Source organism: Pezoporus flaviventris, unplaced genomic scaffold (genome assembly GCF_033815535.1).
Source record: "Pezoporus flaviventris isolate CSIRO_AGI_PZ_B2104156 unplaced genomic scaffold, CSIRO_AGI_Pfla_v1 ptg000015l, whole genome shotgun sequence".
Lineage (NCBI taxonomy): Eukaryota > Metazoa > Chordata > Aves > Psittaciformes > Psittacidae > Pezoporus > Pezoporus flaviventris.
In genome coordinates this window covers 13,437,273-13,576,410 of record NW_026892563.1, presented here as the reverse complement: position 1 = coordinate 13,576,410, position 139,138 = coordinate 13,437,273, and the positions used below count along the sequence as shown (strand labels likewise).

General features: G+C 43.2%; 3 protein-coding genes across 12 annotated transcripts; 2 read left to right on the top strand and 1 right to left on the bottom strand.

The window, feature by feature from the left end:
* Positions 1-3,980: 3,980 nt before the first annotated feature.
* RSPH1 (radial spoke head component 1) lies at positions 3,981-10,976 on the bottom strand. The gene is made up of 9 exons (XM_061453509.1): positions 10,833-10,976; positions 10,296-10,409; positions 10,071-10,176; positions 8,810-8,900; positions 8,437-8,572; positions 8,062-8,130; positions 6,483-6,720; positions 5,902-6,045; positions 3,981-4,180 (listed from the first exon to the last, which is right to left on the bottom strand). Exons 1-8 carry the CDS (start codon positions 10,887-10,889, stop codon positions 5,903-5,905), a joined length of 954 nt encoding a protein of 317 aa, XP_061309493.1. The 5' UTR covers positions 10,890-10,976; the 3' UTR covers positions 3,981-4,180; position 5,902.
* A 9,421-nt stretch (positions 10,977-20,397) lies between these two features.
* Positions 20,398-58,581, top strand: SLC37A1 (solute carrier family 37 member 1). Of its 6 annotated transcripts, none has more exons than XM_061453507.1 (20): positions 20,398-20,421; positions 25,031-25,312; positions 27,041-27,122; positions 27,962-28,088; positions 30,114-30,192; positions 31,004-31,139; positions 32,897-32,973; positions 34,772-34,938; positions 35,666-35,703; positions 41,382-41,465; positions 45,187-45,318; positions 46,757-46,847; positions 47,762-47,824; positions 50,888-50,973; positions 51,599-51,647; positions 52,472-52,545; positions 54,054-54,132; positions 54,658-54,755; positions 57,115-57,167; positions 58,162-58,581. In XM_061453507.1, the coding sequence occupies exons 2-20, from the start codon at positions 25,257-25,259 to the stop codon at positions 58,208-58,210; spliced, it is 1,620 nt and encodes a 539-aa protein (XP_061309491.1). In that variant the 5' UTR covers positions 20,398-20,421; positions 25,031-25,256; the 3' UTR covers positions 58,211-58,581. The 6 variants fall into 6 exon arrangements, with proteins under 6 accessions (XP_061309491.1, XP_061309486.1, XP_061309492.1 ...); XM_061453502.1 differs by lacking the exon at positions 20,398-20,421 and adding an exon at positions 20,727-20,881; XM_061453508.1 differs by lacking the exon at positions 20,398-20,421 and adding an exon at positions 20,727-20,881 and having other exon boundaries at positions 57,837-58,581.
* Positions 58,582-75,772: 17,191 nt separating this feature from the next.
* PDE9A (phosphodiesterase 9A) lies at positions 75,773-128,581 on the top strand. 5 transcript variants are annotated; one of them, XM_061453497.1, is made up of 18 exons: positions 75,778-76,230; positions 88,364-88,434; positions 90,219-90,296; positions 91,236-91,279; positions 98,428-98,482; positions 99,313-99,383; positions 103,966-104,050; positions 108,223-108,304; positions 110,185-110,259; positions 113,325-113,411; positions 119,829-119,933; positions 121,061-121,143; positions 122,025-122,181; positions 123,381-123,494; positions 124,167-124,271; positions 125,637-125,765; positions 125,953-126,048; positions 127,674-128,581. In XM_061453497.1, the coding sequence occupies exons 1-18, from the start codon at positions 76,162-76,164 to the stop codon at positions 127,722-127,724; spliced, it is 1,557 nt and encodes a 518-aa protein (XP_061309481.1). In that variant the 5' UTR covers positions 75,778-76,161; the 3' UTR covers positions 127,725-128,581. The 5 variants fall into 5 exon arrangements, with proteins under 5 accessions (XP_061309482.1, XP_061309481.1, XP_061309485.1 ...); XM_061453498.1 differs by lacking the exon at positions 123,381-123,494 and having other exon boundaries at positions 75,773-76,230; XM_061453501.1 differs by lacking the exons at positions 75,778-76,230; positions 88,364-88,434; positions 90,219-90,296; positions 91,236-91,279 and adding an exon at positions 95,682-95,704.
* Positions 128,582-139,138: the final 10,557 nt, after the last annotated feature.

Below are 139,138 nucleotides of genomic sequence, written 5' to 3'. Positions count from 1 at the left end.
CAACAGCCGGGCCAAAACTGGTTATTTTACTTGAAAAAGAAACCCGCTACTGGCTGGCAGCTCTTTACCTCAGGCTCCAGGCCCATCAACATTCATACTACAGTACAAGAGAGTCAAATTCAGACAGATACATATATTAATAATTAGGGTATCGCTTACATATTATCAGGAAAATGTGTTTCAAAGCAGAATTATTCACCTGCAGAAGATAAGAAAAGATTTGTCTGTGGCATTTAGTGCTTGTGTAATACTTTTTGCAGCTTTGCCTCATTGTACTTTTAGCTTACTATTTATATCATGCCATTTGATTCTGGTAGCTTCTCGGGGACTTCTGCAGCTGCTCTCTCCTGCTGGCTGCTTTCTGATTGACAGGTTCTTAATTTAAAAGGGCTTCATGTTCTGTAGTTGACTGCCTACTGATTAGGAGGTGCTGGGCTGTTTTTTGTCTGCTGTGTAGGCATGCTTAGTCAGCTACAAGATAAGAATGCAGCAAGAAAAGCTTTTGGCAATTTGCAAGGGTGCTGGGGAAAGGCAGAAACTCTCCTCCAAGTAGCATGGGACTGTGCAACACCAATGTTGATGGGCTACTGGGCCTGATCTTCAGCACCAGTGAAGAATGTACCCTTGGCGCATCAGCAGTGACAGCATAGGCAGGGATTGGGCCCGGGATGTTGTGTTTGACTTTTTCACAGGGCTGTGGGGAATGGGTTCCTCCCTTGTGGGAGTTGTGTGGTGGTCCAGATGCTATCTGTCCAAGGACTTGCAGAAGGAGGTGTGCCAACTGTTCATTTTTAAGGAGAGTAAATGATATATCAGCAGGGTCTCCACACAGGTGAGAGCTTGAGCCTGAGGTAGAGGGATGTCTAGGGGCTGTGCAGGTTGGAGCAGTGCATGGGGGCTCCCCTGAGGGAAGCTGTTGAAGTTCATGACTTCTGGCAGCAGGAGAAATGTTGCTCCTTCTTGCACAGACTGAATACAGAGAGTTGGTATTGAGCCCTAATAGCCATAAAAGGGGAATAGGTGCTGCTAAGGAAAGCTTCAGAGCCACTCGTGCTTGGCTTGAGCATCTGCAGCAAGTGGTAGCAGTTGGAGAGCCTCTTCTGATACCTTGTATGATGGCTATTACTGCCATCCACTAAGAAACAGTGTTCAGAAGTAGTAAGTAAATAGGGCAAGATGGTGGGACCAAGATACCCCTTGGGAAAGATAAAACAAGTCAAAAGGGAGCTTGCCTTTAGTATATTCTAACTTACCCAGTTAGAATTAAACTTGGCTAGGGGTATTAAGAATAACAGGAAGGGATTCTACAGGTACATAGCAAATAAAAAAACAGACAAGGGAAAAAGTAGGCCCCCTCAGGAAGCTCTCAGGAGAACTAGTGACACAGGATTTGGAGAAGGCTGAGGTTCTGAATGACTTCTTTGCCTCGGTCTTCACTGCCAAAGGCTCTGACCAAACCACCCAAGTCTTGGAAGGCAGACACAGGGACTGTGAGAATGAAGACCTTGCGCCCACTGTAGGAGAGGATCTGATTCAAGACCATCTTAAAAATCCGAACGTGCACAAGTCCATGGGTCCTGATGAGATCCATCCACGGGTCCTGAAGGAGCTGGCAAATGAAGTCGCTAAGCCACTGGCCATCATATTTGAGAAATCATGGCAGTCAGGTGAAGTTCCTGACGACTGGAAAAAGGGAAATATAACCCCCATTTTCAAGAAGGGGAAAATGGGGTATTACAGACCGGTCAGTCTCACCTCTGTGCCTGGCAAAATCTTGGAGCAGATTCTCCTGGAAGGCATGCTAAGGCACATGAAAAACAACAAGGTGCTTGGTGACAGCCAGCATGGCTTCACTAAGGGGAAATCCTGCCTGACCAATTTGGTGGCCTTCTATGATGGGGCTACGGAACTGATGGACAGGGGTAGAGCAGTTGACGTCATCTACCTGGACTTGTGCAAAGCGTTCGACACTGTCCCACATGATATCCTTGTCTCTAAATTGGAGAGACATCAATTTGATGGATGGACCACGCACTGGATAAAGAACTGGCTGGATGGCTGCACACAAAGAGTTGTGGTCAATGGTTCAATGTCCGGCTGGAGACCAGTAACGAGTGGTGTTCCTCAGGGATCAGTGTTGGGACCAGTCTTGTTCAACATCTTTGTCGCTGACATGGACAGTGGGATTGAGTGAGCCCTCAGCAAGTTTGCCGATGACACCAAGATGTGTGGTTTGGTTGATACGCTGGAAGGAAGGAATGCCATCCAGAGGGACCTTGACACACTTGTGAGGTGGGCTGATGCCAACCTCATGAAGTTTAACCAAGCCAAGTGCAAGGTCCTACACCTGGGTCAGAGCAATCCCAGGCACAGGTACAGGTTGGGCAGAGAAGAGATTCAGAGCAGCCCTGCGGAGAAAGACTTGGGGGTGGTGGTTGATGAGAAAATGAACATGAGCTGGCTTCAGTGTGAGCTTGCAGCCCAGAAAGCCAACTGTATCCTGGGCTGCACCCAAAGGAGCGTGACCAGCAGGTGGAAGGAGGTGATCCTGCCCCTCTACTCTGCTCTTGTGAGACCTCACCTGGAGTATTGTGTGCAGTTCTGGTGTCCTCAACATAAAAAGGACATGGAACTGTTGGAACAAGTCCAGAGAAGGGCCACGAGGATGATCAAAGGGACTGGAACACCTCCCGTATGAAGACAGGCTGAGAAAGTTGGGGCTGTTCAGCCTGGAGAAGAGAAGGCTGCGTGGAGACCTCATAGCAGCCTTCCAGTATCTGAAGGGGGCCTATAGGGATGCTGGGGAGGGACTTTTCATTAGGGACTGTAGTGATAGGACAAGGGGTAATGGGTTCAAACTTAAACAGGGGAAGTTTAGATTGGATATAAGAAGGAAATTCTTTCCTGTTAGGGTGGTGAGGCACTGGAATAGGTTGCCCAGGGAGGCTGTGAATGCTCCATCCCTGGCAGTGTTCAGGACCAGGTTGGACGAGGCCTTGGGTGATACGGTTTAGTGTGAGGTGTCCCTGCCCATGGCAGGGGGGTTGGAACTAGATGATCTTAAGGTCCTTTCCAACCCTAATGATTCTATGATTCTATGATTCTATATATATACAAATGTTTCCCAGACTGGGAAACTAAAAGAATGAACTAGGAACTGCTCTGTGTGCAGATGCAGAACTGTGACATCTTTGGAAAAACATGGTGGGACAGCTCACACACCTGGAGCTCTCCAATGAATGACGGGATCATTAGTAAAAATAGAAAGGGAAAATAAGGAAGAGAGTTTTCCTCTACGTGAAGAAGCAGCTTGAATCCATGGAGATACTATGGACAACATGCTGGTTGACAGCTTGTGGATATTAAGTGTGGCATAGTGTTGGGAATTTGTTGAAGATCTACTTTTTTATCCCAATCCACTTACAGTCTTCTTTAAACAGCTTAGGGAAAGCTACATGGAAGCAAGAAACTCGGGACTGAGCTGCAACATACAATAGTAAATGCAGTAGTATGCGGAAAGGGGAAGGAAAACATAGTACAAAGGAAAAGGTTTAAAAACACTGTATCAGTGTGTTAGGAACTCAAAATTCAGTTTTCAGCAAAATTCAGTTATCAAAGGGAGATTTAGGGTAACAAGAAGAGCTTCTACAGCTACATGAACAATAAAAATAATAAACTAGGAAAATGTAGGCCTATAATTGGTATAGTGACAGGGGATACAGATAGAGCTGGGAAACCTAGCGCTACCTTTGTTTTCACAAGCAAGACCCCCAGTTCTCTGTTCCAGAGGCAGGGTTCAAGGAAGAGAACTGCCAGCTGTGGGAGAAGATTGGTTTTGCTTCTGGAAGTGTATGAGGACACAACTTCATGAATCCAGAATAATCTTGTAGTGAATCCAGCAACTGACTACTTGCTATGTAGAATAAAGAAAGTTGTTGTGAGACTGCACACTGAGATCATAAAAGTTTCAGATATACATATTCCAGACAGAACAGTGACAGAATGTTTATTCGAAGTATCTTAACACAGCTTTTTTTTTTTAATTAATAAAAATATTGCAGGTCTACCATAATAAATTATTTACTCCAAAATTTCCTTTCGTTTGGCTCTTCATCTCTGATTATTTCCAATTACTCTGCTCACTGTGATTCTTCCTCCTTATCTTCTAAACCACTAGCTCCTGTGGAGAGAAAGTAAAGACAGGACATAGAGAAGCATTTAATTACAAAATACTGGGAAATAATCCTACTAACCTAAAACATAATTCTAGGACATAATTCCATTCTCCTCCCCCAATGTCTTTCACTGCCAATACTTGAATTTAACTGCTATACATTGTCAGCTGCCAGACAGACTCAGTACACGCATATTGACTGACAGCCAGCCCATATGTAACTTGGGAATAACCAAAGAATGTCTCCTATTTAGATGGTATCATAAGAAATGTGGAGTGAGAAAGATGGAATTCCTGTGTGGAAAAAAATGACAGCAATGGGACAGAGAATACACGGCTGCAAGAAAACAGATTTCATTACATCTGCTCTTCACAGCATGTGTATTTTCTTCCAAACATTTCCTCTTACTAAACTTAATCTTGTTAAGAACAAAAGGAAAATATGTTGCCTAATTAATTATGGTGGTACACCTACGTTAAAAAATTTATAAAATCATCCAACTCTGATTCTAGGAATAAAGAGCTGAAAGAAACTTTGAGAACATCAATCACATTCCTACATGTTCATGCATGTGTATCTGCATCTGTGCTGTCTCTGACAGATACGTGGGTCCATTTTTCTTTAAAAATAAACAAAACCAGTGGGGATACCAGAACCACTTCATTGTGGTAGGCCAGAAAACTTATTATAATCAAGTTCAGTCAAAATGTTCATTTGAGTCCAAGGTACTATGAAACAAACCAGGCTCAATGAACTTCTGCCAGATCCAAAGCAGAGTTATGCAGGAAACCTGCTAAGATTTCTGCTTAATCTGATCCAAGCCCAGGACTTGGATGTCAGTTCTACACACAAGATCAGCTAGCTGGCCAGTCTTCCCTGAAGCAGGAGAGCACCTTCAGAGGTGATGGGTAAAAATGAGAGCAAATGAACCACATAAATTCCAAGAGCTGACCTAGACACCCAGGCATTTTCACATGGTTTAACAGTCCTTCTGATCCCTATGGATACTGTTTAGCTTTGATTTATCATAAAATGGACTGATTACAAAAAGGATAAATTCATCTTATGTTTTCATATATCAGATATGTAAACTTGTAAATGCTATCACTTAATAAAGGCAAACAACAGAATTGGGTGGAGGCCTACAGGCTAAATATGAGTAATCATATTTGCATCCTTTTGTTGCTTCTTAGTAATTTTCTATTTAAAACAGGCTTCTGAATTCCGAATCTCTTTGTTTTGTAGGAGAAACAAACTGACTTGAGGTTGTTCAAAATAATGCATAGTAATACCTAAAAATTGTTTCTTCATATTAGTTTTGCCTGCATTTTTACTTCAGGTAAGAGAGTAAGAATGCACAGTTCCATCCATGAGAGAAAAGTGGAGTGCTCAAACCCCCGTGAATTTCCCAGGGTCTGAAATCTTCTCTCTTTTGTAACAAAAAATAGTTTGCAAATGCAATCACTAACAAACAGTCAAACTATACAGGCAAGATAATGCTGCACAGAAGTGGCATTTCTAATTTGTGCTGTTACAGCATATGAACTTGATTACTCAAACCCAGTTGACATGTATAGAGGACTGCCCCCCCCTTATGAAAGATAGAGTTTCCCATGGTCTCTTCAGCTTCATAATAGAACTCTTAGCAGCAGCATGACTTCAACAGATTGACACACATCATTTCAAACCCTGGCTGAAGAATGAGCATGCATGCCCCATTCCTCACCTTAATCCTCCTGGTCTTTGTTTTCTTCTTCCTCTCTGTTTTCCTCCTCTTCTTCTCCTGTGTCCCTCACTGAGCTAAGAACTTCATAGGATGCTTCAAAAGCAGAAGGCTCATCATACCTACCCTCATCAGACTCATCAGTGACTGAAACAGGAGACATTAGAAATATCAAAGAAAACAAAATTTACAAATTTGCACTCAGCCATTGTTTTTATGCTGTAGCTAATAACTTCTACTGAAGTCTGCAGTCTTTACTCACAGGAGGAATCCCACAAAATCTTTTGTAACTGTTTATTATCAAGTTTGTATACCAAGCCATGATATAGACTAAAATGATATACAGGCTTCCCAAGTTGTAGCTCATTGTGCTCTATGAGATAAACCAGACATATATATATTGTGCAGTTTAGCAATAGACTTGGAAGTTCCTAACATTCAATATGTGGTAAATTATAGGAGAAAGAAAAAAAACAACAAACAACCCAAACCCCCAAAATAAACCTCTTACACCACTTGATATTAAACCTGAAAAACATGGTTTCAGGGGAAAGTCAAAGCATGGAGTGCCCAGTAGAACAAACCTGCAATGGATGGAACTGTCTCCTCTTCAGTTACTGCTGCTGCTGGCCTTTCTTCCATTCCATCTCCTCCTGCTCCTGCTTCTGGTTCTGCAGCTGCTGCTGCCTCTAGAGAGGCTTCCTTGGGAGGAGGTGGGCTTTCCCCATGGGGAGTCCGGAGTGTTAATTTGGTAATTTTTAATGCTTTCCATTTTGGCTCAGCAAGCAATGAGGGCTCTTCCTCTTCTTCCTCTCCTTTATCCTAGAAAACAGCTCATGAAATCCAGCGTCTCATCTTATAGGTATTATGGCAGTAACTAAGATGTTACTCTCTTAGACTTTGTGTACTAAAACTTCTTTATCTGGGCTCAAAATGGTGATGATATGGCCTTTTAAAGTATTTACAGGTGGAGAAACTTCAGCAGCTGCAATTCTTGGAAGAGAATTACACTTTGAACCTTGATGAAATCAGCTATTACTAATGCCAAGTGCTTAACCTTGGGCTCTTAAATTCATGTTTAATATTCCAAAATCAGCACATCCAACAATTCCCAACTGTACTGAGGATACTAGATACACATCATTTTGGATGCTTTTAGCCAAAAAAGCAAAACAGTCTCCATGTTTTGCAAATCTCTATCACTAATGATAGGAGGTTTTATTATTATTATTATTTTGTCCTTGTCTTAAGAAACAACTGCTGCATTGAAGAATTTTCAAAGAGTATGTAATGAGAACTAATTTGTCAGACAACAGAAGCAGCAAACTGTAAGCTAAAATGTGACACATTTTCATGAAATCAAACCAGTAATATTAGCATATATTTATTTATATGGCTATTTTGCAGCATACTAATCAGAAATGTTTCAAAACATTCATGCATGAAGGAAAAAAAGGGCCTAATCCTAATTGCTTTCTACAGTTATTAGGAGTGCAGATATTAAGTTCCTAACAGGACGAGGACAACAATCATAGAATCACAGAATGGTTCGGATTGGAAGAGACCTTAAATATCATCTAGTTCCAACCCCTTGTCGTGGGCAGGGACACCTTCTGCTAGACTAGGTTGCTCAAAGCCCTGTTCAACCCGGACTTGAACACTTCCAGGGATGGGAAGAGATCCACAGCTTTTTGGACAACAATGGGACATACTTCCAAAACATGAATCTGCTGGAAATTACCATCTGTACACATAGCATCAAGCAGTTTAGAAAGATAAGAATATTTGACTTTGTTTTCTGATGTTTCAAACAACACAGAATACAGGCTAAATATACAAATACATCTACATTCTTCTGTGGTTTGAAACTTCAAATGTTTTGAGAAGATCCTGATTCTTCTAAACTAAGCATAAAAGACTCCTGTCTGCAAGTACAAGAAAATCACACCTTGTACTTGTCAAAGATTACACAGTAGAGAAGCTAAAGAAGAAGCAAAATGAAACTGCATTTAGTTCTAAAGAATGCATGAGTTTGTACCCTTTTTTGACTGATTACATCTACATTAACATCAGTGTCTCTAAGGCATTTTATAGATTACTCAACAATAGATTTGATTTAGAGAGTTCTCCAATGTTCAGTATAATTTGCACTATTTTTTTTACCTGCTTTAGTGTGTATTCACCATGTTGCTCACATCCAGTATCAAAGACATATTTGCCACGACCTACAGGCTGCACAAAGATACGAAAGTCAGCAGAACTATGAAGTTAACACATTCTAAGCATACAAATGTAAAATTCGCTTTCCTACAAAATTCATAAAATAGCCAGTAACAATATAGTTAGAAAGGAAAGATTCAGGGGAAACTTGTTATTCTGTCCTAACAGGTTAATTCAGTTTCATATGTTAAACTTAAGGTACAAGAAATACTACAAAAGATGAGGAGCCTAGCTTCTTATTTTAAGTGGAAACAGATCACATCAATGCAAGTCAATGCTAACTGTTCAGATGAACAAAGACTTTTCCAGCACACTTACCTTTCCATTTGAAAACCTGCCCTTAAATCTGTGGTTTAGGTAGATAAGTTCAGCTTCTCCTTCCTGGTTTCCATGCGCCCAACCACCAACATATTTAGATCCTGTGTCTTTATAGACATATGTACCTTGCCCGTGCCTAAGGAGAAAATAATAATTTTGCTTTATATTACTGAAAATTAAGAATTTAGGATGTTACTATACTTTAGGTATTAAAACTGTATTGTTTAAGTAGCTGAAATGACTCAAGTTGGACTAAATTGTCAAGGTCATCCAGCAGCACTTGATTTGCTGCAGTCAGCCATGCTTTGAAAATAACCTTTGCATTTTAATGCCATTGGGTGACTTGAAAAATCACTGTAAGAATGAAACAAACCTATAGTGGTTAAACCACTCGCCAGTATAGGTGTCTCCATTTGCATAGGTATACTGCCCATATCCATGCCTCTGGTCATCCACCCAGTCTCCTTTAATGAGAATATGATAAAAACAGTGTGAGACATGATTTATTTCATTGTGTGATACAGTGATCAGTTTGCAGAGTTATCATACATGAATTATTAGAGAAGGAAAAGAAAGCTTGGACACCACTGTGATTCCTTACCATTCCTTACACCATTCCTTACTCTAAGCCCTTGCGCTTTTTAATTTCATCATCCCTCTCCACACATATTCATGCAGCTGCCTGACCTCACTTTCACTTTCATCACCATCTGTCTCTATTATCACTCTCCATTATCATTATTAATGTAAGAAGCCATGTGATGTCCTGCTCCTATCTTTAAATTTGGTAATGTATTACAGTTGCATTAGACAATGTGACATTTCCATTCAAATAAAAAGAGGGACTGCTTCAGTTTGACTCATTTCCTAAAATTGTCCTGTCAGTTGGGGGGGGGGGATACTCAAAAGGATGCTAGACTTTGTGTCTTAATTATCCTCTATTAAAACTGAAGAGAAATGAGAAACAAAACAAAACAAACATAGGTGCATATGTAAGGCAAGAATAGGCTGCTCTTTTCGCTCTCTGCTCCTAGCATTCACAATGTGAATGGTTTTTCTTGCCTGGCTTAGAAAGAAGGGTGGGAAATATTGTTCTTTGAAGACTAATTGATATTCAGATATTTTGGATACTCTCCTGGAAGAAGGGAAACAAGGCAAGTTTGAATCTCTTCAAATTTCAGAGGCATCCAATCCCTAAGTAAGTGCTCTAATCAGTAAACTGATTTTTAAGGATGGACCTAATAAAGTCCTAAAATATACTGAATCATTCTAATCATCATTCAGAAGTATATTTTCTTCTACTGAGATTGCATTGATTTGTAAAAGATACTTAATAATTCTCAGAACTTGAAGGACATGACAAGAATATACCGCTACTAAATACCTAATTTGTCATAATAATTGACGTAAATCCCCATAAGTAAACCCCACACTTCTCAGAGCTTGTAGTAAAAAAAAAAAAGTCATTAAAGGAAAATATTTTGTAGCAAATTTATCTTCTTAAAATAATGCTTCCTCCAATTCACTACCTTCTTGGGGGGGGGGGGGGGGGGGGGGGATGGGATGGGTGGGTGATGGGGGGGAATGTGGCCCTTCAGTTACAGAAATCCTTGCAACTATGTTCAGTGTTTTACCTTCATATTTTGATCCATCTGGGTAAAAAAAAGTCCCCTGGCCATGCTTCTTGTTTCGAAGATATGTTCCAATGTAGCGAGCACCATTCTTAAACCTGTAAGTCCCCTGAAACATATTTGTTACAGGTAAAATACTTGTAAGTCCTCAACCTTGTTTCAGTGCAGCATCTAAATGAACAGAACTGCTGCAACTTCAGCACAGCCACTGACTTCTGAGACTCTTACCTGCCCATTTCTGAGACCATGTTCATATTCCCCGTCGTATGTATCACCATTGGGTAGACATGCTTTTCCACGTCCATGTCGCTCACCTTCTGCATTGCGCTCACCTTCATACTCCTGATTAAATGTGAAAAAAATCCTTTGAGAGGGCTGGACCTGACTGAATCTAACCTCACTAGACAGAGGGAAACAGGAGTTTGGTCAAAGCTGCTCCAGTCTGGCTCTAATCACAGATTGCAAGAGGACCTGGTCAACAGAGGCGCTGCTTATCAGATACTTTCATCGGCAATCAGAGGCTTTCCCTCCCTTCCTGACACACTGCTGCAAAGTATGGATGACTTGTGGAGAAAGTGAGGCAGCTCCCAACTGAACCCGTGCAGCCCCACTGCCGACCCTCCCGCTCCCGCGCAAGGAGCACCTCGGGAGCTCTCCCAGGCCCGGCATTACAGTATTTAAGACGCCGTGACCGGTCACGTCCACGCTTCCCCTTCCCCCCCGCGCTCTCCTGAACCCTGCCCCACCAGCAGCGCCCCGACGAACCCCCAAGGTGTCTTCGGCCTCTCCCTCCTCGCTGTCCTCCTCACTCTCGTCCGACATGGCTGCGGCGTCCCCGTCACCGTGGCAACCAAGGCGGGAGGGCGGAGCAGCAGGCTGCCGCTGCTGCCGTGGCGAGGCTCCCCCTCCCCCGCCCCATACCCCTCTCGCGCTGCTGTCCCGGGTGCTGAGCGCGATGGCCGGCGCCGCCCGTCACCGCGGGGCGGCGGGGGGAACGGTGAGGGCAGGCGAGGGTCTCTGAGGAGAAGCGCTGGCGGCGGCCTGCGCCGTTACCGAGAGCGAAGAGCCCCGCCTCCCCTGGAGGCCTCCCTGGCTGCCCCGATGGCTCTCGGCGCGGAAGTGCTGGGGCAACCAGCACGACGACCGTCAGAGGAGTGTCGATGTTAGTAACGCTAGGGGCGTGGGACGCCGCCTTTCCCCCGGCACCGGTTTCACTTCTTCTTCTTGTACTTTACTTTTCTCGACCTCTTCCTTTAGTGTCGTGGAACAGGCTGGTGATACCGGAGGTGCGACCAGAGACCACTCGAGCCACCAGAGAGCTCCCAGTAGTTTGGCTGGTTTGGCCTGTAAACTACATCTTAGATTTTAAAAGTATTCCCACGTATAGATATTTATTTTATCTTTATTTTCTGTCAGGTTTAATGATATTCAGAAATTCCAGTCCCTGGATCTTATCTTTTTGGTTTGTATCTTATGGCTTCAGCCTGAGGATGACTCTCACCCATGGGCTTAACAGATCAGACTTACTCTTCCTGCACAGCCTGGTGAATTCCACTAGAAATCTAGTACATGCCTTAAATTGGAGCCAGAAGGCCAATGGCATTCAGCTCCAGCCACTGAAATCCCACAGGATTTCCACAGTTGGCATGATGGTGTGGTTGGAGACAGAGGACCCATGCATACTTCTTGGGAGGCGTCACAGAAACGCTCTTGGGCTGTCACTGGCACACCAGGGGAACTGCTGTATTGTTAGCAGTCAGGCTTTGCATTTTGGGGCACTCTGAAGAGATTCCTCTCCTTCTTACACAAAACACAGCAGAACAGGCTATGTGGGTAACTCAGAGGTCAGGATAGAGGCAGGCAATGCTCTGGTACTGGTCACTTCTGGAGCTTAGGCACTGGAAGTCATCAAACAGCCATGTGATCTGGCCTGGAAAATCCTGTGTTTCTGTAGAAATGAGTGGAGTGCAAGTTAACCTCTCCTGAATGTTCTGAAGTGCACTGAACTGCTGTGGTGACAGGGGCACTGTGCAGTTCTAACAGAGTTACTAGTGAGGCAGAACGATGAGTCAGTCAGGTTTTTACATCACTTCAACATCTGCTGCTTTCACACTAGTTTTACTTCCACTACATGTTTTTTCTTCTCCCTTTAGTAGCTATAATTCTCAATGATCTTAATATGTAGGAAGTTATCTATATTCTGGCTTTTCTTCAAACACCTCAATCAGCTCAGCAGTGATCTATGTTAACTCTGACGACAAGTTCAGTCACCTCAGGCAGTCAAGAGCCTTCCATACTAATATGACTACAGCTAAATCAATGGAGGGAAGCAAGAGAAGGGCTCTCCTTTCTCAAGAGGCCAAGAAGAGTAGAAGGGAGTAGTTCACAAGGAGAAGGAGAGGGAATATTACATTATAGCCACCCTCAAGCCACATTAATCAATAATAATACCCCAAGCAGAAAATACCTGCTTTGTGTTTTGTCATCCTTTTTTTTGTTTCATATGTGAGCTTCAGTATTCAAAAACTATCACTTCTAAAAAAGATCTTATTTGGCTCAATGCAAGGTAGTGCTTTCTTATTCTTTACATGGGAAAATGCCCTAAAAGTCTACCTGTGCTAAGGGAGTTGATGACAACTGCATTACAGCTCATGCCCATGTCCTGAGGAGGTTGAAAACAGTTGTCTCACTGAATGCAAGTGGTACTTCGCTCCTCCACAAAGCAGCAGCTTCATAGGGCTTGCAGGATCTTGGCAGGACTCAGGGCCTGTCAGCGATACAGGATCTGGCAAATCACCTCACTACCACTTTGCACTGTGATTTAACAACCGGTGTTTCAGAGGAGGAGCCATGCGAGGGTATGCGTGGTGAAAAACAGTTTGCTAACTAAGCATTGGGTAAAGGAGGTGGTGCTTCTGAGGTAGGCAGCAAAAGGAGTGACAAGAAGTTAGAAAACGTAGTTAAGGGCACCTTATTCCCCAGGTCAAAGCTTTACCACCCAAGCCCAAAGAAAACCAGGGTCATCTCTATACAAAGATACGCCATATATTCAAGTAAATTTCTTAGTTTTCAAGGTAGGGACCTAATTACCCAGCATTTAGATAATAAATAAATAATATTTATTTAGTAAGATGTGTCACTTATGTGGCATGTGTGTTGTTTTGTTTTCTCTGGGGCAAAGATAAAAAAGGAAGGGAACTATTACTCCATACCATCATGTCCTCAGCTCATAGGAACCATTCTGGTTTCCAAGTTAACGCCCAGTTACTAATTTGAGAGTGCTTTCAAACTGAAGTGTTTAAGAACACTGATGTCAAATTTGTTACCTGCCAGAGCATTTATTAATGCAAAATTGTGTTGTTAATTTTCTTTCCTGCACATCCCCAGCATTTGACTAGGGAAGCCAATTTTGCAGAATGGCTGTACTGTTAATAAGTAACTGCAGAGTATACAAGCTACTGCTCTGATTGCTTACCTCCTGCAGAACTGTGTATGAGTGCATGCTATCTGAAGCATAGCCTGTGCATTTCCTCCTTTCTCACTCTTGATGATGCCCCGGTTTCTTCTTTCACCTAAGGATGGCTAAATTCTTTTATCTACAGTAAGGTAATGTCTCTAATTATGAAACTGGTTACTTAGTCTATGAGCAGCGTATTAATCCTAAGCAGACACTGTGGCTCAGCAATGTAAGGGAAAATATGTTTGGGATGCATATAGAGGTGCTGCCTCGATGACAAAAATAACTGAATATGCCTTTTGGCTTCAAAGTTGACATAACCCAAGGAACAGCTGTGACACAAACAGGAAGCAGTGACAAGCTGTCAGAGACACTCCCACTAATGATCACTTACTGCTCCTGCTCTACGTATTATTTCAGAGTCCTGAAGGAGGAAAGGGTCTGAAAGCAGAACAGTTCACTCTCCTTGGGAAGCAGCCAAGAACTGTTTATTCATAAAATCTAAACTGCTCTGAACCTAGGAGTGGCAGACAGCACAAACGTCTATACATCAGGGTCACATCGTTTGACCTAAATGAGGGAGGCATCATTTAAAATTTTCTGTACCCAGAAACTATCTCGTTTATACGGATGCATATAATTAGTGACAAGGAGGATATATTTTGTAGTTTCTGCTCTTCCAGTGTCATTTGGGTGTGTTTCAATCTCAAAGTTAAGCCTTAAGTATGTTAACACTGAAAGGGCTGCTATTATCCTTATTTTCTTGTTCTTCCTCCTTTTGCATCAAAGGACCAACATAATACCATAAATATTCTTAAGGTCCCACTGAACTTGTATACAAATTTCATGTAGCAAAAGCCTGAGAGAGTAAGTGAATGTGCTCATTGTCTGCTCTGCTCTTACTGCTGGCGCTGACTGCCAGTCACCCTGGCAGGAGAGGGCAGGAGCTGCCAGGAAACCTGGTTTGTAGTTTGAGCAGAAGTCCCACATAGAGAGAGAGAACTCCAGAGAAATCCAAAGGTGTTGCTGCCAGAGGTGCTTACAGACAGGAAAAGATAGTGACATAGCAAAGCAAAAGGCTACCAGGCACAGGGCCTAGTAAGGTTCCTCCTAACTGGAGGAACTCCCTGGGTGTCATTTTATCCTGCTTTGCAGGTCCTCACTTTGAATTTGGTCACATTGTTCCTCTGTAGGGGCAAACTGCTAAAAGGCACTTTTAAGCCCTGCTATGCTCTTGGCTGTCTTTGGACTTTGCCCTGTGTTAAAGATGGAGGAGGCTTCTGGCAGTGCAGATGCTTTGCAGGGAAAATGCTGCTGCGCCAGTCCTGGACACTGGGGCTCCTTCTGGCATGTTGCACAATAAATGTTAGAAACAACAGTACTATTTGTTCATCTCTACATTGTAATCAGTGTCTTTGCTTCCAAGGGGTGATAACAATACAGCAGGGTACAGACATTACATCTGATGCGGTAAAGGTGGCATGCTTCTTACTTCACACTAGGTGCACTTTGCATTCATTCCTGCCCACCACGCATCCTTCTTCCAGGGACAATGCCTCTGTGAACCAGCTTTTCTCCTCCTGACCAGTGATTTGACTCTAGGGAGCTGCCTTTCAAATTCTGCCATTAAAATTACTAGGAAGTGTGGTGGCAATTTGCCTGGTTCACAGGTTGGTTTCCTCACTTCACGTGCTCTTCAATCACTGTGGACAGAGATGGTTACTTTGTGAGGGCCAGTCCTTGGGCACTCAAATCAATCCGAGTTTTCCTCTGGGGTAAATTAGATATGCAAATGACCTTTTATTGCTTATGGTAAGGGCAGACCTGGTCAAGACTGTGTCTTTTGACAGGGATTTAAAAACCAGAAATCTCTGGAGAAATACTTTATCTTTTAGAAGACAATCATTTACATCTTTCTCCTTGTAAAAGCTAAAACCACAGTCGAGTGGTATCAGATCCTGGCAAAGTATAAACTGGAGTTGTCAAGAAAAATTTAATGAAACCAGCTCTCTTCCCCACAAAACTTAAATATAAACCAGACTTTTAAATTAGCCTTTGGGAGAAAAAATGTAGGATTGTGGAATTAAAATAATATCTAAAGGGAAGTTCTTGTTTGGGAACATATATTTCAGGTCTTTTTATTATTCTGCAATATCTACTATCAGACGTACAAAGAATTCAAAATATTTTCTTACATTATGGGTGCAAACAGTGGACAAAGTGGCATTTTCTATCACTAACTTCCATGTATTTTGGTGTTGTTTTTTTTTCCCTCCAATTCAAAATGAAATTGGATTCTGAAATGTCAAAATCCTTTGCAAAATGGGAACTTCTGTCCGCACAGCTCTCTTCAAGCACTTTATGGGTGAAAAGAAAGCTGCTTAGTATGTTTGTATGTTAAGTGAAGATAACCTCTTTTTGTGCTTTCAACCAAGCCAGAAAAACAAGTAAATGACCTTTCAAGCCACTCAGTTTACAACTGCCTCCTCCAAATACAATTAACATCGGGATATCCTGAAGGTAGGATGATTGGAAAAGCATGGTTTGCATGAAGCTATTCTTGGAATACCGGTAATACTTCTGCATCTTGGCCAAATATAACCTTTCAGTTCCCTTCTGCAAGGTATCCAAGGGAAAGCATTATGCTGTATTTATAACTTTCCTCCCATTTCTCTGACTTTACTGCTCTTTTTGAAGTACAGAGTGCATTCTGTTCTTCAGACATATAGGAAATATGTCAGCTTTATCTTTTACCTATGGGCTCTCCCTTTCCACTAAAGTGCAGTAGGGACATACACAGGTCACTTCTATTCCATTTAGGAAATTGTGGCTAATATATTTTCTGAAGACTTTTATGACAGTGTTACTACTACTATGAAGAAAGCAGTTGGCATTTGTGACATAAAAACTATCACATAGTCAGTGTAAGAATAAAGCAGTGTTAATACTACATTTTTCTTTACTTTTCTCTGGAAGTGGGTTTTGTTTCATTAAACAAACAAAACCCCAAACCTAAGCTTCTTTAGTCAGGCATAGCTTGTAATGACGTAAAACTAAAGCACCCCAATTCTTTTGTTCATACTATCTGAAGTCCTAACTCAGAAAGAATTCAACAGAGAAGAATGAAACAATTGAGGTAGATGGGACTGATTTGCTGTCTCCTTATTCCTGTCAGCTTGAATATCTCCATACTTCATCTTATACATGACTCACAAGACAATTCATTAAATTAAGCTCTCTGTTCTGGTCTGGTTTCTGTTTTACCATGGTATTTGTAACTGTTCTGGTATTTGATACCTATTAAAATATGCCTCAGTCCTTTCTTCTCATATAGTTACCTCCCCTGATCACATTTGTGAGCACGGAGAAATGAAAAATACCAGTAGTCTACCTGCCTCTTTCAATCTGTTTACCACTCAGCAATTGTTTATGTAGCCATTTTTACACTTCCACTCAGCTCTCCAGAAATCTACGAAGAATAGAAAAAAGGACAAAATAACAGGAGAAACTCTTCCATTTCCTACTGGAAGCAGAAATAAATTTTTCAAGATAAGCTCCTCAAAATAGATGTTCTCTTGTAATGACAGATGGTCTATATATTGTTTTACAGACTCCATTTATAATAATACAGCTTGGTTGTGTTTGGGTTTTTTTAAGGTTCTGTGTTCTCAGTATGTTCTTGTTCATTTTCCTGCAAGCATATGGCTAACAGTATGAAAGATGATTTAGGTCTCTAACCAGGAAACCTTCATCCTAGCTGCAGGGACCACTGATTCCTGATCTCTCCCTCCAGTAGATCCTACCCAACAGACACCACTGTTGCTATTACTGCTTTTCTTACAGATCTTAGATAGCACGAGGTGTCTTTCCATTCCCATTCTCCCTCTGGAAAGCCTTGGGGACAGTCAGAGTAGCATACTGCCAGCACCAGTTATTTCATTTTTCTGACTGGAACTGGGGACTGATAGGTGACCCACGGGGTTGAAATAAACGATGTCATTCCTAAAGGTCTCCTGCAGTCATAGCGATATCTATCTTGATGTAGGAGGCCTGGAGGCAGTTTTACTGCCCTTTCCACTTTCCACATGCTGTAGTTTTTTTTATTCCTAAGTAGCCTTTAGTACTTGCATACCATCCTGCTCTGGCTGGGGACAAGGCTGTGCTGGCTCAGTGGTCTTGTCTGAAGCTACTGACTGGTGACTCTCCCTTGCTTTCTGGCAAGCCAGACGCGATGAAAATACTGGTCTGGAAACTATGTAGTCAGTATGGTGCTGTGCCAGCACTAAAATTTCTCATCAACAGACAGGACATACTGGCTAACTCAACTAGATAGCTTCCAGATCACAGCTGGCTTGCCTCCAGCCCTTTCTTAGTGTGGCCACAGCAGGGCTCTGCCTGTCCACTCCCATATATGCAAGCAGAGCCTTTACAGCCTCCTTTTTTTCGGATCTTTTAGACAATTTTTTGTCTGCCATAGCTCGATGGCAGGTTATAGTTGGATTGCACCCAGTTTTGATATTAATTGCTGCTCTCTGTTGGGAAAACAAAGCATGTAAAACTAACAAAGACAACTGAAAGCTGTGATTATATCAGTCCTGAGAATTCTACTACTTGTGTGGAATAAAGCCTAAGTAAATATCAATTTTCATATAGTAAAACACTATTTAACAACTCATTATTACGTAAAGAAGTTATGAACTTTTCTCATCCTCTAAGACAAAGAGAGTACCCAGTGGCAAAACATTAGCTTGTACAATTACGAATCTTAAAATAGACTTTTACAATCTACTGGAAAGAAAATAAATACATAGACAGCTAAACGGTGCAATGGTCTGCATTTAAACCTCTGTTCAGCCATCATCACCTATTCAGCAAAGGAAAGCCTATGCTGACATCCACTGACTTTGAAGTGGTTTGCTACATCAGGAGTTGAGGAGTTAAGAACACCACTCACGTTCAGTGGAAGTAGAATTTAACTGTCAACCAGGAAATTAGATTATCTTTTCTGAGAGACGCGTCAGCAGAAGCACACGTAAGCATCTGTCAGCTCATACATCTTTATTGCTGTTTGGTTTTGCAGACAAGAACATGCCCCTATTTCCTCTAGCGTGAACATTGCCAGAGGCTCAGAAATCCAAGCTGCTGCCATGCTTGCTACCCAACACAACCATCTGCTGGACTGTATCCCTCATTTGTATTTCCTTCTAGAAAGGAACTGGCAAAATGTCTTTTCTAATATTTTTGGTGAGGCTCATATAGGTTTTTTGCTTGGCTGGTTGTTTTGGTTTTTGTGCTCTGTTTTTATAAAGCATTACTCCTGGCTGCAGACCTCCTTTTACTTCTGATGACGAATAAAGGATGGACACCTGGCCCTTCTTTAACACTCTACATTAGCAGGCTGTTCTGCAGCCAGCAGCACAAGCTCTTGCTGTTTCTGCTCTGTGTATTCTTACTTGATGGCTTCTGGCAACTGTAGCTGCCGGTGATCAGCACTGGGGTAGCAGAGAGCAGCTGTGCCAAGCATGGCAGCCAGCAGGTTTCAGTGATGTTACAGGAATGGATTATACAGGACCTTTATTTTAATGGGAGATATTTTCTACTTTAAAATATCGGGGGGTTCTATGGCTGTGTGGCTTGTACTTTTTGCAAGTTGCCTGTAACTGAAGATAGATACTCAAGCAAGGCTAAATTCTCAAGGAACTTAAGAAGGGCCAGGCCAACCGCAGTTTAAAAAATACAAGTATTTCACATAATGGTGATAGTTGTTATGATAATTCAGGATGGCTAATCACATATACAAACAAATACTCTCTGATGAGTCTGACTTCTTCTGTTGTAAAGAGACAAATCTTCATTATTCGGTGTGTGTGTGTGCCTGTCAGAAGGCCTGGATGCCTTCCTGTGCTGGTAAGAAAGGGCAGACACCTGATTCATGAAATCACTGTAGGTGGAGAAATGTTCCCTGACTGGGTTTGTTTTTGCTAAATGGTTGTTGCAGCAGAAACAACAAACATCAGCCTACACAGCTGCTCTGCTCTGGCTGTAACTGCCCCACCTATATCTGATGTTAGTGTGTGCTTTCACTACTTACAAACCTCAGCCAGGAGTGAGCCTGGGCAGGAACTGACATCTGCCAGTGAAGCACTTAAAAGCAGTAGACTGTGTAACACGTATCAGCATTCGCAATGGTCTGAGTGTGACTCCAAGACCCTGGTTCTGCCAATGTCATTGTAAGGGAGAAGGGCATGTTTATTGACTGGGATGGGGGGAAGGAAAGATGCCGTGAGGATCCTGGAGCAAAAATGAGTATGCAGGGCCTGAGAAAGACCATACCGGAAGCCAAAGAGTTCCTTTCACTGGTATTACCAGCACAGGCAGGGAGAGAGGGAAGAGACAAAATGAAATAGAACATTTTAACAAGTGCCCTCACTCGGTTGCTTGTGCTGGGCAGGCGATATTCCATAAGGGACATATAGATGTACAGAGATATTAAAACCTGCCCAAGGTAACTGTTAGCAGCTATTCCATTTTGGACAATATAGACAGTGTAAGGGTTATCCATGCTGGTGAGGTGGTCATGATAAAGAAATACAGCTGCAGCTGGAAATCTATATTTATATAAGTAACTAAGCTTTGAAATACTTGCTGAAAATGAAAAAGTACTGCATGGTTAGGAAACCAGAAGGCAAACATTTAAAGACGTGCTACTGCTTGTTTTTTTTCCCCCACCAGTTTTAGGATGACCCTGCTGTGCAATTTCTTAACATTTGCGGTTAGGCACCAGAAATACCTTCCCGTATTTCAGGTAGGCAACTGACAAGCGCTGTAGCGAAGCACCCGTACGCAGAGCCGGACCCGGGATCGGGTCCTGCCTGGAGCTCTCCCTAGCGATGACGGGTAAGGTGCAGAGGGTCGGGCCGCCTCCGGGAAATGGGAGAGGCTGCCGGGGTGACAGGTGGTCTGAGAGGACAGCCGCTTTTCTCTTCCCTCAGTGGCGAGGCCCCGCCAGGGGCTACAGTTCCCGTCGCAGGCTTCACCGAAGCGGGGCCGGCACGGACGAGACCTCGGCGGGGAAACTACCTCCGCCACAGCCCGGCCCGACCCTGCGAGGGTACCCGGCTGCCCCGAGTCGAGTCCCGCATAGTACAGCCACGGCCCAGCCTTGCACCGCAGGGCGCCCTCCTCCCCTTAGGCGTCGCGGCGGGGAGGGGCCCGGGCGGACCGGTCCCGCCGCGCAGCTCCCGCGGCCGAGCGCGGCTGCGGATCGCCGCCCGGCCGCTCGGCTTAGCGCGGCACAGGCCGGGCAGGAAGGAGAAAGCTTCCGGTGGCAGCAGGGCAGAGAGAGCAGCGGCACCGGGTAAGCTCGGCTTGGGGGGGGGGGGTTGCCGTGCACCTGCCGTGCCCGCCGCGGAGGCGGAGCGGGGGCGTCGCCGGCGCTTCCCGCCTGTGCGGCGGAATCGGCCCCTTCTGCCGCGGGGCTGCTCGGAAAAAGCGGCCGGGCGGGGCGGCAGCGTGGGGTGCTCCGAGTGTCCGCCGGTAGCAGTGGAGAAGGAGCTGCGGTGCTGCCGGGGTTCAGGCGTTCGCCTTCCCGGACGCCGCTGCACTAGCTTCTCCGTTCGCTTTCCTTCACCTTTTGTCTTGCTTTCACCCTCTTATTTCCCTACGGGCTCCACCAGCGGGTGGGGTCAGACGCCCTACAGGGGGAAGGTTGTTTTGCGGGCGCCCCTGGCGAACCAGGGGCTAACGTTGGTAGCGGCGGGAACAGCCGCTGGCTTATGCCCCGAAGGGCGCCTACGGAGCAGCTGTGACCCAAGGGCAGTGTCCAGCCCTCGGTTGGCGCTGAGCTGCTTGAATCCTCCCGTGGACTGCGAGCAGCGGCTCCTAGGGTCACTGCGCCTCGTACTGCTGGGGAAGGCCGCCGAAAGAGAGGTGTGTGCGTGCCGCCTTCCCTTGGGCTGGCCCCGCGGTGAGGCTGTGCTTACGTCCTTGGCCTATACCCGACTTTTGGAGAGGCTGGGTGACTGCCCTTGATTCCACAGGGTCATCTTGTCTTGCGGTAGCTGCCGCTGCGGTTATTAATACCGGGTGCTGGGACACAGGTGTGGATTCACTGTGTATTCACAGGGTTCCTGTCCCCTGTTAAGCCAGGATTAACCGTTTTCCACTTTGTGTATTAAATGGAAAGAATACAGCCATTTAAGGTCCGAAGGAGACGGATTTGGCAGTTTATGGCTCAGGTGCAGAGCTGCTGGGAATTAATTACAATATGCATTTGCTCTGCACGTGTTTAAAGGCCTTTTGAGTCCTTAAGGGCACCCTGATGAGGACGTGCATTACCCACTGTCCCTTCGTACACAGAATTAATGTCTGTCTTCCAGGGGAATTGTGCGGGGGGAAGGGGATAGGAGCAGGCAGGAGCTTCGCTCTGGTACCCCAGCGTGCAGCACAGCTGAGCCAAGGTTTGCAGTGGTAAAGGCCAGTCACAAACGGTGGTGTTTTCCTGAAACAGGAAGGGAGCTATGTTTCAGCCAGTGCAGCAGGAAGCCTGAAGGAGCAATACAAAGTTTTAAGGTAAATATGGATTCAAAGTAAGTACCAGAGTATTGCTTTATACAGTATGAGGAGAAAGTGTAGTATTTGTTTTAATTGTCAGGGAAAATAGTTGCTGAAAAGGAAAGAACATAAAACCGGTTTGAGTGATGGAATTGGAGTTTCTCCTTGGACTTCATTAGTAAAATGGAAGCGTAAAGGGTGTAGTGGTGAACTACCAGTTATGTGTTGTAGCCTGTTAATGTCATTCTAAAGAATAGCTTGGTTTAAAAATCTGGTTTAATCTACAGGAGGATGTGATCTTTATAGCCTGTTGTCAGGAATTTTATTGCCACTAGTTTCTTTGCTTTTGTGGAGGAAGTTCTGCTTGTTAACAGCACGGGAATGTCAGAGGAACTTATGGATGTATGGAGACAAAGAGATTGTTGATGAGTAAATGAAAACTCATCTCTGCCTGCAGCAGGTAAAATGAAATCGGGCCCAGTCAGATGGTTAGAGTGCAGTTCTCTAAACACTGATGAAGTCCAGTCACCTTTGCTAGGGCCGTGTGATTCCGGTCTTACAGCAGGGATACACTGTTAGGAGGTAGTAGTGAGTGTGATCTGTCTGGCAGGTCCACAGATGAGCAACCTTGTGTGACTATAGCACTGAAACTTTTTGTACCAGGCGTGAAGTCTTTTTCTGCTTACGCTAAAGCAGTAAACCTGTTAAACAGTTACTTTTCTATGTTTACAATTGCCTTGTCCCTTTGTATTTTAAGAGAACCATTTAAAGAAGTTTATGACCTCAGAGTTTTGTTCTTTGTTAGCCTCTCATTTTTTTCCTAGTAGATATTTCTGCCAGCCCGTGATCAGTTAAATAGTATAGTGTTTGGGATGTCTGTGACATAGGAGAAGTGGGGTTTGGGATCACCCTGAAATAGGCCTCTTATTGCTGGAAGAAAGATTCACTCCTACTGTAAGATGCTTGTGCCCACCTCTTCTTGCCTTTCTTCTCCCACTGGAGCTATCAACAGCTCATTTCAACCAAACATGAAATTAGTGACAAGCAGTTGTTTCGAAATCGGAGTTCAGCTGACATAACTAATGGGCCGTGGCTGTAAGGGGAGTCCCACCTTTAGTAGCTGCCTTTATGCTCTTACTGCTTCAGATTCATCCTACGTAACAGTTTTGTGGCCACAGGTTGACTTAATGTTCTCTGTTGGACCAGCTGTTTTTCAGAGCAGGTTTTCTGATGGATCAGCCACCTGAACCATTGCTCTGTGACTACAAGGTCTGATGTAGAGGGAGGCAGGGACCTGCAGCTTTGGATGGGAGACTGGAGGAGGGTGTAGGATTGCGCTTTCCCTAATCTCTGCAACCTCAGAGAGGAGGTAAGAAACTCCTTTTGGAATGATTATGGGGTTTGCTGATTAATTGCACAGCCAGTTATGTGGTGCAGGGCCAGGGGGAGGTGGTGGAACATGCCAAACGAGATTAACACGTTAGTTCACTTTTAGGGGAGGGAGGTGACAAGTTGAACCAGGACACTGGAAAAAACAAAGGTGTGGAAAAACTACAGGTATGGCAAAAATGTTTCATCAGAAAGGAGAAGACTCTTGATCTCTTGGTGGGGTACTCTGTTATGTGAAGAGGTGGTAGTTTTCTACTGTTGCTGGGGGAAACAAGTCTTTGTGGATAGTGAGGTTGTCGGTTGCTGTCTTTGACACAGCAGATAATGTTTGATATTGCAGTTCAGCTGGCTGAGGAGTAGTTTTGATTTCTGTAGTAAAATGGGGCAATAAAGATGAGAGGAGAGAGGCTTACACCTTTGCCTGCCCTGTGGCAGCCTCTAAAATTTCCAGTTTAAGACAAACCTTTGGTCTTGGCAGGTGTGTTTTCTTCTGCTTTAGTTTACCTCCCATTTATTGCCTGGAGAGCTAGTCCTGTATGCCAACAGCTGCCAATCAGGAGCATGACTGGCTGTTGCTGGTGTTAAGCCCAATAGCTGGGCTACCAGGAGGGTATGGGTTCTGTTGTAGCCCCCAGTGTGTTACTTGTCATCCTGCTGGGGTGGTTCTGCTGTTAGCACACAGTGAGGCCTTGTTTGCATGCATGAGTTGTGGTCACACCTTTTGCCCACAGTGCCTTTTATCATTTTACTCAACAGCTGGCTCACACTTGCTGTGAAATAATAGTGCAGCTAATTCCTGTTGCAGTACCTGTATTACCCCTCTGTTAAGGGGCTTTGGCCCAACAGGAGGAAAGCTCTGAAATTTTAAACCAAACTAAATTGATGCTGCCATGGTCTCTCTCTTCCCTGCATTTCACTTACACACCTCTCTCTGGTTCTGGGCAAGCTGGTGCAGAGAGATCAAGTACTGAAAAAAAAACACTTTTTGTTTGTTGGTTGGTTTTCTTTTGTTTCTTTTCTGAGTTTTCTGAGGATGTGGTGCTTTGTGCAGCACTGATAACTGAGGCAGGGAAATTGGGCTGGAAGAGGGAGTGCGGGTTGAGTCTTGCTGGCAGCATTGTTCAGCAGCACCCACTCTCAGGCTGGAGGAGTCTATTCTGGTCTGAAAACACTATAGTCATTTTTGAACAAATTTCAGCCTCCTGAATGTTTCTGATGTAGTAAAATAGATCTTTGTAAGGTGGGGAATTGCCTATGTGTAGTCTTTCTGGGACAAAAATACTGCATTTGGATGTCAGCTGTCTTTGGATTGTGTTCTGTCTTTCCCTTGTGTCCTCACTGCTTTATGCTATGCTGACTTCTAAAAATAGATTATACAGGATAAAATTTAGAAAAGGCTGCTATTTATATTTGCTTAAAATTCTTCATTCAATTTTTGATGTCTAGGTTAGTTATGGTAATTACCCGTTTCTGAAACGGGAAGCTGCTGATCCAAATACTACGATTGGAAAATACTACAGTAACTCGATAAGAATATTTACTTATCAGCATCTTTTATTTGAAGATCAGCAATTAACAATGGCAGAGTAAAGAATTTGCCACGTTGTGACTGAAGGTGTAAGGAAAAAAGCCTACAGGGAGATCAACTCAGCAGCGTATCTTCCACATTTTTCAACAGCCTATCATCACACGGCTTTGGGAGGAGCTTTGTAATGTATTCTGAAGAACAAATAACGTTGTCAGAAGTGCATAATTGTGTTGCCTAAAATTTGATACAAGCTGTTGAGTAGATGGCTCAGCTTCCTCCTGGGATTCGCTTCATCACTTCATTTTCACGAGATCAGTGGTAAGTCTTGAAGTATGGTGGCAACCTTTGTTTTGAACAGTGTGAGTTTGTACCAGAAACAGAGCAAGGCAAATACTGTTGCCTTGCTCTATATTTGCTTTCTCCTTGCTTAATATATACAGAAGAAAATATAGACAATTGTACAATAAATAAATCTGGCTGACATTTAAAAAGTGAGATACTTTGTGAGGGAACCCAGACAAACCTTTACAAGTCAAGGGCACTAGAGAATAAAGCCTTTTGTCCTTTTCTTTGCAAGGTATGGATTTGAAGGGGTAAATTTCAGATATTTATGTTCAGACTCCTAGGTGGGAGGGGTGCTCGAGGTTAGCTTTCTTCTCTGAACCAGAAGTGTATTTTCTCCCCCCAGATTTGATGTGTAATATACCCTTGTAGAATAGTTTTAGTTCTTGCTACTGTAATATTTAAAACCAAAACAAAACAGCCCTCAGAAATCCCAAACCAAACCCTCTTTGCTTTAGGAAAACTAATCCTGGAAGTTGGATGGCATTAGTTCTTGTGCTTTCAGAGACAGAAAACTGAGTCAGTTGTGTGTGAATAACAAAAAGTAACAAATGAAAGCCCAAGCACTTTCCATTTGAGCAATTTTACCATACTTTCTCTAGTACAGCAACAAAGTAATTTCAGTTTTACCACTTTCAGGATGTTTTCAGTTACGGGGGTGAATACCTTCGCTGCAGGATAACTCTTTTTTTATTTTTATATTATTTTTTAACATCTCTCTGAATATGCCAGAACTATAAAATAAGACTCTTGTTATCTTAAAGTGCATAAGCAGAAAATTATTTAAAGAGGTTCATTAAAAATTAGGGACTGTAGTAGGCTGTGTGATATCAGATCTTTGTATGTATGTATGTCCTTTCATTTACAAATGTTAGGTTTAAGATCAAGGCTAGCAGAAGCCAGTCGATGCACTGTGATCTGTCTATTGTTAAAAAGCACAAATCCACAAAGCACTTTCCTTCTTAAACAACTGAAATGTGCTGTAGGTGGAGAATAGAATAGATCAGATTGTTATCTTTCTTTAATGGTTGCAGTGACAGGGATTTTGAGGTAACCTTAATTCAGATGAGCTGCAGAGAAAGACCCAAGAATGCCAGGGAGGTACCAGGGAAAATTCACAATCCCACAGCTGGTTAATTATGTTCGTGTGCTCCAGCTGGCAGTACACACAGGCAGTGTCAGTCCCCTGTCATGGCCGATTTCTTTTGTTATAGAGGAAGGCAAAAGTAAAGCAAAATCCTAAAAGCAGCAAGGAATGAAAGAAGGAATAACCCACAGTAGCCAAACTGACAGTTCACAGAGCTATAATTTATGTCCTAATCATACCAGAAAACTGGATGAGACAGTGAAATGTGAAATATGATTATAAATATGTTTAATGTTGAGCTGTCTTTTAATAGCTGCCAAAGGATGGCTGTAAACAAGGTGGATTGGCTCTGTGGGTTCCAGAGCACCGTGATGTTGTCCTGTGCCTGTGTGCTACGCAGCTCCCACCCAAAGCCAGGTCACAGCAGATGTTGTAAAGTAGTGTAACTTCTGGAGTGGTTCTTCGGGCTGTTAGGGAACATGGAAAAAAAATGTCTTCCGCTATTAGAAGATTACCAGTGACTTTTGTAATGGTTGTGTGACTTAGTGCTAAAAGTAAATCTGAATAAAATAAGTTTCAAATACTTTCTTTTCCTTTTTTTTTTTTAAATATTGTAGGTACAGAGCCTTCATTTTCTCTCTCACTTTCTTGTTGTATGCCAGCTTCCATTTATCAAGGAAACCTATCAGTATAGTTAAGGTAAGCAAGGTTGCATCCTTGTTTAAACATCCTTCTACTCGTATCAAACACGGAAGTAGTCACCTTTTTCAGTATTTCCTTTTGTGAAAGGCAGTGTTGAACTTTAACTTGGAATGGTTTAAAAGCTGAAAACCTGATAAAGCTAGTACGCAGTGACATTTACTTGATAACATGTAGTGAGACCACATAGAATATTGTGTATGTGTCTAATCTTTGGGTTTAAGACTTGAAAGACCTATGCCTGCACCTAATTCATGTGCGTTAATCTAATTATAGACACTTGGGAGTTTCCAGGTTTGCATTCATATGTTTGGAAAAAGTCAGTCATAAGTGATGAGTTGAACATGATAAAATTCTGCTAACATTTACGAGACTGTTACAAGTGCTGTTGAGCATCACAGACATATTTGCCTGGACACCTGGGATTCTCTTCCCAGTGAAGCTGGTGGCAAAATATAACCTGATTCTAGGTTTCTTAGTTTGACCTTCAACTTGTGTAACTTGCTAAACACAAATCATATCCCCCAGGGCAGTGTTGAATATAACTGATGAGTAATAATGGGTAACAATAACAGCTTGATGTTAATGCAGAATTTCAGAATTCTTCATTATCAGAAGCACCAGTTCACTGCCTCCTATTGTTTCTAACCATGTAATTACTCTTTCATGTAATGGTGTCTTCACCCAGCAAAATACCAAACAGTAATGTCTAACAATTTTACTGATTTCAGAGGGTTTGACACAAGTTCGTACAAAGCTAGAGGTGTTAAATTTGTTGCTGTATGGGGATTAACAGTCATAAGTGAGTTTTCCATTTTCACATTCCTGTTCTTCATCAGGGAGAGCTGCATAAGCATTGCGCTGCTTCACATGAAGTTGAACTCAACTCATACAAAGAATATGCTGCCCAGATTCAGTCTGCGAAAAAGCCATCTAATGTATCTCAGTGCGGTTGGGAGCCATTTGGTAAGGGTTATTTATTTTTGGTTTTGTTTTTTTCCTTCATAATAATGAGCTGTTGTTCATAATTAGATTATTTGCCTCTTGCTATTTCTCCTTCATGTGTGGAAGGATTCAGGAGATGTGTATGGGAGGGGTGTATTGTTCTCCGTGTTCTCACTGATATTTACGAAGAAAGTTAAGTGGTGATTTATAATGTCTTTACTACTTAATGTCACCTAAATAACATTATTTTACCTGTTATAAGTTGATTTCAGTAGATCAGTTCTGTGGAATTTTCTGTGAAGGCGGTGAGGCACTGGCACAGATTACCCAAAGAAGCTGTGGATGCCCCATCCCTGGAAGTGTTCAAGGCCAGGTTGGATGGGGCTTGGAGCAACCTGGTCTAGTGGAAGGTGTTTCTGCCCATGACAGGGGGTTGGGAATTAGATGATCTCTAAGGTCCCTTCCAACCCAAACCATTCTATGATTCTATTATTTATCTTCAGAATGGCTATTAAGGAAAAAAAGTGAAGAATAAAATTAATCATTATTTCCTGCTGTTTTAAGTCAAGGTCCAGCAATCATTTCAATAAAATTACTAGGTGTTTATCTAATTTGGAACTTTTCAGAGTCCTTATTTGCCAGAAGGAATATTTGTCTCTCCATTTTAATGGAGAAGATTGGTAGACTTGCAGAATAGAATTGACAACTTACTGAATAGCTTATGAACCTGGCCTTTCACTTAGATAGAAAAAATATTTGCCTACTTACAGTTGAATTTGAGTTTAATTGTATTTGAATTAAATTAAATTTGAATCATTCCTTGACACTTTTATCACTGCCAAGAACATCAGTGAAGTAGAATAGTCCATTCTGCTGATATGCCAGCCCACTCCATTCTATCTAGCTATCTATTCTAATTGTTCTTTAATTAGCCATTAAAAAAGCCCTACTCTGTTCAATGGTAATTGAAGATCTGACTTCTGCATTTTCTGTGGGCAAAATTCTGTGTATTAACTGCCTGGTTTGAGGTAATCTATCTACTGAAATTATTTGGTCCCACAGGTTTCCAAACGCGTTTGGATGCAGTTAAACTTGTTTGCTGTTTCTTGTCCCTGGATCAAAGGGAGTCTGTATTTGCTTGTCTAAAACACTGATTAGTTATCTTAATGGAGACTTCTGAGCTCCAGTGTCATCCTTTTCCCGTAAACACAGGTTATTGCAAAGCTACTCCTTTGGGATCACACTCTAGACTTGTTCTTTCAGCTCTGTTTTTCAGGCAACATAGCTGGCAAGCTGGGAGTAACACTGAAAGAAGGAATGGTTTAATAACTGATTTTATTCTTAAAGTCAATGGGAATTACAGGTCCTTGCAAATGGACAAACTGTCTTTCTTAATATGAGCTCAGGTCTCTTGAGGCTATCCTTGGTGTTTCTATCTGGGTGGAGTCCCTCCTGCTCCCTCTGTCCTTCCTGAAAGTCCTATTTAGTTGTAATTATGGTCATTTGCTGTACAGAGCAGACCCCTTTCTGGCTTTTTATTAAACAAGATGTCTGTCTCTGAGCAGTTGGAAAATGAAACGCAGAAGTCTTTAACCATTTCAAAAATACATTAAACTGATTCCTTAAAAGTATGTATGATGCATTTTTTTTAGCCATTTTGACTGTTGGGACCTCACACAGTTGCAACACATCTTTCCACTTTTAATAAGCCCTTTACAGTTTGGGGTTTCATTTGTATAATTACCTATAAGAAGGCGGCACCTTGCTAATAACTTACACTCTTCTCTTCCAAAGTGCTGTTTTGAATAAGATGGAATTAAGAATGGGCCTAGCAGTGTTTTCATAGTATGTTACAGACAAAAGGGTCAGTGTTAAAAAGGATTTGAGGGTTTTGTTTATTAAATAAAATATTTTTTGAAGTGCATGCTTACATCTAAAAGTGCCTTATGAAAATTAAATGTCAGTGCATGTTCACTAGTGTATAAAAATGATTGGGAAGTTATTGGTACATTTAAACTGATAATTTGGCTTGAAAATTATTCTTAGATAAGAACAACTACAAACAGTTACTGGGAGCACTGGATTACTCATTTCTGTGTGCATATGCAGTTGGGATGTATTTAAGGTAAGCATCACTTTCTTGGATACCTGCTTTATTGCTTATTGTTTGTTAATGAGGCTGTGCTACTACTGAGATACTGTCCTTTCCTACTGCAAAGTTTCTGATGAAAAGAGTGAGAATTTGGTTGCCAAGGGGAAAAAATTCATGTCATCCTGTGTCGCCAGCAGTATCATACCTGTTGGCATATAGAAAGCTTCTTACCTGCACCCACCCTGCATGCCTAGTGCAGGAATGCTTTAGAACTTGCCATCTAGCCTGTCTTCCCTTCCTGTGGAATATGAAGAAGTATACATCCTCAAACTTTATCAGTTTCCAACCTGCACAAGTAGATGAAACTAATTGTCCTGGTTTTCTTTATAGTCAGTGCACAGAAGCTTAAGTCATTTTAAAATGTGCAATATTGGCTGCTGTTTGGATATGCTGCTTTTTATTGACTCTACCCAGAACTTTCAAAGCTAGAATCATTAGCGAGGGAGACAAGTCTCACTTTAAATGGCTGAAGATGTACCTCACCTTAGGGGTCATTTGGATTAGGACTCTATAAATGACTTTCAGTGTGCTCCAGCTGAGCATCTCCCTGAAAGATGGTTGTGCAGATGTCAGTACTAGTAAAGATGAAATGTTTGTTGTTTTCTTTTTTCCTGTCAAGTGCTAAAAATTGCTCATTTGCTGCTGTGAAGAGGAGCAGCAGTTACCAGTAAAGTTTCTCCTCAACCAGAATTAAGCAACATAAAATATCTTGATTTGTGAAGGCCTGGGATATGATCTGATTTTTAATTACTGCCCTTCTTTTTATTTCCTTCCAAATTCCAAGTGGACTAATAGGAGAACGGCTACCTATCCGGTACTATCTGACAGTCGGGATGCTTGCTAGCGGACTCTTCACTGCAATGTTTGGATTGGGTTATTTCTGTAATATACATAACCTGTGGTTTTACATAATGGCCCAGGTAGGCAGAATATTATTTCAATACTCCTGGGTTTCCATGGTGCTGTTTAGTGTTGCACTGGTTTTCCTTCCTTCAGCTGTAAACAGGGATTAGTGGCTGAATGGAAGAATATAAATGCTGGAATACACTGTTGTTGATGACAGGCAAAAATGATAGGGTGGATAGCCCCAGGTTTTATTTTCAAAAGATGTTTTTTTTGGTGGAAGAAATCTTTGAAAACAAATGAAAGTGTTTCAGACTGTGTCAAGTTAGCGATCAAATCTTTGCAAGCTTAAATATGGGTGAGCTTTAAAACAAAAGTATTTACTTTTGTCAGTCTGCCAAGACCTGAGTGACGCATCTTGGCTTTCTCTGCAGGAAAATTACATTTATACTGGTAATGATGAGCAGTCTCCCACATTGGTGTGGCTGAGAACGGGCAGCTTCTGTAACGAGATTTGTTGTGTGGGATTTTTCAGAGCCCTTGTAGATCTAATCAAGTGTCACAAGAATATTTACTATTGACCTAAAACTAAATGTAGATCAGGACCAGGATATGGTTAGCATTTCTGAGTCATATTAGACAGGCCTGCACCTTGCACTGCCCCTTTCTTTGTGTCACTGCAGTAGCACTTTCACCACTGGCATGTTTGCATGGCATTGTGCAACATGGTAGTGCAGCAATACTAACTTTGGTACTGCAAGCTTTAATAACCATTTCACCAAGTCATCCATTTAATCATGTCACTGCCCCAACTCATGTGGTTTCCAAGCCAGGAGATGTCTCCTCTAGTGTTACGCTAACAATCTCTACCAGTGCTGCACCATCTGATGTGGTCAGTAAATCCTGGAATACCATGGGTGGTCTTGTACTGCCAGCCTAATTGTTTTTTTTTTTGTTGGGAAGAGTGAGGTTGCTTCATTGCATGTTCAAATGTGCATTGTACGTGTAGATTTAGATTCACTGTTAGGAAAAAATTCTTTACCGTGAGGGTGGTGAGGCACTGGCACAGGTTACCCAGAGAAGCTGTGGCTGCCCTATCCCTGACAGTGCTCAAGGCCAGGCTGGAGGGGGCCTTGAGCAACCTGGTCTAGTGAAAGGTGTCTCTGCCCGTGGCAGGGGATTGGAACTGTATGTTCTTTAAGGTCCCTTCCAACCCAAACCACTCTATGATTCTATGAATAACTGCACTGCGATCTCTGTCTTAATGTATAATTCTAGCTAAAACGCTTTTTAGGGGTTGAGTTGAGATGAGTTGGGATTATGATCTGTGCAACATGAAGGCTGAAATAGTTCTTACTTCAGGCTGAATGTAGTAGTTTTCTCGATTTATTTACAGGTGTCTGTTAAGCTTAATGTTCAAAGTTATCCAGTCTCCCCAAAAGTTTATTTTTTCTTGCTTTGTTTGGTTGCAGGTATGCTTTGCTTTTCAAACTGAGCTAAATACTATGTTGCTGTTTGAATGTGGGAATTCAGTTCTCTGTTCAGTTCAGTGCAATGTGATTTTTTTGATAAGCATGTGATTGAGTCAAATCACACGTGTGATTGTGTTAAATCACACGTAATTGGAGAGATGTAGGTAGAAGGAAGAGTCTCTCTGAAACTTCGTAACTTGGTTATTTTTGGAAAAGAATTTTTTCAAAAATCCCACTAAACTTCTAAATTCAAAGCATTTGTGTAGGCTTCCTTTTCCCAATGCAGTACTCGGCAGGGATTGCTTAGGAACCTGATTTATTATAGGCTATGCTTATTTATTATTATTTTTATATACTTTCAGATAGCTAATGGGTTGGTGCAAACTACTGGCTGGCCGAGTGTCGTTACATGTATTGGCAACTGGTTTGGAAAAGGAAGGTAAATAATACATAATCCAGAGTTTGGGAGTACAAATTGATACATTCTGAGCTGTAATATTATAAGCAATTTAAATATCTTTCTTTTGCTTCAGTGTTTTCTGGGGATGAAACAAGCAGGTAGATCTTTGATACATTGGTTTGAAATACTCTTCCTCATATCAAAATAGATTTTTGTGGTAGCTCTTTAGTCTGATGTTTAGCTTTTCAGATGAAATATTTCAGAATTGAATTAAGAATAATTATAGCAAATATTAGCAGTCTAAAGCTATTGTCAATGAAGGCTGTTATCATGCCACTGTAGTTTGGAATGTCTCACGTTTTCATTTGTGTTTCAAAGCAGTTTTGGTGTGTAACTCTAAAAGTATCTTTTTGCCTAATGTCTTTTTTTTTTCCCTAACCAACTTACAGAAACTCAAAAATTGCAATTTAAAAAATACCTGTGTCACTTGATTTAACCTTTCTTTTTGTCACTTTCCTTAAGTCGCCTCCTTTTTTTCCCCCCTTTAATCCTGCATCGAGATCACTCATAATGTTTATTTTGTCATGTCATACAGGAGTTTTCCTTAAATTTTGCAAGAGCTGCATGCCAAATTCAATGTTTGATGCATGTAGCATATAATAATGCCACTGTAGTGCCATTCATTGTAGATACATACCATTGAATGAACATAATTGACAATTGGTTGAAGAAAAGGGACATAAGGAAACTAAATATACGCTTTCTACGTAAAATCAAAGCATAGTTAAGAAGGTGTAGGTTTAGACTGGTTTTCCATAGTCCCTGCAGCCTTTGTGGTGAATGTTACAAAATGCAGAGAATGATAACCATCATATAATGTTAAACCGCTTTAGCGAGCCTGGCAAAACAATTACATTTATTCAGATTTTGCTTGTGCCCAAGCAACAGCCTTTGCTTTTAGGAGGCTGCATAGTGAACTGATGGATACAGCTTTGGTTTGAATGTCAGTGATCCGATTCTTGTTTTTATTTTGCTGTGTGTTTTGTGTAACATGAGCAGGCCTCTTAAATCTTGTCTCAGCCAAAGGAAAAGGCTTGGTTTAATTAAAATTAGGTTGTCCCAGGTAGACTCCTGCTGAAGGCAAGGCAGTTTTCTTTCCTTGTAAGTCATGGGAAAAACCTATTAACTGTCATGACTTCAGCAGTATTCTGATGGCTTATTTTAGCTTGGCTGGAACTATTCTACAGCAGCTTTAATCTGTGATTTCCAGGCAGACAGCAGTTTGATGTGTCTGTTATCCAGGCTTGTGCAGATGTTATCTTCTGGTGCCTAGCAAGTCCAGAATGTGATCAGAAGATACTGAATTTGCTCTGCTTATCCTGTATAGATTATTTTCTTCTGCATGATAAATCTAACATATCCAGAAAAGATGAAGTCATTGGTGCAATGTGTTTACAGGAGGGCTGTCATTCCCAGAAGCAACAGTCTTATCACACACATGCTGCACAACATCTGCATGCTTGTTTTTATCAAAGAAACTCTGTCCAGAAATAGACAAGCCCTAGCGGTGCCTTTAAATGCAGGCTGAATTGTGTCATGCACAGAGAAGTATTTATAACACTTCTATTAATATTTAGGTGTCTTTGAAATTGCCAGATGAAAGACTGTAGCATAAAGAAGTGGTCAGTTAAAGAACAGTAAGATTGCAAATATTTCACTGGCACCCCAGATGAACAATTATTTTTGATACACTTTTCTCAAAATAGTAATGCTTATTATTGGAATAATGAAATTTTTGTGTGGTTTTGTTTTTTTGTTTGTTTTTTTTTAAATTCAGGAGAGGTTTGATCATGGGAATCTGGAATTCACACACTTCAGTGGGAAATATCTTGGGATCCTTAATTGCTGCTTATTGGGTGTCTACGTGTTGGGGTCTCTCCTTCATGGTGCCTGGTGTTATCATTGCCGTGATGGGAATTGTTTGTTTCCTGTTTCTTATTGAACGTAAGTGCTTTAATGGAATAGAACTATGGAGGGCTCTTTATGGGTGAAGAACACCATCTGTTTAAGCTAAATGACCCAGTGCAAAGTATATTCCTCAAGCTTTGATGATACTTAAAAGAACTTCTGTCTAGAATACTAGATGGAGAAGAACCCATGTATGTCTGAAGAGTGTATCTGTTCAGACTCTGGTATACCTGAGAGAATAAGACTTCAGAATTCAGTCATTAATTCACTGTCTGTATAAATTGTTCAAGTGTATCTTAGCAGAATGTCCCACCTGTCTGCAATATATTCTGTGCTTCATTCAACCTATGACATGCATATTATGTGCTGTGAAATACAGAAGTCAGCTGATAGAGGAAGTTTTCTCACTTTAAAGTAGAAAATAAAAGGGAGTGCCCCATCTTGGCCCTGTGTAGACTCTTATGATTGCTTATTTTACTGTAACTGGCCTAACTCGGGAAGTAAAATTTTATGCAGATATAAGTAGAATGCTGTAATGAGCTGGACTGCCAGAATAGTACTTAATGTGGTCATAGCATGGGAAAAGTACCACAGCACCCTTTTCATTTTCTCTAAAGTTACAGTTACACATTTCTACCAGGACTGTTTCTGTGTTATATGAACTGTTTGTTTATTATCAGTAAATGACACTACTGGTTGGTCTTTTAAGAGGTATTCATTATGCTTGTTTTCATTATTAACTATGTGTGGTATTGTATTTCAGATCCTAAAGATATAAGTTGCTCCTGCACACTATCCAGTGTAAGTGAATGCTTTTTCTATTTTGAATTTTGCCTCTTAATACACATTCATTATGATAGTTCTGGCAATTAGATAATTTGTGTGGCCTTTTTGTGCTATGCTGTTATAACTGACCTTATACTTCAGGGAATATTGGTCTTCTATGCTTCACTGTCAAGCCAGTAACTTACTTCCTACCAAAGCAATGTGAATCAGGACATGAATGAGTTTGTTTTAACCAAGGTTTTGGAACAGATGATCTTACTTCAGTAAAACAGTTAAAAACTGTTCATCATTCTTGAGTTTTCTTACTCTCCCTCAGTCTTCCTGGGTATCTTCAGAGCATTTTTACCTATCTCCTGCTGTTGCTTTCCTTGCTTAGCTATAGCATGATGAGATAGCTGCCAGCCATATTCTGTGAAGGGTCTCTTGCTGTTTGAGAACCCTGCATTAGGCATTGCAGAAAGAGCAAACAGCCCTTTTGCTGAGATAGTATCAATGAACCATGCACTGATGGGCTGGGGAATGGAAAGTGGTATTTACAGGGAAGTACAGTAGGAGCACATGGCTAGGGAGAAGAGGAAGCAAGGGGTGGTTATGAAGTGACTGGAGCAGTCAGTCTGTGACAGTGAGTTTAGTCATGATATAATATGGTCTTTAGTTAACCAAAACTGACCTTAATGAAGAGCCGTGAGAAGGAGAGAAATAATCGGTGCTTAGTGGTATGGGTCACATAGCCAATCAATGCTTTAGTTTTTGTGGCATCACAGAATAACTTAGATTGGAAGGGACAGAACCCCTGGACATTGTATAGTCCTACCCTCTGCTCATAGTAGGTCTAAATCTGACATAGGATCAAATTGCTTAAGACTTGCCTGGCAAATTCCAAATCCTCAAGGATGAAGAAGCTGTTTATACATAGATTTTTGATTTTTTTTTTTTTTTTTTTTTTTAACATACAGTGAGTTTTAGAATGCATTGATCACGTTTTACTGGCCTCAAGGCAGTAGATTTTGCTATTGTATGAGATCTTATACTTCAAGGGCTTAAATTTTGGCAAGGTAGTGAAATTCACTAAGCTCTAAATATACTGTTACATGCACAAACTGTGGAATGCATACTGCATGGATCACGAGGGAGAATGCAGGTCTTGACACAAGAGTTTAAAAATCCAGTATCAGAGATTGGCTGCTTAAGGCATTTTTGAAGCAGGGTTGAAGTGTGTGCTTGTGTGTGTGAAAACATCTAAGCTTTTTCTGGGTTGTGGAACACTGCATGTATATTTCATTGTGCCAGAGCAAAACTCGCAACTTTTTTAGTTTTTTTCGAAAAGGAAATCTCTCTCTGTAAGTATTAGTGTAAGGTTGTTCAAACAGTATTTTAAAAGTAGGTTGGGAGTGATTCAGCTCTGGTACCAAGGTATTTGCTCAATGCTTTTGAAATGGAAGTTCATGAGACATTTTAGGTACTCCGAGTAATGTAGGAAGCTGTGTCAATGGTGAAAGATGTGTGTTAGAAAGTTTTAGATACTGCATGAGATGATTCCTTTCTTGCCTTGTGTAGCTGTGCCCCAAGAAGAGGGGGGCGATTCAGATAGAATGAGAAAAAAAAACAAAAATCAAGGAAAGGGAACAAAAAAGAGAGCATTAGGAAGAAGACCAGCTGAGTATAACTTCCTGTAAGAGTAGTTTGTAGCCTAGTTGCATGTAAGAGTTTGCAGGTTCATCTCTGTTTCATATTCCATAATACTCTGGTATATGTTTGTCTGTATTGTAACCAAAACCTAGAGCAGTGTGTTGCTCCAGGCTCTTTCTCCTTTGACTCCCAGGGGCCTGTGGGCAATCAGGTCTGCCACAAATAGTAAGGGGAACTTAGCAAAGAAGGTCTTCAGGTTTCCCACATGTGAGGGCAAACAGGGCTGTTGAGGAAAGTATTGGACAAAAGATCCTAAGGGAATCCCACATGTTTTCCAGTGGTATGGGATTATGTGTGGAGATTGTCTGCACATGTAGGCTTATGTGAACTAAACCTTTTAGTTGCAAGTCTTACAGGTAGATTGTACAGGGTTGATTGCTGTGTTTTTTACCATCCCCCAGTAATTTCAAATAGATGGCTTTTTACATTTTAACTGCCCTCTTCTTCTTGAATAGTAACTGAAGGCAATTTTTCTAGTCTGTGTTCTCTCTTCTTTGCCAGTTAATGTTTTGGGATTTTTTCCTTATATAAAATGATTCTGATAAAGGCTCTGAATACTACTATTGGTCTATCGCACTCCTATTCTTAGTTTGTTACTGTGAGATAAGGTGTACTTACAATGTGCTCTGTATTTTTCATTTAATTCTCTTTCATTTCATAAAGGTAATGTCTGTCAACTATCATAACAGAGGAGGCATTTTTTCCCTTGGCTTTTATGTAGCTCCGAAATGTTCCTATGAACATTTCAATTGCTGTTTATAATAGCTAGAGCATAATGTTTACAGAATTAGCTGTTAAGCTTTATGGAAGTAAATGTTTGTTATTTGTTTCAAATACATTTTTACTGGAAAGCATAGCTAAAGAGTTTTGCACCATATGGTGCTCATATGATTCAAAGAGCTGTTATGGAAAATACTTGACATTAAATATCTAGTTGCTGTGATATTTTAAACAAAAATGCAGTATTTTAGAAGCTTCCCCTCCCGTCCATTCACCACCCTTTTGATCTAACCTTCTCTAGGGCACCCAGCAAGATCACTGCTTCAGGCACAGTCTCAGTCTGTAGGGATGCGTTTGGCCTTCTGTTTCCCTGGAAACCTTGCTCTCCAGAGCAAAAGGCATCACTTCTTCCTATTCTGTATATTCACATTGTAAATCTCACAAGAGGTTTGTAAAAGCGCTTCCCCACCTGCCTTGAACCCTTCTCAGTTTAAGATTCGCCATTGTTTTGGAAAGCTGTATGCCATTTGAATTGCTCAAATACCTCTCTTCAGACCTTGTGGTCTGTAAAGTAGAATGGATTCTAAATCCTTACTGAATAGGGCTCACAGTTTCTGTTCGTTGCAGGGAAAGTGTTTTTTAGAAGTTAAGGAAATTAATAAGGTAAGAAAGAAGTTCAAGATGATCTACAAATACAGATGTGGTGATGACAAGGTCTGACTGTAAAGAAAACTGATTGCCAAGTGAGGGAAGGTTTGTGTAAACAGTCTGTGTTATTACTGGGAGCAAAAAAATTTAGCCATATAGTACTAGAGGTATAATTTGCTAGCAGGCATGAAATTCTAGCTGTCCCTATTTGCTCAGTCATTTCAGTGACAACCTGAACAACCTGTGTGCCTTTGCAAACAGTAAGAAATGTTAGAATGTTTCTAAAAACCTTTAAAGAAACATATACACTTGCTTTGCTCATAAGGCCTAGTAGGTTATTTTGGACCGATGGTTAGGTGCAGGCAGCTCTGCCAGATGGTGCCAAAAGTCAAACCTCATTGTGGAAGAATGAGACCAGTTAAATTTAAGCACAACTAAAATAAATGCTTAATATAAGGGAAGGACTTAGGCTAGATTTATATTAAGATTTATAGATCAGATTCATCTCTGTATGATATCACTATCTTGGATGAATTTAGTCTACTGTTTATTTGCAGCATGATTGTGAGCCAAATATTTCTACAGAGTTTGTAGTGGTGAATCATCTGATTTGAGTTGTACAGAAGCACAGACGGAGAAGCAGGCACAGAGCCTTTAATGTGCAGTCTTACTCTTTATTCACTGATTTCTTGGGCTGTGCTTCGTTTGCTTGTATTCACCTTGGCTCTGATTCATGAATCTGAAATTTGTTCAAAACAAATATTTGAGTACAATAAAGTGCTTTTACATGCTAGCATTGAAGGCATAACCTATGACCTTCATCTGTGACTTTCTGAAAGGGTATACCTATGACAAATGCAAGCAAGAAATCAGTATGCTTTATTAAGCATTGCTGATTGCTGCACTTTCATAATGAAAGTTAAAAAGTAGATTTACTGGCATGTGTGAAATGTCATGATTTAGATCTGTTTTTACCGCTTGTCATCTTTTCTCCCTGTACCTCTTTTTTTTTTTTCTTTTTTTTATTCCCCTAGGTAAATGTGTTACTTGCAGCATGTTCATACAGACCTTTATGTTCTAGGAACTTCTTTAGCCTGACTTTGCATTTCCAGGAAACTTAGCTTTCTTAAACTCCTGTAACAAAAGTGCATTTAAAAGATACCAGGCTGCAATCCTTACCTTTTGAAAAGGAGAAAGAAGTCTAAGTATTAAATGTGCAGCCTCTCAGTCTAGTCTTTTTCCCCAGACATTTCCTCCTTACCATGGTAAATCTTATTTTTGAAGTCAAATGAAAAAGTCTTTCATTTCTTTTATTCTGCTGAGCTGCTGAATAAAGATGAAATGACTTGTCTCTAGATACTGGATTTTCTTCCCCACAGATTACTATGAATCACTTTTTTGACAAGAGCCTAATTTCATGTAAGATAAAAATTAAATCTGTTTTATCAGATCCTGGGCCTTTGAGTGTTGTTTGTTTGCTTTGGGGAATGCATGCCTGAGACTGCTCATGCATCAGCTCTTGCTTTCGTTTGTCCTCAGAAGTTTTTTGTCTCGTTAGAAGGACTTCATTGATGAATGGCAGTTTGTCTAAAGAATTCTGCAATACGTACCCTTGTATTTTTGTTGAAGAAGAATTATCTAGTGATTAACTTTGAATTAAAATGTTCTGTGAGGATGGGCATTCTTTTTTTATTTGTGGTGGTGTTTCTGGGGGATTATTTGGGTCAGGGTTTGGTTTTTTTTTTTTGTTTTGTTGGGTTTGGTTTTTTTTCTGTTTTAATGTGGCACCTACAGTGTGATTAGACACACAAATATCTCATCCCTGAGGAATGCACAATACCTCTTGAGGTCTTAGCAATAGGTTATATGTACCTGACTGCAAACCTACTTTGAAGTTGTATATTTAATTCGGCAAACAAACCTTAATGTCCCTGAAAAATTTTTTAGACCAAGGATCTCAGGTTGATGTTTTCCAATGAATGCCTTTTTTGGTGTGAATTGATACAGTAGTGCACTTGTAAATAAGTAAGTATAAGAAGCAGGTTCATCTGGGGCTTCAGTTTCTCTACTGAGCATACTGGAGGTGCTCAGACTCTTCAACAAGAACACAGTCTATTTCTGGGTTAGAAGAATACAGTGAGCATAAGCTAAAGGGTAAGCTTTAATCTCAAAGAGGCAGGGAAATGAAGAATCAGAGATTTCCTGAAATAAATCAACTTCTGTAGTTGCTCCATGTAGGATCATCTGCTTACGAGAGAAAAAAACTGTTTGCCATGTCAATGAAAGTTCAGTAGAGGACAAAGCAGCTGAAGAAGTTAAGAATGGCATGATTATTAAGGATGGCATGATTGTGTTCTGAATTAAGTATGCTGCCTCTATATAAAAGCAGTATGAAGTTAGCATTCAAGCAAATTGGTGATTGCATTTTATATACATTGCTATAGGTCTGCGTAAGGACTTTAAAAACCCAAATGTGCAGTCATTTGATTAAAGATGTTCCATTTGGGGTTATGTTTATGTTGCAATGCACAAAGACTTTTGTTGCAGAAAACTGATTAACACTAACGTAATCCTTTAAAAAACAAGCACCAAAAGTATGCGGGTTTGTTTTGATTATTTTTTTATTTTCCCCCAAGAGTTCTAAAGCCTTCCTGAATGGTGCATCTCGATTCAGAGTCCCAATGCCAAACTTGAATACTAAGGAAACCAGTAAACCTCAGGTAAAATATAACAAACATATTGTTATAAAATAGTATAGAAGACTTGCTAATGCTCACATGGACTATTTACAGTAGATTTACTGTTGGCAGAGATTGCTCTTCCTTTTATGATGCTAAAATCTACTTCCATCTTCATACACAAATTTAAATTTAGACAAGGGAACTAAACATTATCTAGTATAAATACTGCAAACCAAGCTGAATAAGGTAGAGTGCTCAGTTGGTCTTATCTTGTGATCCTCATGTTCCACAAAAGAAATGTACTGCAAATTTTAAAGATAGCCCCTTTGAAATCTTTAAACTACTTACATCATGTTTGTCTTGTCCTTGCAGTCTCACATTTGTCCCTTTTTAGTGTAATAAATTTATGTACTTATAAGATTATACATGGAGACAGAGAGTCTTAAATATGAGCACTTATTGACAGAAATTTTGCTTAAAATTTGTAACTGAAAGTGCCATTAATTCTCACTAGAAATGGAATTCCGGATTTGCACATTTATGAGCAAAAAGACATTTTATCTTGAGACAGACATTGACTGAAAATTTCCACTTGAAATTTTGTTTTTGTATTCAGTACACTTGGCACGCCATATCCTGAGAGGGTAATTTTTTTTAGCTGCTTTCAGACTTTTACAGGAAAATAGAAACTTCCTGTTCTTTTTATCCTTTGCCTGTAGAATTAATGAGTGTTCACAGAGTGTATTAATCAGTGTTGATGAAAAAGTTTTGAAATTTTAGGTAAGGAAGTATTTCACTCATAATTTTCATCAGTCCAACTTAAGCCCCCTCTGTACTGACTCTATTCATGTTCATTTTGAGCTGCCCAAGAACAGTCTCCATCCTAGAAACCATTTGGCAATATTATTTCACAACCAACTGGAAAAGGGGAGAAGATGTAAGACTATAAGTAGGTGTCTTTAGACAAGTCATGAAGATAGAACTAAAATACAGTCAGCAGATCAGTAGACAAAGATTTCTCTTCTAAATCTACTAGTACCTCTACAATAAGAGGACTGTGCAAAGAGTCTGTATAACAAGTGGGCAAGGAAAACGTACCCCCCACATGCTGACTGGTTCTCCCTTGTGAGCAGGACAGAGACAGCAATGGACAGCAAAGCATGAGGGCACTTACTGGCAATCCTGTCAATATTCCCCCGTGCTTCATCCTGCCAGCTGAGTTATATGTTTGTAATACAGAGTCTTAACAAGACTCAAAGCTAAATTAATAAAAAACATCAAAAATCTTTGTCCCTGTTTGGGGTCCCCTGATTTTCTGCCAGTGACAGAAGATAATCTTTTTGCTCTCAAAGTGGAGTTCAACATCTTTCCTTTTTACAGTGGTTGTCTTACAGTTAAACTGAGCTGATTATCGCAGTCAGCTTTTGTGCCTGTACAAACAGCAGATGTTTTGCATTTATGGGCTGGTCTCCAAGCACACTGGAATGGCAGCTTTTACTGATTTTTCATTGACCTCTTCAATTACTGTAAAAAGAAAGCAAATACTCAGGATGTGCAGTGACTGAAAGCAGAACGTGTTTTTTGCTACGTGATCTGCATACCTCTGTGTGTTCATTACTGCTTGTGTCAGGTTGGCCTCTTAAAAATTATACAAAATTGAGGGATAATGAATCCTTCCCCAGAGATCAAGAGTGTGCCATATGCCTAATCACACTCTATGACAAGCTGGCAAGGCTGAATAATGTTGTCTCAGCCAAGCACAAATGCTGGTTTTATTTATCATTTAGCTACATGCAGCATAAAAATCCCATATTGTCAATAAAACTTTACAGCATGAGTTGCTAAATAAATTATTTGGACTTTGGTCACTTCTGCTTCAATATTTAATCCACCCTTCCTGAGTAGGCTTAGAGCTGCCTCTCTGAGAAATGAGGAGCATTACGTCAGACAATCCTGGTTAAGTTTGCTGTGCAAATTGTGCAGGAGATACTCACTTAAGACACTATCTAAAATTGTCTTCCATTGAATCCAGTGGGAAGTTTCACTGCTTAAGGCTTTGGGGTTTTTGCTCCCCTTTTCCCTCTTACTCTCTTTACCCCTTTCCCTCAGTCTTAATACCTGATGGATTGAATTGCTACTGTTAAAATGGCTGAGGTTTTGAAGTTGCTCCAGTAATACAGAAGATAAATACTTCGGATGATGATGGAGTGACTCGTGCCATAACAGAAGTTTACAGTGCCATGTCAGAGGTCCCTAGATGTTTTTCCTCTCTTCTAGATAATACTTCATCAGGCTACAGGGTCTCCTGTAAATCCTGCATCCTATCTGCCAATCCTACACAAAAATTTTGGATGTTGCGTGGTAGCTTCTAAAACCATGCCAGGTGTCTGGGTTCAGGTGCCCAGATAGCTGCCTAGTCTTCTAGGAAACTTCTAGTTCCCTTGTCTTCTCCTAAATAAAGTTATTTAAAACCAGAATTTATTTAGAATCGCTGAGTGTAAAATAGTAAAATTAAATTTGTTCAGCACTTGATTATTTTTTTTCTTTCTTCCTCTATCAATTTACCAAATATTATTTAGAAAGTTTTAATCTGCTGGAAATGGAACAGAAAATGGAAGTGGAATAGCCCAGTATTTTATCCTTAGTAACCTACAACCAAATACATACTTGAGGCTTAATTTTTTACTAAGGCTTTTCCTTCTAATGCACAAGAATTAGGAGAAAGATGACAGTATGTAGAAAACACCTAGCTGTGTACTTTTACTAGCTATGGATAAGCTGCTCAGCAAGCAGTTGGAAATGAGTATAGATATATCCCATCTTTTTTCTGAGTTGCATAAGAAGTACTGAGGACTATTTATACCTGAAATTTCTTCTTGTGTCTGCAGCTGTAAGATGGAAATTTCCAATTCTATGCCAAGAGTTCACTTCAGTGTGATGGATGGATAAAAATAACAAGATATCCTCGTGGCTAGACTGGGATGGCTTGTTCTTGTTGAGTGATGACTTGCTCCACAAGTATTCTTAGCAGCCAGTGGAATTATTAGAGTAAAATCCTTCCTAGTACTAGAAAAGAACTCAGGATTCACAGTTTAGGTAATAATGGTAAACTCCAGACTTTTATAATTTGTGGATTGTAATGTTCAGATGAAACAGACATGTAAAATAAGTGCATAAAGCACTCAATATCCATAACTCAATTGGAAGGATGGCCTATATTTAAATCGGTGAATAAGATGATGTTACAGAGTCTAAAAAATGGGCTTAATGTTTGTAACAGAAAGAAGATAATGTATGCTTTTGTATAGAAATGTGTTGTAGTACTCAGTAGATTGTCAGTCTTAATTAAACCATATTAATGTAGTGGCATAAGGGAAAGCTGGAAATTGTTTTATTCCATTGTACTCTAATTGTACTCTAATATGTGGTTTTTGCAATTTGAAATTGTTCCAGAATAGAACAGAATTTTGATTGCACAGTGGAGTGTATGCACTCAGACATAAACAGCCAGGCTTCTTTCACCCAGTAGTCTATATATACTTTCTACTCTCTATAAACTCCAAATAAAAAGCTTTTTTTAAAGCTGTAACTTTCTGTGATTAAAAAAAATGGAATTATTTGATTCCCTGATACATGTTTTGATGCATTATTCCTTTCTGTTTCATATGGTGTTTCTGGGGGAAATCACAGGATTCCCTGATACATGTTTTGATGCATTATTCCTTTCTGTTTCATATGGTGTTTCTGGGGGAAATCACAGGATCCAGAGGTGCAGCATTTACTTACGGACAGTGAAAATAGTAGTACGTCACTGAACCCCAGCACTGTGGTCACTGGGGAAAGCAGACACAGGACAGCAGCTATCAGCTTCTTTGGAGCCTTGCGAATACCTGTGAGTACATTTACTTGTATATCTTGACTGTTCCTTTAAGAAGTTTATTCCTCAGAATTCATATTTCCATGAAGCTCTAAATGAAGTGCCAGATGAGTTTAACTTTGCATCACAAGCTTTGATTGGCATCTCTGGTGCATATGTTATGGCAGGGCCCTTTTGTCATGTTTTAACAATACTCAGGTGCATCAAGCGCAGAAGAATGACCTCGTCAAGAGGTGATTATCCTGCTGTATTCAGCTTTGGTGCTGCCTCACCAAGAACACTGTGCTGGCTGGGCTTCACAATTTAAGGATGTTAAGGTCCTTGAATGTGTCCAGAGGAGGGCAACAAAACTGGTGGAAAGACTGGAAGGAATGTCCTGTGAGGAGCGGCTGTAATTTTAAAATCTTTTGCATGGTTTATATTGAGAAGTTTCAGACAGCCCAAACATTTGGACTACTGTTTTCCTGAAGTTTCTTTTAAGTCAGGGACTATTATCCTTCATTGTCTTCTGGTCTTGAAGCCTAGCAGCCCAATGGGAGGCACAAGTAGAATTACGTGCACATTGATTCAGACCAGGTATAAAGGTAGGGGAAGAAATCTCCAGCACTCAACCACTGTATTCCTGTATCTTCTCATCAGGACCAGATTGGTCCTCAAGTAATGGGTAAAAAAATTGCTGCAGCTGCTACCTGGAATCTCTCTAACTGTGATTTTTTTTGTTTTTTTTTAATTTTTTTTTTCTGCCTCTTGTTTGGAAGGGTTACAGCTGTATGTAAAGGATAGCCGGCCATGTATGTGTGCTGTCCATGCAGATAATTGTGGTGTCCAAACCAGAGATTTAATAAATACTGTTTCAAGCAAAAATATATCAGATGGTGAGGGGAATAAAGATAGGTCATTTTGGCAGTTTAGCTACAGCTCTCTGCAGTAAGTGTATTTTCCATGTTCCCTGCAGAAAAGAGTGGAACAAATTGGTATTTTAAATAGACATATGCACTGTTTGTAGTGTGCTCTTGCCACATACTGATTTGAACTGTGATGTACTAGTTGACTGTCTTTTTGCAAAGAGTTGATAAGGGAGAAATCTTAGACTCATCTGAAGGATGGGTCTAAAGAATCCATCTTCTCTTGAATACACTCTAAACCTGCTATAACACTATATAAAAAATCTGGACATGAGGATGCAGGTGTCCCAAACAGCATCAAATCCTTCCTCTTCATTTTAATGTTCCCTCTTCAGTCAATTCAGTACAATTAAGAGAAGTAAAGTAAAATACCACAGTCTGCTCTGATTGTAAGCTTTGAGCTCTCAGGGGAAAAATGCTTCTTGGAAATACTTGAGAGAAAATAAAAAGCCTAAGTGTTTCTTAGAAACCATTTTTATAATAGTCGTTGAAAGCAAATAGCAGCCTCTGTCACAGTGCTAACTTCCTACTTTTTTTTATTCTCTCAGGGAGTTATAGAGTTCTCCCTCTGTCTTCTGTTTGCAAAGTTGGTGAGCTATACTTTCCTCTTCTGGCTTCCTCTCTATATCACCAATGTAGGTAAGTATCACAGTAAAGGGATAAAGAATTACAACTACAAAGTATCTGGAAATACGAGCTTGAAATAAATAAAATGAGTGATGAGCAATCCTGAGGAGGAAGAGGACTTGGGGCACTGGTGGATGAAAAGCTGGATGTGAGCTAGCAGTATGTACTTGCAGGCCAGAAAGCCAACTGTATGTTGGGCTGCATCAAAAGAAGCATGACCACCAGGTTGAGGGAAGTGATTTTCCCCCTCTACTGTGCTCTGGTGGAAGAGGGCCACTCTGTGACTTCTGTGAAGAAAGGCTGAGAGTTGAGGTTGTTCAGCCTGGAGAGAAGTCTTTGGGGAGACCTTATCATTGTCTTTCACTACTTAAAGGGGGCTTGTAAGAAAGACAGGGACAAACTTTTTAGTAGGGTTGCAATGGGACAGGGGGTAATGGTTTTAAACTACAAGAGGGTAGGTTTAGATTAGATATAAGGAAGAAATTGTTTGCAATGAGAGTGGTGAAACACTAACAGATTGCCCAGAGAGGTGGTAGATGCCCCATACCTGGAGACATTCAATGTCAGTTTGGGCAGGGCTCTGAGCAACCTAATCCAGTTAAAGATGTCCCATTTCATTGCAGGCATGTTGGACTAGATGGCCTTTGAAGGTCCTTTCCAACCCAGATCATTCTATGATTGTATGTTTGTTAAAGTGGTAAAATGTCTCTTGCTGTTACTGTGGTTGCATTCAAAAGCATGTATCCCTGAATACCCGCTTATGGTACATTCTTATTTTTCTCATACAATGACATCTTATGGTAGCTTATTCCTGTGTATAAACAGTACCGTTGTAAAATGCGTTTACCCTAACATGACAAGACTGTGGTGAGGTTTCTATGTTTTATTGTCTGGAAATGAGACAAATGTTTTACTTCTCTCACTAGAGCATCTTGATGCCAAAAGAGCTGGGGACCTTTCCACACTGTTTGATGTGGGTGGAATCTTTGGTAAGTTTTAATATTATATTTCATCCTTAATCACACCAGTTTAGAAAAAGCTATGGTACTATTATTAGTCATTGTGCAATATGTCTACTTAAGAAGAGTGGCAGTAAAGGTAATAAGCTGAGAGTTGAGTTGAACATTGAAAACCTAGCAAAACATCTTCAGACTGAACAAGTGACAGAGCCAAGAGCTAAATATTATGGAATCTTTTAGCTCCATCAGCTCTGGCCCATGAGTCCTGGTCGCTCCACATATCCAAATATCATTTTGTTTTCTTTTGTCACTCTAGTATAGCAAAATTATCCCAGCTGGTATAGTTAGGTACTTTTTGTGGGCACAGAAGTGAATGGCCACAGGTGTTTTGGTTTTTTGGTGGGTTTTTTGATGCCTTATAAAACTGTGTGATAAAATTGGAAGATTATAGTAGTAACAGTAAGGGCGAGACCATTTCTTTGCAATTTGTGAGGTGACCACTGAATAATTAAATTTATGCCAGTGCAGACAGCATAGCTCACAATGAATCATAGAATCATAGAATCGTTAGGGTTGGAAAGGACCTTAAGATCATCTAGTTCCAACCCCCCTGCCATGGGCAGGGACACCTAACACTAAATCATATCACCAAAGGCCTCGTCCAACCTGGCCTTGAACACTGCCAGGGATGGAGCATTCACAACCTCCCTGGGCAACCTATTCCCGTGCCTCACCACCATAACAGGAAAGAATTTCCTTCTTATATCCAACCTAAACTTCCCCTGTTTAAGTTTTAACCTGTTACCCCCTTGTCCTGTCACTGCAGTCTCTAATGAGGAGTCCCTCTCCAGCATCCCTATAGGCCCCCTTCAGATACTGGAAGGCTGCTATGAGCTCTCCATGCAGCCTTCTCTTCTCCAGGCTGAACAGCTCCAACTTCCTCAGCCTGTCTTCATACAGGAGGTGCTCCAGTCCCCTGATCATCCTCATGGCCCTTCTCTGGACTTGTTCCAACAGTTCCATGTCCTTTTTATGTTGAGGACACCAGAACTGCACATAATACTCCAGGTGAGGTCTCACAAGAGCAGAGTAGAGGGGCAGGATCACCTCCTTCAACCTGCTGGTCACGCTCCTTTGGATGCAGCCCAGGATACAGTTGGCTTTCTGGGCTGCAAGTGCACACTGCTGGCTCATGTTCATTTTCTCATCAACCACCACCCCCAAGTCCTTCTCCACAGGGCTGCTCTAAATCTCTTCTCTGCCCAACCTGTACCTGTGCCTGGGATTGCTCCGACCCAGGTGTAGGACCTGGCACTTGGCATGGTTAAACTTCATGAGGTTGGCATCAGCCCACCTCAGAAGCATGTCAAGGTCCCTCTGGATGGCATTCCTTCCCTCCAGCGTATCAACAGAACCACACAGCTTGGTGTCATCGGCAAACTTGCTGAGGGCGCACTCAATCCCACTGTCCATGTCAGCGACAAAGATGCTGAACAAGAGCGGTCCCAACACTGATCCCTGAGGGACACCACTCGTTACTGGTCTCCAGCCGGACATTGAGCCATTGACCATAACTCTTTGTGTGTGGCCATCCAGCCAGTTCTTTATCCACCAAGTGGTCCATCCATCAAATTGATGTCACTCCAATTTAGAGACAAGGATGTGGTGTGGGACAGTGTCAAATGCTTTGCACAAGTCCAGGTAGATGACATCAACTGCTCTACCCCTGTCCATCACTTCTGTAGCCCCATCACAGAAGGCCACCACATTGGTCAGGCAGGGTTTCCCCTTACTGAAGCCATGCTGGCTGTCACCAAGCACCTTGTTGATTTTCATGTGCCTTAGCATGCCTTCCAGGAGAATCTGCTCCAAGATTTTGCCAGGCACAGAGGTGAGACTGACTGGTCTGTAATTCCCCGGGTGCCAGCAAGCATTATTATCTTGATGCCCAGCTGATTTATGACACACATGCACACCCCCATCCCCTCTCCAGCTCTCCCACTTTCCTTATGGAAATAAGCCCTGTTTCAGTCTACTGGAAAACGATGTTCCTGATACTCGGAAGTTTCACTGGATCATGACCTATGAGGCCCTGATAGTTCAAGATGCAGGTGTCAAGGTATGTTGCAGTAACTGTTCCAGTCTTGTGTTGGATGTGACTTCTGCCATTTCTCACTTCTTATTTCATCCTAGACGGCTAGAAGCCAGAGTCAGTAGAACCTCAGAGACATGACTTCTTGCAGCAGCATCTTATATCCCTGTGAATACAAGCTTAACAAAGTGCTGCTTGGATCTTTGGCACTTACATTTAAATTCAAGTGGGATATGAGCACTTTGGAGATGGGCAGCTGGGGAGGGAGAGGCAGGCCCCATGATATTTGAGAATCTGGAGAACTTCCTTTCCTTCTCCCTGTATCAGGTTCTCTTTACATCATTTTGGCAGCTCCTTCCCTCTGGCCTCCGGCCCCCTCCTGCCACATGCTCTGATTAGTACTTCTGTGTCCAGTTGCTAGCAAACACAAGAAGTAGGGAAAAGTTAAGAGCCTGGAGTGAGCACCTGGAGAGAAAACAAAGTATTTAATTTGCCACAAGATCTGGAATAGCTCATTTCTCCTGGTTGCACTACGATGCGGACAGAGCACTTGAGAGCCAAGTTTACTCTTGCATGTTAGGAGTTAAGAGACCATTGAGTCATCTGGACACAGCTGGATTCCCAAATGCCAGCAGTGAGGTCACTTAGCAGCTGGCAAAAAGGTTTTTGCATTCAAAACCAGCAGAACAATTATTTATACATATAATTCTATGAACTTCCATCTCTATTCTGCCCCCAAAACCTGTCATCCTGGATATTTGTTTGGAATAAATAGTGAGGAAGAACAACTGTCTGCTTCTGTTATCTTCCAAGTCAAAACCAGCTGGGTTAATAAGGGTATTGCTAAGTGTGAATTATGTTGTCAGTCTAATCCTCTGTGCTGCTGTGCATTAAGAGTCATATTATGTTTTAATCTCAGTTGAGTTTCATTAAGTGTAATTGATGTCTTTTGTGTAAAACGTGCACAGAGTGTTTTCCTCACACACCTGTGTCTTTTTCAGGTGGAATTTTGGCAGGCCTGATTTCAGACAGGCTGGAGAAGAGGGCATCAACCTGCGGAATGATGTTATTGCTTGCAGCACCCACAGTAAGAATTTGCTCCTCTCTTACAACTGTGGCTGAGACTTTGACAGCAGTCCTTGGGAGGTTCTGCAGACAGCATCTTCTAATTTGGATATAGAGAGTTCAGGGCAGGTTAAAAGCCAGCATGAAAGTTGAGCATGTGAACAATTATAGACATCAAGGCTGCCTTTACTAAATGAGCAGAAAAGTCTCATGTTGTTCATTGGAAAATGTCACTCATGTAAAATTTGATGTTCAGTTCTTAGCCAGAATTTTACCTGCTTAAAGGCAAAAATTTCTGTGCTGTAGCTGTTGGAAAACTGGCATTTTTTCTTTGATTCCTTTGTGATCAGTATTCTATGCTTTGTTGCAGCTGGCAGTTTGAGAGTTTAAAACTGAGTAATCTCATAAAACAGCCCTTTCTTCTGAAAGGACATACTGGGGAATAGGAGCATACCCCTTGTCTCCCTCCTGTGTCCAATCAAACAGTCCTGCTGCGTATTTAGTAAAACCTAGAAATAGCTTTCACATAATAGCAGCTAAGATATTTTGTAGTTAACATGGGGAAATGGGAAAACATGGGGGAAATGAGGAATTTAAGATTACTCCATATGCTGGTATTCAGCATGCATGTTTTTTCATCTTTACAGTTGTACATGTTCTCTACAGTCAGTAAAATGGGCCTTGAGGCTACCATAGGTGAGTATGTTAAAATTATTTTCTGCCTGGCTTTCTGTGAAATTTTCATTTATGATCCTTTGGTCTTTTTTTACTTATTTATTTTAATTTTGTCTTTTCACTTAGAGGAGGGAGTTTGGAATCAAATTCCCTAGACTTTGTCTTGCCGGCTTTTTAACAGGGTAAGGAAGGGCAGGCTAGGAAATGGGTAAAGGGTGGCACGGGAGCAGTGATTTAGTTAATATTATTAGCCTTCTTTCTGGAGCTGCTTGTGTCAGCACAGGCTTTATTATATTCCCTATGCCAAATGTCAGAGGTGTTTAAAGACTACTTGAAGTCCTTTTGATGGCAATGTTAACTTTACTTGTATAGACTGAATTCACTTGTGGCTTTCTATCTGTTACCTCAAAACAGAAGTAACACAAGTGCTGACAGTAGTGTGTCACCTACCAAAAGGCCTTGTAAAGTTTTAGGGCCCTCTGGTGCTTGGTACTGTACAAAAAGAGAAGAGATTTACAGGTGGATCCTGTGAGGATCCCCTGCTCTTAGGGTCAGTTTGGTCAGATTTTCCCCTTTCTCTGACCTACTGGGATCAATAAAGTTCCTGGGAATTGCCTTTTAACTCATCCCTATCTCACTGTATTTGAGAATTCACATCATGGAGTGAGCATTGAAGAGAAGTAGGAATGTATGTTGCTTTTCCTCCTTTCCCAATTCTATTATGGGATCGGGGAGTCAAGGAAGGATTAAAGCATTTGAGAACTATAAGGCTGTGATGTCTCCTGTGTTACGGTTAACAGTCTTTTGGGCAACTTACATGTTCCATTTTTGTCAACTTGCGACAGTGATGCTGCTCATCAGTGGTGCCCTGGTGAATGGCCCTTATGCTCTGATCACGACTGCTGTTTCTGCTGATTTGGTGAGTTTGGCTTCCCCTCTGCTTCCAGTATAGCAGCTGTGGCCTCCATAGGGAGCCCTTTGACTTCTGCAGGGTCATCAGTGAACAGGCTGCGTTGTCCCAGAGCAAAGGGGCAGAATAGGCGGTGCTGAACTCAGCCACTGAAATTGTTCTGGAGTTCGTGTGTTGGTGTGAATGCATTGTCATGCTTGCGAGAGGCTTCTAAATTATTCTTGCTTACTAATAAGGCAGACCAAATCTTGTAGATGGCAGCCCAAGGTCAATGTGAAGGCTACGTGCAAAGCCAGGTCTCTGTACAAATACCTTCTCCCCTTTTATAATTTACATCATTAAAAGAGGGGAGGAGCTGTATCTGTGTGACAGTTGAGCTGGTGACTTAATTCCCATCAGTGCAAAAAGCTGTATCTGACACATACCTTTACTTTTGTCCATGCTGCCTTCTTCCCTTTAGCATACAGTTACTCTAGATACCAGCATTTCCAGCTGGATCCAGTCAGTAAGTCACAAATGCCATATGAAAACATTGACCTTGGTACGTTTCATTAGGTACACTTTGGAAGTCTGGTCTCAAAAGGTTTTGGCTCCTTAAGACACCAAGCAAAAGGGGAAAATCCTGTAACAACAAATACTCTAAATATAGGAGAAGGAGCAGGATGGAAATCTCCAAGCTTCCTCTGAAAGCCTGTCCTTGGCATGGGGGCTTGGCAAGACAAAGGCAGCCACCCATTTTATCCTTAACCTTGTTGGAGGGGCCGCTAGCTAGAAAGTGCAGCCTGACATGGCAAGATCCCTACATGACCCTTGGGAAGAGGGTTGAAACTGCCAACCAAAATTCCTCAGATGTCAACAGTCAAACATCTAAAACAAGCAAATGTAAGTCACTGATTACCTGACTGGATTCTCCTCAGTGTAGTGGAGATAAAGGACTGTTTCTTATTAGCAGTTCTCCAAGTTATTGAGTTTCTCTGTCTTTCTACTAAGTTACTCCCTTTATCAGTTATTTTGCTCTGAAGATCTGGCTTCTAAAATTGGAACTAAAAGCCTTCTTTTGACTCAGGAAGTCTCTGAATTAGCATTTCAGTATATATCCATAATTCTGGTGTTCCTGCCACAGCAATGGGGTTTTTCTTCTGTTTGTTTGGGTTGAGGAGTGTTTTGTTTTCTTTTTCTTTTGTTCCATGGGGCTTAGTGGGAAGAGATGGCCCTGGAAACAGCCTTGAGGCATAATGCAAAGCTGAAGTGCTGTCCTTTTTTGAATCCACAGTGTGCAGAACAGAAAGCTGCTTGGCTCCTGTGGTTTAAGTAACATGATTTAATAATGGAGAACACTGTAGACAGTAGGTAGTTGGGGTAGGAGGCTTGTTCAAGTAGAGATAAAAGGGTCTGATCCGAGATGTTCAAGGCATCTTCACAATGTACATCTAATGTGGATGGGTGTGAGTTAGATAATGTTGAAAGGACTTCAGAGTTCAGCTCAGGGTGGATCTAAGCAGTCTTTGTCTCTTTAGGGTACCCATAAAAGCCTGAAGGGGAATGCAAGAGCCTTGTCCACAGTTACAGCAATCATCGATGGAACAGGATCTGTAGGTAAGCCAGAGCTGTAAGGTAGCCTGCCTTAGTTGTGGTAGGTTAAAACAAAGCATCTTTGAGAATGTGGGCTCTCTCCAGGATGCAGTACAGCTTTGGAAATGAGAACTAGAGCAAACTTAGCATTAAATCTCTCTAGTTGTCCCTGAGGGAGGGAGGAAAGAAGGAAGAGAGGTAGACTCTGGGCGCAAACAGCAAAAGTAGATACCACTGGGCTCCTTCTCAGATCAGGGATTCCACAATGGTACGTGGAAGGGAAAATTGAGTAGGATTCGGCTTAATACTGAATGGTCATTTTGTTGAGCCGAATATAGGCATTTCTCAAACTTCTAGTCTTTCAACGTCACCTGTGGTAGGGTTCCCATTGGCTTGCAGCTTTACTAGTGATGTTTTGAGCTTTCTGTAACCTTTTAATACATAAGATAAATACTGAGTTAAAATTGATATTCTAATTCAGAATAAGTATCTTTCAGCTTAGTAAATCTTATATTGCATCATTCTGACAGTATCAATATTATATTTTAGGTGCAGCTTTGGGGCCTCTCTTAGCTGGTCTTATTTCCCCATCTGGTTGGAACAACGTATTTTACATGCTCATGATGGCAGATGCATGTGCCTTGCTAGTAAGTCTAAAAATACTGTTTAGTTGCCATGTATTTCCTCTGTGCTAAGCTATCTTAAAATGCAAATTTTCTTTTTGCAATTTCAGTACTCTGTTTAACAAGAAACTTCCAATTGTGTAGGAAATCTTCAATTAAAGAGCAAATTTGCTCATTTTGAAATTCTCATCTAATTTTAATCAAAAGTGTAGATTAGTTCTGATGCACTTCAGTTGCAAGCAACTACACATCTGTTGATTGCTGGCTGAGCAGATAGCAGCAGGCATAATTGTAAGTAAACCTTCATACACAGACCTAGAAGATGCCTCAGATTCCACTCACGGAAGAATTACTTCCATTTTCTTTAGAGCCGGTTTAGCGAAGTAGTAACAAATGCCTTGCTACATTGCTGTATCACCAAAATCACCACAGTACTGAAGATGTTGAAAGTTAATACATTGCATTCTCCAGATGGGCCCTAAAACTGCTGTACTGGGTTTGACGGAAAACTGGCATCTTAACTTTTGACAGTCACCATGAGCAGATGTTTAGGGAAAAGGATTGCAGCACACATGGTGACTTGGTACAAAACACATCCATTTTCCCTTTTTCTCCTGTTGGAGATCCTGTATGATTGATAGGAAGATCTGGAAAGTTGGTTGGGTTTTTTTCCCACTTCTGGCTTGCCCTGTTTTGCTTGTAAAGACCATGGAAGACACAACATGAGGCAAGGAAAGTCTTGCTGTAGCTTTGAAGTCAGTCTTGCTGCACCCACCTGTAGGTTAGCCTGAAGGTTATGTGTTTGTGTTTGCCACAGATTTCTCTGGCAAGTGTCTGTACAAGCTTTGTTCTGCAGTAGAGCAGAATGCTGCTATGACTACCTCAGGACAGTACTGAAGCATCACCTGCTTATCCTCTCCTTTGGAAGTCATGGGTGGAAGTGCTCACTGAAAGGGCAAGGTGACTGTGAAAACACGTCAGAAGTACTCCTTGTCCATACTGGCTGTGACCAGACAAAGACCTGTGCCTGCCCAGTATTGCACTGAGCTTTGCTCTCATGCAGAGGAGCTAATGCTGAGTGCCTCAGACCACTCTCCTGACACAAGAAAAGCAGGAAGTCTTGCTTTGAGTTACAAGTGAGGCTTTTTTTCCTCAATTTCTGTTAAGCCCAAAATTTTAAAGTACATTTTTCCACATTTAAGATGTGAATTCTCTGGAAATTAAGTAAATAAATTAGATAACTTAATAATAATTAAAAAGTTTAAAATAGCTAAGCTAATAATTGGATAAGTTAATAATTAGGTAATTAAATGTTGAAATATGTTGCAACTGGTAGTCAGCAGCTCTGTGAATCATTGCTTGTGCTGTTTTCAGTATTAGGTGTTCCATGCTTGCTCATAGAGCGAGGTTTGGGAGATTGTTGTAGTTTTCCCAAGGCAATTTAAAGCTCTGCTCTTTTTCATATATAGTTACTTATTAAAACCACGTTTCTTTACAGCAACAGTTAAAATGCCTTTGTAAAGCTCTGGTTTTGAGAGGCTTGGCTCTGTGCTGTTATAATAAATCCTGCATTTTGTAACTCATGTTCGGTTTTTCCCACTCTTTGCAGTACAGCATATAGATGCCTGTGTTCAAGCATTATTTCTTCAAAGGTATCTGGAGGGGCTTTAACCTCTTATGTGGTATTCAGTGCTGTCATTCTTGACCACTCCTATACCTCTGAATTGTTCTATATGCAGGAGTGAAACTCTGAAGATAAGGAAACCCGTAACAGTGAGGAGCCCTGGAAGTTCAACTTCGGGCTTTAATGTGTATGGGAATCATAAAATTTTATTTCTAAAATCACTTTCCTGGGTACTATCTTAGTACAGCTTTTAAAGTGCACTTGAAAGTCCTGATCCTGCAATTAAACATGACTGACGTTATTCATCTTGACTAATTGTGTGATTAAAGCTTTATTATTTATACATAAAGCTGTTTTTCAAAATAGCAGCTAAAATACCTTATGCCCTAAAACATGCTATGCTTTCAACTGTCTTTATCTGCCGTGTTTTCTTGAAGTCTTGGGTTCCCTCTGCTGGTTTCTTTACCCATCTGCTGGTAAAGAAAGTGGAAAACCACTCTAGTTTTTTATGAAAAAATCGATCTCTTAGTTGTGAAAAGGAAATAATTTTCTGCTTGTTTTTAAGTTGTAAAAACTCCTCTCCCAAACATTGAGTGTTTGTAAATCCTTTAATTATTCTTTTCTTAACCCAGTTCAACAATTCAGGGCAATGTTTCAAATGAGGAACTCTTTGAATAACAGTAAACATCTTGTCCTGAAACTTAGTTTATTTGTGTATCTGTATAGATACTAACACAGATACCATGACTGCTTTTACAGTTCTTGCTCCGTCTTATTCAGAAGGAACTTTGGTGTAATGCAGATCATACCCTGTAAGTGTTATGCATGCCTGTTGCTCTTTAATAACTGTTTAAAAACATGTTACTAAGACTTTGCCCCAAAACATGTTACTAAGACTTTGCCCCATAATACCTAGATTTAGACTGAACTTGTTGAGGTTTCTGTATGTCCATTTCTGTATGTTTTAATTTCATATCAAAAGAGTGACCTCAGTTTGATGTTTTCAACTAATGAATGAACATTTTATTTTTAGTACATCTTATTTTGAAGAGTAGCTGAAAACACATCTCTGTCATGGTCTCTTGGTTATAGTTTGGTTTTGCCCAAACGCGTAATCTTCCTGGGTTTCATCATGGAGCATGCAGGTGGGGAATAAGGAGCTACTCAATTGCTTGTTCTGTGTTTAAGAATAGTTTCAAATGTAACTTTCTCCAAAGGTTCTCCTTAAAGGAAGGGGTGGCTCTGAATTTACAGTGTTTTGAATTGAGGAAAACCAAAATCCACTGAATCAATGGGGTTACACTTGCATACACAAAATCTAAATTCAGTCCCTTGGTTGTAATTTTGTAGAAGTAAAATGGTCAGGGAATAGAAAAATGCATGGCAAGGGATGGATCCTGGGTTGGAGACTGCATTTTTAAGTTAGCGACTGTTAGGCCTCACACCTCAACTTTTCCTGCCTGGTTACTGCCCTTTCCCAGGTTTAAAGAACACTGAGTGATGCAACTAGATTTGGATTAAGGACTCATCGGTGATCAGAGCTATTCCCTGAAAAACAAACTTCATGGAATGCATTATTCTGCATTGAAGAGATTCTGTTTGGTGAAGAACTTTGCACGTTTACTGGAAGCAGTGCGAAAAATGCAGCTGGTAAATCCCTGAAGCTCTTATTTTTGCACATGAATAAGTACCTCAAGATGGCAACTATTCATCAGATGAAGAGACAGGAACTTTAGGAAGGTTTTAGCAGTGCGCCTCAACTGAGCCAAAGAAAAATACCAAGTGCCTTTTTATTTCTTTTCATAGGATGTTTTTAATTAAAATGCCTATGTTTTCCAAAAACAAGTCAAACTGAGAGCATAAGGAAGTTGAAATCATCACAGTCCAGCAGTGAAAAGTCCCAATGTCAGTGAGCAAAGTATGTATCCCTTATGTCATCTCGTGCACATCAAGGGCATCGCTTTATAGAGGACAATAACAGCTGGTTATTAAGATGCACTGCTATTAGTATTTTGAAGCTGCTCAGACAATAACCTTACCATATGATTAGTTTTTAACTACAGTCCTCCTTCTAATCCCAAGGACAACATCCAGCATTTCGGTAGGCAATGAAATGGAATTTACTCTTGTGGTGTTCTGCAGTTAGCAGTTTTCACAGACTCTCTGGATGGGTGTTAGTCCTCAATTAGGATTGTGCAAGAGTCCTAAGCAAGAAAAAGTAGACTATGAGTGGGGGGGCAGGGGGGCCTCTAATAATTTTCAGGGCATTATAAACTGGTTGTGTGAGCATCACATAATTGTTGTGCTGCTCCACTAGGCTGGGTTGAAATGAGAGGGTGTTCCCTTAGGGTAGCAGAGAGCTGTGAGCTGTCATACTTGAGCTCTACAGGATTGATCAGATGAGCTACTTTAGTGCCTGCTGCCACCGTGATCGCTGTTGAGTACTCCCTGATTTCAGTGTTGGTGTGTGCATGTGAATGTCATTGTCAAATCAGGGCCTTAATAACCAGAAATCTCTTTCAAGTGGCTGATTTCAAGTGGCTCAGAATTTCAGATTTAGAGCCAAAATATCAGAAAAGAAAAATGACCTAGGTGGTAGGTTGTAAGAGAACATTTCAGTAGTTAGTGTTACCCAGCGAATAGACAGTTTAATGTCTTCAAAACGTATCATTTCTTTGTATAGCTATCTCCTTTGCAAAACGGATGTTCCTGTGATTTATTTTATTTTTTTTTAAGATGTACAGAGTCAAAAGGAGGGGGTTTTGTATGAGGCATTTCTACTCAAATCATGAAGGCTAGATAATTTAAACTGTATTATTCTTAACTGTATTTATTAAAGCTCTGGGCACGTCTTGTTCTGAACTATGCTCTCAGGTTTTGTGAAACAATGTAGTAGTCTTTACACTTGATTAACAAAGCAGCATGTTCTAAAATAGTCCCGCAAAATATCGTGGAGAAATGTCTCATCAGCTACTGGTGGTGTTCCATATGCTGGCACAACATTTAATTTCCAGGGCTGATTAGTAATTGTTCAGTCTTTGATGAGTTACTTCACTGGTTTGATTCAGCCCGTGCTTTATGCTTGACTTCAACAGTATGTGTTCATTTTTAACTGTTTTGTTGAAAACCAGGGAAAACCTCAGTCCCCAAAAGACTAAAGGAAGGCACCAAGTCCTTGCAAAGGAACGCTGTATGCAGGCCCCAACCCTGCAGTTGCCTAAATGAATGGTTAACTTTAGATTTTCAGTAAGCCTGTTGAGACCAGTGGGGATGCTGAACATGTGAATTCATACATCTGTGCTACGTTTGGGCTTCAGGCAGTAGTTGAATATGACAGAATTCTTCAGTAATATTATTTGGAAGGACTTCCTATTACAGTGGCATGGAACACTGCTCCTCATTTGGCTAGGCTGACCCTGGGGACTTACAGCCAGACTAGGGGACTGATGTTATCCTCTCATGGGGGGAAGAGTAACACTGCAACCCCAAAACAGTTGTATTGGCACACCTTCAGTGGCTGTGTGAAGAAGGAAGAATGGGGGGCTTAAGCTGAAGGTGCAGATCCCTTTCCCCCCAAAAAGGTATGTAGACCTTTATACTAGTTTATCAAAACAGTTTAAAGTCTGCTGCACTCAGATGTTGAGAGGCCCCTAAGGGCTGAAGTGTTCGGTTAAAAAGCTTTCGGTTGTATCTAACAGTTAGAGGTTGTAAAGGTATTTAATTGTGTCTTGGGTTTTACTTGTTGGGCTGCTGCTGTTATTTATTTATTTATTTGAATAGCTTTTGCACTGCAGTGACTTGGGTATGGGATGATGACAGTGTTGGAGGTACTGGGCTGAGCCCTTTGTAGGCAGGAGTTAGGGCTCTTAGTGAGTTGATGTCTCCTTCTGTGCTAATGTACAGCATTTCGGTTCCTCCCAGTGATGAATATGTTGGGACAAAAGATAAAGATTTGCTTTTCTTTTTTAACAACCCTAGAAGTCCCCTAGAAGTTGTGAATAAACTGTGTGTTTTGTTAGTGTTGGGTGTCAATATCTGTTAATCTGGAAATGAACAAGACTTGACAAAATTTTATATGTAGAAATGTGAGTGACCAGTATGTAGAGCGAAATTTAAGTACGACTGTAAGGTTCGGTTTTTTAATGCTGGTTGTTGTGAATGTTATCCATTTACAGTCCTGTGTTGAATAAAACCAGATTCTACTTTAAAATGGGAAATGTTGATTACTTCATTTTTCACATCTCCATGAAGAAATGCTTCATATGGAAGGATGGATATCCCTGCAGGGACAGGGCTCCCATCTCTTGTGAGGGTAATGAAAATGGTGCAGTAGGAGAACAAATTGGAACCTTCTGTTTTGAAAACAATGCCCTTGTCAACTTGAATATTTAATCTTTTTTTCATTTTGTGGGTCTGTGGGTTGTACACCATTAGTATTTCCAATCAACTGCATCAGATGGGTATACTCACTTATTTTGGTGTCATAGGGAAGTAGGACACTCGCCTGAGGCAGGGACTAAGTCCAGCTCCTACAGTGTAGTTTTAAGGTGATTTTTTTTGTTGTTGTTGTCTGCTTTGCTTGCTTTTCAATTTATATGGAATTGAAATTGAAAAGCTTCATCACTTCTCTCTAGCTCTCATAATCTTGAACATTTATTGTCTTGATTCTGTTATGTTTGATGGGGTTTGTGTGCCTCTGGCACTGCCTCTAGCAGAGATACAATGTCCAAACAATAGATGTGCCAGGGAAGAACTTCTTGGAAAGGAAAACAATTTCTGGTTACAAAAAGACGTTTAAGGGTTTTGGACAGTATTTCTGATCAAAATGTGCCCAAGGTGCCTCCCAGGAATAGGTAAATAATAGCTGGGGCATCTTCTAAAAGAAGGGAGACTTGGACCTGAGTTTCTGTTCTGCCTGATTCGGAGCAGAAGCCTCAAGCAGGGTACTGAGCACCCTGGCTGTTGCTGGACACACTACAGTGGAGGTTTGTTGTGTGTAGGAATCATAGAATCGTAGAATGGTTAGGGTTGGAAAGGACCTTAAGATCATCTAGGAAGGGTTTATAGGGTGGGAAAAGGATGAATAGGTAGCAGGGAAAGTCTGAGACTTCTTTTGCCTGTAAGTGAAACTGCTAACCTATTCCATGCACTAAGATACACCTGCTCCTGTATGTTTTTTCCAGTTAGAAAATTCCAGACAGGATTCTTTCATCAGCTTCAGGAGGTTATTACATGTGTTTCTGATTATAACATCATTAGAATACCAATGGGAATCCTCCACCTTTTTTTGTGCCAGTGTCACAGTGCCTCAGACTCTGGCTGACCTCATCATGTTTATGCTTGGGTATCTGTTCAGTTGCTGCTGGTTTCTCCAGTGACTGATGTGTGAAGATGTTCATATGAGAAGTGCTGCTCAAAACTGGGTAGGTGTAAGATGGTATAAATAAAAGCAGAGAATGTTTAGAGATGTTGGAAGCTACTGGTCCTGATACGGAAGTAATTTGAGGGAGATTGTTTACAATCCCATCAAATGATGAGGCCCAGAATTTGTAATGGTGGTGTTCTCTGGTCTGAATGAAATTTTATGGCCTGCATGTTTTTACATAAGAGGTTACATTGTATTATTTCATTATCTGTCCCAACCTGAGTGTTTATCTGATACGATGTTCTGACTGCTGGCCTACGTCACTTTCACCTTGCAGCAAGTCTGTTTTGGTTTTGTTTTGCTCTCTGCTATACCAGCCATGTGATGGTAAGGACTCTGCCTCCTGCCCCCATCTTACAGCCTGCTGTTCCAGTGGAGGGACTGCAGCCAGTTCCCCAGGAGGTTTTCATTTGTGCGCTCTGGGGCTTTGGTAACCTTGAACTACATTTTCTGCCATTCTGAGTTAAAGATCTGACTGTCATCCTTAGAGCTGGAGAGAGGGAAGGAGAGGGTTTAACTGCTGGTGTGCTGCAGCCTCATGTCCACTGACTTTAACACCTCATTGTGTGTCTCACTGCCTCAAGAGTTTAATAAACTTTAATTGCTAAAATGTTGGTTGTTCCCCTCTTTGTCTCCCTTCTTTTGGTTAGTTTCCAGTCTGGAATAAGGAGAGAATTAGTTGACATCATCAGCTGGTGCTTGGGGTTTATTTTTACTTTTTCCTCTGGATTTCTCTTTTGAAGTATACCAGTTACCCTTCTGCGGCAGTGAGATTTTTGCATCAGCTCTGTGAACTGTGAATACAAGAGCCAAACTTTCTTTAGGCTTATTTGACCTGCTCGTATCCTACATCAGGAAATCAGCCGTCAGAAATGTGCTGACAGTCTCTTTTGATGCTATACTTACCTAGAGGATTTTAAGGATGTTTTCTTCACCTTGTGATGATACTGGGGGTAGGGTTTTTCCTCCCTCCTCCTTGTATAGAAGCAGATGACAAGTACTTAGCCACATTTCCACAAAAGTCCCTTTTATCCAGTTGGTTGGTTCAGGCAGAGGAGGACACTAAGCTGACTTCATGTGTACTGCCATGTAAGTATTAACATTGGAAAGCTATTATAAGGCTGATGAGACAGGTAATGTGTTTTGCTTAGGTGGAGTTGCAAAATCATTTCCTTCCTGGTGGTTGATTACAAGCTTCGCTCCCGGCTTTTCCAGCTGTTCGGAAATAGAAGACGAGCTCTTTTCATGAACGTTTTATGCCACAGCTTCACAACTTAAGGGACTGTCTTTCTCGCTGGAAGTTGATATAGGTATTCTGTAGCATATAGTAAAGGTATGTTTACACACCCATAGAATATCCTTGCTCGTGGCTATTAAATAACTATGCAGATGTGAATAAATACAAACTGGTCTGTCTTGTTTTGTTTTGTCTTCCCCCACTCTGAGAGGTACGTCTGCATGTCACTGAGGTTTAAAAGAAATAAAGTGGCAAAGGGAAGTACCCATTAACTGAAGTCAGCAGAAGGCTGCGTTCATCTAAAAATAGCAAAGACCTTTGTGTGTGAAAAATTGGCTATAGATTAAAAAAGGGAAATTCAAAGAGATGGTTGAATTTTGGAAATGAAAAGAAAGTGGAGGACAAAGTGATGACGCATAATCAAAATGCAGGGTGTAACTGGGTTGCTACAGAAATGTGAATGTGGGATGGGATAACGGTAAAGATTGAAAGAAGGTAAAGCACAAAAGACTCGGCTGACTGGAAAACTACAGAGAGAAGTGAAAACCTGGTGTTGTGATTAAAAAGAAAAGGGAGGGGAAGAGCCACCTTGTCCTGAAGGTGCTGTGTGCTGAGCAGTCTTTGCAATGGGAACAGGGGCTGCTTTTCCCATCTGCCCCTGCTGGGCACTGTGCTTGGCCTTGGGAGAGCCTAGGAACCCTAAGGGATGTACCCCATGGGGAGAGGGCTACTGTGGCTGGACATGGAACTGGTCAGCTGCGGGGTCACTTCCTACCTGTTATTTAGGTGCATGTAACCTGTCAGAAACCAGGTGCTTTGGCCTGAACAACTTTCCAGTTTTTCAGCTGCCAGCAGGTTCATTTGAGGTTCATTTTTGTGCTCACATCCATAATTTTTACTTTTTTTTTTCTCTCCAGGAACCAGTTGGTTGCTGTGCTTGTAAGAAATATCTTTGGGGGTTGGGGTGACATCCTGTCTCAGTACTGCAGCAACCCAGGGTTTCTGTAGGTCCCTGTGGAGCTACTGTGGGACTTAAATCCAGTAGCATCCAGTTGGTTGTTTGCTTTTGGGCATCAGTGTCCTCCTTTGCTTGAGTGGTGGCAAGTTGGGTGCAGGGTTGGATGAGCAGCTGCTATAAACCTGAGTGGGGCTGAGATTTTGCATGCTCTTCCCAGGCAAGGTGCCTGTGTGAAGCCCACTTTGAACTACTTCCATCATCTTCAGGTTATTGCAGTTACTTGACTCTGGGCTTGATGCTAGAGGCAGTGCTTCAAAAAGAAACGTCCTAGAACCTGAATTACTCTGATATTTGCAATTATTTACCATTGTACTCATCAGTTCTCCTGCTCTATTCACACTTACAGCGTCTTTTAAAAAACACAACTGAAAAAGTACACGTTTCTCATTTTTCCTTCCCCCAGAGGTTACTTTCTTGCATAAACCCAGACCTCAGCGTGTAAGTTTGCTCCCGGTATCGCAGGATGTGGATTTTGTGTTAGCTAGAAAATTGGCTTTTGTGGCCTGCCATGTGTGACAGAGTCCGTTTTTCCCGTTTGTTTTGCAAGGCAAAACCTTGGCAAGGTGGTATTAGATGAATTGTAGCAGAGCAGGGTGAGATTAAGTTGATTAACCTTTCCCAACTGTGAGTGCTTTTGCAATTGTGCTCACAGGCTGCAGTGAAGGCATAATCCTTTCCAGCCTTTATCCCTAGGAACTGATTCCCCTTTCACTTGTGTAGCTCAGACGAAAGTTTTTGGAGAGTCCAACAATTGTATTTAATTCCTTGCTGTTTTTTTTTTAGTTTATCTGGTACCTCAGTTTTTCTTGGGTTATTCAGAAACCAGCAGCAGCTTCTTTCATGGAGGCCAGAACTCAAAACAGCAGCTTGAGTTCCTATATTAAATGAAGAGGGATACGGAAGCGTCTGTATATGCGTATATACACACACACAAGTTTCAGCACAAATTGGGATGAAGTTGAAAGGGTTGGATTTCACTGCCCAGTTGGTGCGGGGAGTCAATAACTTCTGGGTTCTCACCTTCCTCTATTTTTTGATATGAAGGGTAATTGGTATAGGCAGCCTGTCATAGCCTAGGGACTACAATGCAGGCAAAATTTAGGAAGGAGTGGGTTTCTTATGGCTCTTCTGCCAAACACAGTGATGTTATTTCTGCTGCAGAGGACAGAGTATTGTATCTGAATATAAGTCACCCAATTTCTCCACAGGCCACGTGAGACATCAAGTGCAGCAGGTTCTGAATCTATTCTTAAATTGCTCTAATCATCTGGTAGGAAACAGCAGAACATTGCATCTTTCTGTGTCAGAATCCACAGGTTTGGTTTTATACCAATAATGTAATAACAGATTCCATTTATCTTCTCTGTTAGAAGTCTTTATAAAGCTTCCTCCCCTTTTTCCTCTGGCTGCAGCTTTCCAGTTACATAAAAGGAAGAAAGCACATTAACAAAGAATAGAAGAAGTCACAGAAATGTATCAAAAGCAAATGTCTTTTCCCAAATAAAAGGAGCTGAAATGGTGTGCAGGATCATCCATGCTGGGCTGACCATCACCCCACCACGCATGCTTGCGTTCAGTTTAGCCCCAGCTCTTCCTTTTGAAAGTATAGAAGTGGCCATGCTAAGGGTTTGGAAGTAAGAAAGTCTGCTGGCTTGCTTGACACTGAGGGGAGTCCACCACCTCAGCTGGTCTGCATGTCTGCTTGCAAAGCAGTGAGGTTGCTGAAAGGAGAAACAGAGAGAAACCCTTCTGGTTTCCTTGCTCTCATGTTTAGGATGTTGGTTCTCGATTTAGGCATCACCAGCCCAGAAAGATCAGACCTGACTGACAGATCCGGGGTGCAGGCAGAGAAGCCTGAGAATGTGTGGTTTAGGGCTGGTATCTATACTAAAGCTACGCTGGACAGACTAACTTCCTATGTGTGTCTGTCAGGAAAATAGTGTGACTCTAAACTTACCCCAGATTTCAGCCAATAATTTTTGGGGGGGGATGAAATCGCTCTCCAGCTAAGCACCTGGGAATGGTGAATGGATGAAGTCCCCTGGACATCTGAAGCAGAACTAACACATCTAGTTCTCAGAACAATTTTCACTGTCATTTGAAATGAGACCTTTTGGTAGAAAGGTTACAGATGATGTAAATCATACAGTAACAGGGAAAACAAAGCCCCTATATTTGCCTGTAATAAAATAATGCATTTGTTGAAGCAGCATCTAAATGTCGTTTCTGTGTGTCATCAGAAAGGAAATTTTATTCCTAAACAGAAACTGGTTCCTATACACAGCTTTTTCAGCCGTTCAAGGCTGAGCAGTCAAAATGGATGATTAGCAGCTCTGGTATGTGCACCTTGTACATCCCTGTGAAAATTAGGAACTGCCTTTTGTATCTTTTTTACTGTCTCTGTTAATCATAGTTGAAATTATCTGTGTTGTGTAAATGGGTCCTGCTGAGAACAAGCAACAACCACCAACCTGGTGATAAACTGTCTTGCTAGTCTCATTTTTTTTTAGGCCAAAAAGTCGATCTAGTAAGCACCTGAGTGCTGTGTGAGTTTCCAGCAAGTTCAGTATTCTACGGCATGAGTCTATTTTCAAGCAAGTTTGTCCAAGGAATTACTTTGTGAATTGCAGTTTGATTCATCCAGAATCAACTCCTGGATCATTTTGGAGCATGCAGCTTTTGCTGGGCTCTGCCCATACAGATGTCTGGGCTGTCTGCAGCAGCTCCTTGTGGGGATGCACTGGCTGGCAGTGTCTGGGCTGGGATAACAAGAGCAGGATGCTTCTATAAAGTGACCCACAGTGATGGATTCTGTGCCTTGGGAGGACTTAGCAAAGCTTAAACCTCCTCCCTTTTAAAATATGAAGCAGAGCCGGTTGCTGAAGCTAAAAGACTCTCAAGCAATTGTGTGAAAAGAAGCACAGAGCAGATGTACCCAGAGAGCAGCAGTGGCAGAGCTGGGGAGAAACTTGATTGCAAAGGTAAGAGAAGAGCATGTGGTTCCTCTCAGGTAGTGGCGGGATGTCTTAACCATGTAGGAGGTTTGGATATCCTTGTGGAGGACTCCATGGAAATTCCTACAGATAATATTCAGCAATGCAGGAAAAGCCAGTAATGGCCAGTTCTGCATATTGCAATATGATGTTATAGCACAGTAGCAATATTTAATTCACGATAGTTGCGACGCTCAGGAGTCAGTGGGTGTGTTGGGGGGGGGGGGGATGTTCATAATGCATGCCATACCTTAAAGCTTTATAGAGACTCATACAGCCACATATGTACACGCAGATGCGTGCACATGAACAGGAACTCCTCTGAACAGCAGCTCTTCAGCAACAGGCATGGCTCTTCAAACGGGTCTCGGTCACTCACTTCGGGAACATGGTGTGATTGGGCTGGAGGAGAAGAGGGGGATCTGTAGAAGACAAATAGACCAAAAGCACTATTTTATTAAGAAACAAATTGATGTGTTGCCTTTGGCCTTCTCCCTAGCAAGCACAAGGGTCAAGCACTCATACATTCCAAAGCAAGCATGTCTCGGTGTCTCTGCAGGAATCCTGTTTTGTTGGTGCGTGATCCTGGCTTTGTGGCTTTTCTGCTGCTTGTGAACACCATTCCCTGGGCAGAGGGAAGGCAGAGAGCTGGTTGCACTGCTGACAGGGGAGACAGATGGCAAATGGCGGGGAGACTGTGCCTTTTGGATTAAATGGGACAAGGGGAAGAGCTTGGAGCCCCTTCAGCCAAGACAGGTGAAGACACAAGCACATAGTGGTAGAGGAGATAATGATGGAAGAGCAATAGGAGAAACAAGCAAAGGAAAAAGAATAAAAGTGCATGGAAAAGGTGTGGGGCTGGAGAGAATTGCTGAGCCCATATTGTGCCCTTTTTAATAGAGGACTGCTGTTTTTTTTTTATCTGTATGTTCTTGATCTTCTCAGCTTCTTGTCTGAAAAACTTTTCTGCCAATGGGAAACTTTTAGTGACTAAAAGCCAACAGTATTTTCATCAAACGCTTGGGCAGAAGGAGAGATCCATGGACTGGAAAGCCTTCATATCTAGTGTCCAGGCTGTGTGGAAGTAGCTGAAGGTGGGAGGAAAAGGATTTAAAAAAAACAAAACCAAACACAGGTGAATCCAGTGAAATCCTTTCAAAGACGAAGGGAAAATAAAGGAAGAAAGGAGGAAGAGGAGGACGAAAGACTGGGAAGGCGGCATGGCTTCAGCTGTGTTGGAGCATAACGGGAGAGAATCCAGCCACTAGCAAAGCACCTCTAGAAGAAGCTACTCATTAAAAGCCAGTGACTGTCATGCTGGGAACCTTCGGGGATGTCTGTGGGGGTTGTCCCTGGTTGATGGTCCCTGAGCTGCTCTCCTCAGTTTTGAGGCTAAATATATGTTGTAGGCCAGGCCTCAGTGTGGTAACATCAGGTCCTTCCCTGTGCAGGAGCTAGGAAGGGAAGCATATCTTGGTCTTTAATGTTCCCATCTCAAAACCAATGTCACCGGTCTCACGGTTTGCCTGGGGCCACCTCTGAGTAAAAAAGGATGCAGGAGGGGAGGTATGGGCTGAGACCCAGCGCTGTGGTGCACACTTGGGCTGTGCAGGGCAGAATCAAATAGAGGATGGAGGAAGGGTAGTGAAAAATATTTCCCCAAAAGAAGAAACAAATCAGGTTTTGTGTGAGCCACTCTCTCCCCCCGTGAGCCACTTCTATTTCATTTTCTGTAACACTTTAGTGCTGCTCTTTCTCCTGATCATACCATTAATTTATGATATTTACTGTCTCCTTGGGAAATGGAATCGTCTTATTGCATGAAAATCTCAGTTCAGTTTTCTTCCTTAGTGGAAGATTCTGGCTTTCAAAGTTGTAGAGGAAAGCTCACGTACGTGACCTGGATGGAGTGTCAGGTTCAGAAAACAGAAGATAAGTAAAAAGAAGAGCTGCAGATGTCTTATTTGAAAGCAGATGCTAATGATTTCTCATCCAGTCTTTGGAGTTTCTTTGGTCGTGACCTATGATTTTTAGAAACAGTGATAATCGGAGTCTGTGACGTGTGTCTGTGCAGGTACCGCTCCCGGGGGAAAGCATCACTCAAAGTAGTTTTGGAAACTGCAGGAACAGTTAAAAATTTCTGCATCTCAGGCAGCCTTCAGCATTCTGATGGAGCAGGCCAGGGGCTTTCAGTGCTACCTGAGGCTTTTGTCATCCTTTCCTGCAGTGTTGGTGGCTCTGTTCTGGCCTCCCGCCCTAAAAGTCAGGACTATTTAATCTCTTTTATTAAGAAAAGGTGCTTCTGCCTGTTAATGGAAACAGCACTGAATGATCTGTGCAAACAGAACAAATACAAGAAAATACATGCATTATAGGAAAATGTTACATATTTGAGATATCTAGCTATTTTTGAAGATCAACATTTTAAAAGGCATTTTAGGCCAGTTTGAGCAGAGCCTTGAGCAACCTGGTCTAGTGAAAGGTGTCCCTGCCCATTGCACGGGTGTTGGAACCAGATAGTCTTTAAAGTCCCTTCCAACTCAAACCATTCTATGATTCTGTGTTAAAATAAAAGGTCTGATTTTACCGTACTGCAAAGAACTGTGCAAAGTCCTTTTATTCTGATCCTCCGGACTTCGCAGGTCTAGCTCCCATTTTTATGGCATGCAGGTGTGATGCACTTGAAGTACAATCTCCCAACCAGGGTACCAGCTTTGCCAAAGCACCTGGCTTGCTAAAAAGCAGCCCCGAGTAGTGAACCATTTCACAGCCATTCCTGCTGATGTGACGGTGGCTGGGTGTCCTAAGGAGGGGCGATCATCATCCTGCAGACAAGGAGGCACTCAGGGATGAGTCACGGATGCAGCAGTGATTGCCTCCTGCTCTGACCCTGTCACGTCTTGAGCCCAGACTCAAAAGTGCACAGCCAGCCTGGTTCCCCAGGCCTCACATCTTGTGAACGTGTGAAATACATTACACCAGGCTGGCACCGGTACTAACAACCCTTCGTTAATCTTTGGGTTGCCAAGACTTTAGGGTGTCTGAAGTCTGCTTGTCAGAAAGATGGAAATAGCTGGTTTACAGTGAGTCACTGAACAGCTCTGAGCTGCTCAGATGGCAGTCTCCCAAAACAGGCATCTGAAGTAACTTCACTTTTCTGCACCACATAAAATGCCAGGGAGTTTTCTTCAAGTTGAGCCCTATATTGCTTCCTTCCCCTTTGGGAGCATAGGCTACAGCCCCCGCTCAGGCTTTCTTGCCAAGAACATGAGACAGCCTTGTCCAGCAAAGGGAATTGACTTTTCCACTTCTTGGCTACCATCCCTCTGAATGATCGAGCGGGTGACTCCAGGCACAGTTAATTTCATTTATTTTTTTCTCATCAGCTCTTGAAAGTTCCAGTTGGGTCTGCTAATTTCTTCCATAACCTTATGAAAACACAGCTTTCATAGCTGGGCTTTCCCAGAAGCTCTATAGCAGGGATGCAGCATGCTGACTGCCTGGGTCGTTAGCAGCTAGTTAGGGTCTGTGTGTGCAGGTTTGGATTGCATGCCTAATATCATACACAGCAATGCCTAGGGCAGGATTGTAAGACACTCGGGTGCTCTTGGCTCTATGTTGATACTTTAAATGAAGGCTTTGGAACAGACAGCTGGATTGCAGAGATGGGAGGGGAGTGAGAAGTTAAGGGAAGAGGTGGAAAATGGAAAGCAGAGAGGGAAGGGAGCCTGAGAATCAAGCAGAGAGGTTGCAACAGAAGAGAGTGCAGCCAAGGCTCCCTGTAGGCAGCTGGCAGCACACCGTGGCTTGGGGCATGGCAATGCCTGAGGTCTTGCTCATTCCTGGCAGGGAGAAGGGGTGCCCTGGGCAGGGGATGCAAAGGGCTGTTATCAAAATCAGGACATAGAGTTCTCTGTGCCAGTGCATTGCAGGGCCTGTGCCAAAACCCTGATGTGAGCACTGCAATGAAAAGAAACGCTTGTGGAGGCTGAGCTTCCTCCATGCCCAGCAGGGAAAGGCAATGGGTTAGCACCACTGGGAGACCTTCAGGGAATCAGCATGGGAACCTGCCAGGTAGCGCAAGTGCTGTAGAAAACAGATTACTAAAAAAATAATGCTGACATAGGGTTGGAGAAAAAAGTTTTTTTTCTCGATAGACAAAAGAAGAAAGTCAAGAAATAGCAGATACTGTCATGGACACGTGCTTTCGTAAAGTGGAAGAATGGCCCGTGGCTTAAGACTGCTCTTCTGTTCCAAGTGAGCACAGCACACATGGGCAGGTATTTGTGAGTTAGCAGGGCTTGCTATTTTTACTTTCCCAAGATCTGAGCCTATTAACGGTGAGTGTTGAGACATAAGCAAGAACTACTGGTACCAGGATTTGAACAGCAATTGTAAACAGAATAAAAGCAGCATTATCACCAAGGTGGCCAGCACTGCTGGATTAAAGAGCAAGGCTCGCTCACAAATGAGTAATATTACGTCTCCAGCCCACAGGGCTCTACTTCTGCACCCTGGTGCCCTGGACCAGCCACGTCAGGAGATGCTGCAGCTCCCTTCCAGCCCACGTTTCTGGGGGTTTGCCATGGAAACCAGGATGTGGGCAATTACGACTGCACCACATAGATAGACGATTGGGTGAGCAGCAGACCCAGAAAGGGGGCTGGAACCAAGAGGAAGGTGGAGAGCTGTGTTGCTGCATGGTGAAGGGCCAAACACAGGCTTTCAGAGTCTATATATGAATCATATAAAGGTGCCAGTATTAATAATCAGTTGTTCTGTAATTAGCATTAAATATGATCATTTCCAGGACTGGTCCTCTGGAAACCTGGCAGTATATAAAGAAACGTGCAAATGAGTGAGCTAAAAATTCCATATACTGCAAGCTGTATGCTTTCCATAGGCTTAAGGAAAGGAGCTGGACTGAAAAGGTCAGTCATACTCCGCAATGGGTGCAATGGAAGAGCTTATGCTGGCATAGCCATTGGTTTAGCTGTTAACAGCATAACCACCATGAAAAGTTAATTCCTCATAGACTCGACCTTGATTTATGGGTTTGTGGGGTAGAAGAATGTAGAAGCGAGAGTGGTGAAACACCAAAGATGGCGAAAGGAAGGAAAGAAGACTGAGCAAAGTAGGGAGGGGAAGAACGAAGGGGAAACCTTCCAGCTCCATGGGCAATCAGGTGTTTTGGTAGGTTTGAGGGAAACATGTGGAGAGCTAAAGCAATAAGACAAGGCCTGCGGAAACATGGAGACAGATACACACATGCACCTACAGCTAAAGGAGAGGACCTGGAAGAGAAGGGGTTAGTAGGCAGAGACAAGAAGCAGCTGAGAGTCCTAGATATAGAGTAGGTAAGGAAAATTTGATTTTTAAAGATTGTTATTCTTTGCTTTTTCTTCCAGGCAAACTGGTCAAAATGCATCACTGTCCTGAAGATACTTGGCTTGAGTTATGCTCCAGCTGCCCATCGCCTCCTCGGGTCAAGCTGCACACTCCCAGTACCAGTGGCCCAGGAGCATCTCCGTATACAACCTTAGGCCCAAATTAGCCCCCTAATGGCACTCAAATATTTTCTGTGCTTTGCACAGCCCTAACCATGACACCTCTCTGTCCCTGCCCTTCAGGTGGAGGGAGCTATTTGGGGTTGAGTCCAGCCCCACAAGCTCACTCGCCCTTTAAGCAGGGTTTGCAGCAGGGGGGGATCTTAACCTCTGTAAAGACAGCTTGAACGTTTGTGCCTCCAAGGCAGTGAGTCCAAGTGCAAACCATGTGTGATCTGAATATCCTCCGCTTACACCTTAGAAACCCTGATAAAGCTGCCTCTGAACCACATATGTGGAGCAGACGCCAGAACTGGGAGACAGAGACACCTTTTTTACTCCTTGGGAGCACTTACTGGAGTAAGTGACATCTGGCTGGGGCACAGCCAGGTCATCGGGCCAAAGGCTTGAGCCCCACATCTCTCCAAAAGGCACATGTACTTTTAAGGGCTGTGTATACAAAGTGGTGTGTGTTAGCCTCGGTAAACAACGTAGCAGAGAAGGCAAAGCAGAGCTGTGCGACACTTGATGTGCTGCCTCCCGTCTGGGGGATAACAGCCTGGTGCTGTCCTCAGCAGACAAAATGCTCCTTTAAGGCAAATGATGGAGAAACATTGACTGGCGCTGTATTGCCGGGATTTAGCCCAGCTGATGGAATCATAGAGTCATACAGAAGCATAGAATTAACTAGTTTAGAAAAGGCCTTTAAGATCATCAAGTCCAGCCTTTACCCCAGGACTGCCAAGTCCACCGCTATACTGCGTCATTGAGGCTCTCATCCACATGGTTTGTGAACACTTCCAGGGCTGGTGATTCCACCACTTCCCTGGGCAGCCTGTTCCAATGCCTGAGCACCCTCTCAGTGAAGAAATTGTTCCTAATATCCAGCCTAAACTTCCCCTGGTACAGCTTGAGTGGGAGGTCCTATCACTTGTTACTTGGGAAAAGAGACCAGCCACCTCCTCTCTCCATTGTCCTTTTCAGGTAGTTGTAGAAAGTGGTAAGGTCCTCCCTGAGCCTTCTCTTCTCCAGACTAAACAAGCACAACTGCTGAAGGGTTGATAAGATAGATGGGATAATTCTTCCAAGTAATTTTTGCCCATATGTTGCACAGCATATAATGAAATAAGGAGATTCAGCTAAAGTTAACCAGCAGTTAACTTTTTTAAGGCAGTGATCCCACAGAGCTGCACATCCTCTTGATGCATACCATCCTTCAGGCATTGGCCTGAGCTGTGCCTTAGATTGTGTTAGGCTTTTGCCATAATTTCTGAGAGCTCATCTTTGTAGGTTCACTTCAATGGGAAAAATTCAAACAAACTAAATAGTAATGCAATTAAGGGGGTGGGGCGTGTGATGTGTGCTGGAGCTTAAGAAACAGTCAAAAGCATAGGGACAACAGGTATGACAAGGATGATGGAGAGGCAGCAACAGGATCATCATCTGGATGACATTTTGGAGCCTGTCTTTGCTGGCTGGAGAAGCCAGTCAGTTTTTAAATTAGAAATCAAAAGGTGGGTGCTCACTGCCACGAGATTCTGATCGTCAGTGATGTGTGTTAAATCCTGCAATGCACCAGTGACCTTGTCAGACCCCTCTTGGACCAAATGCCCCATGTGCATCTCCCAGTGTGAGTGCTCTTGCTGCTTCTTTCTAAATGGATGCATTTTTGTTGTCATGGCCATCCTCCTCAGCTATTTGCTGTGCTTGTCAAGGTCAATCAACTCACTCAGGAGTGAACAACTGTACAACAGGGTTAAGGCAATGCTGAGCAGAGCAGGGTATGAAATGATCAGTCACAGAAGTCCTGACCAATGTACAGAAGCAGTGGAGTTGATGTGGGAGGGTTGTTGCAGTGGAAAAGGCTCTGCCCACCTTGTAATAGTCAAAGAGATAGCATATGGAATAGCCTAAGGAATTAGCCTTCAGGACAGCCTGTGGAGTAGCCTCCAGGACAGTATACAGGATAGAGGATAGCACAGCTTAGGGGGCATCCTCAAGGATAGCTCACAAGATAGCCCATTGAATAGCCCTACAGTGGCAATGGCTCTCTCCTGGAAGACTTCAAGTGGCTGTTCCAGGCTGGCAGAGGAAGGATGTGAAGCAAAGGCTTGCACCTCCCAGTAGTCACCTTGCTGCTGGCTCTGAGGGCAGTAGGAGTACTGCCGGCTTTGGTCTGAAAGGCCAGCCTGGCTCTGGCTCCTGGAGTGGCTCCAGGACCCTCTCAGCCCTGCTGGCTGTTATGAATCCCGTTCACAAGGCGAATGAGCCTTGCCTGTGTGCTGCAGCAGACAGCCGAGGCTGCACACCATGCAGTAGCCTGCAGGGCCATGTTGGCCTTCTCTGTGAGTCAGTTGTGTCTCACTCAAGCTTCAGCAAAGGTTTGGGGTGAGAAGAGAAGGCAGCGCCAACCCCACTCCCACGAGCCCAGCTCTCCCAGACCACAGCACAAGAAAGGCTGGGGAATGCTCCATCAGAAGCCTCAGAAAACCCCAAGAACTAAGCCTCACAGGACAAGCTGTGCATGCTTGCAGCCCACCAGACAGCCTCTCCCCTGCGAGGGTGGAGGAGCCTCTGTCTCCAAAGCTCTCTCCACTCCGTGACAGAGTGCCGCCCGCCACCACCACTGCCTCAGCTCCCCACAGGCGCAGGCACTGCAGCACAGCACAGACACGCAGCAGATGGCATTTGGCATCTGCTCAGAGAATCGACCGTCGGCTGCTTTGCTCCCTCCTGGTTTTTGGCTGTGCCTCCCCGTGAGAGATGCCTTTGCCAGGATACTTCATGTTCCCTTAGATTACAAATTTCTTCTCTCCGGGGGTGGTATGAATGGTGTTGGGCAAGAGCATGGGCTTTACACTTTCTTCGTGATTCTGGGGCTTACAGGGGGAAAAAAGCTGCCGCTTTTTCTTTCCATCCTTGTAATGATGACAGGAGCAATGTGGAAATAAAGCTGCTGAGTTTTGGCTGAGCTTGTCCATGCCCTGGCTGCAGTGGGTGACTGAAAGGACCCTTCCAGCTCAGGGCACAGCTGGGAGCCTGTCACACCGCTTGCAGGGTCTGGGCAGCTCACCAGAAGGGTCAGCGCTAATTAGTAATTGCAGCCCTATTTCAGCATAAAACCGAATGACATCTCTCACCACCCTGGTGAAGGAGGTTTTCCCTCCCCCATCCCACCCAGGAGATAAGTGCCAGTTGGTTTTGTGTGTAACAGGAGCTGGTCAGCCCCAGGGTCAGAGCTACCATGGGGATGCCCAGCAGCTCTCAGCCCTGAAGCCAAGAGGGGTTGTTGCTATGGGAATCAAGAGGGTACTCGCAGACAGCAGCTGGAGCCCGTGTCTTTCCCTGTTCAAGGCAGCTGGATTTGGAGAGAAGCAAAACTAAAAGGAGGTGACAGAGAGAGACAGAGGCACAGCAAAATTCATGCATGTTAGAGGAGGGACCTTCCCAGAATGAGAGTACAGTGGGATACAGAAGAGCGGGGACACCAAACTGTCAGGCAGCCGTGGCTCGGCTTGGTAGGATAAACCTAATTTTCTCCTGTTTGTCGCTGGAAAAAAGTCCAGTGAAAACCCAACTGTAACAAGATGGGATCTGCCTCCTCAACTTACCGGTCCAAGTGTATTTATTTGGATATTGATGGAAGAATTCAAAAGGTACTTTTGCTGTTTTTCACAAAGTAGCATCTCCGGACGCAGCAGCGGCTGCGGGCTGTGTTTGCTGCACGACCTATTTCTGTAACGCGAGTTAGATCCGCGCTTGCCTTCAGCGCCGTCCACACGGCATTCAGTGGGCTTCAAATCTCTTTCTAAGGGGAAGCGGGGGGAGTGGGGGGGATCTTGAGCTGCTGCTGCTTTGTACACAGATGTTTATTTAAAGGGGAAGGGGAGGCTGGCAGCAGGGGAGGGCTGGGCACTGCCAGCTCTCACTGGAGGTCCGTGGTTTAGCAGCTGTGCAGGAGCGTTGCGATGCGTTTACAAAGTTTTTTGCCTGTGGAGAGGTTTTCACCCCAGCAGTGGGAGCGTGGAGCACGGAGTGCGCCAAGTTATGTGGATATTGCTGTGGGGGGCTTGAGCAATGGGCGTTTGGGCGTTTTCCTACCATCAAGCTGGACAGCAGGCAGATGCCCGGCTGCTGTGCGATGGGGTCACTGCTGCCTTTGCACCTTGGCTCAGAAATGATGATAAACCTTCATTAATTAAAACTTTCACTTCCATTAGCCTGCCCTGTTTGCTTAACCATGGTTCACAGCACAGGGAAAACTGCAGAGAGAAATGTATTCTAGCTAAGAGGGAGAGCTCGCACGCTGTCGAGCTGACAGCCCACTGCTTTTAAACAGAAACAATGCCGCTCCATTTTTGCAAGTCTCTTCTTTCTTCTTTTTGACAGCAATGCTTTGGCCACAAACCAAGTGCTTTTTTTGTAATAGAAGGCCGCTTGTGAGGCTCAAGAGCAAGTAAACTCTTTGAGTCGCAGAATTCAAATATCTCTCTCTCATCTTCCTGCTCTAAATTTCTTTTCACCCAGCCTTGCCTTTTGTTTCTCCTTTAAAAAGAAAGAGCAAAAATACCCTTTCCCTTCCCTCGCCTTTGCTACAAGAGTGACAGCAGAAATGAGGTAAATGGAGAGCTAGTACTCACAGTCCCGTCCCACCGCGCACACCTCCGTTGCCTATGGTGCCTCGGAGACCCACCGCAACTGCCAAAGTCGTGTCCTCAGGAACAAGACCTTGGAGAATCCAGATATGCACCAGTTCCCCAGAGCAGGCTGCTCCTCTTCATCCATCTTGAGGCTTAGACATGACAGTGATCCCTCTGATGCTGTGGGCTCCTCTGTACCAGTGGGCAGGAGCATGCTGGCTCTGCTGAGCTGAAGGCACTGCTTCTCTATTGCTGGGGCTTAATGAGTTGGTTGCCTGACAGTCCCCCAAAGAAAGGCTTGTATGGAGCTCCCTGGCATCTTTACAGTTCAGTATGAAAATGTTTCAGCATTTTGAAAGGGTGGCGAGTGTTTCTATAAATATTGGTAAAGCACATTGTCTGTCATCTACGCTGGCTTAAAAAAGCCCAGAAAAGCATTTCCCAGAACCAGTCTCCTGAGAGTGCTTTTGACACTAAAAACACAGAAGAGGCACGATCGCATGAGCAAGCAAAGGCAAACTCAGGCAGTATTAAGGGTTTTTTGCTCGATGAATGTTATCTGTTTCTTTTGTCAGATGTGAAATTCCATCTGTGCAATGTCTGGAAGGATTCCTGCAGTAAAAATGCTGTGTAAATGGCGTTCACCCAGGGGTAAGCAGGGCATATCTCAGATTCCCATGCCTCCTCAGTAACAACATCATTAGAAAGAAATAAAAACAAAAATCCAACCTTAATCTTCCGAGGAATGCAGTATTGGAGCCTTCTTAGAGGGAACTCATTAAATCAATGCTAAGCTACTCGTCAGCCCAGTAATGAGGTGTGAGCTTCATTATAACAGCACTTGTTGGGTTTGAAAGGGCTCAGGTCCAGCTTGCAATTGTCTTGCTGGATATCTCAGAGTTGTACAGTAGAACTGGGCATCCTACAGCAGTGCTACCTGTGACAGCAATTATTCACAGGAAATTTTGTGCTTCCATAGCCTCATCGCAATTTCTACTGGTGTAGCCTCAGGGTGTGCTACTGACTTCAGATGAAGTTGTTTTGCCTCGGCACTGGAGTAAATGAAGGGGCAAACCAGGCTCTGAGAGCTTCATGAAGCCTCCCTTGGGAACCAGAGCTTTGCAGATGAGCCCCTGAAAGTGTTCTGCAAAAGGAGTGATGAATTAAGCTAAGTAGGTTTGTGTGCTGGCAGGTCCAGAGGGGCACAGCAGGGAGGGCAGAGGTACGATCACTGAAGGAGAGTTTGCTGGGTTGGAACCCCTTCTGGGGAGTCATTGAAATGAAGGAGGCACCATCAGCAGGGGTTGAATACAGGACCGTGCAAAGGGCAGCATGTCCCAGAGGAAGGGCTGAGGTCCATACCTTCAAGGCCAGTGCCGTGAACACCCAGGACTCCAGCAGCCTCCTGTGTGAGGGTGGTCGGAAGCTGGGAGCAGAGGGGAGCCCAGCCCAGCGGTGTTGGACATCACTCTGTTATCACACTGGGAAAGCCTTGCCCTCACCTCCACAACTTCCTTGGCTCTCACCCTTTCCCCTCATCCCATCCTGCCTTTGCCCAAAGAGTGTCCCAGTCATTTGTCACAGTTTGATAAACTGACTTTTCAGAGCTACGGGCAGGTAGAAAATTGTCTTCACCAAAGCTGGCGGCAGGGACAGGCTCTCCTCCAGTGGGCAGGTGGCTGAGCATCTTCTCATGCTCAGGGACAAGCAGCAAGGGCTTTGGGATAGACGTGAGATGACCCAGCCCAGCAAACACCAACCATGGTACCACCACAGGCACCTGAGCTCAGGATCTCCCAAGGGGTGGCTTTTGCGTCCACCAAGGGAGGGATTTGGGCTGCTGGTACCTGTGTCCCACCCAAAGGGCAGGGAACGGGATCTCCTGTGGGGAGGTCACCTGCAGAACTGGTGGAGGTAGAAGCAAATGCAAAGCAGGAGATGGAGGGAACAGCCTTGCTGAAGCTGCAGGAGAGGGAAGATCAGAGGTTTCACGGTGCTACAGCTGTATGCCAAACCGGGGCTCTGCGCAAACCGGCTTCAAAGAGGTCACTTGTTTCAGAGCCGAGTGAAAAATGAAATTACAACACAACGTGCTTCCTATCCAGTGCCTATGTAAAGAGAATGCACACCTGGGGGAAACACGTGGCCGTGTTTCACATAGGATACCGTGATCTTGCAGTACCACTGAGGACAAGGATTTCTCCTTGTTCCTGGAATGCCACTAGATGGGGTCAAGCACCCAACCCCCCAGCCTGACAGCAAAGAAGTGAGGTTTGCTCTGGCAAACTTAAGCCGGATCTGGAGTCTTTATTTTCCTTCATGATGTTGTTAACCCTTTGGCTGTGTTTTTAAGAAAAATTCCTATTGAGTATGTTTCGAATTAAAAATCCACCAGCAAGAAAATATTCCCCAGCTCATGCCCAGCTTTTTTCCGTGAGGAAACTACTGGCAAACGTTTTCTTTTGACCTTTGAGATTTAAATGGTAGCAAAGCTGAACCAGCCAGTGGCCTTATTCCCTGATGGGTGGCTTCATGGCTCTTATTTTCAAATGTCACGGGGTAGTGGTTTTGCTGACAGAGTTGTAAGTTTCTCTGAGATGAATGTTTAATTTGAGAGGATTTCTGCTTCCAGTGTCTTAATCAACATCATATTTGTAACAGGGATGGAAAATCAGAAGGGCACAGAGCCTGAACTAACTGGAAAAAAGAAAAGGACCGCTGCCTTTGTCAAGGATTCTATGAAATCACCCAGGGTGGTATTTGCTTCCTCTTCAGAAAGCAAGTGAAGAATTTTGGAGTCATTTTGCTGGTTTACTGAGTCATTCGGGATGCCAAACAGAGAAATTACTTTTTTTTCTCTCAAGGAAATGTATTGAGTTCAACCTTTCTGAGTGTCTGCTGCACTGACCTGTGGAGTAGGATGCTGTCTTTTCCACAACCGTTGTTCCTCTTGGTCTGAGGTGCACAATGAACAGAACAGCGCCAAGACTGGGTTTTGGTGCTGTGGTTATTGCACTGAAATGTCAGCGCGCAGGAATCATTCCTGTCATGTGAGCTTTTCTTTTTAATTAGAACAGCAACAGCAACTGTGGTGTAAATGCTCAGCCTGTAGCAAACCCAACAGATTTTTCCGAAGCTCACCGTGCTATTTTTAACACATCAAACTGGATTCAGGGTGAAAACAAAACACAGCAAAAAAATAATGGCGTGGCAATCAGTTCAAGGCATGAACATATTTTTGGGTGCAGCAGGGCAAGGATGCTCTGCAATGCCCATAGACCTCATTCCCTGTCTGTTTGGGCTGGGGATTTAGAGCAACACTTTTCCAGCCGCCGACCATCAGAGGGGTGCACAGTCGGGACACGGACACCCCCAGGGGTCGCTCTTCCTGGCTGGTGTTCCCAGGTTCTTCCTATGCATGGACAAGCCAATGACGCATAAGCGCAATGAAGCATAAGTATGTTTTTGTGGGATCAAGGCCATTTTCTTAGTGCTGGCAAACGTTTGTGAGTGAGGGAGTGTGCAGTGTAGCACAGCCTAAGTCTGGCCAGTGATTTTGGCAACCTTGGCTCTCCAATTTCATCTGGCCCCAGTGAATTCAAGGCTGCTGCTAGATGTTCTTGTTGTAAAGCAGCATGAAAGCATTTCAGGTTCCTGAAGCTCCATTACATTACAGCACATAAACACTTTAAAAAGTAAAAATGGCTTAAAACCATGGTTTTAAAAAAGTGAAAGAAAATGTCAGACTTGAGGCCTCTCTCTCTCCTACTCCCCCTTATCTTTCCAGCGAGGGATCCTCAGGACATTTAGGGAGCCAAACCATAATCCCAGAACATCTCTGTAAATCCAGCATAGCTCTATAGTTATTCTGTACTCATCACTCAGAAAGTCTTGTTTATTGCCATTTATCTTTCTGAAGTCACACACAGTCTATTATTACAGTGCATGTTCACATTACCCAGGACAATGCGTGAGTTTAACACTCTTGTACTAGCATTACCTATGGATTCAGACGAGCCAACTGTAACGATTTATGCTACTCATATGCATCTCTTCTGATTTAGTACAGACTAGACAAAACCATTTTGTTTCTAGCACCTTTCTAGTGAACTACAGCTGCAAATCCGCCTTTCTCTGGCCTCTCACCATACCTGCTTTTTCTTACTCTGTTAACTAACATTGTGCTTCTAACAGTCCTATATTATCAATCCTGTTGTGATTAATTGTGTGGGTAGTTATGAAACAAGCAGCCTAGCTTCACTTACATTCAGTGAGGACGTTTGGTGCAAAAGCATCCTTATTATCCAGTTTATGGAATATTTCAAGGTTAATGCACTAATGTGCTAGGGGTTAATTGCACTTAGTACTCCATTAACAACAATCCTGTGCCCTTTTTATGTTAAGAAAAGCCACAGAATAGACATTTGCATCATTTGTCAAAGACTGAGATGCTTTTATATCTGATGCAGAAAATAAGAAACTTGCAGCTCCGACTCTCTGAGTTCTTACTGGTTCCTGGTTGCATTCCGCCATTAACCATTAGTACTGAAAGACTGAATATTAGCAATTATGTCCCTCAGTACAGTCAGTAGGTTGCACAAGGCTCTCTTTCATGTAACCTCATTTCTTCTATGAGCCCAAATGACTCTAAAAAGTAATGAGATCTTTCCTTGCTCATAGTGAAAGAGCCATCCTCTGTCATGCTGTCCCTCTCCATGGATGTGCAAGTGACCCTGGGGGTCACATTTATGACTGTATCATAGCCATTTTTTCTTTCCTGAAAAAAGAAAAATCTGTTTTCCCATAGCGTTCTCTTCAAGTACGTTATAATGATGGGAATTGTGACTTATGCCTCAGGATCCTAATATGTCAGCTCTGTTTGATGGCTCCTGTTTCTTATTTTACAGTAATGTACACAGTTAGGAAACTAACAGGATTCACCTCACTTAACCATTAACTGTAGCCATCTGAAAATTAGTGATGACTGTTCCATGCTAGTCGCGCAGGCTCCCCTGTAGACACTGGGGAGGCGGGTGGTATCCCAGAAGATGATTCATTCCATCTTTAACTGGTTTTCAGAGACATGTGGGCTGATTTGCCCTTTGGAAGTTGTCCTCTTTCTCTGCTGGCAAGAGGGAGTCTAGTGAAGCGACATGCATGAGGTGTCGAATTTCTAGATGGTTAAAGTTATGTCAGACAAATCACAGCAGTACATTTCACTTAGGTGTCCTGTTGAAATAAATGTTATCAAGCCACGTCACTGCCCGAAGGTAAGTGTGAATCAGCAGGACTGCAGAGCACCAGCTGCTGGAAGTGAAACATCTACCACACTCCTCATCCTATGACAGAAATGGTGTTTGAAGAACTCAGTGGAGCTTTCATTTTTGATCAGGATTTCAGCTGAGGGATCTCATTTTTTTCTTCCCCATACATGTATACGAACACGCACGTTTACTTTCTGTTCTTCTCTTAAAGTTCCTACTTCATCAAACAGATGGCAAATCTGCTGTAGTATTTTTAATACCACCTAATATTTGCAGCTTAGATAAATGCAGTGGTTTTCTGAATATCACCTGTTTATTAGGGCAAGAAATAAAAAACAGAATTTGGATATAGTTGGTCTCATGTTATGCTTGTATCTGAATTCAAAGAATGAGAAACCTGGAAGATGGTTAGGTATGGGATTTTAGTTAAGGCTTCTGTTAGATATTGGGAACTATGGTAAGCCCTTTACTGTTGTTTTTTGAGGAAGGACTATTTGCTTGCATGTTTAGAAATATTAATTCCTTCCAGTGATACCTGCAGAGTGGTATCTAAAAGTTCTGGATCCTGCTTCATTTTGATATGGACAACAAAGACCACTGGAGAGATAGGGAAAATCACAGTGAGAAATTTCACATCAGCTTTCTGCCTTAGCAACTCAGAAATCCAACCTGAAAGCTTCCCTTATGAAAGCAGCAACAATTTCCACAGTCCATGCAAGATATGCATCAGAGTTCTATCAGACTCTTTTCTGACACACTCTCCTCCAACCTCACTAGTGAAAGATTACCATTTAAATAGTGAAAGATATCATTATAAATTGTTCAAACTCCACAATTTCAGCCCTGACTCTGAACATCGCTCACTGTGCTGAAGGAAAGGTATCACCAAGTGCTAGAAGTCAAACACAGCAGTCTGAGACCTGAAAAAGGAGGTAGAACTGGAAACTGAGGGAATACTGGCTTTGAAAATAGTTCTGCATTATTTATGTAGGAATTTTACTGGAGCTAAAAAAACTAAAAAACAAACACAAGTTAAATTCTTGGAAGAAAACACAGTTAACAACGTCAGATCAGAACAGGATAACATTTTGGACAGGGTTTGCAGTTTACAGAGAGGATTAGCTGTTCTGAGGATCAAATACAGAGCAGAAATTGGATTTGTAAGCTGCGTTTTTACCCTGAAAACAAAATATAATGTGATTAATTGTAAACTGGTATGTTGCAGAGTATATGCACCATGGTCCCTTAGTAATATCTCCATCACAGTCCTTAATATTGAACTGCTCCTCTGAGTGGGAGGGCTCTTAATCCTTACTCTCTCTGAGAGGGGTTTTAAAATCCTTGTCCTACACCACAGGTGGATACTATGGATTAAGAGACAAAGGCCCATTCTTTCAGAGGAAGATGTTTCAAAAACTGCAGAACTGTATTCAGGGAAGAAACCAGTCCCACAGAAGGAACCTTAGGGCCAGGAACCAGGCATCCCCATCGAGTCATGCTGTCCTCCTTCGCAGCCAATGCATGAGTGCTTCATCAAAATATTATTTCCACTCCAAAAAGCCTCAGTTATTATTCATTCTGCTTTTCCCCTCCTTTGCTTCACATTACTGTCCAAGGCAGACAGACAGCATTCCCCACTTAAATCAAATGTCTGTTTCTTGGTCTTGATGGAGACTCATTGAGACAATCAAGATAAGCATTCAGAGAAGATGAGTTTTCCTGCCATTTTTTCTACACATAGTAGAAGATTTGCTAAAAGTGACAGAAATATGAAATAACCTTAACTCTCAAATAGAGGAAACGAATCATTTGCAGATGCTGCCTCAATTTTGAGGAATACATTCTTTTCCTTCTGGCACAAACCCAAAAGAAATGCAATTAACAGGGTGGTTTTCTTCATGGCATTTAGTCATTAATCTGCAAGCTGAAGCAGAGGCCTCTGTTTCTCTTTCCCCTGCAGTGTATCGCTACTGTGACTCTGTTTACACAGCATTTTGGCTCTGTCTTTGCTTTCAGAAATGATGCTGGCAACTCAGTGTCTTTTGTTGACCAGTCTTGCAGGAGGCTCTTGTACCAGCAGGCAATACTGGAGTCCCTTTGTCCGCTCTTTCTCGCAGGAGGTATCTGGAGCTGCACCCCTGGCTTTTTTGGGCTGTATTGACTTGCATGACTATGTACTTTTTGACATGTATTTTGGGGACACAAACCTGTCTGTGTATGATCTTAGCCCACTACCACAGCTGTAGAAACTGTTGTGGTCTCCTGTATTTGGCCTCTGTTGTATTTGGCCTCTGTTATGCTCCATAGCAAGGTCTCAGTCCTATCCTAAGCAGTGATATCTTCCAGCGCCAGGCATTAACACAGGGAGTGAGATGCTATGAGACACGTCACAGCAGTGGATTGCCACCCAGGCATAGGAACAGGGACCTAAGAAAGATGATGACTGTGGGTCAGTGACATTTGAGACAGGTTTGAAGGTGGATGAATTCCCTCAGTGCTGACTGTGGGTCTGGATCAGACCGACAAACAGCACCAGAAAAGTGTCATCGTGGAGACCCAGGCTGAACAGCAGTGGCTTCAGGACGTCTGCCCAAGAAGTACATCTTCACAGGATGGGATAAAATGGTCAGTTACGCAGCTAGTGCCTACAGGGTTCTCCACAGTCAGAGCTGCAGATCAACCATCTTCCCTGGTCATGGGAGAAACCATGTGTCCCAGATGACGGAAGTATGGCTGCAAGCCAAGTTGTCACTCTACCGCCTTCATGCTGTTAATGTCCCTGCAATGATAATGGACTTTGGGCAAATAGCATTCCTATACTGTGCTGGTCTCGTCAATAGTATGCAATACCACCCTCCTGTCTCTCCAAAATACATTCCAATCATATTCCATCAGCACAATCGGCATCAAGTGTATTGGGAACATAAATGTGCAGACAGGAACAGGAACAATTGCATATTGCTGGGAAATGTGTGAGGCTGGCTCCTTTGTTTCAGAACAGGAGGAAGTTTGTCAGAAAAGCTCAGTAGGCTGAAACAGAAGTAAACTTTAGTAGCACTCTTTTACTATTTTAGTAGCACTCTTTGGTTAAAAAAACCCAACCAACCAACCAACCAACCAACCAAAAAATCTCAAAAACCTCAAGCAACTGAGGACAACCATCCTGAGATGAGTAGTATCAAAGTGCAGTGGGTAATTCACAAATCCACTTTTAGCAAACTTAAGTAAAAATGCCAAGTATGGAAAAGTAAAAAGCATGTACAGAGATAGCTCACAATCTAGGATATACATGTTTTGCTTCCCACACTTTCACTACGACATGGTGTAAAAAAAGCATTGAAATCCATCCTTAATGCACTGAAAGCTCCCGCTGCTTTCTATGAGTCAGGCCGGCTTTCTTACCTTTAATGTTTTTTGATTTTTTTTTTTCTTTTAATCTTTTCCTCTCTTATCTGTCCTGGTCAATAATAATTGATTTCCAGAATAAGAAACCTCAATACCTTAAATAGCACTCCTGGCACATCACACGCCTTTAACCTCTGTTCAGCCGCAATTAACATCATCTGCTTCTCTGCTTCGTTACTGCATGTACCAGACGTTGTACCCACCAATACCCTGTCAGACAATTTTAGCAGCTATCACTCTAATGGGATGCTGTAATCTGCTGGAAGTGGGGTTTCAGACCTATCTGAACTTGACTTGCTATGTTTTATTGCTTTGATTACTGTTGTATTTAATAATCAACAATTGATCACTGGTCAAAATAGGCTTTTAAAACACACCTGGGCATTCATCCCACTCAGTTCCCTGGTAGCAGTTACTAACTATAGCAACGATCAAGTGCCTTGATGTTGTATGAAGTAAAGATATCGCCTGGTATAATCTCATCCAGGTTGGAAAACAGGAGAGATGGGTGTGCATGCACATATTGGTCACAGTCACCTCTTGAGGTGACCAGTACTATCCTCTTCTCTACCACAAAACCCCTGATGCTTCATGCAAGAGTAAGAGTGCTCCTCACTGACAGTGAAAATTGAGGTCTGAAGCCTTGCTTCAGCATCGTCTTGAGCATCAGTGCATCACACCCCAGGCACAATAGTTGCTGGCCAGATGCTGCAGTGTTGTACCTACTTTCTTGAAACTTCCAGGTTTGTCACGTCCCAGGCTGTGAGCAGGCATTACCAGTTCCTCACTGGCAGAGCATCCTGCAGGCTCTCCCACTGCTTCCTCGTTGCCAGCGGCAGAGGTCTGGGTTGACACCATGCAACACCTCCATGTGAGGGATTTCCCCCGGTGTCTGAAAGGCACCTTAGAAACAGCACATGGGAACAGTGTTACTGCAGTGCTATTACAGTTTAGGAATTAAAGCACTCGGAGGCCAAGGCTGCTGGAGTAAGCCTCCAGGCTGTTAACTCCTGGCACCTACACCTTTCAGAAGAGTCTTAATTGGATGATGACCTCTTATTTTTCTAGCATAGTCCTCACCAGTCTGAACTGCTTGATCCAGGGAGGGTGACAGCATTCCCCACTGCCTGCAACCCTGGTGCCCACAGCCCCTCTCTCTTCCTGGCAGCATGAGGCAGGGCAGGGAAAACAAACCATTGGAAGGCCATCCTGGGCGGCACATTCCTCATTTTCTGGGTCAGCAGCCTCAAGGCTGATCTGTGACCACGCACACTGCCCGTGCCCTTGATGGACAGCAGTAGAAACGTGCCTGAGAATGTGGGATGCTATGGGTGGTTGGGAGGAGATGGAAAATAGTGTTCCCAGCAAGGCACTCACAAAAAGAGGAGACTTTTGGCCTTGATCTCCCTATGCATCAGACGTCATCTGCAAAATACCACTTTCTTGTTCCTCCTGAACTTTGCCATTAGGTCTTCACAAGTCCCTCTGAGCTGCTGCATTCTGAACCCAGAGGGTCGGTGGCTGTTTCTTCTTGGGGTATGCCCCATTAATACCAGCATCCCCCAGACGAATCAACCCCACCATTTGCTGTTGTCCCTGGCTTCAAAAAGGTGAGCTGGATTTGACTGCAGTGAGGCTTTTCATTTCCACAGTAGGATCAAAGCCTCCACCATAGTAAATCAAAAGCAGAGAGGCTTTCAGCCCCCCACCCTGGCTGCAGTAAAGCTTCTCAACTAGGGAGCACCATCACCTGCATGTCCTAATGGATGCAGGAGTGTTGTGGAAATTGTGGCAAGGGATCATGTCATTGAGGGCTGTATCACAATGGGATCATGGGGATGTTGTACTCTTAGACGTGCTGCTCGAACAGTCTTCTGGGCATAGGGGCTGCCTGGCATATGCTGGGCAGGGGGATGTTCTGGGGTAGATGGGTAGATGGCAGATTCAAGGTCCGAGTTCTGACCTAACAGCAGGAATGATACAGCCTGAGAGTCAGTGGGAAATTTGGCACAACCTGGGGGAAAATGGGAAAAGACTCTGTCAGTTTAAAGCTAGCTTAAGCCAGTGTAGCTCAAAAAGCAGTGCCCTTTTGTAGCATCCAAGGACCTCCCCAAATTTGGACTGTTTTCTTCCTAAATCTGGGCTCTTACATCCTTAAATTCGCAGTTGTTCTAATCCTGCAGCAATACTGCATTCTGAGAAAACTTTTGCTCTCAGTTCACATATATTACTGCTCTACTTCTGAACAGTGCAATTAGGTCTCCAGAGCTTGCTCGCTTTATCAAAAAAGACACAGGTATTAAACAGGCGTAGAGAAATATTCCAGCTCTCAAGTCAAATCAGATAATTGAAATAGTAGGATAAGTCTTAAAATTAGCCCAGTTCATGCCTGAATAGAGATCATTTCTCACTGGGAACTAACTGTCCTTTTTTTTCTTTGTCTTCATGGTTTTTTCCTCCGCTGCTGTTCGGTTTGGAAGGTGATCTTTAGTAAATACTGCAATTCCAAAGATATTATGGATCTCTTCTGCATTGCAACAGGGTTACCAAGGTAGGTCTCTCTTCATTTGTGACGTTCATTTCACTCTTGTTCCTATACTTCTGGGCACAATGTAAAGGCAGGCCCCAAATGATTAATTTATCAGCTATTCAGGCTTTCCTCTCATTCCAGTCTACTGGAGGAAGAAATTGAGGCAATCCAGAGAGCACAAGCTGGAAAAGTGCATGAAGCCCGGACAAGAACTGAGCCACCTCAGTGCCATCTGCACCTGGGGAACAGAGTGGAATAGAGTAGAACAGAAGGGATATGAGCTAAAAAAAGTAAAAGCAAGTGCAGAATCCCCGCTGCGAATGCACTTGAGTTATAACCTCCCAGTTACAGCTCAGCACTATATTTTTGCCCATATTGAGTGAAATGCAACCATATCTTTAGAACCTGTTTTTTAAGGGAGAAGTTTGAGCCAATGAGAAGCATTGCCACTAGATGATAAACTTTCTATTTAGGTACAGTACAATATAATCCCAGGTATGGGATAGCCAAGCATGAATTACCGCATTAGAATCATTTTATAGAATTTAAATATCGCCAAATCCGTTGCTCAGACCAAGTATTTCCTAATTTACACTGTCCTGCAAAGTCCACGTATCTCCTGTAGGGTTTGTTTCTCTTACCTTCAACCTAGAAAGCAGCATCTAACTTAAATCTCTGTGCTGGGAGAGATCCAGGATCAGGTGTAGGTGTGTGTTGTGGTAGGAGATACCATTGTGGGAGGCATGGTATAGTACCAGCCACTTCTGTACCACCTATCCAGGGTGGTGGTGCATGGGGAGGGAAGCCCCTTAGTCACATCTAGAAGGAAGCATCTGCTGTCTGCATAGAGACCTTGAGCAACACAGGCCAGATGCACACCAGCATGCAATAAGCCATTGTCTTTACCTTTGTACACACAGGTTTACAATACAGAAAAGGCACAGAGTAAAAAAAGTCCTTTAATCATGGGTTTATTGCATGATTCCAGCTCTGGGGATTGAAAGATAAAATTGTCTATATTGACTGAGAATTTGCATAAGCTGCTCGACAGAATTAATGCCCTTTGCTGTTTATCCTGGCTATTTCCTCCCATTTGATATTAGAGAAGTTAATAAGTCTCATTTGCCTGTGATGTCAATTACTTCCACTCCATCACCCAAGAAACTTTGTTCAGCAGTTTTAGTGCTTCATGATCAGGGCGTTAACTGCATATATGGCACTTTGCTTTAATCAGAAGACTTCCAAAGAATTGTGCATTTCAACCAGGCTCCTGGAGCCAAAGTAAACCTCCAAAGTTTACATCTAAGCCTCTGAGATCACACCTAGCATGGTATAAAGAAAAAACAGTAAAAAACCCACCCCATATTCAGCAAGATATTTGTTTTATTTGTTTTGGTAAGAGAGTAACTAAATAATTTCAAGGCATTCATAGCACCGGTAGTCATTTGTATAGTGGGAGTCAATACATAGCTGCCAAGTCAATGTATCACAAAGCATAGCTTTTTAACAGAAATTAATAGTTGATGAGTCAACAGAACCCATGAGTTAGCAGGGAGGAAAATCTGCTCTGAGATCAATGATGATCTCACTTAACGTTTTGCCAGAAACATCTCTGGTAGTTGAAGTGGGTGAAGCATCAAGCCTACCCTGTCTTGTGCTTTGACCCGTTCTGCAGCAGCTAGAATGAGTCAGAGACAGTACCAGGCCAGGAGTGCTGCAGGAGAGAAGGTGGCTGTGTGCTGTATGCATAGAATTTCAGACAGCATTTCCAACTCAAATAAACTTCTTTGAAACATGCTTTACAGGAATACAACAATCTCCCTTTTGACAGCAGACAACTGCATGGTATCCATTGATCCAACAATGCCTGCAAACTCGGAGAGGTAAGCCTTGCTGCAGCTTGCTCCTCAAAGCTCAGGTCAACCCAAGGGAAGGGGTGGTGGTTGCCTGCAGATGACTTTTCTGTGCAGCAGGAGGTGAGCAGCTCCTTGGAGGAGAGAGATGACAGTAAGAGTTGAATGCTGGCTTATAACACTAATGCCTGTTGGCTTTGAAGATTTTTACTTGCTATTAAAGTAGGAGTAATTGTCTGAGGGAAAAATACTGCTTTTAAGTATTTAATGTAGAACATCTGTTCCCATCCCACCCTGTCTGTTGTCAAAGCTTCCAGCTTCTTTGTTCACCCACTCTTTTATTGCTCTGCTAGGACACAACCATGATATTACCTGCAATGTGAATTCACTCTTTGATGAAGTTAGGTTTCCTCCATGCTGGCTTTGGCCCTTCCCACCCCCAGATCCCTTTCTGCTTGGCTTCCTGTTGCTTATTCATCCCAGTACTTTTAATTTCATTCTGACTGTTCACAGTTACTCCTTGTGATGTTATTTACTTCATTGCATATTTCATCATTACTTATCAGTGGCACTACTCTAACTGACACCATGTGGCAGGGCCCAAGCAGTTGGGAAGGAACTACTGCACAGGACAGTGTGTGAACACAGAGCAAAAAGATGATCCCCACCACCAGAGTTTCCTCCTGACCTAAAGAATTTCCTTACATTCTCGTTTCACAAGCTAACAAGGCCTGCCAAAGAACAGGCATTTTTACCACATTTATTGCGTGACAGTACAGCACAAGAAGGATCTCTGTCTCTCGTTCAGCAGTGAATTGGAGGGTCATGTGCTCATAAAAAGTGCCCATTTCATATTTAAACTGACAGGTTTTAAGAGATCCTGGAATATATTCAGATTCTCTGGGAGTACAGATGTGAAATACAAACTGCTTTCTGGGTGTTGCTAATATCAACCTCTGACTCTTCCAGGTCTCCATACAAAGTGATTCCTGTTGCCACTGGGCAGCTCTCAGGTAAAATGACCCTTTTGAACTGCGTATACTAAAGCTGAATTTGTGAACATTTGCACATGGGAATTACATGGCTATGATACAAGGAGGAAAGATGATGGTGTCATGGTTGTCACTGCAGCAGAGTAAGTGTTTGATCACAGTGTTCTGGAGGAGAGCTAAAAAAATGTCCCTAAATTTCAACATATCTGAGGGTGAGGTTGGATGGGGAAACTTTCCCAGTGCCTAGCTCCAATCTGACTCAGCACCACTGATGTCCTGGGGGAAATCTCACATGGAAGAGTGGGGTTTTTCAGACAACAGACAATGTTTGAAAGCCTGTTCTGCAGTATTTTGTTAAACTTGTTCATCTTTCAGCAAAGCTATGCTGAGAAGCTGAGCACAACATTTGAACCCCATGGTATTTCCAAATTGCTGATGAGAGAGCATAATGTCTGCTGTAGGCACGGTAGCTCTAAGTGTAATAAATATTTAAATACACCTGACAAGATTAAGGAGGGCCTGGATGAAACAACACGTCTGGAGCACGTTGCCCAGCTCACAACACAGGCAAGAGTGGCACTCCTACCATTTCTCTTTTCCTGTCAGTCTTATGCTCAGGCCAGGAGCTCTCAGATGATGGAGCACAGCATTTCGTTGTGGCAATTCCTGTAGAGCATCTGGCTCGCCATCTCTCTCATCTGTGCATCTGCAACATCTCCTGCCACTCTCTCTTGCCTGAGCAAGAGCCCTAATCTATACATAGTAGAGCTATAGGCAGAGGCTGGCCACTGAGGTAGGCTAGGAGACATCGTTTGGAGCAGTAAAATTGGAAGACAGGAGAGACAAAAGGCAAGAGGTTAAGATTATCTTGTAAACGCAGAGTGCACAGAAGAAACAGGAGGGAGCCAGAAAGTCTGGGGGCTGGAAAAAAGTAGTTTGCAGGAACGGGTAAGGCTCTTGCGATAGCAGCAAGGCAGTTTTGCTGGTCTCATCTCCTCATCTGGCTCAAGTTAATTGCAGGTCCCATCTCCTCTTCTTGCTTAGGCTCTTGTATTACTCAAGAGAAAACACAGTGTCTCACAGCACTGTTTTTTTTTCAGATGGGGAGGCACAGGGAACTGGAGCCCCTCTCTGAGGCACTCACATCAGCTGCGGCAGGAATGTCTGTAGGAAAAGGGCACAGCAAGGCAGTGTAGGAGGATGAGGGGTGGGCAGAGAAGCAACAATGGGGAGTTTGTACATGCAGAGAGCAAAGGCGAATGGAGAACAAAAACAACAAAGAAGCTTAGGAAACAGGGAAGAACTTTATCACAGTAAGATTTGTTACAAGCCATGAACAGGTCCCATGTCAGTGACTGCCATTGCTGCCAGAAGGAGGTAGTCAAAGCCAAGAGACACACGATTGTGAAGAGAAAAGAAGCTGTCTCCTAAACTATTTCCCTGTTGTAACAAAGTCTGCTGGAACAGCATCACTCTTCTGGTCCAGGAGTACGTTATTTGCTTTACAAGATCAGAAAAGATGAGGTCTAACTGGAGCATAACTCTGTGTACCGTCTGGCATGGGTAACCAATAACCATTTGCCCCAGCACAGAGAAAGACCAGTGAACAGGGCTGGCGAGGCTCTGCTGGGGAATGCCACTGTGTTATACCAGCTGGGAAGTTGACTGAAGGCCTTTCAAGAACACGTACCTTTTTTCCCCCTGACATGAAGCTAACCGTATATTTTTGTAAGCCCGTGTATGACTTTTCGCACTCTCCCAGGGCCCTCATTTTTCACTCCAGCTGACAGCGCATGGCTCTGCTTTGTGCAGAGCGCAGCTCACTGAGTCAGCAAGGTCTCTCTTTCCTCCCTGAATTTTATAAAATGAGGATTTCCAAAGGTCTTAGCTAAAAAGGGCAAGAAAAATTCTGATGGTAGGCTGCCAAAACATAAGACAGACGCTGCTATGGAAAGAGGAGGAAGGTTGAACTGAGTGTGATGGAACTAATGTTCCTTGGTATCTGTTTCTCTTTCACATAGGTTGTCATTAATCTTAAGCATTCCTGACGTTTTGCTGAGAGTGGGAAGAATAAACAGAGTGGGAAATTGTTCCTATTCATTAAAAGAAAAAAACCCAGCTCTGTTCCAGTCTTCCCTTCTTAAACAACTCTGCCTGCGTGACTCTGCTTCTCAAAGCAGTTTGTCCAAGCACATGCCAAAAATGGGGTCACCCCAATTTTCACAGCAGTGGGAGGTAATGCACCTCTTTTCAGCAGTCTCCCAGGCAGCTAGAAAAGAATGACGCATGCTTCAGCAGAACAAAGACTGTAAAAGGTGGGACTGGAAAATATGATCCTTCGAGAGGAAAATACAAGCAGTGGCTTTTATCCAGCAGAAGAGATATCCACCAGAGTCCTGCTAGGAAACTGCTCTTCATTCCCTGGCCATAGTCATGGGAGAGGGTTGGAATGAAAAAACTTACTATCCCACCGAGCATCCATTGGATGCAGCATCCATTGCCATATCACCATGGGCTGGCTCTGGGCCTGCAGGGCCATTGCATCATGTGCTGTCCTTCCTACCATGGCCTCAGACCAGAAGGCGCATGGCTATCCAAGCGGAGCACCAAACACCCAATGACAAACCTTTCCTTCTCTCTGGAGCATTTAAAATGCAAAGCTCATCAAAAGGGCATCTTCTCCTTCCTAGAAAGGCTCTGGTCTGTGTCCTTGTGGAGGAATAGGCTTAAAACTCACAAACTGATGGCTGTGTGGGGCTGCAATTAGTAGAGTTCAAGCACTCTGAACTGGTGGTGTTGCTGGAGATGACAGCTAAATGAACAAATCCTACTAGGAGCACACTCCTGAGAGGTCAAAATGAAGTCTGTGGCATTTCTAATAGAGCAGAGAAAGGATCTGTTGTGAAGCTCAGGATAGCCTGATCCACTGCATTCCTAAACACGGGGTAAACATTCACAGGGGCTTTCCTACTGCTCCAAAGTCAGGGCAGCAAAGCACACAGGTGGCTGAACAAGCCCTTAAACATCTCACTAGAGGTGTGACATGAAAAAGCACATAATGTGCTGAGCTTATCCCCAGTTCCATCTGCATGTCTCCAGTTTGTTCTGCGGGTCCTTCAACACAAGCATCCTCTCACACCCGGGGGGAAATGGCCAAGGAAACCCAAAGAGAACAATGCCTGGTCAGGATGGAAGCCAGCAAGTGGAGAGAGCTCACCACCTGCCACTGCTTGCTTAGCAGCCTCCATGCCGGGGAGCCCCGCCAGCATGTGTTGGAGACACTTGGCCATGCTGGAGCTGTAGGCACCATCTTTGCCTCCCACTTTGCTTGCCATTCAGTTATTTGCTTTTTCAGCTAATAGGATATCTAGCGTTTGCACTGAGAAAAGCCCAGGGTCTCTCCCAAGGGATACTGGCTTATGACGGGACACCTAGCTCCAGCAAGACCCTTGTAACGGCCTGCTAGAAGGCCCATGTCTGAATTGTCTTGCCCTGCCTTTCCCACCACTGAGCCCACCAGTGACTGAACCAGAGATCTGTAGGGTCCGCTTTTTCTCCCAAAGAATTAAAGACACAATATCTTGTGCAAATTGCTATTGGTAAAAGTGACAGAAGCTCGTCACTGTGCCTAAATCTTCTTATTCTGGGATCTCTCTCTTCTCCTTTTTTAAGCACATTCAGGCTTGCAGTTTAAGCAAGAATTAAGAGGCAGAGACTGTGAGAGAAAAATACAACTCCCACCTGCTGCTCCTTACATGCATCCCACATGGATGCGTGCATCAGGATGGGGCCAATTGCTTCAGGATTACTCACCTGAACAGGGACTTGCACGAGAGAGCCCAGTTTAGCTTGGGCTGTCAAGCAAATTTGGTGCTTGATATGACGTGATTCATAGATGCTGGCTTGAGCTTGAATCACGCCCCTTCCTGAGGCTTTTGTACACCTGGATGTTCTTTAATTCCCCTGACTGTCCACATCCAAACAAGCCACAGAAAGTGAAATACAGACAGGGGCTTGGGCCAGAAGAATAAGCACACATGAGAAAGAGCCATGTGTCAGGAATTCTCCAGTCTGATGCTGGCAGGGAAAGGCAGACACTAATGTCCCCCCAACCTTGCTTGGCCACAGCAGAAAAGATGGGGGGAAACCAGCCCATCTTCACAATCCCATGCACTCTCTGCTGCACCCCATTGAGGCTGGCAGGACGGCAGGGAGAGCTGGGAAAGGTGGGGGGATGGAGGTGGTTCCCTGGCTGTGATCCCAGCAGATAAGACGGGAGAGAAAGAGTCACTGCCGAGCAGTGCGCATGCCAGTGGGTAATAAGCCATCTGTGTCAGGCACACATAACCTGAGCTGCCCCAGCGTGTACCTGGTCCCCATCTGACAGGGAAGGTGGTGCTCGCTGCCAGCCCTCAGGTCCAGCCACAGCAGGAGTCGCAGGAAAAGGTGCTGCTGATGTGTTCCCCCATCCCTGCTTTCTGCCCAAACCTGAAGGCAAAGGAGCTGCCAGAGGGATAGCAAGGTAGCTCTTTATTCTGTGATGCCTCAGACAAGCTCCCTGCTGAGCTTGGTAGGCATCAGCAGGCAAGAAGCCAAAGTACCTGTGCCCACTGCGAGCATGGGAATGGGCTGTGGGAAGCCCTGGGCTGACCTGTGCTCTGCCCAACATTGCTCTATTGCAGCATCTTCTGGAGTAGGGGTTCTAATATTTGTTTGTACTCTGAACCACTCCAAGTACTGTGCAAAAATCTGACTTGCTGAACACCTGCATCTGCAAACGTTGCACATTCGTGGTGCCAGTGGAGGATGAGCTGAGAAAAGGGTTGGTGTTGGCTTTTAGGTTGCTGCAGGAAGGAGCTGGCGACCATCAGCAAGGTGTACAGGTTGCAGCTGTGTGCAGCAGGGTTTCCTTTTGCAGAGGGAATCACAGCAAAATGAATGCAGCAACTAAGGGAAAAGGTAGCTCTGTGCACCTGGGGTATCAGCCCTCGCCAGAGTTATAAAAAACCTAGAAGACAGGGCAATGAAAGGAGCAAAAGGACACCTAGCCCTCCTGTTTAGCAAAGGACTGGAGAAGCAAGACCAAATGGTGCTGGAGCAATATCTCATTTTCTTCAGAATCAGGGTTAGCAGAGGTCTCCCCCTCGAAAAGGAACAGGGCAGAGAAATGGATCTTTGTCTCTTTAAGATGAGATGAACTGCCACTCTTAGTCATATATCTTTACTGCACCCTAGGGTTATAAAAACATACATCTTCATTTGGAAAGTCTTTTATTACATCTATAAACATCAGATTGCAGCTGACTGTTCCCTGGATGAGAATGTCCTAGTGCTCCAAGTGAGTTTTGACAGGGGGAGGGAGTGAAAGTAAGAGGGTTTTTTTTACTGGAATGGTGTTTATAGGGAACTTGTCAGTCTCCGGAGTGCTGCAGCCACTGTCAGAGAGCGGAGCAGCATTGAAGTGAGAGGACACGGGTTTCTGTGCTTGTTTTCACTGTCAGACTCAGGTACCACCCCAGGTGCTGCATACGGTAAGCTTTCCTTCTGTCTTAAATAGGACACAGCATTTGCTTTGTTACAGCACATGGGTTTTGTGAGAAAACTGAAAACGGGTCTCTGTGAAAAGAACTGATCTCTTCAGTTGCTTTGCTGACCACTCCGCTGGGAGCTGGATCTCAGCGAAAGGACAAAAACAAGAGAGGGAATTAGATCAGAGACTTTCAGAGCACAGAGTGCTTGCTCCAGTTTAGAGCTACAGGGATAACAGACAAATTGTTTTGACCAGCAAAGTGAATGCTCTTGATGAGTATTTCTGACACCTCGGATGCCTGAGGAGCTGCAAATCCTTTCAACAGGTACCAAGAGCTATTATTTAGAAATAGGTTGTAAATGCTGGGTTGCATTTTTTTCTGATGTGTTTTGCCTGGGTTTGCACTCGTGAGACATTGTACTCCCTTACACAAGTGCAAAAAGAAATTCCATCAGGGTATTTCTACCTAGGATGTATAAATGTATTTCTATGTAGGGTATAAATGGGTGTTCCGTAATCTGCAGTGTGTATATGACAGCATGCAATGTTTCTGCTCCTTCAGCATGAGAAACTAGGAGTACATCCACATTGCAGGCATGAGAACAACTGCAGCATAGTGCAGTTTGAACTAGCTAGTGGGAAAAGTGGGAGCAATCTTAAAACAGCAGCTCACAGCTCTGCAATGATAATTTATGCTTTGCCTTGTCCACATGGTGAATACAGTGTGGACAGACTGAGATGGGAAACTTTGCTATCATACTTCTTCTTTGTTCCTGAAATGTACTAGGGTCTTTCTTTAAGGACTTGTTTGCTTTTCCCTCTATGAACGACAGCAGTTCCGTGATGGTCTTGGGAAGGGGCTGGGGCTTCACCAGGCTGACTTTCCCAAGTGCTGGTGTAAGGAGCAGCAGGCAGGGAGCCACTGGTACGAGCACTCCCAGTGCGGCCACTGCCACAGCTGCTCAGGCAGCGATGGGATCCAGAGAGGATCCCCGCAGCGACACTGTCCAAGTTATGTTCTCAGGGAAAAGGGGTTGGGAAACTTGTGTCCTGCTGTGTCCATCCCACGAACCAGGAAGTGAGGACCTTGTTCTGCTAGAACAGTCACTTCGGCATCTTCATGCCTGAAGCTTCTGCAAGGCAGTAGGATCCTTACGAATTTGCACCAAAAGTACTGTCTCCAGGATAATGTCCAAGTGTAAATCTGAAAGGCAAGCTGTCATTTATTGTGTTCACAAGTTGTTGCTTTATTCATGGGCACTCTGTTGCTACTGTTGTAGAGGCAGTTCTTGTGAGCCAGACCTTTCAAAAGCAGATGGTGATTTTGGGTGTCCCACCCAAGGCATGCAAAAAGGGTCTCATTTCTAGAGAGTGATGCCTTAAAACAAGCCACCTCTCAGAGACCCAGCACCCTCCAAAACACTTCTGATAAACCTTGACTGCAATCTGCAGGCATAGGAAGGCATGAGATGAGGAATCGTTCCCAACTGCTGTCACTTGTTCAAAGGACCAGAACAACATTTTGGCTAAATGCCTCACAGTCAGAGCTGGAAGTCTGGGGATGCCACTCTGCAGGGAGGTTGAGGATGTCTTCTTTCCTTTGTCATTTTCTGTCATGTCTCCCTCCTATTTTTACCAGAGAAAGAAGAATTGTTCCAGAATTTATTGGGACAGATTGCTGAGCAGTTCTCGAGGTAAGAAGCTGACCGTTATTGCTGATTTAAAATGTTTTTTCTTTTATCAGCCTGAAGTGAAATTTTCACAGGAGGCAGAGGGGCATTTAAGATCTCTTTCAAATTCCACTCATCCTGCCAAATTTAGGCCTGGTACACACGTTATTTCCTGCTGTCAGCAATACAGTAGCTTAAACCAAAAGCAGTTTTGGCAATTATCTTTGATCTTAAAAAGAGATCAAGTAATAAATATAAATGTTATTACTGTGGTCCTGCCCTTTTAGGAAGCAAAAGAAATTCTTTGTTGAACAGTCAAACCATCTGATTTGTTTGTTTTGCCCTATCTCACTCAAATGTTTCTCTCCTCCGAGAGGATTTCTCAACATCTGTAGAGCTGCTTATTTTATTCCAGCTGGTTTCCATAAGATGGATCAATCCCACCACAGCTCTGCAAATCCCCAGCGTAACTCCGAAGGAGGAGGGCTTCAGAGTGTGCAGAGACCAAAATGCTGCTGTTAGGCAAAGCATTATCAATTTAAATTTGCTTCCCTGGGGGGTACAATAACAAGTCACTGCTGAGAGAGGGGTTGGTGAAGTCGTAGAGCCGCAGTACATTCCCAGGGCCAGCGCCATGGCAAAATCAGTTCTTCTTAATTTTTATGGGGGAAAAAAAAAGTATTTTCAGACAAAATTTTAGCATTTCCATGGAAAATTCTCCATTCCTTACCGCAAGCATGGCCGAAAAGATCAATCCTCTGAAAAATATAGGCATTTCTAGCAAAAATCCTTTGTACCAAGGGTAGGTACAGCACTAAATGTATAACATTAATATATGAGGGTTTTCTTTTCAGGGTTTTTAAAATCAATGAGCTGAAAACGGAAGTAGCTAATCACTTGGCAATGCTGGAGAAAAAGGTTGAATGTGAGTGTCCCTTTATTCATATCACAGTGGGAATCGGTGCTTCAGAACCCCCCCCCGCCTTGCTGCTCTTGTTGTACCCCCTCTCTGCCCCACCCCTCACAGCCCCTCCGCTTTCTCCAATGGCTCATAACTTGTTTGGCCTTGGCCCTCAAAGGCTGGAGGCCAGCCTGGGGTGAGATGTGGGGAAGGTGAGAGCCCATGCTGGCACCTACCAGGGGATGAGGGCAGGGAGGAATGCCTGGTATTGCAGGAATCTGGAGTCCCTCCTGGCCTCCCCTATGAGGGGCCATTTAGCCCTCCACCAAGCTTTGGGACCAGGGAAACATCCTCCCACTACCCCATGGCAGAGGGTCTCCAACACCCAATTCCCTGTCTGCTACTTCCAAGTCCCCTTGCCTCCCCTCACATATCCCCTCCATGCCCCATATCCACATCACCTCCTCTGTACCCGGCACTGACCCTCCCATGCCTCTGCATACGAAGTCCCTGAACACCCTGCCTCATTAACACACTTGGGACCTAGTACTCACTGCTGCACCTTGTAATTAATTACAGCTACCTTCCTTCTGCTTTAAGTCAGACACTTGCACACAGGTCAAACACTTTGACAAGGTCAAACATGTCTTGCAGAGAGATTTCTCCTTGCAGAATCATGGAATCACAAAATGGTTTGGTTTAGAAGGGACCTTAAAGTTCATCCAGTTCCAACCTCCTGCTGAAGGCAGGGACACCTTCTATTAGACCAGGTTGCTCAAAGCCCTGTCCAACCTGGCCTTGAACACTGCCAGGGATGGGGCAGCAACAACTTCTTTGGGCAACCTGTTCCAGTGCCTCACCACTCTTATAATAAGGAATTTCTTCCTAATATCTAAACCTACACTTGTCTTGTGGTTCATCTTGTTGTTTTGTGAGGCAGTGATTTCTGGGCTGCAAGCATGGGGGTTTACCTTTCCCTGACAATATTGCCTGCAGACTACTAGGCAGCATCAATTCCCTCACTTGTTCAGTGTGTTATATGTAACACAACGATATTTTGTTACTGTGCACAATGAAAAGTTTAATTCATCAGGTCAAAGAGCTCCTTTTCTGGGTTTTGGGACTTCCTCCCCCGCTCCTCCCATCATTCAGCATCTGACTTGTTGATTTTCAGTATATTACTCTGAACACATGTCAAGGAAAAGCAGGGGAGAGGTATGAATAAGAGGCATGGCACCATCACCCAGCACTGCCTTGACATCAAAGGCCGCATCCTTGCTGATACGCAGCATTTAAGTCAGGAGCAGGCAGTTTTCCCTGGTATTACAGCTGCAGAAAGCACTTTTCTCACTAGAGGTGGCTGGGAAAAAAAAAAAGGTTCTGGTTCGTGGAAGAAATTCTTTTCTTGAAACTTCCCCTGACCAGAAGCTACCTTGACCCTGCAGCTGCTCAGTGAGACTGATGCCTTTGTCAGCAGGGAGAGGGAAATATGTCCTTATTCAAAGAGCAGCTGCAGGGGAACCTCTTCCTGAGGCCACCCTCGCTTTAGGCTCCAGTGGGGTGGGAGCCCTACCTGCAACATGCCTACCCCAGCACAGACCTCTGCAAGATTGGGTTGTAATTCCTCTCTGTTACACAGCTGCTGGTTTTCCTAAAGCTCCACTGATTTATTCTTTTGTCCAAAAGAAAAAAATAAATACAGGAAAAAATGAGAGAAATTAGCTCACTCACTGCATTTTCTGTGAAACTTCCAACCAACTCCTGTCCTTAGGGCTAAGTGCCATGGACTAAGACAAATGAGGCAAGCGTTCCTGTGGGACTTCCTATCCCCCAGGCAAGCAACTATCCCAGCCACTGTCCCCAATGGGATCCCTGGCTGCACCCTGCACACAGGCTGCCTTTCAACGTCGGCAGCCAGCAGCAGTGGAGGGAGATAACAGAGATTTGCACGCTGCTGCCGGTGGGGAGGAGTTGTGTGCTTGCACACTCCAGCATTTCACTGATGTTGAGGGAAGGCGTCCTACCCAGCACCGGGGTGCCATGCAGGTGAACTGAATTCTCTGGTCCCCAGACAAGGCTTCTTTCCATAAGTGGGTCTCTCCACTGGTGGAAATAGCAGCTGATGTAGCAATCTGCTGCCATTCTGCCTGAGTGCTCCGCGATCCCATCTCCGGCAGCCTCAGCCTGTGGGAAGGAGCTCCCTGGGTTGCCTGTCTACAAGTGCACCCATCTGCTCAAAATTGGACTTCCAGGATCTGTGACAGAGCCAGATCTGCAACATTTCAAAATAATTCCAGGCTTTCATACTTAAAAAGCAAAACTGTGAGAGAAAGGGAGTGTCCAACCTCCCTGCTCGAGCTGGGCTCCCTGAGGTTGCTGTAAGAGCCATGTTCCAGTGCTGGATTCAGCCCAAGGATTTCTTTGGACAGCACAGGGTTTTTTCAGAGGTATTTTTTGCTGCAGGATAACATAATGGGCCCTTAATCAGTGCACATGACAAGGCCATTCATCATTTGTGAGCCAAATACGAAAAGAATTGTGCTTTTGTTTTGCCTTTTCTCCTACCTCCTTCGGAGAACCCTTTTCTACCACTTTCACATGTGATCTCCAGGATTTCTTCCCCAGTGGGGATGTGTGTGTGGGGATAAGAGCTCATGACAAAACTACATCTGCACCTCACATAAAATGTTCTCAGCTTCCTTCCCATTACTGTCTAGAGACCATATCATAGAGACATGTTTTCAAGAAGCCGAACCTTTTAACCGATTTTTAAATCCCATCTCAAGCTTGTGACTTCCCCTTGGAAAACGCACACAGGGCAAGCACTAAGAATGCTTTACTCTGCTCCAGTGTTTGCGTAGCAGCCCACACATGAATAAGGAAGCCGGCAAAAGCCCTTGACAATTTGTAAGCATCTCACATCTGCCTTAAGAAAATAGTTATGTAAATTCTCTTCTCCCCCTGGAGAGGTTTTGGAAGAAAACCGAAGAGACGCAATACGAAAAAATGTTCAGGGCTGCCATTTTGCACCACAGCTCCTCTTCCGTCTGCAATTGCCTGCCCTACTACCCTCAGTCTGATAACTTTGCTTTGCTCCCATTGTTTCAAATGAGCACCAGCCTGGCATATGGGCTATCCATGAACTTCTCCCAGCTTAATGCACCGGGATGGTACATAGCAGCCCAGTCCTGCAGGTCAGCTGCAGCTGACCATCAGCAGTTGAACGGAGCACCCCAAAAAGTGCAGCCAGATACCCAGAATGAAGATACTGATTAAGCAGGAAAACATCCTGCCCGTATCATCACACTGTAATCATCCAAAAAATTGCTTGTTAACAATGCTAGACAAAAAAAAACAAACAGTAATCTGGAAATTGGATTTTTAAGTGGAGGATATCCCTGTAATCAAGCATAAATAAAACCCCTTTCCCTTTCCTTTCCTTAATAACTCGCATTTTGGACTTGCTCATATACTTCTCTGTTTTTCCTCTTTCCCATTTCTAATAGCAATCTTTGTTGTTACTAGCATAAGGAAAATGAAGCTGAGGTCTCTGCTTATCTACAGAGTTGTACCCTCCAAGGCAGTTTTTATCACTTACATGGTACCCTCCAGATAAATGTGATTTTGAGTATTACTTTTTAAGAAGGTTATTGAATACTGATTGTACAATTGCACATTCCCTGGAGCTCCCTGAACCACAGCTTGTCCAAGCAAACAATAAGTAAACAAATGAGCTGTGAAATGATTGCATATGAATGACATGTACTTAATAAATGGTGCCGTATTATGTCCTTGAGCACGCTGATAGTTAAATGAGAGAGAAAGAAAAGGGAGAATATTCTCATACTTGCACTGTGTTAGGTTCTCACAGCTATGTGAAGTGCATTGCTGCATAAACAGGCAATCAAACTTTTTGCCTTGTGGCTCTCATAATTGCACACAGAAAGGAAACATAGGATTTTTTTATGCTACATGCAGAAATAGCCTTTGATTACAAAATTGATTAGCAAAAAGAAGTGACAGATCTTCAATACCTAAAAAAAAAAAAGTTAAATCAATCATTAGAGCAAAACTTTTCAACATTTTTCTTTTTCTCCCACATTCTCACTTTGGTGTTTCTGTATCTAGCAGTGCCTTTCAGAGCTCCTTAACGCTCTGCGTGAACTTTCAAATTAAAACCTTTTCTCTTAATGGGAATTCTAATCCTACTGGGACGTGTTTGCCTAGCTGCGCTCATCATCCCATCACTGGAGGGGATATTTTTTGCTCAGGATTTCCTTTGATTCGTGTTCTACAGCAGAGAAGTGAAGGCACCAGGACAGCTGACTGCTGCTAGCAGTGGTAGAAAAGCTGAGACGCAATAGCTACTCTGTGAATTAAAATACTGTAGCTATTATCTGAAATTGGCAGCGGAGAATTCCTATGGGTTTTCAAGATACCTCGGTCTGACAGCACCTGCACATGTGAGAACCGAGGCAGGCTGAAAGAGCTTGCTGGCTCACTGGATAACCCCGTCTTAAAGCCCTTTGAAATTTTGCACAATTGTGAAACGAGATCCTTCGACTTTCGCCATGGTAACACCCCTGTTGTTTTCCTTTGTTGACAGTGGAAGGCCTGAAAGTAGTGGAGATCGAGAAATGCAAGAGCGACATTAAAAAAATGAGGGAGGAAATGGCAGCTAGAAGCAGCAGGTAAGTTCTGCTTTGGACCTAACCAAAGAAATAAGCATCTGGTTTCAAACCTTTATGCAGTGTTTCCACAGGATTGAGTTACCTTCTGGGCTTAGAAGTGCAGAGGCAAGGAACCCAATAACCACTGCAGACAGTGGCTTTAATTTAACATTTGAAGATGTATAGCCATCCATCAGTTAAAACAGCTCAGACTATGGTCTGAAAGACAAAAAGGTCTTTCAGCAGAGAGATGTTTTTCACTATACAGAAAGAATGGGAATTCTTTATCCAGATTTACTGGGAGACAGATAATGGGAAAAGAACTTTCGTATAGTGTGGAGTTCAGTTGGGAACCAGCTAACACTCAAATCAGCTCCAACATATTCTGGGAAAATATCAAATAAATAAGTAACAGCTCTTCTAATTTTACGATCTCATGCTACTATAAAACATCCATTTCAAATTCAACAAGAAGCTGGGAATTTACTCTCTAGTTCAAGGGCTTACTGCGATTATGAAGCTTGGTTTTGCTGTAATTAAAACAACAGCAGAAAAGATTGCATTTTGTAGGGCACGCAGTCTCGGCTGGAAAGTCTGCCCCCTGTGTCACTGAAATATGCCATTAGGACAAACAAATCATCACTGAGAGATGATGAATACTTCTGGAAAGGTTGCTGAAGAGGGATATATTGTGTTGCTCAAAGTGTGGGTGAAGGGTTTTTTTCTCAGCAAATTTAACTATGCTATCTTGACAGCCTCTCTCGTTTTCTTCATTCAGGGTCAAATTCTCTGACCTTTAATCAAAGCTATTTCCTACTGAGGGCAATAGGAGATTTGCTAAAAGAATTAGGCTTTATAATCACTCACTTTCATAAACTCTGCTACCCAGATATGTCAGAAGGCACAGTGTTAATACATTCCTATTAGGTCTGAGGCCAAATTCAGCTGTCATTCTAGTATAAGCGCAGAGTAAAAGTATTAACCTCATATCTGCTCCAGATTTATACCAGTGGGATGGATTGCAGTTTGCCCTGTGACTTGCATCATTTCTTGTTCAGGTGTGTAAGGAAATCTCATTAGAAAAATCAGAGTTCAATTTGGCAGCAAATAGGAAAGCATGTACGCTGATTTGTGCTGGTAGTGATGTGAATAACGTGTGCTCATGCATGTGTCTCTACTTTTCCTCAACTGTTACAGGGAGCTGGGAGAGCAGCTACTTACAAGCATAGTGACACACAGGCAGATAGGGAATTAAAACCAAAATAGAAGCTATGGCAACTTCATGTTTGCCCAGTTGCTACCACACACATCAGGAAGTATGAAAGTGTTCCAGCAACAGCCATGACTCATTCCTGTCCCAGATCTTGTCACCTTACAATCTATTTTGTAGTACAAACAGCAACCTGCTAACAAGAACAGGAATGGGGCGTGCCATGTCTGCCCAGTGCAGCTAACTCCAGCTGAGGTGTGTAGTCTTCAGCAAGAACTGTAGTGAGATATTACAGCTGCCAACAGCCAGACACCAGCATCGACCATGGTGCTGGAAAGCTGTGGCAAAAATGGGTGCAGTGCTCAGCAGCTGATACCTAAGCTTGCTTGCTCTTAGCTCACACTGCATAGCTGCTTTCACTGAACCCGTACCCTAACTTACTCTGCTGAGCATCCCTTTGTGCCCTATCAATATGGCAGCTACCTGTCACAGCACTTCTTGGTTGCCTTGAGCTGGGTCTTCCTCTTCCCAGCTGCACAAAACCTCCTTCTCCTTGCACAAAATTCTGTCTATTATTATTTGTAGCTTAAGGGCTTGGGTCTCAAAGCAGTTAGATGTGGCTAGCTTCAGTGTGGCTGTGTATGTGGCTAGTACGTATGTAGCTAGGTTCAACCAGAGATGGCTATGAGTCACTTCTTGCTGTAAGACTGGGAAGAGAATGGTCCTTGGTAGGTGGTCATTAAAAGGGACCCCACTGGGAGCTGCTGAGGAATGAGCTGTGGTTCCCTATTCCCAAGCAACCATGGATCTGCATAACGACACCATAACGACAGTGACCCCAGCCTAGGGATGCTTCACCCCAGAGCGACTGAACAATCTCTCTCCCATGGGCATGAGATACATGCTGTGGGGGAAAAACAAGGCATCCTAGCATATGTGGCAATGTATTTGCACCTACTTAGGCTTGTCATCCCTTGTGCTATGCCATTTGCTAGATAATGTGTTACAGTTGCAATTAGGGATCACATCTAAATTTAGTTAATGTACAAAAGTATGTTTGAGTGCGTATATTCCTTCAATAATATCACAGCAGACACAGCTGTACACTTGTATGTTTGCATATTCTTACGTTTGCTCTTACATTACCAAATGACAGAGTAGGAGTGAACAGCTAGATTTATAATTAGTCATGCACAGTGAATTGTGCATCTGTCCTCTTCAGAAGAGCAAAAGACCCCCACTTGCATCCCCTCATACTGCTTTTTTGTTTGCTAGTCTGCTTTTTGCTCTCGCCACTGGCAGATGCTACCAACAATATAATATCATTTAAAATCATGATCATTTGCAGATACAGTTTTACATTTGTAAAGGTCTGATGCACCCTGGCTCTAATGTGTTCCCCAGTGTGGTAGCATGGAGTCATAATACATACTGGGACGCCATACTACAGCTGGGAATTAAAGATAATTGACTGACCTTCAGCTAACTTTGGCAGCCAGCTCCAATTAGGGCAAGGATTGCCCACATCTCACTATTTTTATCCAACTAATACCCCTCACAGTGGAATTTTGAGGAAACAGCTTTAGAAATTATTAAGACAGCTTTTCATCAACTGAGAATCACCTCAAACAGGGCTCCCCAAATCTCCTCAAAAGCTGGTTGAAGCCAGCTGACCACCATGAACTGTAGGATGACATAACTTTCACAGGATTCAGACAACACCATCAAGAGTGTTAGAAGACATCAATGTTAAGAGCAGAAAAGAGACCCAGACCAACTCCCAACAGAGAAGCACTAGAAAGAGATTCAATATACAATATGTGAAATAATTTTTAAAGGATCAAATAAAGTTAATGGAATGCTTTGGTTGGCTCTTTTGAGGGGTTTCTTTTAACTTCAATTGGTAGGAGGCTTGAGAAATGAGAAAGAATAATCTAGGGATAAATGCAAAATACAAGCAGATCAACCTGACATGAAAGTTCTTAAAATCCACATGACCAACTACATGGGAAATGTGTGTTGAGTTAAAGTATCATGATTGACACCTGTGTGACACCGCAGAGCTCTATGTTTTATTGTGGCCCCCATGGCTGTAAGGAAAAAAACTGCTTTCACACTGCAATGCAGCAACCTAGATGTTCTGCAAAGGCTGTAAGGCTGGTGTGCACCGCCCACCATCTTGGTCCTCTGCTCAGAGGGGATAGAATCATGTTTGGGTTGGAAGGGACCTTCAAAGGTCATCTAGTCCAACCTCCTGCAATGAGCAGGGACATCTTCAACTAGATCAGCATCAGCTTGGCTCTTCCACGTGCAGAGGAAGGACAGGCAGATAACTGTCAGGGGGTGCTGGTGTTAAAAAACAGGCAAGTGTTAGATCACCTGTAACTGCTGGCAATGGCTCCCTTCCTCCAGGACCTGGGAGCCAAGCAGGTTGTATCTGCCGAGCCCGCACCTCACTGCTGTTGTCCCACCTGAAGAGCAGCAGGGAAGATGGTCAAGCCATCAAAATGGATGCTCTTACCCAAGCTTTTATGAGGCCTAGAGCTGGGCTGAAATAAACCTTGGGCTTGGTGTGTGCCTACACTAGTAAATAAGCATAGGTATGCCAGTGTCCATGTTCAGTGTGGCCCCTGGCTGGGCTCTGCCACCCTCAGACACCTATGCCTGTCACAGACAGCAAGCTGCTTGCTGAAAGTGACTTGGTTTAAATAGAAATTATGGGGTATTCACATGCCTGAATAGAGAAGCTCCTCACTTGAATTCAAATAGACTGAGATGCTGCAACAAGTTGCACAAGGGCAGAAAATCCTAAAGAGGATCACACTTTTAAAGCATTTGAGCAACACCATATTAGAAAGAGAGAGTCTGGGGAGCAGGGTAATTCTCCAAGCAATGCCTACTGAGAGACCAGAGTATTTCCAGCATTTTTTGAGGCACTGTGGTTCTGTTTGCACAATGTTAAGAGTTGCATATTTAATTTCAGGACGAATTGTCCCTGCAAGTACAGCTTTTTGGATGAAAACAAGAGACCGACTCCCCGGCGGGATGTACCATCCTATCCAAAGGTACCACACAATGCTTTTCCTTCCCATAATCCTACCACAAGCTTGCTATCCTGACAACTGCTGGTTTACAATGCATGACTTCACTAGCCATCTACATCCTAGCTATTCTAAATCCAAAGCCTGATCCAAAATCCCTGGGAGCCAATGGAAAAAAGCTGTCATGTGCCTGTGGTGACTTAAAGTTGGATCCTCAGTAGTCTTTAATATTTGAAAGCTCATTAGTGTTTGAAATGTTAATGAACATTTTGCATTCATCAACGTTTAAAGCTCTTTGGTCTAGTTATATTTGTTTATTCTCCATGCTCAGAGCAAACAATCAAAAACAGCCTACAATGTTGTACTCTAATTGAAAATAGTGCTGCTGCCTGTTTTCTCCTAATGGATTATTTTTTAATTTAAAAAGTAATTTATGGAGATGCTTCACCTAGGGAAACAAAGAGAAAATGTGACATTGGATTCTCTCCAGAATGATTCATTGTCCCTGTGAAAATGAGATAATGTATTTACTACAGAAAACAGCAATGCTTGAAGAAAAATGTCTACTGGGCAAGTACAAGCAGAAATCCACAGTGATGAATGAGGCTGAAACCATGAAGCACACAGCATCTTTGGTCCTAGCACCATCAGTCTTTGCCCATGGGAATTATGCAAAGCTTTCAGGCTATGTCTGCTCAGCACCCACCTCACACCTTGACAATACACCAGCTCACATGTGCAAATCAGAGCTTCTGCGTGGTCATTTACTTGCACACATCAAAGCTGGCTCAGCCACTCTGAAGTTCACATGGTCCTGTGTGATGCAGGTGTATGATATGGACATGCATCCTTGCATATTTGCCTTCAGAGACTTACAGACCAATGAATTTTAAGTTCTCCTGTTTATTCAGCAACACACATTTGTTATCAAATAACAAATCCGTGCTGCCAATTCACAATTTTCTTGGAGAACATCATATTCAATGTACATTACATGTGTGAATGCAAAATCAATTGCTTTCTCAAGAAGGAAATTAATCTTTGGTGTTATTCTATCTTGGATTAAGTATCAGCAGTTTGATGGCTCAGAAAATTTCATTTACCTGCTCAGTACAGTAAGCCCAGACTAATTAGAGACAGCCACGGTAAATGGGCCAAGTGAAGCTACAAGATTTTTGTGGCCCAGAAAGACTCTGATGAATGGAGTCTAGAAAAGATGAATAGGTAGAGTCATGTTCTTTTAACTCCCCACATTCCTTTTTTCCATTTTGTACACAAATCATAACTGGATGATGAGCTTGGGTTTGTTCTAAGCCTCCGAGCATAATGATAAAAAATCACTGGAATCTTGCAGGCTGACAACCAATTTGAAAATGTGGGCGTTCTTGGAAAAAATACTCAAAATGAGAGTATAAATCATCTGCAAGTAAATATATCATACCCACCAGCTAATTTAACACTGTGAATTGTAGACACTTCACACCATCCAGACATAACTGGCTGCATCGAATGTCGCTGATGCTCTGCAGGCAACAAAGCCGGTGCAGCCAGGGACAGGTCTGAGCCTTGTGCCCTTTATATCCCTGTGCTGGTTTTACCCATAACCCCATCCATAACACTTCCACTCTCCCTCCATTTCTCCTGCTCCACAAGGATCTCCACCTATCAGCAAGCTGCTTGGGGACTTCCTGCCTGCTAGGCATGGGTACCCTGGCCTGACCACAAGCAGCTAGTGGGGAGGGTGAGGAGGGCTGGGCAGGCAGAGCGAGAGATCAGTTGCTTTCTCCTTGGGAAATATAGCTAAACCCCTCATGAATAGAACCTTGGGAGTGCCAAGGACGCGCCAATAGCAGGTCCCATGCCAGGGTGGGGGACCCTTATGCCAACTGTATTTTTGTCTGCAGTACATGCTGTCCCAGGAGACCATTGAAGCACTTCGGAAGCCAACCTTTGATGTATGGCTGTGGGAGCCCAATGAGGTAAGGATGATGTGTTAGCTGGGCTAGCATTCTTTCTGAGAGCCAACAAAGACAGAAGAGCCCTTTGAGATGGTCTGTGGGATTTTTCCCCTTTTCTTCCCCAGTACTTTTTCCTAACAGATGCCCGATAGGCTATGCTGATTATTATACACTGACTCCTCTCTGTATTTTCTTTAATCTTTTCCTAGTAATTTCCCACAACAACTGGTGCACTGTCATTACTGCCACATGAGTTGTCTCGTGCCATTTTATGTGAACAAATCAATCCCTAGCAAAGTGTATGCTCACGCACATCATCAACAACTCTGCTCAAATCAATAAAGCAGCATCCTGCTGTATGAAGCCAAACAGAGGTTCATGCATTGATTCACACCCTTTTAGGTGAGGGGTTTTCCTGCTGTGTATTCTGAAGAGGTTGCAGAGCTGCATGCACAGCCTATTTGTATTTTCTTGTTGCTTAATTGTCTTATTTTTGTTCTTGCTATTAGTATTATTCATTGCTTGTCACTTGTATTGCAGAAGGTTCTGAAAGGACCGTGTGTAAACCTCTGTGGAAACATGAATGAGAAGGATGTTTCTGTAATGGACTACTTATAATTTAATATAAAACTAGATTCAGCAAATATAAGCAAATCTCACTTAGGAAAAATATAAAGGAGGGCAGGACTAAAGTGGGGGTTTAGTGTTGTGTTTTTTCCCAAGGGAAGGATTGAGTAGCTCTAGCAGCACCCCAGCAGCAATCACTTTAATTACCTTCTCAATCAGATGTTGTGCATATAAGGATCATTCTGGCTCAGCACCTGTAGGTCAACACGACAATTAAAAATACCCATACCGTACACAGGAACAAGATATTCCCTTCAGGATGTTTCATCTGGCTTTAACAGAAGGCCTCTCTGGTGGCTTTAGGTCCATCTCCCATTTGCAGAGACAGGCAGTACTTCCCTTGTGCAGTCCATGCCAAGCTAAGGCTGGTCCTCTGCAGTTACTGCTCCCTCTCCAGTCTCTTTTCTCTGTACCACGGCCATACAACTGCTCAGGCAAAATGGCTTGGCCCCAGCTTTTTAATGCCTGTCAGGTCTTTACAGCAAGAGAGAATTACGACCTGCCAGGTGGACTGTAACACTGTGGGCTCATTGTTTCTCTGACTATTAAGAAAGAATAGTGAGAGACAAAAAACATTATCCATGGATTCTTGTGTGCTGAGGCATATTACTTTACCACAGTAACTCATTTGGAATCTTAGGAAACACTATATGGTGGCATGAACAGGACTAACACGAGAATGCAGAGATTAGACATGCCCTGAAAGGAGAGATGCTCAGAAATAAGGTACCACACAACCTCTAGTGAGTTGAGCATCACATGGGTTTATTTTATCCTTTTAGCTCTGATTTATGTTTACAGAGAATATTTCAATTCTGCCAATGCTTGTTTGGCAATGAACATTTGCTCACATGTTCAGTGGAGGGCAGGCAGGTTATAAACCTTAGCCTTCTGTAAGCAAATTAATAATGTACTCTGCAGCATCTCAGTAAACAGAACTATGCAGCAAGCTTGTGTTCACTTTATCAAATGCCCACTCATTTAAGCCTTAGAAGAGTCCAATGTTCAAGCTTTGCTGTTGACCAAGAAAGCTAAAAATGAAAACTGAGATTCTCACGTGCTCAGGGGCAGGAGCTTTGGGACTACAGTCACCCGGCCACTCACCTATAGCTCTCTTGGCAAAACAGCTGAGGGGAGATAGGTTTTTCTGAGAGTAATTCAGCCCTTCTGGATCCAGTCTGTTGTCTCAGGAAGTCTTTTCTGAAACTATTGCCAAGCATATATTCTACCTCAGGGACTAGGAACAGGACATGATGGTCTACAGCAAAATGCTACCCATGCAATGTGAGCACCATTCAGCTCATGACATTGTCCATGAAGTCTTGCAGGAAAGTCTCTTTCTTCCTGTTCAGATGACTCAAAACCAGCCTCTTTTTTACTGCATGAACTATGTATATTCCCTGGATAAACATAAAATTTCATTAGATGAAATCATTTTTCTGGAGAGTTTTGAAGAGCCTGAATAATAGAAACCCAGCTAGAAATGTCTCCAAGGCCATATTTGTGACATTATACTCATCATGTTAAAACTCATCAGTCTACAGTCTAAGAACTGCATCAAATAATTTAATGGCTACATTTCATTCCCTGCAGATTTTGCCTTCAGAAATAGGAATGCAGATACATAAACTCCTGGACTCCTGTTCATTTCAGTCTGGTGGCAGCTGTTAAGTGCCCATACACATCAGACGAACAATACCTTTCTTTCCCACTATTTTCAAATCCATAGATTAACTGGGATTGGTGGCAATATATTATCTGCCTTCCTACTGCAGAGCAGATGTTGTCTCAAAAGAGCAGCCTGCCTTTGCAGTTCAGCTGTTGGGATTCATAGTTACAGTTTACAGGAGTGGATGGTCACAAACCTGCTGCAACTTTGTAGGGTTAGATTGATAGACCTTTTGTTAAACAAGAAATACGAGTTAAGATAATGGTGTTAGAAACTCACAAGAAGTCATAAAGAAAGAAGATATTGACACGTATCTAGAATAAAAGGGGTTTTCAAGAATCTTACTTTCTGCTGCCATTTTCCATACAGCTAGAGCCTGGTCCATTTCTACACAGCCAGGGCCTTTGGAGTCAGTGGGAAAACTCCCATGTTTTCAACAAGCATTAGACCATATCCCAGCTGAATTAGAAAAATGGCAATACTTTTTTGTGAGAAAGCATTGCTATGAAATGAATGAATCACAATTACTAAGGAGAGCTGGTGTGACTCAAAGACCCCCACAAAGCCTATGAAGTCAACAGCAATCTGTCTACTTCAAAAAGCTTTAGGAACCTCTCTATCTTCCCTCTTGCACTGTCTTTAATCACACAATCTTTGAACATCTTCCTTTCATCTTAACAAGGGGGCTTTGCAATTATTCGATGCTTGCAAGGGGAAAATTCACTTTGCAATGTATCAGAAAGCAAAGTGATATTTACCAAGCCAATAACCTATCTGTTCCTGGCTACAGATGCTGAGTTGCTTGGAACACATGTACCATGATCTTGGATTGGTAAAAGACTTCAATATCAATCCTATTACGTTAAAGAGGTGGTTGGTAAGTATTTAAAATTACTCATATTTGAAAATTTTTAAAACAAAAAAATTGATTAAGGGCATGGAATTAACTGGACTCACCTGAGGAATACCACTGAAAGCAGTCAATCTACACAAATTCTTAAAACTTAAGTACTTCAGCAAATGTTTGCAGTCTAATGGTCCCAGATGATATTTTTTTAATTGTTTTCCATTTGCTGAGATTTCTATTATTGAGAGCAGTTGATTTCTGGTGAATGCTCTTGGTACCTACTGTAAATGGAGACATGACAAGCATTTTCAGATATGGCCAAAAAAGCCAGTATGTGCAATAATTATTAGATGTACTACATGGTGAGTAAAGGAGCAAGTCAGGAGGGAAAAGGAATTTCTGGGAAGCCAAATAACTTTCTTTGCTTTAGTCTTTAATGTTGAGAATGTTGCAGAGACGCAAGACATGATAATGTTAAGATCATACAAAACTAAGATGTCTGAAGAAGAAACACTGACCTAAAAACCATTAAGTTTTCAGGTCCAAGGCAGGGCATGAGAAAGCATTTACTGAAAAGCTGAAGAATATATTGGCTTTCTTAGAAAAACCTGCCACATTCCTAGAGAACTGTAGAACAGTAATTATTTTACCCATTGTTTAAAAAGGATCTAGGTACAGCCTGAAGAATTATAGTTAGTAAAAATTACATCTTTACTTGCCAAATTGATTATTACAGTAATCAAAAACTTCATGATGTGAAATTCATTATACAGCTGTTTCATACAATTCCTGTGGCAAAGACTCATATCTCATTAATCTCTTCTAATTACCTGAAGAATACACATAGAATAGTAGAAAGCATTTTACATGGTGGCTATAGACTTCCAGAAGGGCCTGAACAAATTCCACAAATTCAGAAACTATTTAGCAAACACAAAGCAAACTCCAAATTCATCATACCATGAAGTACAGCAAAAGCAGAAAGCACCTGGGCACGAGCTTACACAGGACAGTGACTGTCAGTGCTTGGTGTGCTGCTGTACAATGAAGCTAAGAAGGTATAAGGCTGATCAGAGAATGGAAGGAGCGATAAAATGGACATGTGCTACCATGTCACTATAGAGGCATACGGCTTACCTGAAATTTATTTCTAGGCCTTTTTAGAAACTTAATATGACCACATTAAAGGAGATACAAAAAGTGATCAAGACCTAGGAATTCTCTCTCGAAGAAGGCAGATGAAAATAATAGATAGTAGTAGCCTGGGGAACATAAAGAAGGACTACAGAGCCCTGGGAGAGGTGGTTAGGGGCTCTGGAGCTCAGATAGTCTTTTCATCAATTCTCCAGGATAAAGAGGAGGACCTAAAAAAAGCTAGGAGGATTAGCCAGGTTAATAACTGGTTAAAAGGGTGGTGTCATAGTCAGGGGTTTCGGTGTCTTGAACACGGGACCCAAGCTTGTAGGCCAGGTCTACTGGAGGCTGGGGGAGCTGGTCGAGCAGTTTTGTTAGGAGGCTTGCCAGGCTGGTCAAGGAGGCTTTAAACTAGATGTGCTGGGGAAGGGGGGCATCATTCCATCCCAACACACCCAGTCAGTTGCCAGAACCTATAATAAATGCCTAGAGCAATGTAGAGATATTCCAGCCGCTCCAGCCAATGAACCGGCTTCAGTTGGAGCTCAGCTCAGATGCCTCTATACAAATGCCCGTAGCATGGGGAACAAACAAGAGGAATTAGAGATATGTGCACATCTAGAGGGGTATGATATAATAGGTATCACAGACACATGGTGGGATGGCTCCTATGACTGGAGTGTTGGAATGGAAGGTTACAGGCTCTTTAGAAAAGACAGGCCTGGCAGGCGGGGAGGGGGAGTTGCCCATTATGTTAGGGATAGGCTGGAGAGCATGGAACTCTGCCTGGGGACAGGTGAGCAGTCCACAGAGAGTTTGTGGGTCAGGGTTAAAGGGAATATAGCTATGGGAGACATTACTGTGGGAATCTGTTACAGACCGGCTGATCAAGGAGAGCCTGCGGATGAAGCACTCCATAGACAGATAGGAAAAGCCTCACACTCACAGGTCCTTGTTCTCATGGGTGACTTCAACCACCCTGACATCTGTTGGAAGGACGGTACGGCCCGGCACAAGCAATCCAGGAGGTTCCTCGGTTGTGTGGAAGACAACTTCCTTCTGCAAGTAATAGAGGAGCCGACAAGGAGAGGTGCCATGCTTGACCTCGTGCCCACCAGCAGGGAAGGGCTTGTTGGAAGTGTGATGTTCTAGGGAGGCCTTGGGTGCAGCGATCACGAGAAGCTCGAATTTGAGATCCTCAGGACAGTGAGAAGAGCGTGCAGCAAGCTCACTGCCCTGGACTTCAAAAGAGCAGACTTTGGCCTCTTCAGGAACCTGCTTCGGAAGGTTCCATAGGATATAGCCCTGGAGGGCAGAGGGGCCCAAGACTGCTGGTTGATATTCAAGGATCACCTGCTGCAAGCTCAGGAGTGTTGCATCCCAACCCGAAGGAAGTGCAGCAGGAGGGCCAGGAGAACTCCTTGGATGGATAAGGAGCTCCTGAGGAAAATTCAAATGAAAAAAGAGGTTTATAATAAGTGGAAGCAAGGACAGGCGGCCTGGGAAGAGTACAGGGAAGTTGTCTGGGAAGCAAGGGATCAGGTTGGGAAAGCTAAGGCTCAGTTAGAATTAAACTTAGCTAGGGATGTTAAGGATAACAGGAAGGGATTCTACAGGTACATAGCAAATAAAAAACAGACCAGGGACAACGTAGGCCCCCTCAGGAAGCTCTCAGGAGAACTGGCTACACAGGATTTGGAGAAGGCTGAGGTTCTGAATGACTTCTTTGCCTCAGTCTTCACTGACAAAGGCTCTGACCAAATCACCCAAGTCTTGGAAGGCAGATGCAGGGACTGTGAGAATGAAGACCTTGGACCACTGTAGGAGAGGATCTGTTTCGAGACCATCTTAAAAATCTGAATGTGCACAAGTCCATGGGTGCTGATGAGATCCATCCGCGGGTCCTGAAGGAGCTGGCAAATGGAGTTCTGAAGCCGCTGGCCATCATATTTGAGAAATCATGGCAGTCAGGTGAAGTTCCCAACAACTGGAAAAAGGGAAATATAACCCTTCCCTCAAGAAGGGGAAAATGGATGACCCGGGGAATTACAGCCCAGTCAGTCTCACCTCTGTGCCTGGCAAAATCTTGGAGCAGATTCTCCTGGAAGGCATGCTAAGGCACATGAAAAACAACAAGTTGCTTGGTGACAGCCAGCATGGCTTCACTAAGGGGAAATCCTGCCTGACCAATCTGGTGGCCTTCTATGATGGGGCTACAGAACTGATGGACAGGGGTAGAGCAGTTGATGTCATCTATCTGGACTTGTGCAAAGCATTCGACACTGTCCCGCACTACATCCTTGTCTCTAAATTGGAGAGACATCAATTTGATGGATGGACCACTTAGTGGATAAAGAACTGGCTGGATGGCCGCACACAAAGAGTTGTGGTCAATGGCTCAATGTCTGGCTGGAGACCAGTAACGAGTGGCATCCCTCAGGGATCGGTGTTGGGACCGGTCTTGTTGAACATCTTCGTCGCTGACATAGACAGTGGGATTGAGTGTGCCCTCAGCAAGTTTGCCGATGACACCAAGCTGTGTGGTTTGGTTGATACCCTGGAGGGATGGAATGCCATCCAGAGGGACCTTGACACGCTTGTGAGGTGGGCTGATGCCAACCTCATGAAGTTTAACCATGCCAAGTGCAAGGTCCTACACCTGGGTCGGAGCAATCCCAGGCACAGCTACAGGTTGGGCAGAGAAGAGATTCAGAGCAGCTCTGTGGAGAAGGACTTGGGGGTGTTGGTCAATGAGAAAATGAACATGAGCCGGCTTCAGTGTGCACTCGCAGCCCAGAAAGCCAACTGTATCCTGGGCTGCATCAAAAGGAGCATGACCAGCAGGTCGAAGAAGGTGATCCTGCCCCTCTACTCTGCTCTTGTGAGACCTCACCTGGAGTATTGTGTGCAGTTCTGGTGTCCTCAACATAAAAAGGACATGGAACTGTTGGAACAAGTCCAGAGAAGGGCCACGAGGATGATCAAAGGGACTGGAGCACCTCCTGTATGAAGACAGGCTGAGGAAGTTGGAGCTGTTCAGCCTGGAGGAGAGAAGGCTGCATGGAGACCTCCTAGCAGCCTTCCAGTATCTGAAGGGGGCCTATAGGGATGCTGGGGAGGGACTCTTCATTAGGGACTGTAGTGATAGGACAAGGGGTAATGGGTTAAAACTTAAACAGGGGAAGTTTAGATATAAGGAAGAAATTCTTTCCTGTTATGGTGGTGAGGCACTGGAATAGGTTGCCCAGGGAGGTTGTGAATGCTCCATCCCTGGCAGTGTTCAAGGCCAGGTTGGACGAGGCCTTTGGTGATATGATTTAGCGTAAGGTGTCCCTGCCCATGGCAAGGGGGTTGGAACTAAATGATCTAAAGGTCCTTTCCAACCCTAACTATTCTATGATTCTATGATTCTATGATTCTATGAAAAGATCAGTATTGTTGACCTTAGAAAGCAGCTGAACAGAAGGGGTGGGATGAAACCCAATGCAAACAAGGCTAGCACAGAGTAGATTAAACAGAAAATTTCCTCCTCCTGTTTCACAGCCTGAAAACATGAGGAACAAGGTGATATGTCAACACACATCAACATGCCACCTACATGCACTGCTGCAGGCAGCTTCCTGTTAGCTTGCATCTCCAAGTAATTGGTTACTACTAACATTTAAGACAGCCTTGTTCTGAACAAGGGGGCTTTATTATGTATTTTCTATGAAGGTAAGACAGGGTGAGATTTCTTTTCTTAAATGCTGACTTCACAGGAAAAGAAAAAAAGGTGATTAAAAAAAGCCTCAAGGACTCTACTTCAAACTATGATACTTCCCCAGGCACAGTATGGCCACCAGTTTGAACTTAAGCGAGCGAGAAAAAGCCACCTCATGCATATGCTTGCTTTCTTGCTCCCACATCCACTGGCTACAGAAATCTTCCAGAAAGGAGAGGGACAGATGACTAATACAACACAGTCACTCCAGTCCTTCAGTGCTCTGAGTCAGGAGTCCCCTGGGATGCTCTGGGCTCCACTGCTAGTTGTGTCCATTACATCCATGCAGTGTTGTACAGTGCCTGGCCATAACTACGGTCTCTACGCAGAGGCTGTGACATACTGACCACCACCCGTGAGCCTGGCTGTCAACCATACTGTGCCATTAGTTTTTATTTTAAAATAATATAATGTATTCCTAAAGTCCTTGCTGCAGAATAATCTGAACAGCTTTGAAATGAAGCCCCCAGATACTGAATAAGTATTGAAAACCCACAGTTCTCTTGACTTGATCCCAACTTTAGGGCTTCCTAGAAGTCAGGTCCTGGGTTGAAGGGTTTGATCCTGATGGGGCTTGAAGACTCTTTAAAGTAAATTCACTATTCAGCTGGAGAAGGGGACACAAATTCCGCCCACATCATTAGTTCAGGCTCAGTAATTGAAGCGTGTGCATAAGGGCTCTCCAAGGGCTCTGGCATGTGCATAAGGATCCAGGCTATGGATGATTCAGCAGAAGGGGTCCAGCAGTGCTGCTGATGCTTGGGTGTTTTGTGCAGTGCAGGACAGGACACCAAAGGCTCTCCATTACATTGCAAGAATGACTGTGGCATGTGGCAACCCAGCTGTGCCAGCTTCACTCAGATAGCCCAGTTGACAGTAGTGAGGACACATGGGAAGACAAGCTTGAGCTTGCATTTTAATAACGGCATGTAGCCAGGATCTGTAGAAAGTTAAAATCCGTCCCATGTGCCTATATGGCTTAATCTCTCCCATGCTGCTTTAGCGTAGGAAATCCACACAGGTAAGCCAGAGAATGTGCATTCATAACTTCGCTTTGCCAAGCAACACATCCCAAAGTACTACCTCTGAGCATTTGCAAATGAAATAACAACTACATTTCAGCCTGGAAGATTTCAAAGCTACAATTTGCATTCAGCAAGAGAGGGGAACAGGGATATACTTTGAGCTCTTTACACACCCAAAGACAACATTTAACCACTGCACAGTTTGAAATACAAATTCAGGAAGAGCACAGAGTCCTGTCTCAACACTGATAGGACTGTCTCACTTGACTGTGCTGGGATGTTTACCCATTGCTAGCTGGTATGAGAGAAGCTGCTATGAGCTTTACCTGCTGACAAATTCTTGAAAGGCAGAAAGTGTCAGAAGGCCTTTGTGCTGTCAGTCTGTCCTAGCAGAAAATAATACTGGGCTCCATAGGACACCTATAGGGATATAAAGTGCTTCCAGGGAGGTTGGGAAGCATCTATAATCATATGCTTATAAAGAAAGAGCTCTTCTCTCTCTGACTGTTTCATTCCCTCTCTCTGCAGCTGTGTATTCATGACAATTACAGAAACAACCCCTTCCATAATTTCCGGCACTGCTTCTGTGTGACCCAGATGATGTACAGCATGATCTCACTCTGCAGCCTCCAGGTATGCCCTCCACCTCAATAGTATCACCCCATTTCTGTCATGGGGCACGTGTTCATCCACTCAACGCTATGACACCTGTGCCATTTTTATTGCAAAATAGGCCACCAGCTTGCTACTGAGTGGTGAACTTTGCAATAGCTGCACTGGTTAGACGCTGGGGCAAGGAGGAAGTGTTTCATTTCCACCTCTGTCTGCCCACTCAGCCATCCCATCCCAGACCTCAAGCACCTGTACTGTTTTCTGAGGCTGCTGGGATGCTACCTTCACCTCCTGGCTATCCCAAATCTGTACACTGAAGCACTTCTGACACTCTGATAGCATGAAACGTCAATGAATCAGATCCTAAAGCCTGATGAATTATGGTCTGGGGATATGGTCTTCATCATCATATTCCCAGAAGAGGTTTTCCCCAATGTGTGCTTGCACCTGGGTGAGCTACTTCAAATAATGCCTTGCATGTACAGTATGCAAGATTCTCATTCAACCTGTACATTGCTCAAAACTACAGGCATAATTTATTTTCATTGGCTGAATAACTCATGTCTATATATTCATTTTGTTTCTGTACAAGCCAGATTTTGTTCAGTAAAAAAACCCTGTCTTCTCCATAGTTAAACGTCTCAGTTACTGGCATAAGTATTTTCTTGCTAGTAGGAGTGTGAAGAAAAACTTTCTTTAATGGAAGTTTGCCCTATTCGGAAACTGGGAATGCAACACTTAATTTTTCTCACTCTTTTTATAACTTTAGTTAACGCAGAACGGAATGCCAACTAGCTATCTTCCAGCCCTCCCCTAGCTAATCAGGATGCTCTCATGACTTGTAAGAGACTATACTAATATTTCAGTGCTTTTATATGATCCCTGCAGTAATAACAAGTTTCAAGCAAATTGCCTCCTCTGAGCTGCTGTTATTTAGTGCAACAAAGGCAAATCTGAGTCATTTTTACTGGAAGGGAAGGCAGAATTCTTTCTTGACTGAAGCAAATTGATCTGTGGAAAAACACTTCATTTTGCTCAGATTTTCATTTCTCTGTAAAGTAAATGTGGGCAGGTTTTTCACTTATATTCATTTATGGGGATAGGGGAAGTAGAAAGCATAATACTACTGTATGTTCTGTATTTTATAGGAGAAATTTTCCCAAATTGACATCTTGATTCTCATGACTGCAGCAGTGTGCCATGACCTGGACCATCCAGGCTACAACAATACGTAAGTCTGTCCCTTAAAATTCATTGGGAAGGTAATATCAGCTGCAGTTTTGGTAGATCAAGTTCTCCTTCTCATGGCTTGAGCTGGCAGTGACCTTCCCCAAAGCCCACAAAATCCAAGGCAGAGCTTCACACACAAAACTCAGGTCTGGGTTGGGGCTGCCAATTGTCCTTGGCTCTGTAAGGAAAATGCTTTTCCATGTTTCTATTCCAACACTTTCCCTCACTGCTGAGAAAATAAGGTAAAATGTTGTATGATGAGAGAGAAGGAGTAACTTATTATAGCTCTATTGACTGAAATGGAATAATTACATGAAAATGCAAACCATGATTTAACTTCCACAGTATTTCATAATTATAAATAATGAAGTGCATGTTATTCTATTTATTATCATGTGATGAAATGATAATTGTTGACCCATGGGCACTTTTGTGTGCATGTATGTGTGTGTGAACAAAAGAGAATCTAATTTATTTGTAGCCATTCGTTAAATAAGGGCAGAACCCAATTCTGACTGGGATCAGTAAGAATCTCTCTGTTAATATTAGTGGGGGGTTGAATGAACCCCAGACAGTTCTTTCTTTCTTTGTCTTATGTCATTTTAAGATACAGACACATGGTAAAATAAAAAAAAAAAAAAAAATAAAAAGTCTAAAAAAACCCAAACCAAACCAAAACCAACTTCTACAGGGGAATAGTGCCTGAGATGATATTAAAATAAAATCTATCTTCTCAAAACATCTGATTTGGTATTAACAATCAAAAAGCAAACTGCATCTAATTGAATAAGTATTGAAAAGAATGTAAATAAAAGTAAGCAGCATGGTTTAGAGCAGCTGGTGTGCATCTGCAGGAGTTCTCATTGTTTCTCTTCTCATCAGCTATCAGATAAACGCACGAACTGAGCTTGCGGTACGCTACAATGACATCTCCCCACTGGAGAACCACCACTGTGCTGTGGCTTTCCAGATCATTTCCCAGCCAGAATACAACATTTTCTCCAACGTTAACCAGGACCAATTCAAACAGATAAGACAGGTATGAATGCTGTTCCCCTCTGTCATACAAACTGTTCCTGAAGACAAAAGCACTCACAGACTTCCCTGTTGTAGAATGCAAGTGACTCATTCTCCCTAGAGGGTAGGACTGAAAAAGCCCCTCACACTGTAAGGATTCAAGAGGGATTCTTGGAAAATTTCCACAGCAGCACTCCCCGGAATGTCTTGCTGAGAAATAATGAGTACATCCTGACTATTAAAGCCTATGACATTTGGGGGATAGACATTTATATTATTGAAGGAGCCAATTAGGTCTGACTGGGAAAGGATTAAGTTCTCATGGCAGAAGTTTATGCTTTAAGAGAACATTGTATTAATATTAAAAGAGACTTCAAACTGAGAAAAGTTTTACAACAGTAGAGCACTTGTACTGTTGGAAGAGGCTCTGGTGGACTGGGAGTCATCGCAGTTATCTCTGAGAGAGTGAACAGAGAGTGAACAATGCTACAATTCCCATTAGAGCTGTAAGGGCCAAAATTCAGGCTTAGTTTTCACACAAATGAAAAAGCATTTGTGCTTTTCGTTACACACCAAATAAAAAAGCAGACCATTGTAAGGGTTCAGATACCTGTCTGGTTGGAGTTACTGATTCTGCCAGTGTACAGGAAGCAGGCGTGAGCCCAAAATGGACAGATCTGTATGGAAACCTTTAACTTTAAATTGATCATGTTTACCCATCACAAACTCAACCTAGCAGGAGGATACCAAGCTCCTAACACATTGTCTGCATCTGGGTATTTCAAAACTCCTAATCCAAGGAAGATGAGCACAGAGGACACCTATGTCTGCTGATCTTTGTCTCTTCCTAGGGCCCTTAAGAGTCAGCAGCAAAATCTGTAGTGCTTTCCAAGGAGCCAGTAGTGGATCTTGGCAAGCAGAACATCTTGTTGTACAGTTCGTTTTTCCACAATTAGTCAATCAGAAAAGAAAACCCTCAATGTCTCTGGAATATCACACAAATCCTCCAGGCCAATCCAACCAGTATCTTCATATACCATGAACTCTTTATAACCCTCTCCCAATTTGCTTGGCAGTTTCAGGTCAGAAATTTCCCCTTTAGGTATTAACTGTGTACTGCATCTGAGGCTTTTTGTGTGTAAGAAAGACTCTACTTTGCTCTGTAATAGCAGACTTTGTAAAGAATGTCAAGTTAATATGTGAACATGTTTTCTTTGCTAGGGGATAATTACATTAATCCTGGCTACAGACATGGCGAGACATGCAGAAATACTGGACTCTTTCAAGGAAAAAATGGAAAATTTTGATTACTCAAATGAAGAACACATGACCTGTGTAAGAGGTTTTCTGGATTATGATTTTTCTATGCACAGTGTGAAAGCTTGTAGACTGAAATTTGTTTGTTTAAAACCCAAGATTCAATATACATTATTAAAAAACATAAATCCTTCTTACATTCTCTGCCCCACCAAAAAGAACTGCAGTTTGAAAATGCACTATATAAAGCAGGTTATTCCAGCTTTAGAAATCCTGGAGTCCCATCAGAAAAAAATTATATTTACTCTGTCAGGTCACAAAGTCATCTTGTCCATTATGGTGGGGCAAAAAGTACCCACAAGAGTACAAACCCTAGTCTCCCCTACTTCCCAATCCAGTCATCTTTGATGTCCAGGGAGTCTTCCCCAGCTACCTCTGAGTACTCCACGAACAACCTCATGATCATTTGTGGCTGAATCTCTTCATACAGCAGATAAGCACATGTCCCACTGTGACACATAGCGGTGCCACAGACATGGAAACCAAGGCAGAGAGGCGATAAGTGATTTACAGAGTAACTGAGAGAGTGGAAAAGAATCCAGATCATTTAAGGCCTCTGATTTCATCCTAAAACTGTCCTTTCTGCTTGAAAACATTGCCTCCCAGTGCTTCATAAAGAGAAAGGCTCTGAGTAGGGAAAAAAAAGGGTTGGCATTAAGACTGCAGTATTAAATTATTACCCTCTTTCAGCTGAAGATGGTACTGATAAAATGCTGTGATATCTCCAATGAAGTCCGCCCGATGGAAGTAGCAGAGCCCTGGGTAGATTGCCTACTAGAGGAATACTTTATGCAGGTAAGAAGGAGGGAGGGCTGCTCTTCCTGAATTCCACCTCAGCTACAGGTGCTCCATCTCTGACAGACCAGTCTAGTTCTAGGATGCGAAGACTTTTGCAGAAAGTTGGAGAAGGATGTCAGCAAGAGAAGCTGTTCAGAAAGCAAATGAATGTAATTTGCAGATGAAATACAGCAGCAACCTAGAAATCCTAATGCTAGCAGACTTAAGCTTATTCTCTGTAAAGCAAGTTTGCTTGACATATAAATGATTATTGAGACAAAAGGGCAAGAGCAATGGCAAGAGAAACTTGTCAAGTAAATTACCAAATATCACACAGGAACTGGTTTAGATACTTTTTGCTGCACGTGAACATCACAGTCTGCAAAGTCAGACTTTAAGCTCCACAAACCATTGCTGCTCACTGGATTCCCAGCTGAACACAGTTTCTGATTGCTTAAAAAAAGATCCCTGGAACAGAAGCCCTCAGCTATCCCTGCATGTACATGCTGCAGCAGTGGGATCTCAGTCAACACATAGCTGCAGTGCTCCAAGGAGGAGATGCCAGAGCTATCTTTTCTGTTTTGTCTATATTTGGATAGGGTTCATGCCAAGAAGATCTCTTGGATGATGTGTCAGAAACACTTCTAGCCCACTGCATTTCCAGCTTTTTACTCAAAATTACAGTATCCATGTACCTTACTATTTTGGCTATCCAGAAAAGACACTATGTGCCGAAAGACCGAGTAATTGAGAGAGAAAATCTGCTACGGGATGTATTTTTTGCATACACTGTCTAAGACCTCCTTGCACATGAACCCACACACATAGACACAGTAAGTTTTGTGATCAAGTATGTAGCTTGGTAAACTTTTTTACAGTCAATTGAACTGCCCTCCATCAACCTGGGTATCCAGAACTAGTTTTAATAATTAGTAAAGAAGGTGTAATTTCTCATTGAATACCTGAAAATAATCACTCTCTGGAAAATGATGAGGAAATCAAAGACCTATTCTTTCTCTTCCAGAGTGGCAAGAGCCATTACCACCCTTCTGAGTGCCCTGAAATATTTCACTTCATAAATCTCATAGATTTGGAAAAGGAATCAAGTGGCCTTGTTGACCTGGAAGCCTGGAGGTCAACGTTTTCATGCCAGTGCTGTGCAGAACTGAACAGAGTTCTCTATTCAGAAACTTGCACTAAACAATGAAGGATGCATTGGCCCAAGGGAAACCTATTTCTATTCTGTGCTATCTTCAGACACCACTGAGACCTGTATCTGAAGCCTGCTGCTCTTTAGCTAGTAGCAAGCTAATGCTTGTTACATTACTATCCTTAAAGGCTTCTAGCCACGATTAATATTTGTTCTCTCTGGATTTGTTCCAGAGTGATCGAGAAAAATCTGAGGGGCTTCCAGTGGCACCATTCATGGACCGTGACAAAGTGACCAAGCCGACAGCACAGATTGGCTTTCTGAAGTTTGTTCTCATCCCCATGTTTGAAACAGTAACAAAGGTAAGCCACCCAAGGCCAGAAGCAGAAGCGGGGCATGCAGAGCATCAGCATTTGTTGCTTCAGGTGTCTAGCTAGCCAGGGAAATGGGGATGTACAATTCACACCCTGCCTTTCACCCCATTTCCAGCACATACAAGTTAATAAATACAAAATGAAATATTGATATTCTTTCCTTATTTTCACCCAGCTATTCCCAGAAGTGGAGGAGGTAATGCTCCAGCCCCTTTGGGAATCGAGGGACCACTATGAGGAATTAAAACAGATAGATGATGCTATGAAAGAGGTAAGCTCTAAATATCTCTTTGATAAAGCAAACATTAGGATTGAATAGGTCAAACATTATAATTTAGTAGCAGCTTAATTCTGAAACATTAGGAATACTGATGGCATAATCTCATTACCATGAGAAACACCATGGTTACTCCTGGCTGGGTGTGTACCACAAGCAGCAAGTGTGCACACAAACATGCCTTTGCCAAGTCCACCAGGCACCACACAGGTACAGCCACGGGAAGGGAGCTGCTCGCGAGAGAGGGGCCTCAGACCAAAACCCAGAAGTTACTGCCTGAGCAGAGCGCGTTATCAAACACCTCTTCCTGCAGGGAGCTGCCTTCCCCTGGGAAGGAGTTATCCTGGGCTACATTGCTGCAAAATGTGCTGGGGCTGGGCAGCTCAAGGCACCACACCACCAATCCATAAGTTTGTTTTCTAGGAAGAAACTTCCACTCATGTGTGGAAGCACTTCACGTGCTTGAAATTTTATGAGGAATTACTCTTTCATACACAGCAACTAGTAGGATTAAACACACAACCGACAAAGCTATATTATGGCCCATGCTGAGTGGCAGCCTCCATTTACAGTGTCTCTCATTTTGACATTTAATGCTCAGGGGAGGTAGGATATATACTTAACCATGTTTGCTGCCTCTGACCATGTCTGCATTGCCTCAGGAGCCTGGCAGGGCAGACACCAAAGCCAGGCCCTGGGAGCTGCCCACAGTGCAGCAGCTGGCAGGCTGGCCTGGCTCCCACAGCATCCTGCAGCCTGTGACACCGAGCCTGCCCAACTCCCTTGCACGCTGAGGCAGACGACAAAACCTGCCCAAATGGCATCACAGCAGAGATGTTTTCTGACATGAAAAAACTGATCATGTAGACAGGATACTATCAGTCATTAAATATTTGTATTTAATTAAATATAAATTTATCTGTCATTAAAATAGATTGCGAAGTGCCCTGGCACAGTAGTTGTGCTGACATTGTTTGATACGTGGGAAATGAAGATTTGTTCACTTGATCATCCTTGGTGTAGCTGCCACCTCCTCCCAAGTGCTTAGGAGAAAGAGCCCTTCAGCAGCACAAATTAATCAAAGAGATCATACTTTGAGGACACTAAGTTATACAGGATAAGAAAGTCTTGTAGGCATTCTGTAGTTTAGAGAGGAGCATTTCCCTAAGGAGGGAAGAAGAACTCAAATATGACTGCCAAACTTCCTGAGTCCTGCTCATGTTTCAAGTTGAGCTGAGATTTTCCTTCTGGTTTACAGAATCTGTCAAACAGAAATTCTATACAAACTGACAGAGCTTTAATTATGGTGCATTGGCACAAGGGTCTTAGAAAAACAGGAGCTGCCTGAATTCAGAAATATCCTGAAGCAAGAAGAGTTAGTTAATAATCTAAGAGCCTTGCATGGCAGATGATGAGAAAGACTGAGCTCTGTTTACTCAGAACATACATCCAGAGGAGTTCAGATGAAACGGTGCCTGTGATATACCAAGATGCTGCCTATTATTTCCCAAGCAGTGTTGCACATACCTTGTGAAGAGATGAGCTTTTGACTGACAGCAGCAGTGCAAAGCAGCACTGCGTGAGTCAGGGTATTAATGCTCCTTTGCTCTTCCTTTCAGTTGCAGAAAAAGAAAAGTGACAGTTTGACCACTGGAAGTACTGAAAAGTGAGATGAAAAAGTCTGAACAAGACACAAGCCCTGAGGTTATTCTGGTTTTGAGAAGTGCTGTGTTTGCCAAACACGGTGGCTACATCAAAATCCAACTGGGACCATGTACACAGAGTGATGGCAGGCACAGATGCCTCACAGACCTGTCTGCCTGCCTGGGCGCCTTGTCTACAGCCTGCAGCCTGCTCACACTGGCACTGCCAGCATCAGCACCAAGGATTCCCCATGCTCCGGCATGTCCTCTGCTGCACACATTGCACGGGTTTCAGCACAGCTCAAATCTTCAGCAGATTTGCCTTTCTGGTGACCACATTGCCTGCAGCGTGTAGAGACAAAGCAGTTTAGCTAAGGAGCCTTTTCTGGAAAACAACCCACTGGCACCCAAAACCAAACGAAATAGTTGGTTTAGTCAAGATACAACATATATGTGTACAGCAGTATGCTAATTACAGCATAGCTTAACAGATGCTTATATTCTGACAAGGGTCCTGGCATAGATTTTTGTTTGCCTATTAGGCCCTAATGACACATTTCTCTGTATTACTCTCTGAATTTTATAGTGTTCACAGTACATTCAGAAGCCCAGCATAGTGGATGCATATTTTTTTTCTACACTAGAAGAAGTCAGAAGAAACCTCAGTGAGTTTGCAGGTTCTTTCTGTGGCCTAGTACTACTAGACATCATGGGATCCTTCAGCATGAGCAAAGGGAGTACGAAGCTGAAACCACTGTGCAAGCAAATTTTTATCCTTGTGGATGCAAAAAGCACCAACAAGAAAAACCTTCAAAGATGTACAGATTTTTTTTTTTTTTTTACTTTTAAACTGATCTGCTAAATAATATATTCTTCTACAGAAATGGCTGTTGTGCTTGTTTTCTTTTTAGTGTGCTCAGGTGAAAACTGTATCTGTTCCTAAAGACAAACGCTTTCATAATGAATACAAGGGGCTGTAAAGGAGAGGTGAGCCTTGGAGGAAAATCTCTAGAAACATCCCTTGTGATAGCCTTGCATCATAAGTGCAACACCAAGAGATCTACACTTCTATTGATGACTTACTTTGTCATCAATGAGCCATCGCTGGCTCCGGGGAGGCAAGCTCTGCCCAGAGCTGCACTTGTGCAGACAGCCACCAAATTGCCAAAGGGGAGGCCAGAAAAAACCCCCTTCCTCATGGCTACAAGAGGAGAGCCCCCACCATGCTGCTCACCTGATCCTGGCTTTTCCCACTGGGGAAAGGTTACCCTGCCTTGGGGTTTCAGCAGTGAATATCAGTTCCTGTCACAGTGTGGCTGATGAGACCAGTGATTCACACACATTTGCTGGCATCCCCCCACTGGCAGCCATAGGCATGCAGCCAGGGAAGCATGATGCAAATTGCTCTTGTCCTCCTTGGCTCAGTTCTTGAGGCTGCCCCATCAACTTTGCTAGGTGTGATAGCAATAAGGGTGACATTAGTGCTTTGCCTTTGCAAAGTCCAAAGCTGCATGCATGGTCTTACCTTGTTCTTCAAAAGAGATGAACGGGTGGGGGCCAGTCTTTCCTCCCATGACCCAGGAAGCACCTTGGGAAGGTCAGCCTCTCTGCAGTGTATCTACTACAAAGTTCAGCCCTGAACAAAAACTCAGCATCCTGGCTCTGGAAATTCAGATTTATTCTCCTGTTGTTTCTGCAAATTAATTCTGAGCTTAACTCTTGTTTCTCCTCCAGTGCCATTGTCTGGTCTCTTTCTTGTGCATAAAACTGTACTACTTTGAGTACTCTCCAGTCTCTCAGGGAGAACAGTAGTACCTTGAAACATCCACCTCTGTACCCTATTTCTACTTGCACGCTTCTAGGGACCCAGGACTAGCTCATGGCCAGCTCTCTCTGCTGCTTCCTCTTTCTGCCTAGGTTGCTGTCCTTTAAACAGCTTTGTGTGTGTGGTTTTGGGCTTTCTGCTCCAAACTAGAAAAGGGTCTGATCTCTGGATTTGAACAGTCCAGGGGGACTCCAAAGGAAATGGGAAGATCCAAGTACAGGGTCAGCTCCAAGCTACACAGACATCTTCATGAATGGATGAACTAAGCCCTAGTTTTGATTAACCTCAAACTTTTGATGCTTGAAAGTTGGATCTTAATTATGTGGTTTGGGCCTTATTTCTGTACTAAGTCTTATAATCCAAAGTACATTGTGACCCAGATTGCTCTGCTGTGGAATTCTTCACTTCTTTTTCACAAGTAAATCAAATTTACCATCTTAATTCAAGCAAATTTCCATCACAAATCAGCTCCCAGAGCAAACGAGCCGTGCAGGAGCTAGAAACAATTGCTTAGGATATACCAAGTCCTGCATTGAGCTAGTTAGTTACACTAGATGGGAAAACCTGCTGTAGGAACTCGACTGCACTCTCCTCCCAGTATAACTGTTTAAGAGTTAGATCCTGATAGGAAGTTTTGTTTCAGCTGGTAGGATTTTTGTCTAACCATAAACCCTAATCCAACAAGTATTTATGCATGTGCTTAACTCCCACAAGCCTAGTCATGGACCCTGGCATGCAGTAGCTGATTGAATACTGCAGGCTCCTTGGCTTTCTCTAATTGAAGTTCATGGAAGTTTCAGAATTGGCGGCCCTTGGTGCTTGTTTTGGCTCCATCATTTTTAAGAACAAGCTGAAAACAGTTTGTTGGAGGGAGATGATCAGAAGATGTTGGTGAAATCCCACTGTCTTCACTGGAACTGCATCAGAAACATGGAGTAGGGAATGCAACCTGTCCTAAGGGCTGTATTAGTGACAGTCATGACGCTGTAACACAGCGGCTTACTGAAAGAACAGGCCATGTCCAGGCTGATTTTCACAGACAGCTCTAAAAAAGACCACACGCAATCACAACCAGCTATCAGTATAAATGGAATACCACAGCATTTTTTTAATCTCATTTGACTTTGTAATTTTAGATTTGTAAGAGACATATTTTTAACCAAGGGGAATGCAAGGCATTCTCTTATAATTCTAGTTTCTTGTACTTTTTCCATTATATTTGATGCTGTGATTTGCATGCAGATTAATGGATTTGAGAATCTTGGCAATCAGCCCATTAAAATGTCACACATTTTCAGGGTGACATTTTGAAACTACACTTAGCATGAAAATGAAGTCTTTTGAGGCAGCCAGACAGACGTCTGAAGTCTTTTCTCTCCCTAATCTGATGAATAAGCATGAATATTATACCTCAGTGTTGTTTCAGCTCATGGTAGGTGGCTTAAAAGAACTTTTTATGATCCATTGCATGCATCTTTTCAGCCTTATGACAGCGCCACATGAACCCCAGCCTTAAATTGCTGCTCCTATGCTCGCGATCAAAGATGAGCATATAGGTTATAACTAGCAAATAGGTTATAACTATTCCATGCCATCTGACTTGGAAAACTAACGATGAGCCCTGGGATTTTTCTTAGTATTTTGGTTTTAAATGATGGCTCCCACAGCCCCGTACACACTTCATTTTTTAGTATGGTTTTCATAATCAGATCAAACTGAGGCTATAGCATAACCGTGTGCCTTGGGAAGGAAACGGATTTTTTAAAATGTGAATACCCCACAGCAGCCAATTTGCAATGAAAATTTACTGTGTGTTAAATACACAGCTTATGTAATGCCAAAGAAGTATCTGTACATGGAAATTGTTAATCTCTGCTGCCTCTGAGCAGCAATAACAACAGCATCTGTTCCATATGGGAGTGAGGCACAGTGCTGGTGCAGAGTATGAGTCCACCAGGAGAAGCACTGTCAAGCAGTATTTAATTTTCCTGTTTAAACAGTGGGCTTTCACTTCAAACTGCCCCTCCTTTCTGGAAATACCTGAAGATGAGTCCTACCCTTGTGCCTGGTTTGTGGCATTAGAAGCATGCACACTTGCTTTCATCCTCCTCGTATGTTGTTCTGTTTTGTTGCAAAAGTGAGAGAGCAGACACAGTGAGGCAAATCACCGACCCTGAGAATGCAAAATCTCACCTCTTTCCTGCACTATCATCTCCCTGATCTCCCTGTGGCAGGCAGGGTATAGAACACAGCAACATGCCTGTTAGCAACAAGGTGCACTCAAGCCCCAGGCTGCAGAAAGGATACATGTGCAAGGACAGACTGATGTCAGGCCACCCGGTGCTGCTCTGACTCCCAGTGTAAAAAAACATTACTTTCCAAGAGGTTGCTCTGGAATAAGGTGCATCCCAGCTCCAGGCTGTGGTCCAGAAGACACCAGGGAGGTCCTGCCCTCCTGAGCCACCCTTCTGGTTTGCACAACCCTCTACCATGCAGCACCCTAGCAATTAAGGTTGTTCAGTGCCAGCAAAGTGAAAGAAAGGCTTTCTGAAGTGTGTTTAAGACAGCCTAGTTGCTGCTTTTCAAGGCACTGTGGCAGTGCAGCAGGTGATCTCTCTCTCAGCTCTCCAGGGGAGTGACTAGGCAGAGGTAAAGTTTGTACTCTGAAAAACTGGCACATTGGAGTCCTGGTCTCTGTGTGGGTTCTATGATAGCACAAGAAACCAGTAAGTCTTAATAGCAAATGTACATCTGCCACTGGCTTCAAACACCCTCTAGAGCCACTTACCAAGCCCGAACTTCCTTCTTCTTTCAAACAGAGACCCACCTCTGTAAAGCAGCTTGTGGTATTTGGATGTAAAATGCTCCTAACTGCAAGAACCAACAGTTACCATCTTCAGAAAATATGACTTCATAGAAATTTCTGTAAAAAAAACCCTCACTAAACATCTTCATAAATGAAGAAGCTGTACCCAGCAAGTCAACCATCTCTTTCTTGGTGACCATGTTGTAGTAGATCTGTCTCTTTGCTAGTTATAAGTAATAGTTCTCACTCTCACACACACAGGTTGTACTCGGGCACATGCTTATACACACAATGGCTATCTGCAGACATTTTTGTAATACGGCTTTTGGCTCTGTTGCAAGACAAACTTAGAACCAGGAAGGTTTGGAAAGTGTAAATTGGTCTCATCACAGCCAACATTTGCTATAATGTCTCAGAGGAAAAATCTCTGTTTTCCAAACTTTGTGGAAGCACAGTTACTGCGGCTGACAGATCCTCTGCCCTAAAGGAAGCTCCAAGGTGACAGGGACTTGCAGCAGCTCTATGTCATTCTAAGCAAAGAGAGCTTGCTCTAAGCCCACTGATGGCGTTCTGGGCTCAGGACATATGGGATGTGCTCCAGGCTATAAAACACAACAAGAAAATTGACAGGAAAATCAAGGAAGAGCTTGGGCAGGTGCTGGTGTGCCCAAAGCTTGCTCACACCGGGAGTCTGGTGCCTCCTTCCCCATTGGCAGCTGTCCCTGCACTGCTTGCCAGTGCCATTCAGTGCATCTGGACTTCCACGGTGCCTCCAGGGCTAGGTAGCAGGGTCTGGCTGCAGGGATATAGCTGCTTATCTTGGGGAAGAGCTGAAGAAATGAGTTCCTAAAGGTTATGGGATAATAAATGTAAACCAGCCAGTACTTCAGAAAGTTCACTGGGGTGATGTGTGTGTCATAAACAACAATTCCATTTCTTGCATGTTGTATTTTTTTCCCCTCACTCGAGACTTTGATCTTCCTCGTCATGCGGGCTACTGTGTGTACTGCCAAGGGCAGGTCTCCAGCTTCACTCACTCATCGCAGCTCCTTCTCTTGCAGAAGACTCACCACTCATTTTAGGGAAGGTGAGCCAGGCTGCATCATCCAGAGCTAGTGGAAGCTGGCCATGCTTTGCCAGAGAATGGCAGCAAGTTGCTTCTCCACCTGGAAGACAGCTTGCATCCAGACAAATCCTGGTTTGTAGGACTTCAGTGATAAAAAGTAAAAGAATCTCTCCTTTATTTATAGTAGTTCATTTTACCCTACCAGCTATTTCATTTATTCATTCCATATGGGGATTTATTCATTGACCTGTGCTTCATGTTGCCATTTTCACCCATGCAGAAAGCACCAGCTGCTGCCTGAGCGCTGTACAGTGCTAAGCACCTTCATGAGACTGGGCTATGACAGGTCATCTGCTGGCAAGTACATTTAAAATCAGCAAAAATGCATTCCTGTTAACCTGAACATGCACAAGTTCATGGGACCTGATGAAATCCATCTGCAGATCCTGAAGGAGCTGGCAAATGTCCATCATATTTGAAAAATCATGGCAGTCAGGTGAAGTTCCCGACGACTGGAAAAAGGGAAATATAACCCCCATTTTCAAGAAGGGGAAAATGGATGACCCGGGGAATTACAGACCAGTCAGTCTCACCTCTGTGCCGGGCAAAATCTTGGAGCAGATTCTCCTGGAAGGCATGCTAAGGCACATGAAAAACAACAAGTTGCTTGGTGACAGCCAGCATGGCTTCACTAAGGGGAAATCCTGCCTGACCAATTTGGTGGCCTTCTATGATGGGACCACTTGGTGGATAAGGAACTGGCTGGATGGCCGCATGCAAAGAGTTGCAGTCAATGGCTCAGTGTCTGGCTGGAGACCAGTAACGAGTGGCGTCCCTCAGGGATCAGTGTTGGGACCACTCTTGTTGAACATCCTTGTCGGTGACACGGACAGTGGGATTGAGTGCTCCCTCAGCAAGTTTGCCGATGACACCAAGCTGTGTGGTTTGGTTGATATGCTGGAGGGAAGGAATGCCATCCAGAGGGACCTTGACACGCTCTAAAGGTGGGCTGATGCCAACCTCATGAAGTTTAACCATGCCAAGTGCAAGGTCCTACACCTGGGTCAGGGCAATCCCAGGCACAGGTACAGGTTGGGCAGAGAAGAGATTCAGAGCAGCCCTGTGGAGAAGGACTTGGGGGTGGTGGTCGATGAGAAAATGAACATGAGCTGGCTTCAGTGTGTGCTTGCAACCCAGAAAGCCAACTGTATCCTGGGCTGCATCAAAAGGAATGTGACCAGCAGGCCGAAGGAGGTGATCCTGCCCCTCTGCTCTGCTCTCGTGGGACCTCACCTGGAGTATTGTGTGCAGTTCTGGTGTCCTCAACATAAAAAGGACATGGAACTGTTGGAGCAAGTCCAGAGAAGGGCCATGAGGATGATCAGGGGACTGGAGCACCTCCCATATGAAGATAGGCTGAGAAAGTTGGGGCTGTTCAGCCTGGAGAAGAGAAGGCTGCGTGGAGACCTCATAGCAGCCTTTCAATCTGAAGGGAGCCTTAAGGATGCCGGGGAGGGACTCTTCATTAGGGACTGTAGTGATAGGACAAGGGGCAACGAGTTCAAACTTAAACAGGAGAAGTTTAGATTAGATATAAGGAAGAAGTTCTTTACTGTGAGGGTGGCGAGGCACTGGAACAGTTTGTCCAAGGAAGTTGTGAATGCTCCATCTCTGGCAGTGTTCCAGGTCGGGTTGGACAAAGCCTTGGATGACGTGGTTTAGTGTGAGGTGTCCCTGCCCATGGCAGGGGGGGTGGAACTAGATGATCTTAAGGTCCTTTCCAACCCTAACTATTCTATGATTGTATGATTTCTGAATTTATTTAACTATTTTGGCTAAGGAGAAAATTGTGAACACTCAGATAGTGGCACCCAGTTTTGAACCGCATTGAAGCATGGACATTCATATAGCTTCATTTAGGTGTTTTACAGAATCAGGGCTCAATATGTACCTTTTGCATGAAAATACATAAAATTAAATCAAAAAGGTTACAAGCTGATTAATATTCAAAGTCTGTACTAGTTAGTACTGTACAGTCTTTCTTTCAAATTTGAACTATGCAGGCTAACTCGGGATGCTTAACGAATTTAAATCCATTATTTCCAATGTAATAATCTTATAACACCTCTGAATTTATCTCTAGCACAAAGGTCCTTTCTCATGTCAGTTGTTAAAATTTAACTAGGGAGACAATAATAATCTTAAAAGACACATTGCACAGGGAGGGGGATTCAGTGGCGTGACTTACAAGAGGAACTCAAAGTTTGCAGAGTAAGAATGGTATTTGCAGACTGTAAAAGAGAATAACAACCCCTGGGGCATCCTTTGAAAAAAGAGGTGAATTGTGCTCTGTGTTGCATGGGGGATTTGCTCTCCATTCAGTGGGATCAGAATCAAAGCCTGTTTGCCAGATAGGGATTTCCTGATCTTTTGTAAATTTCTTTTTTAAGCCCCGTTTTTGTGACTCAGTAAAAAGTTGGTTTCACCACCATAGTTTATAGCAGAATTAGCAGAATTCACCCTTTTAATGTTTGTTTACACACTGCAGTCTTCCTGCAGCTGGGGGGGGGGGGTGCCTTCAAGTAGCTGCCTGGGAAAATCAGCTTCTCTGTAATCAACCCAGATAACCAACAGCAGGTGAAAGTGCCTGGATTAGCCCTGGGTATGGGCACATGCTGCCCTTACTCTACTATCATCTCAACTCTTGCTGTATTTTTACTACCAGGTGACTGGCAGCATAACCACAGATGCACTGTGATGTGGGGCTCCCTGTTCCTTCCTTGTCTGGAGGAAGAGAAGGAGGAAGTACCACAGTAGGCACTTGAGGGTGGTAGACATAGCAATGACCAAGGCATGATACCACTGGGGATGTCAGCATGGCTGTGACCTTTTTGTCAACATTGACACACAGAGGAGCTGGTAGCTGCCAGGGCAGAGTTAGCCCCTGCAGCAGAGATGCAGCTACAGCAAAAGGAAGAGCAAACCTGGCACCCCCAGGCCTCACTAGACACAATTCCAGTTAAGCATTCATGCATGCAAGAATGGCAGTGCACAGGCTTAACACGTGTACTAGTTTATGCTATGTGATGGCTGTGGTGTTTATATCAGACATGATTATACCCCCTTCATTAGCTTGCATCAGATCCATCTATTTCCCACATTGTCCAAATCTGAAACCTTTTATCTTCTCCAGTTTCTCATATTTTTCAGAATTACATTATTATCTACTCTACTCCATCAAGAACCCCTTTCTTGCCCATCTAAATGTATCCTCATGTACATGAAAGCAGCATAATAACAAGGAACTACACAGGAGCCTGACATTTCTTTTCATGCTAGTACTTACTCTTCAAAATATCCTAGAAGAATATTGATGATGTCTGTCTTTTCACAGGTGAAGGGGACTAAGCATTAGCAAGGACTCTCCATCTTTGGCAGCATGCTGCACCAAGCAGGCTGTTTCGTTACCCTTTTGCAAAACACATTGAAATCCTTTGGATGACACCCACATCAGTGTCCTCACTCCCAACTGCACCACCATTGTGTTAAAGAACTGCCAAGGGAGGATCAGAGAAGAAAACTATGCAAAATTGTTACATTTTCTGATCCTTAAGGAGTTAGCATGTTGGGGAGGATAAGAGTCACTCTTTTCAATGATTATATGATGCTGGCAATAAACAACTTCTGTAGCTATCATATGTCTGTAAAAGCCCCTGATCACTTTAAACATCTCTGCTAGGAACATGATTCCATAAGTAACGTGCATCAGCCACCCGTAGGGTCCAGCTCTGAGTGGTCCCACAGGCACAGCTGCCAGAAAGACAAGCAAGCTGCATGGCCACTAAAACCACAACAATTAAAGATAGAGCCAATGCTTACCCTCTCAGCACTGAGGCTACCATGTATTTTTTGCAGCATTTTCCTCCTCTAGATCAAGCTGAGATTAACCAGTTGGCAACTTTACAGTAACCACAGATCCTAGTGAGGGTCTCTGATGCAAATCACATCCCAAACGGGTTTGGCTCATCTGCAACCCTGACCTCAAATCTTAGACTGTATTTGTCAAATCTAAACTGCTTCTTTGGTCTAGCTCTAATAAGAGCGTTTCTACAGTGGTTATCCACATGGGTACGTAAAATAGTTAACACTGGAAGCCTCTTAGTTTAAAATTCATTCAGGGACAACCATAAGGAAACAGAAAACTGCAAGAATAAAATAGAAACACGTCACTCCCCTTCCTAGAAGAAGTTAATGTCCTTAATTTTCTTTTCAATTTTAATTGCACATATTACTTTGTGCTGGAAGAAGACTTCACACCATGGTAGCACTGAATTGCTGGGAAGTCTGCAAATGTTAAGAGAAGCATGGTTTCTACCTCAATGAGTTGACCACATAATCCAAAATGGGACATAAATGAATTAGAGTGGTGCAATACATGCCCCAGGATGAGTGAGCAGATGACAGCAACACTCTGATAATGATGAATGTTCTGGAAGGAAAGCATTCTCCTCCTCTCACCTTCATTCCTCATGTAGATCCTTCTCATTAACCTCTGTGTGAACATTTGGTCACCAAGAGATGTCAGAGAGAAGCTGGAAAGGTCATATGGAAGCAGAACCCAATCAGTAAAACACTATTACATTTCTCCAAAATGAAGTTGCCAACGAAAGCTCATTTGCATCTTTTTTTTGCAGCTGAAGTTTCTTGATTGGCTTGTGGCAGTGATGGTTACAGCATGTTTCTTCTGCTGTAGTTCAGATTTGCTGATCGCAGCATTCCAATCCATGGCAGTGCACCCAGGGGCTGGTGCAGCCTCCTTTATACTTGGACAGGATATAGTTAGAATAGAATATTGATAGAATATATCCTGCTAGATAACTCTGTACAGAGGTGATTATTTGCTTCTCAGAGGAGCTTGGCTGAAAGCTCAGATCCAGAAAGACTTCCCCTTCCTCTCCTAGCTCTTGTTTGGCCTTGCGTTACTCTTCCATTTTCAGCTTATCTGTTTATTTTAAATCAGGATAATTTAGATATGCTTTCTTCCTGAATTACATAATTTTATAGTAAATCGATGAGCTGAGTTGGGAACACTGTGCTCAGCACAGCTAAGTGCAGGGAGCCCATTAAACTCACAGGGACAAAGCAAAGCACACAGGGGCAAAACACTGGCTGTCTTTACCCTCACCAGGAAAGACTTTTCCTGTAAATGGGGGTGTACTTGACTAACCAGTACATGCGAGCTGGAAGTCAATGACTACCACTGCCTGGGGAGCAGAGCAGGAATGTCATCGCAGGGTCACGCTTACAGACTGTGTCATCGCAGGGTCACGCTTACAGACTGTACCACCTCCTGGGTGACTAAGAGCTCATTAAACTACACACACACAAACCCCACTGCAGGGGTGGTGCAGCTCTGTCTCTTCCAAAAGCAGTTGACTTTCCTCCTGCAAGGGCTATAAAGAAGGGGTCAGTGGTCCTTGGGACTGAACTCCCTTTGGTTTGAGGGACCTCATTCAGTCAGAGCAGACTGGACTGAGTCTACGTCATATGTTGCAGGCAGATAGGAGCTTGCTCTGCCCCGACAGGGAGCCTGCCCCATGTAAGCTCTGTATGTGTGTGTGTGTGCAGCTCTAGACTGCAGGGGGCTGTGAACTGGGTGGACCACAGAACTGCCAGTAAAGCCTGAGAGCAGGCTGGTTTTCCGGCATCTGTTTCTGCAGAAGTCCTCCATGGCTTAGAGGTGG

Excerpts from the sequence above, each read along its gene's own strand:
- RSPH1 (XM_061453509.1), bottom strand. The coding sequence starts at position 10,889 with ATGTCGGACGAGAGTGAGGAGGACAGCGAGGAGGGAGAGGCCGAAGAC. Across the intron at positions 10,410-10,832 it reads AGGCCGAAGACACCTTGGGG|GAGTATGAAGGTGAGCGCAA; the intron begins GTTCGTCGGGGC and ends ACATTTAATCAG. Across the intron at positions 8,131-8,436 it reads GCAGGTTTTCAAATGGAAAG|CCTGTAGGTCGTGGCAAATA; the intron begins GTAAGTGTGCTG and ends ATCTTTGTGCAG.
- SLC37A1 (XM_061453507.1), top strand. The coding sequence starts at position 25,257 with ATGGCTCAGCTTCCTCCTGGGATTCGCTTCATCACTTCATTTTCACGA. Across the intron at positions 25,313-27,040 it reads TCATTTTCACGAGATCAGTG|GTACAGAGCCTTCATTTTCT; the intron begins GTAAGTCTTGAA and ends TAAATATTGTAG. Across the intron at positions 54,133-54,657 it reads CGATGGAACAGGATCTGTAG|GTGCAGCTTTGGGGCCTCTC; the intron begins GTAAGCCAGAGC and ends ATTATATTTTAG.
- PDE9A (XM_061453497.1), top strand. The coding sequence starts at position 76,162 with ATGGGATCTGCCTCCTCAACTTACCGGTCCAAGTGTATTTATTTGGAT. Across the intron at positions 104,051-108,222 it reads ATGGCAGCTAGAAGCAGCAG|GACGAATTGTCCCTGCAAGT; the intron begins GTAAGTTCTGCT and ends ATTTAATTTCAG. Across the intron at positions 113,412-119,828 it reads TTACGTTAAAGAGGTGGTTG|CTGTGTATTCATGACAATTA; the intron begins GTAAGTATTTAA and ends CTCTCTCTGCAG.